The 123,421-nt window shown below is 37.4% G+C and overlaps 2 protein-coding genes across 3 annotated transcripts; both read right to left on the bottom strand.

Annotated features, from left to right (window-relative positions):
• Positions 1-37,658: 37,658 nt before the first annotated feature.
• On the bottom strand, positions 37,659-97,650 carry LOC144344836 (uncharacterized). 2 transcript variants are annotated; one of them, XM_085493500.1, is made up of 14 exons: positions 97,524-97,650; positions 95,902-95,944; positions 90,251-90,388; positions 83,258-83,348; positions 78,987-79,064; positions 78,296-78,407; positions 74,977-75,052; positions 74,678-74,754; positions 73,856-73,928; positions 67,596-67,721; positions 57,250-57,339; positions 55,107-55,175; positions 48,130-48,424; positions 37,659-43,775 (listed from the first exon to the last, which is right to left on the bottom strand). In XM_085493500.1, the coding sequence occupies exons 2-14, from the start codon at positions 95,923-95,925 to the stop codon at positions 39,958-39,960; spliced, it is 5,067 nt and encodes a 1,688-aa protein (XP_085349626.1). In that variant the 5' UTR covers positions 95,926-95,944; positions 97,524-97,650; the 3' UTR covers positions 37,659-39,957. The 2 variants fall into 2 exon arrangements, with proteins under 2 accessions (XP_085349626.1, XP_085349627.1); XM_085493501.1 differs by lacking the exon at positions 57,250-57,339.
• Positions 97,651-101,468: 3,818 nt separating this feature from the next.
• LOC144359646 (uncharacterized) lies at positions 101,469-105,832 on the bottom strand. Its single transcript, XM_085494050.1, has 2 exons — positions 104,683-105,832; positions 101,469-104,344 (listed from the first exon to the last, which is right to left on the bottom strand). Exons 1-2 carry the CDS (start codon positions 105,830-105,832, stop codon positions 101,469-101,471), a joined length of 4,026 nt encoding a protein of 1,341 aa, XP_085350176.1.
• Positions 105,833-123,421: the final 17,589 nt, after the last annotated feature.

Below are 123,421 nucleotides of genomic sequence, written 5' to 3'. Positions count from 1 at the left end.
GGGTTTATTAATAGGCAGACACTGACCAACACTAGGGTTTATTAATAGGCATACACTGACCAACACTAGGGTTTATTTATAGGCATACACTGACAAACACTAGGGTTTATTAATAGACAGACACTGATCAACACTAGGGTTTATTAATAGACATAGACTTACCAACACTAGGGTTTATTAATATGCATACACTAGTTTCTATTAATAGGCAGACACTGACCAACACTAGGGTTTATTAATAGGCACACACTGACCAACACTAGGGTTTGTTAATAGGCACACACTGACCAACACTAGGGTTTATTAATAGGCATACACTGACCAACACTAGGGTTTATTAATAGGCAGACACTGACCTATACTAGGGTTTATTAATAGACAGACACTGACCAACACTAGGGTTTATTAATAGGCATACATTGACCAACACTAGGGTTTATTAATAGGCATACACTGATCAACACTAGGGTCTATTAATAGGCAGACACTGACCAACACTAGGGTTTATTAATAGGCATACACTGACCAACACTAGGGTTTATTAATAGGCATACACTGACCTACACTAGAGTTTATTAATAGGCATACACTGACCAACACTAGGGTTTATTAATAGGCATACACTGACCAACACTAGGGTTTATTAATAGGCAGACACTGACCTATACTAGGGTTTATTAATAGGCATACACTGACCAACACTAGGGTTTATTAATAGGCAGACACTGATGTATACTTGGGTTTATTAATAGGCATACACTGACCAACACTAGTTCTTATTAATAGGCATACACTGACAAACACTAGTGTCTATTAATAGGCAGACACTGACCTATACTAGGGTTTATTAATAGGCACAAACTGACCAACACTAGGGTTTATTAATAGGCATACACTGACCAACACTAGCGTTTATTAATAGGCATACACTGACCAACACTAGCGTTTATTAATAGGCATAAACTGACCAACACTAGTGTCTATTAATAGGCATACACTGACCAACACTAGGGTTTATTAATAGGCATACACTGACCAACACTAGGGTTAATTAATAGGCATACACTGACCAACACTAGGGTTTATTAATAGGCATACACTGACCAACACTAGTGTCTATCAATAGGCATACACTGACCAACACTAGTGTTCATTAATAGGCATACACTGACCAACACTAGGGTTTATTAATAGGCATACACTGACCAACACTAGGGTTTATTAATAGGCATACACTGACCAACAATAGGGTTTATTAATAGGCACAAACTGACCAACACTAGGGTTTATTAATAGGCATACACTGACCAACACTAGGGTTTTTTAATAGGCATACACTGACCAACACTAGGGTTTATTAATAGGCAGACACTGACCAACACTAGTGTCTATTAATAGGGAGACACTGACCAACACTAGGGTTTATTAATAGGCATACACTGACCAACACTAGGGTTTATTAATAGGCAGACACTGACCTATACTAGGGTTTATTAATAGACAGACACTGACCAACACTAGGGTTTATTAATAGGCATACATTGACCAACACTAGGGTTTATTAATAGGCATACACTGATCAACACTAGGGTCTATTAATAGGCAGACACTGACCAACACTAGGGTTTATTAATAGGCATACACTGACTAACACTAGGGTTTATTAATAGGCATACACTGACCTACACTAGAGTTTATTAATAGGCATACACTGACCAACACTAGAGTTTATTAATAGGCATATACTGACCAACACAAGGGTTTATTAATAGGCAGACACTGACCTATATTAGGGTTTACTAATAGGCATACACTGACCAACACTAGGGTTTATTAATAGGCAGACACTGATGTATACTTGGGTTTATTAATAGGCATACATTGACCAACACTAGTTTTTATTAATAGGCATACACTGACCAACACTAGGGTTTATTAATAGGCAGACACTGACCAACACGAGGGTTTATTAATAGACATACACTGACCAACACTAGTTTTTATTAATAGGCATACACTGACCAACACTAGTGTCTTTTAATAGGCAGACACTGACCTATACTAGGGTTTATTAATAGGCACAAACTGACCAACACTAGGGTTTATTAATAGGCATACACTGACCGAAACTAGGGTTAATTAATAGGCATACACTGACCAACACTAGGGTTTATTAATAGGCATACACTGACCAACACTAGTGTGTATTAATATGCATACACTGACCAACACTAGTGTTTATTAATAGGCATACACTGACCAACACTAGGGTTTATTAATAGGCATACACTGACCAACCCTAGGGTTTATTAATAGCCATACACTGACCAACACTAGGGTTTATTAATAGGCACACACTGACCAACACTAGGGTTTATTAATAGGCATACCCTGACCAACACTAGGGTTTATTAATAGGCATACACTGACCAACACTAGGGTTTATTAATAGGCAGACACTGACCAACACTAGTGTCTATTAATAGGCAGACACTGACCAACACTAGGGTTTATTAATAGGCATACACTGACAAACACTAGGGTTTATTAATAGGCACACACTGACCTATACTAGGGTTTATTAATAGACAGACACTGACCAACACTAGGGTTTATTAATAGGCATACATTGGCCAACACTAGAGTTTATTAATAGGCATACACTGACCAACACTAGGGTCTATTAATTGGCAGACACTGACCAACACTAGGGTTTATTAATAGGCATACACTGACCAACACTAGGGTTTATTAATAGGCACACACTGACCAACACTAGGGTTTGTTAATAGGCACACACTGACCAACACTAGGGTTTATTAATAGGCATACACTGACCAACACTAGGGTTTATTAATAGGCAGACACTGACCTATACTAGGGTTTATTAATAGGCAGACACTGACCAACACTAGGGTTTATTAATAGGCATACACTGACCAACACTAGGGTTTATTAATAGGCATACACTGACCTACACTAGAGTTTATTAATAGGCATACACTGACCTATACTAGGGTTTATTAATAGACAGACACTGACCAACACTAGGGTTTATTAATAGGCATACATTGACCAACACTAGGGTTTATTAATAGGCATACACTGATCAACACTAGGGTCTATTAATAGGCAGACACTGACCAACACTAGGGTTTATTAATAGGCATACACTGACCAACACTAGGGTTTATTAATAGGCATACACTGACCTACACTAGAGTTTATTAATAGGCATACACTGACCAACACTAGGGTTTATTAATAGGCATACTCTGACCAACACTAGGGTTTATTAATAGGCAGACACTGACCTATACTAGGGTTTATTAATAGGCATACACTGACCAACACTAGGGTTTATTAATAGGCAGACACTGATGTATACTTGGGTTTATTAATAGGCATACACTGACCAACACTAGTTCTTATTAATAGGCATACACTGACAAACACTAGTGTCTATTAATAGGCAGACACTGACCTATACTAGGGTTTATTAATAGGCACAAACTGACCAACACTAGGGTTTATTAATAGGCATACACTGACCAACACTAGCGTTTATTAATAGGCATACACTGACCAACACTAGCGTTTATTAATAGGCATAAACTGACCAACACTAGTGTCTATTAATAGGCATACACTGACCAACACTAGGGTTTATTAATAGGCATACACTGATGTATACTTGGGTTTATTAATAGGCATACACTGACCAACACTAGTTCTTATTAATAGGCATACACTGACAAACACTAGTGTCTATTAATAGGCAGACACTGACCTATACTAGGGTTTATTAATAGGCACAAACTGACCAACACTAGGGTTTATTAATAGGCATACACTGACCAACACTAGCGTTTATTAATAGGCACACACTGACCAACACTAGGGTTTATTAATAGGCATACCCTGACCAACACTAGGGTTTATTAATAGGCATACACTGACCAACACTAGGGTTTATTAATAGGCAGACACTGACCAACACTAGTGTCTATTAATAGGCAGACACTGACCAACACTAGGGTTTATTAATAGGCATACACTGACAAACACTAGGGTTTATTAATAGGCACACACTGACCTATACTAGGGTTTATTAATAGACAGACACTGACCAACACTAGGGTTTATTAATAGGCATACATTGGCCAACACTAGAGTTTATTAATAGGCATACACTGACCAACACTAGGGTCTATTAATTGGCAGACACTGACCAACACTAGGGTTTATTATTAGGCATACACTGACCAACACTAGGGTTTATTAATAGGCACACACTGACCAACACTAGGGTTTGTTAATAGGCACACACTGACCAACACTAGGGTTTATTAATAGGCATACACTGACCAACACTAGGGTTTATTAATAGGCAGACACTGACCTATACTAGGGTTTATTAATAGGCAGACACTGACCAACACTAGGGTTTATTAATAGGCATACACTGACCAACACTAGGGTTTATTAATAGGCATACACTGACCTACACTAGAGTTTATTAATAGGCATACACTGACCTATACTAGGGTTTATTAATAGACAGACACTGACCAACACTAGGGTTTATTAATAGGCATACATTGACCAACACTAGGGTTTATTAATAGGCATACACTGATCAACACTAGGGTCTATTAATAGGCAGACACTGACCAACACTAGGGTTTATTAATAGGCATACACTGACCAACACTAGGGTTTATTAATAGGCATACACTGACCTACACTAGAGTTTATTAATAGGCATACACTGACCAACACTAGGGTTTATTAATAGGCATACACAGACCAACACTAGGGTTTATTAATAGGCAGACACTGACCTATACTAGGGTTTATTAATAGGCATACACTGACCAACACTAGGGTTTATTAATAGGCAGACACTGATGTATACTTGGGTTTATTAATAGGCATACATTGACCAACACTAGTTTTTATTAATAGGCATACACTGACCAACACTAGGGTTTATTAATAGGCAGACACTGACCAACACGAGGGTTTATTAATAGACATACACTGACCAACACTAGTTTTTATTAATAGGCATACACTGACCAACACTAGTGTCTTTTAATAGGCAGACACTGACCTATACTAGGGTTTATTAATAGGCACAAACTGACCAACACTAGGGTTTATTAATAGGCATACACTGACCGAAACTAGGGTTAATTAATAGGCATACACTGACCAACACTAGGGTTTATTAATAGGCATACACTGACCAACACTAGTGTGTATTAATATGCATACACTGACCAACACTAGTGTTTATTAATAGGCATACACTGACCAACACTAGGGTTTATTAATAGGCATACACTGACCAACCCTAGGGTTTATTAATAGCCATACACTGACCAACACTAGGGTTTATTAATAGGCACACACTGACCAACACTAGGGTTTATTAATAGGCATACCCTGACCAACACTAGGGTTTATTAATAGGCATACACTGACCAACACTAGGGTTTATTAATAGGCAGACACTGACCAACACTAGTGTCTATTAATAGGCAGACACTGACCAACACTAGGGTTTATTAATAGGCATACACTGACAAACACTAGGGTTTATTAATAGGCACACACTGACCTATACTAGGGTTTATTAATAGACAGACACTGACCAACACTAGGGTTTATTAATAGGCATACATTGGCCAACACTAGAGTTTATTAATAGGCATACACTGACCAACACTAGGGTCTATTAATTGGCAGACACTGACCAACACTAGGGTTTATTAATAGGCATACACTGACCAACACTAGGGTTTATTAATAGGCACACACTGACCAACACTAGGGTTTGTTAATAGGCACACACTGACCAACACTAGGGTTTATTAATAGGCATACACTGACCAACACTAGGGTTTATTAATAGGCAGACACTGACCTATACTAGGGTTTATTAATAGGCAGACACTGACCAACACTAGGGTTTATTAATAGGCATACACTGACCAACACTAGGGTTTATTAATAGGCATACACTGACCTACACTAGAGTTTATTAATAGGCATACACTGACCTATACTAGGGTTTATTAATAGACAGACACTGACCAACACTAGGGTTTATTAATAGGCATACATTGACCAACACTAGGGTTTATTAATAGGCATACACTGATCAACACTAGGGTCTATTAATAGGCAGACACTGACCAACACTAGGGTTTATTAATAGGCATACACTGACCAACACTAGGGTTTATTAATAGGCATACACTGACCTACACTAGAGTTTATTAATAGGCATACACTGACCAACACTAGGGTTTATTAATAGGCATACACTGACCAACACTAGGGTTTATTAATAGGCAGACACTGATGTATACTTGGGTTTATTAATAGGCATACACTGACCAACACTAGTTCTTATTAATAGGCATACACTGACAAACACTAGTGTCTATTAATAGGCAGACACTGACCTATACTAGGGTTTATTAATAGGCACAAACTGACCAACACTAGGGTTTATTAATAGGCATACACTGACCAACACTAGCGTTTATTAATAGGCATACACTGACCAACACTAGCGTTTATTAATAGGCATAAACTGACCAACACTAGTGTCTATTAATAGGCATACACTGACCAACACTAGGGTTTATTAATAGGCATACACTGATGTATACTTGGGTTTATTAATAGGCATACACTGACCAACACTAGTTCTTATTAATAGGCATACACTGACAAACACTAGTGTCTATTAATAGGCAGACACTGACCTATACTAGGGTTTATTAATAGGCACAAACTGACCAACACTAGGGTTTATTAATAGGCATACACTGACCAACACTAGCGTTTATTAATAGGCACACACTGACCAACACTAGGGTTTATTAATAGGCATACCCTGACCAACACTAGGGTTTATTAATAGGCATACACTGACCAACACTAGGGTTTATTAATAGGCAGACACTGACCAACACTAGTGTCTATTAATAGGCAGACACTGACCAACACTAGGGTTTATTAATAGGCATACACTGACAAACACTAGGGTTTATTAATAGGCACACACTGACCTATACTAGGGTTTATTAATAGACAGACACTGACCAACACTAGGGTTTATTAATAGGCATACATTGGCCAACACTAGAGTTTATTAAGAGGCATACACTGACCAACACTAGGGTCTATTAATTGGCAGACACTGACCAACACTAGGGTTTATTAATAGGCATACACTGACCAACACTAGGGTTTATTAATAGGCACACACTGACCAACACTAGGGTTTGTTAATAGGCACACACTGACCAACACTAGGGTTTATTAATAGGCATACACTGACCAACACTAGGGTTTATTAATAGGCAGACACTGACCTATACTAGGGTTTATTAATAGGCAGACACTGACCAACACTAGGGTTTATTAATAGGCATACACTGACCAACACTAGGGTTTATTAATAGGCATACACTGACCTACACTAGAGTTTATTAATAGGCATACACTGACCTATACTAGGGTTTATTAATAGACAGACACTGACCAACACTAGGGTTTATTAATAGGCATACATTGACCAACACTAGGGTTTATTAATAGGCATACACTGATCAACACTAGGGTCTATTAATAGGCAGACACTGACCAACACTAGGGTTTATTAATAGGCATACACTGACCAACACTAGGGTTTATTAATAGGCATACACTGACCTACACTAGAGTTTATTAATAGGCATACACTGACCAACACTAGGGTTTATTAATAGGCATACACAGACCAACACTAGGGTTTATTAATAGGCAGACACTGACCTATACTAGGGTTTATTAATAGGCATACACTGACCAACACTAGGGTTTATTAATAGGCAGACACTGATGTATACTTGGGTTTATTAATAGGCATACACTGACCAACACTAGTTCTTATTAATAGGCATACACTGACAAACACTAGTGTCTATTAATAGGCAGACACTGACCTATACTAGGGTTTATTAATAGGCACAAACTGACCAACACTAGGGTTTATTAATAGGCATACACTGACCAACACTAGCGTTTATTAATAGGCATACACTGACCAACACTAGCGTTTATTAATAGGCATAAACTGACCAACACTAGTGTCTATTAATAGGCATACACTGACCAACACTAGGGTTTATTAATAGGCATACACTGATGTATACTTGGGTTTATTAATAGGCATACACTGACCAACACTAGTTCTTATTAATAGGCATACACTGACAAACACTAGTGTCTATTAATAGGCAGACACTGACCTATACTAGGGTTTATTAATAGGCACAAACTGACCAACACTAGGGTTTATTAATAGGCATACACTGACCAACACTAGCGTTTATTAATAGGCATACACTGACCAACACTAGCGTTTATTAATAGGCATAAACTGACCAACACTAGTGTCTATTAATAGGCATACACTGACCAACACTAGGGTTTATTAATAGGCATACACTGACCAACACTAGGGTTAATTAATAGGCATACACTGACCAACACTAGGGTTTATTAATAGGCATACACTGACCAACACTAGTGTCTATCAATAGGCATACACTGACCAACACTAGTGTTCATTAATAGGCATACACTGACCAACACTAGGGTTTATTAATAGGCATACACTGACCAACACTAGGGTTTATTAATAGGCATACAGTGACCAACAATAGGGTTTATTAATAGGCACAAACTGACCAACACTAGGGTTTATTAATAGGCATACACTGACCAACACTAGGGTTTTTTAATAGGCATACACTGACCAACACTAGGGTTTATTAATAGGCAGACACTGACCAACACTAGTGTCTATTAATAGGGAGACACTGACCAACACTAGGGTTTATTAATAGGCATACACTGACCAACACTAGGGTTTATTAATAGGCAGACACTGACCTATACTAGGGTTTATTAATAGACAGACACTGACCAACACTAGGGTTTATTAATAGGCATACATTGACCAACACTAGGGTTTATTAATAGGCATACACTGATCAACACTAGGGTCTATTAATAGGCAGACACTGACCAACACTAGGGTTTATTAATAGGCATACACTGACTAACACTAGGGTTTATTAATAGGCATACACTGACCTACACTAGAGTTTATTAATAGGCATACACTGACCAACACTAGAGTTTATTAATAGGCATATACTGACCAACACAAGGGTTTATTAATAGGCAGACACTGACCTATATTAGGGTTTACTAATAGGCATACACTGACCAACACTAGGGTTTATTAATAGGCAGACACTGATGTATACTTGGGTTTATTAATAGGCATACATTGACCAACACTAGTTTTTATTAATAGGCATACACTGACCAACACTAGGGTTTATTAATAGGCAGACACTGATCAACACGAGGGTTTATTAATAGACATACACTGACCAACACTAGTTTTTATTAATAGGCATACACTGACCAACACTAGTGTCTTTTAATAGGCAGACACTGACCTATACTAGGGTTTATTAATAGGCACAAACTGACCAACACTAGGGTTTATTAATAGGCATACACTGACCGAAACTAGGGTTAATTAATAGGCATACACTGACCAACACTAGGGTTTATTAATAGGCATACACTGACCAACACTAGTGTGTATTAATATGCATACACTGACCAACACTAGTGTTTATTAATAGGCATACACTGACCAACACTAGGGTTTATTAATAGGCATACACTGACCAACGCTAGGGTTTATTAATAGCCATACACTGACCAACACTAGGGTTTATTAATAGGCACACACTGACCAACACTAGGGTTTATTAATAGGCATACCCTGACCAACACTAGGGTTTATTAATAGGCATACACTGACCAACACTAGGGTTTATTAATAGGCAGACACTGACCAACACTAGTGTCTATTAATAGGCAGACACTGACCAACACTAGGGTTTATTAATAGGCATACACTGACAAACACTAGGGTTTATTAATAGGCACACACTGACCTATACTAGGGTTTATTAATAGACAGACACTGACCAACACTAGGGTTTATTAATAGGCATACATTGGCCAACACTAGAGTTTATTAATAGGCATACACTGACCAACACTAGGGTCTATTAATTGGCAGACACTGACCAACACTAGGGTTTATTAATAGGCATACACTGACCAACACTAGGGTTTATTAATAGGCACACACTGACCAACACTAGGGTTTGTTAATAGGCACACACTGACCAACACTAGGGTTTATTAATAGGCATACACTGACCAACACTAGGGTTTATTAATAGGCAGACACTGACCTATACTAGGGTTTATTAATAGACAGACACTGACCAACACTAGGGTTTATTAATAGGCATACATTGACCAACACTAGGGTTTATTAATAGGCATACACTGATCAACACTAGGGTCTATTAATAGGCAGACACTGACCAACACTAGGGTTAATTAATAGGCATACACTGACCAACACTAGGGTTTATTAATAGGCATACACTGACCTACACTAGAGTTTATTAATAGGCATACACTGACCAACACTAGGGTTTATTAATAGGCATACACTGACCAACACTAGGGTTAATTAATAGGCAGACACTGACCTATACTAGGGTTTATTAATAGGCATACACTGACCAACACTAGGGTTTATTAATAGGCAGACACTGATGTATACTTGGGTTTATTAATAGGCATACACTGACCAACACTAGTTCTTATTAATAGGCATACACTGACAAACACTAGTGTCTATTAATAGGCAGACACTGACCTATACTAGGGTTTATTAATAGGCACAAACTGACCAACACTAGGGTTTATTAATAGGCATACACTGACCAACACTAGCGTTTATTAATAGGCATACACTGACCAACACTAGCGTTTATTAATAGGCATAAACTGACCAACACTAGTGTCTATTAATAGGCATACACTGACCAACACTAGGGTGTATTAATAGGCATACACTGACCAACACTAGGGTTAATTAATAGGCATACACTGACCAACACTAGGGTTTATTAATAGGCATACACTGACCAACACTAGTGTCTATCAATAGGCATACACTGACCAACACTAGTGTTCATTAATAGGCATACACTGACCAACACTAGGGTTTATTAATAGGCATACACTGACCAACACTAGGGTTTATTAATAGGCATACACTGACCAACAATAGGGTTTATTAATAGGCACAAACTGACCAACACTAGGGTTTATTAATAGGCATACACTGACCAACACTAGGGTTTTTTAATAGGCATACACTGACCAACACTAGGGTTTATTAATAGGCAGACACTGACCAACACTAGTGTCTATTAATAGGGAGACACTGACCAACACTAGGGTTTATTAATAGACATACACTGACCAACACTAGGGTTTATTAATAGGCAGACACTGACCTATACTAGGGTTTATTAATAGACAGACACTGACCAACACTAGGGTTTATTAATAGGCATACATTGACCAACACTAGGGTTTATTAATAGGCATACACTGATCAACACTAGGGTCTATTAATAGGCAGACACTGACCAACACTAGGGTTTATTAATAGGCATACACTGACTAACACTAGGGTTTATTAATAGGCATACACTGACCTACACTAGAGTTTATTAATAGGCATACACTGACCAACACTAGAGTTTATTAATAGGCATATACTGACCAACACAAGGGTTTATTAATAGGCAGACACTGACCTATATTAGGGTTTACTAATAGGCATACACTGACCAACACTAGGGTTTATTAATAGGCAGACACTGATGTATACTTGGGTTTATTAATAGGCATACATTGACCAACACTAGTTTTTATTAATAGGCATACACTGACCAACACTAGGGTTTATTAATAGGCAGACACTGACCAACACGAGGGTTTATTAATAGACATACACTGACCAACACTAGTTTTTATTAATAGGCATACACTGACCAACACTAGTGTCTTTTAATAGGCAGACACTGACCTATACTAGGGTTTATTAATAGGCACAAACTGACCAACACTAGGGTTTATTAATAGGCATACACTGACCGAAACTAGGGTTAATTAATAGGCATACACTGACCAACACTAGGGTTTATTAATAGGCATACACTGACCAACACTAGTGTGTATTAATATGCATACACTGACCAACACTAGTGTTTATTAATAGGCATACACTGACCAACACTAGGGTTTATTAATAGGCATACACTGACCAACGCTAGGGTTTATTAATAGCCATACACTGACCAACACTAGGGTTTATTAATAGGCACACACTGACCAACACTAGGGTTTATTAATAGGCATACCCTGACCAACACTAGGGTTTATTAATAGGCATACACTGACCAACACTAGGGTTTATTAATAGGCAGACACTGACCAACACTAGTGTCTATTAATAGGCAGACACTGACCAACACTAGGGTTTATTAATAGGCATACACTGACAAACACTAGGGTTTATTAATAGGCACACACTGACCTATACTAGGGTTTATTAATAGACAGACACTGACCAACACTAGGGTTTATTAATAGGCATACATTGGCCAACACTAGAGTTTATTAATAGGCATACACTGACCAACACTAGGGTCTATTAATTGGCAGACACTGACCAACACTAGGGTTTATTAATAGGCATACACTGACCAACACTAGGGTGTATTAATAGGCATACACTGACCTACACTAGGGTTTATTAATAGGCATACACTGACCAACACTAGGGTTTATTAATAGGCATACACTGACCAACACTAGGGTTTATTAATAGGCAGACACTGACCTATACTAGGGTTTATTAATAGGCATACACTGACCAACACTAGGCTTTATTAATAGGCATACACTGACCAACACTAGGGTTTATTAATAGGCATACACTGACCAACACTAGGGTTTATTAATAGGCACACACTGACCAACACTAGGGTTTATTAATAGTCATACACTGACCAACACTAGGGTTTATTAATAGGCATACACTGACCAACACTAGGGTGTATTAATAGGCATACACTGACCTACACTAGGGTTTATTAATAGGCATACACTGACCAACACTAGGGTTTATTAATAGGCATACACTGACCAACACTAGGGTTTATTAATAGGCAGACACTGACCTATACTAGGGTTTATTAATAGGCATACGCTGACCAACACTAGGCTTTATTAATAGGCATACACTGACCAACACTAGGGTTTATTAATAGGCATACACTGACCAACACTAGGGTTTATTAATAGGCACACACTGACCATCACTAGGGTTTATTAATAGGCATACACTGACCAACACTAGGGTTTATTAATAGGCATACACTGACCAACACTAGTGTGTATTAATATGCATACACTGACCAACACTAGTGTTTATTAATAGGCATACACTGACCAACACTAGGGTTTATTAATAGGCATACACTGACCAACGCTAGGGTTTATTAATAGCCATACACTGACCAACACTAGGGTTTATTAATAGGCACACACTGACCAACACTAGGGTTTATTAATAGGCATACCCTGACCAACACTAGGGTTTATTAATAGGCATACACTGACCAACACTAGGGTTTATTAATAGGCAGACACTGACCAACACTAGTGTCTATTAATAGGCAGACACTGACCAACACTAGGGTTTATTAATAGGCATACACTGACAAACACTAGGGTTTATTAATAGGCACACACTGACCTATACTAGGGTTTATTAATAGACAGACACTGACCAACACTAGGGTTTATTAATAGGCATACACTGACCAACACTAGGGTTTATTAATAGGCACACACTGACCAACACTAGGGTTTATTAATATACAGACACTGACCAACACTAGGGTTTATTAATAGGCATACACTGACCAACACTAGGGTGTATTAATAGGCATACACTGACCTACACTAGGGATAATTAATAGGCATACACTGACCAACACTAGGGTGTATTAATAGGCATACACTGACCTACACTAGGGTTTATTAATAGGCATACACTGACCAACACTAGGGTTTATTAATAGGCATACACTGACCAACACTAGGGTTTATTAATAGGCAGACACTGACCTATACTAGGGTTTATTAATAGGCATACGCTGACCAACACTAGGCTTTATTAATAGGCATACACTGACCAACACTAGGGTTTATTAATAGGCATACACTGACCAACACTAGGGTTTATTAATAGGCACACACTGACCATCACTAGGGTTTATTAATAGGCATACACTGACCAACACTAGGGTTTATTAATAGGCATACACTGACCAACACTAGTGTGTATTAATATGCATACACTGACCAACACTAGTGTTTATTAATAGGCATACACTGACCAACACTAGGGATATTTAATAGGCATACACTGACCAACACTAGGGTTTATTAATAGGCACACACTGACCATCACTAGGGTTTATTAATAGGCATACACTGACCAACACTAGGGTTTATTAATAGGCATACACTGACCAACACTAGTGTGTATTAATATGCATACACTGACCAACACTAGTGTTTATTAATAGGCATACACTGACCAACACTAGGGTTTATTAATAGGCATACACTGACAAACACTAGTGTCTATTAATAGGCAGACACTGACCTATACTAGGGTTTATTAATAGGCAGACACTGACCTATATTAGGGTTTACTAATAGGCATACACTGACCAACACTAGGGTTTATTAATAGGCAGACACTGATGTATACTTGGGTTTATTAATAGGCATACATTGACCAACACTAGTTTTTATTAATAGGCATACACTGACCAACACTAGGGTTTATTAATAGGCAGACACTGACCAACACGAGGGTTTATTAATAGACATACACTGACCAACACTAGTTTTTATTAATAGGCATACACTGACCAACACTAGTGTCTTTTAATAGGCAGACACTGACCTATACTAGGGTTTATTAATAGGCACAAACTGACCAACACTAGGGTTTATTAATAGGCATACACTGACCGAAACTAGGGTTAATTAATAGGCATACACTGACCAACACTAGGGTTTATTAATAGGCATACACTGACCAACACTAGTGTGTATTAATATGCATACACTGACCAACACTAGTGTTTATTAATAGGCATACACTGACCAACACTAGGGTTTATTAATAGGCATACACTGACCAACGCTAGGGTTTATTAATAGCCATACACTGACCAACACTAGGGTTTATTAATAGGCACACACTGACCAACACTAGGGTTTATTAATAGGCATACCCTGACCAACACTAGGGTTTATTAATAGGCATACACTGACCAACACTAGGGTTTATTAATAGGCAGACACTGACCAACACTAGTGTCTATTAATAGGCAGACACTGACCAACACTAGGGTTTATTAATAGGCATACACTGACAAACACTAGGGTTTATTAATAGGCACACACTGACCTATACTAGGGTTTATTAATAGACAGACACTGACCAACACTAGGGTTTATTAATAGGCATACATTGGCCAACACTAGAGTTTATTAATAGGCATACACTGACCAACACTAGGGTCTATTAATTGGCAGACACTGACCAACACTAGGGTTTATTAATAGGCATACACTGACCAACACTAGGGTGTATTAATAGGCATACACTGACCTACACTAGGGTTTATTAATAGGCATACACTGACCAACACTAGGGTTTATTAATAGGCATACACTGACCAACACTAGGGTTTATTAATAGGCAGACACTGACCTATACTAGGGTTTATTAATAGGCATACACTGACCAACACTAGGCTTTATTAATAGGCATACACTGACCAACACTAGGGTTTATTAATAGGCATACACTGACCAACACTAGGGTTTATTAATAGGCACACACTGACCAACACTAGGGTTTATTAATAGTCATACACTGACCAACACTAGGGTTTATTAATAGGCATACACTGACCAACACTAGGGTGTATTAATAGGCATACACTGACCTACACTAGGGTTTATTAATAGGCATACACTGACCAACACTAGGGTTTATTAATAGGCATACACTGACCAACACTAGGGTTTATTAATAGGCAGACACTGACCTATACTAGGGTTTATTAATAGGCATACGCTGACCAACACTAGGCTTTATTAATAGGCATACACTGACCAACACTAGGGTTTATTAATAGGCATACACTGACCAACACTAGGGTTTATTAATAGGCACACACTGACCATCACTAGGGTTTATTAATAGGCATACACTGACCAACACTAGGGTTTATTAATAGGCATACACTGACCAACACTAGTGTGTATTAATATGCATACACTGACCAACACTAGTGTTTATTAATAGGCATACACTGACCAACACTAGGGTTTATTAATAGGCATACACTGACCAACGCTAGGGTTTATTAATAGCCATACACTGACCAACACTAGGGTTTATTAATAGGCACACACTGACCAACACTAGGGTTTATTAATAGGCATACCCTGACCAACACTAGGGTTTATTAATAGGCATACACTGACCAACACTAGGGTTTATTAATAGGCAGACACTGACCAACACTAGTGTCTATTAATAGGCAGACACTGACCAACACTAGGGTTTATTAATAGGCATACACTGACAAACACTAGGGTTTATTAATAGGCACACACTGACCTATACTAGGGTTTATTAATAGACAGACACTGACCAACACTAGGGTTTATTAATAGGCATACACTGACCAACACTAGGGTTTATTAATAGGCACACACTGACCAACACTAGGGTTTATTAATAGACAGACACTGACCAACACTAGGGTTTATTAATAGGCATACACTGACCAACACTAGGGTGTATTAATAGGCATACACTGACCTACACTAGGGATAATTAATAGGCATACACTGACCAACACTAGGGTGTATTAATAGGCATACACTGACCTACACTAGGGTTTATTAATAGGCATACACTGACCAACACTAGGGTTTATTAATAGGCATACACTGACCAACACTAGGGTTTATTAATAGGCAGACACTGACCTATACTAGGGTTTATTAATAGGCATACGCTGACCAACACTAGGCTTTATTAATAGGCATACACTGACCAACACTAGGGTTTATTAATAGGCATACACTGACCAACACTAGGGTTTATTAATAGGCACACACTGACCATCACTAGGGTTTATTAATAGGCATACACTGACCAACACTAGGGTTTATTAATAGGCATACACTGACCAACACTAGTGTGTATTAATATGCATACACTGACCAACACTAGTGTTTATTAATAGGCATACACTGACCAACACTAGGGATATTTAATAGGCATACACTGACCAACACTAGGGTTTATTAATAGGCACACACTGACCATCACTAGGGTTTATTAATAGGCATACACTGACCAACACTAGGGTTTATTAATAGGCATACACTGACCAACACTAGTGTGTATTAATATGCATACACTGACCAACACTAGTGTTTATTAATAGGCATACACTGACCAACACTAGGGTTTATTAATAGGCATACACTGACCAACGCTAGGGTTTATTAATAGCCATACACTGACCAACACTAGGGTTTATTAATAGGCACACACTGACCAACACTAGTGTTTATTAATAGGCATACCCTGACCAACACTAGGGTTTATTAATAGGCATACACTGACCAACACTAGGGTTTATTAAAAGGCAGACACTGACCAACACTAGTGTCTATTAATAGGCAGACACTGACAAACACTAGGGTTTATTAATAGGCACACACTGACCTATACTAGGGTTTATTAATAGACAGACACTGACCAACACTAGGGTTTATTAATAGGCATACATTGGCCAACACTAGAGTTTATTAATAGGCATACACTGACCAACACTAGGGTCTATTAATTGGCAGACACTGACCAACACTAGGGTTTATTAATAGGCATACACTGACCAACACTAGGGTGTATTAATTGGCATACACTGACCTACACTAGGGTTTATTAATAGGCATACACTGACCAACACTAGGGTTTATTAATAGGCATACACTGACCAACACTAGGGTTTATTAATAGGCAGACACTGACCTATACTAGGGTTTATTAATAGGCATACACTGACCAACACTAGGCTTTATTAATAGGCATACACTGACCAACACTAGGGTTAATTAATAGGCATACACTGACCAACACTAGGGTTTATTAATAGGCACACACTGACCAACACTAGGGTTTATTAATAGTCATACACTGACCAACACTAGGGTTTATTAATAGGCATACCCTGACCAACACTAGGGTTTATTAATAGGCAGACACTGACCAACACTAGTGTCTATTAATAGGCAGACACTGACCAACACTAGGGTTTATTAATAGGCACACACTGACCAACACTAGGGTTTATTAATAGGCATACACTGACCAACACTAGTGTCTATTAATAGGCAGACACTGACCATCACTAGGGTTTATTAATAGGCATACACTGACCAACACTAGGGTTTATTAATAGGCATACACTGACCAACACTAGTGTGTATTAATATGCATACACTGACCAACACTAGTGTTTATTAATAGGCATACACTGACCAACACTAGGGTTTATTAATAGGCATACACTGACCAACGCTAGGGTTTATTAATAGCCATACACTGACCAACACTAGGGTTTATTAATAGGCACACACTGACCAACACTAGTGTTTATTAATAGGCATACCCTGACCAACACTAGGGTTTATTAATAGGCATACACTGACCAACACTAGGGTTTATTAAAAGGCAGACACTGACCAACACTAGTGTCTATTAATAGGCAGACACTGACAAACACTAGGGTTTATTAATAGGCACACACTGACCTATACTAGGGTTTATTAATAGACAGACACTGACCAACACTAGGGTTTATTAATAGGCATACATTGGCCAACACTAGAGTTTATTAATAGGCATACACTGACCAACACTAGGGTCTATTAATTGGCAGACACTGACCAACACTAGGGTTTATTAATAGGCATACACTGACCAACACTAGGGTGTATTAATTGGCATACACTGACCTACACTAGGGTTTATTAATAGGCATACACTGACCAACACTAGGGTTTATTAATAGGCATACACTGACCAACACTAGGGTTTATTAATAGGCAGACACTGACCTATACTAGGGTTTATTAATAGGCATACACTGACCAACACTAGGCTTTATTAATAGGCATACACTGACCAACACTAGGGTTAATTAATAGGCATACACTGACCAACACTAGGGTTTATTAATAGGCACACACTGACCAACACTAGGGTTTATTAATAGTCATACACTGACCAACACTAGGGTTTATTAATAGGCATACCCTGACCAACACTAGGGTTTATTAATAGGCAGACACTGACCAACACTAGTGTCTATTAATAGGCAGACACTGACCAACACTAGGGTTTATTAATAGGCACACACTGACCAACACTAGGGTTTATTAATAGGCATACACTGACCAACACTAGTGTCTATTAATAGGCAGACACTGACCAACACTAGGGTTTATTAATAGGCATGCACTGACCAACACTAGTTTTTATTAATAGGCATACACTGACCAACACTAGGGTTTATTAATAGGCAGACACTGACCTATACTAGGGTTTATTAATAGGCAGACACTGACCTATACTAGGGTTTAATAGGCAGACACTGACCAACACTATGCTTTATTAATAAGCAGACACTGACCTATACTAGGGTTTATTAATAGGCATACACTGACCAACACTAGGGTTAATTAATAAGCAGACACTGACCTATACTAGGGTTTATTAATAGGCATACACTGACCAACACTAGTGTCTATTAATAGGCATACACTGACTAACACTAGGGTTTAATAATAGGCATACACTGACCAACACTAGGGTTTATTATTAGGCACACACTGACCAACACTACGGTTTATTAATAGGCATACACTGACCAACACTAGCGTTTATTAATAGGCACACACTGACTAACACTAGGGTTTATTAATAGGTATACACTGACAAACACTAGCGTTTATTAATAGGCATACACTGACCAACACTAGTGTCTATTAATAGGCAGACACTGACCAACGCTAGGGTTTATTAATAGACAGACACTGACCAATACTAGTGTTTATTAATAGGCATACACTGACCAATACTAGGGTTTATTAATAGGCATACACTGACCTACACTAGGGTTTATTAATAGGCAGACACTGACCTATAATAGGGGTTATTAATAGGCATACACTAACCAACACTAGTTTTTATTAATAGGCATACACTGACCAACAGTACGGTTTATTAATAGACATACACTGACCAACACTAGCGTTTATTAATAGGCACACACTTACCAACACTAGGGTTTATTAATAGGCATACACTGACAAACACTAGCAGTTATTAATAGGCATACACTGACCAACACTAGCAGTTATTAATAGGCATACACTGACCAACACTAGTGTCTATTAATAGGCATACACTGACCAACACTAGCGTTTTTTAATAGGCATAAACTGACCAACACTAGTGTCAATTAATAGGCATACACTGACCAACACTAGGGTTTATTAATAGGCATACACTGACCAACACTAGCGTTAATTAATAGGCATAAACTGACCAACACTAAGGTTTATTAATAGGCATACACTGACCAACACTTGTGTCTATTAATAGGCATACACTGACCAACACTAGGGTTTAATAATAGGCATACACTGACCAACACTAGGGTTTATTAATAGGCATACACTGACGAATACTAGGGTTTATTAATAGGCAGACACTGACCAACACTACGGTTTATTAATAGGCACACACTGACCAACACTAGCGTTTATTAATAAGCACACACTGAGCAACAATAGGGTTTATTAATAGGCATACACTGACAAACAATAGCGTTTATTAATAGGCATACACTGACAAACACTAGTGTATATTAATAGGCAGACACTGACCAACACTAGGGTTTATTAATAGACAGACCCTGACCAGTACTAGTGTTTATTAATAGGCATACACTGACCAACACTTGGGTTTATTAATAGGCATACACTGACCTACACTAGGGTTTATTAATAGGCATACACTGACCAACACTAGGGTTTATTAATAGGCATACACTGACCAACACTAGGGTTTATTAATAGGCAGACACTGACCTATACTAGGGTTTATTAATAGGCATACACTGACCAACACTAGGGTTTATTACTAGGCAGACACAGACCTATACTAGGGATTATTAATAGGCATACACTGACTAACACTAGTTTTTATTAATAGGCATACACTGACCAACACTACGGTTTATTAATAGGCATACACTGACCAACACTAGCGTTTATTAATAGGCACGCACTGACCAACACTAGGGTTTATTAATAGGCATACACTGACAAACACTAGCGTTTATTAATAGGCATACACTGACCAACACTAGTGTCTATTAATAGGCAGACACTGACCAACACTCGCGTTTATTAATAGACAGACACTGTCCAACACTAGGGTTTATTAATAGGCATACACTGACCAACACTAGCGTTTATTAATAGGCATACACTGACCAACACTAGTTTTTAATTAATAGACATACACTGACCTACACTAGGGTTTATTAATTGGCATACACTGACCAACACCAGGGTTTATTAATAGGCATACACTGACCAACACTAGGGTTTATTAATAGGCAGACACTGACCAACACTATGCTTTATTAATAAGCAGACACTGACCTATAGTAGGGTTTATTAATAGGCATACACTGACCAACACTAGGGTTAATTAATAAGCAGACACTGACCTATACTAGGGTTTATTAATAGGCATACACTGACCAACACTAGCGTTTATTAACAGTCATACACTGACCAACATTACTGTCTATTAATAGGCAGACACTGACCAACACTAGGGTTTATTAATAGACAGACACAGACCAACACTAGGGTTTATTAATAGGTATACACTGACCAACACTAGCGTTTATTAATAGGCATACACTGTCCAACACTAGTTTTTATTAATAGGCATACACTGACCAACACTAGGGTTTATTAATAGGCATACACTGACCAACACTAGGGTTTATTAATAGGCATACACTGACCAACACTAGGGTTTATTAATAGGCATACCTTGACCAACACTAGTTTCTATTAATAGGCAGACACTGACCAACACTAGGGTTTATTAATAGGCACACACTGACCAACACTAGGGTTTATTAATAGGCACACACTGACCAACACTAGGGTTTATTAATAGGCATACACTGACCAACACTAGGGTTTATTAATAGGCATACACTGACCTATACTAGGGTTTATTAATAGACAAACACTGACCAATAGTTGGGTTTATTAATAGGCATACACTGACCAACACTATGGTTTATTAATAGGCATACACTGACCTATACTAGGGTTTATTAATAGACATACACTGAACAACACTAGGGTTTATTAATAGGCAGACGCTGACCAACACTAGTGTCTATTAATAGGCATACACTGACCTATATTAGTGTTTATTAATAGACATACACTGACCAACACTAGGGTTTATTAATAGGCAGACTCTGACCAACACTAGTTTCTATTAATAGGCATACACTGACCAACACTAGGGTTTATTAATAGACATACACTGACCAACACTAGGGTTTATTAATAGAAATACACTGACCAACACTGGGGTTTATTAATAGACATAAACTGACCTACACTAGCGTTTATAAATAGGCAGACACTGACCAACACTAGTTTCTATTAATAGGCATACACTGACCAACACTAGGGTTTATTAATAGGCATACACTGACCAACACTAGTGTCTATTAATAGGCATACACTGACCTATCCTAGGGTTTATTAATAGACATACACTGACCAACACTAGGGTTTATTAATAGACATACACTGACCAACACTAGGGTTTATTAATAGGCATATACTGACCAACACTAGGGTTTATTAATAGGCATACACTGGCCAACACTAGGGTTTATTAATAGGCATACACTGACCAACACTAGGGTTTATTAATAGGCAGACACTGACCAACACTAGGGTTTATTAATAGGCATACACTGACCAACACAGGGGTTTATTAATAGGCACACACTGGCCAACACTAGGGTTTATTAATAGGCACACACTGACCAACACTGGGGTTTATTAATAGGCATACACTGACCAACACTAGGGTGTATTAATAGGCAGACACTGACCAACACTAGGGTGTATTAATAGGCAGACACTGGCCAACACTAGGGTTTATTAATAGGCACACACTGACCAACACTAGGGTTTATTATTAGGCACACACTGACAAACACTGGGGTTTATTAATAGGCATACACTGACCAACACTATGGTTTATTAATAGGCATACACTGACCAACACTAGGGTTTATTAATAGGCAGACACTGACCAACACTAGGATTTATTAATAGGCATACACTGGCCAATACTAGGGTTTATTATTAGGCACACACTGACCAATACTAGGGTTTCTTAATAGGCAGACACTGACCAACACTAGGGTTTGTTAACAGGCAAACACTGACCAACACTAGTGTTAATTAATAGGCATACACTGACCAACACTAGCGTCTATTAATAGGCAGACACTGACCTATACTAGGGTTTATTAATAGGCACAAACTGACCAACACTAGGATTTATTAATAGGCATACACTGACCAACACTAGCGTTTATTAATAGGCATACACTGACCAACACTAGCGTTTATTAATAGGCATAAACTGACCAACACTAGTTTCTATTAATAGGCATACACTGACCTACACTAGGGTTTATTAATAGGCATACACTGACCAACACTAGGGTTTATTAATAGGCATACACTGACCAACACTATTGTCTATTAATAGGCATACACTGACCAACACTAGGGTTTATAAATATGCATACACTGACCAACACTATGGTATATTAATAGACATACACTGACCAATACTAGGGTTTATTAATAGGCAGACACTGACCAACACTACGGTTTATTAATAGGCATACACTTACCAACACTAGCGTTTATTAATAGGCAGACACTGACCAGCATTAGGGTTTATTAATAGGCATACACTGACAAACACTAGCGTTTATTAACAGTCATACACTGACCAACATTACTGTCTATTAATAGGCAGACACTGACCAACACTAGGGTTTATTTATAGACAGACACTGACCAACACTAGGGTTTATTATTAGGCATACACTGACCAACACTAGCGTTTATTAATAGGCATACACTGTCCAACACTAGTTTTTATTAATAGGCATACACTGACCAACACTAGGGTTTATTAATAGGCATACACTGACCAACACTAGGGTTTATTAATAGGCATACACTGACCAACACTAGGGTTTATTAATAAGCATACACTGGCCAATACTAGGGTTTATTAATAGGCATACCCTGACCAACACTAGGGTTTATTAATAGGCATACACTGATCAACACTAGGGTTTATTAATAGGCATACACTGACCAACACTAGGGTTTATTATTAGGCATACACTGACCAACACTAGGGTTTATTAATAGGCAGACACTGACCAACACTAGGGTTTATTAATGCGCATACACTGACCAACACTAGGGTTTATTAATAGGCATACACTGGCCAATACTAGGGTTTATTAATAGGCATACACTGACCAACACTAGGGTTTATTAATAGGCATACACTGACCAACACTAGGGTTTATTAATAGGCATAAACTGACCAACACTAGGGTTTATTAATAGGCATACACTGACCAACACTAGGGTTTATTAATAGGCATAGACTGACCAACACTAGGGTTTATTAATAGGCATACACTGACCAACACTGGGGTTTATTAATAGGCATACACTGACCAACACTAGGGGTTATTAATAGGCATACACTGACCAACACTAGGGTTTATTAATAGGCATACACTGACCAACACTAGGGTTTATTAATAGGCATATATTGACCAACACTAGTTTCTATTAATAGGCAGACACTGACCAACACTAGGGTTTATTAATAGGCACACACTGACCAACACTAGGGTTTATTAATAGGCACACACTGACCAACACTAGGGTTTATTAATAGGCATACACTGACCAACACTAGGGTTTATTAATAGGCATACACTGACCTATACTAGGGTTTATTAATAGACAAACACTGACCAATAGTTGGGTTTATTAATAGGCATACACTGACCAACACTAGGGTTTATTAATAGGCATACACTGACCAACACTAGGGTTTATTAATAGGCAGACACTGACCAACACTAGTTTCTATTAATAGGCATACACTGACCAACACTAGGGTTTATTAATAGACATACACTAACCAACACTAGGGTTTATTAATAGGCATACACTGACCAACACTGGGGTTTATTAATAGGCATATACTGACCAACACCAGCGTTTATTAATAGGCAGACACTGACCAACACTAGTTTCTATTAATAGGCATACACTGACCAACACTGGGGTTTATTAATAAGCATACACTGACCAACACTAGTGTCTATTAATAGGCGTACACTGACCTATACTAGGGTTTATTAATAGACATACACTGACCAACACTAGGGTTTATTAATTGACATACACTGACCAACACTAGGGTTTATTATTAGGCAGACACTGACCAACACTAGGGTTTATTAATAGGCATACACTGACCAACACTGGGGTTTATTAAAAGGCATACACTGACCAACACTAGCGTTTATTAATAGGCAGACACTGACCAACACTAGTTTCTATTAATAGGCATATACTGACCAACACTAGGGTTTATTAATAGGCATACACTGGCCAATACTAGGGTTTATTATTAGGCAAACACTGCCCAACACTAGGGTGTATTGATAGGCACACACTGACCAACACTATGGTTTATTAATAGGCATACACTGACCAACACTAGGGTTTATTAATAGGCATACACTGACCAACACTACGGTTTATTATTAGGCAAACACTGACCAACACTAGGATTTATTAATAGGCATACACTGGCCAATACTAGGGTTTATTATTAGGCAAACACTGACCAACACTAGGGTATATTAATAGGCACACACTGACCAACACTAGGGTTTCTTAATAGGCATACACTGACCTATTCTATGGTATATTATTAGGCACACACTGAGCAACACTAGGGTTTATTATTAGGCACACACTGACAAACACTAGGGTTTATTAATAGGCATACACTGACCAACACTAGGGTTTATTAATAGGCAGACACTGACCAACACTAGGGTTTATTAATAGGCAGACACTGACCAACACTAGGATTTATTAATAGGCATACACTGGCCAATACTAGGGTTTATTATTAGGCACACACTGGCCAACACTAGGGTTTATTAATATGCATACACTGACCAACACTAGGGTTTATTAATAGGCATACACTGACCAACACTAGGTTTTCTTAATAGGCAGACACTGATCAACACTAGGGTTTGTTAATAGGCAAACACTGACCAACACTTGTGTTAATTAATAGGCATACACTGACCAACACTAGGGTTTATTAATAGGCATACACTGACCAACACTAGGGTTTATTATTAGGCATACACTGACCAACACAAGGGTTTATTAATAGGCATACACTGACCAACACTAGGGTTTATTAATAGGCATACACTGACCAACACTAGGGTTTATTAATAGGCAGACACTGGCCAATACTAGGGTTTATTAATAGGCAGACACAGATCAACACTAGGGTTTATTAATAGACATACACTGACCAACACTAGGGTTTATTAATAGGCATATACTGACCAACACTAGGGTTTATTAATAGGCATAGACTGACCAACACTAGGGTTTATTAATAGGCATACACTGACCAACACTAGGGTTTATTAATAGGCATAGACTGACCAACACTAGGGTTTATTATTAGGCATACACTGACCAACACTAGGGTTTATTAATAGGCATACACTGACCAACACTAGGGTTTATTAATAGGCATACACTGACCGACACTAGGGTTTATTAATAGGCATACACTGACCAACACTAGGGTTTATTAATAGGCATACACTGACCAACACTAGGGTTTATTAATAGGCACACACTGACCAACACTAGGGTTTATTAATAGGCACACACTGACCAACACTAGGGTTTATTAATAGGCATACACTGACCAACACTAGGGTTTATTAATAGGCATACACTGACCTATACTAGGGTTTATTAATAGACAAACACTGACCAATAGTTGGGTTTATTAATAGGCATACACTGACCAACACTAGGGTTAATTAATAGGCATACAGTGACCTATACTAGGGTTTATTAATAGGCATACACTGACCAACACTAGGGTTTATTAATAGGCATACAGTGACCTATACTAGGGTTTATTAATAGGCATACACTGACCAACACTAGGGTTTATTAATAGGCATACACTGACCTATACTAGGGTTTATTAATAGGCATACACTGACCAACACTAGGGATTATTAATAGGCATACACTGACCAATACTAGGGTTTATTAATAGACATACACTGACCAACACCAGGGTTTATTAATAGGCATACACTGACCTATACTAGGGTTTATTAATAGACATACACTGACCAACACTAGGGTTTATTAATAGGCAGACACTGACCAACACTAGTGTCTATTAATAGGCATACACTGACCAACACTAGCGTTTATTAATAGGCAGACACTGACCAACACTAGTTTCTATTAATAGGCATATACTGACCAACACTAGGGTTTATTAATAGGCATACACTGGCCAATACTAGGGTTTATTATTAGGCAAACACTGCCCAACACTAGGGTGTATTGATAGGCACACACTGACCAACACTAGGGTTTATTAATAGGCATACACTGACCAACACTAGGGTTTATTAATAGGCATACACTGACCAACACTACGGTTTATTATTAGGCAAACACTGACCAACACTAGGATTTATTAATAGGCATACACTGGCCAATACTAGGGTTTATTATTAGGCAAACACTGACCAACACTAGGGTATATTAATAGGCACACACTGACCAACACTAGGGTTTCTTAATAGGCATACACTGACCTATTCTATGGTTTATTATTAGGCACACACTGAGCAACACTAGGGTTTATTATTAGGCACACACTGACAAACACTAGGGTTTATTAATAGGCATACACTGACCAACACTAGGGTTTATTAATAGGCAGACACTGACCAACACTAGGGTTTATTAATAGGCAGACACTGACCAACACTAGGATTTATTAATAGGCATACACTGGCCAATACTAGGGTTTATTATTAGGCACACACTGGCCAACACTAGGGTTTATTAATATGCATACACTGACCAACACTAGGGTTTATTAATAGGCATACACTGACCAACACTAGGTTTTCTTAATAGGCAGACACTGATCAACACTAGGGTTTGTTAATAGGCAAACACTGACCAACACTAGTGTTAATTAATAGGCATACACTGACCAACACTAGGGTTTATTAATAGGCATACACTGACCAACACTGGGGTTTATTAAAAGGCATACACTGACCAACACTAGCGTTTATTAATAGGCAGACACTGACCAACACTAGATTCTATTAATAGGCATATACTGACCAACACTAGGGTTTATTAATAGGCATACACTGGCCAATACTAGGGTTTATTAATAGGCATACACTGACCAACACTACGGTTTATTATTAGGAAAACACTGACCAACACTAGGATTTATTAATAGGCATACACTGGCCAAAACTAGGGTTTATTATTAGGCAAACACTGACCAACACTAGGGTATATTAATAGGCACACACTGACCAACACTAGGGTTTCTTAATAGGCATACACTGACCTATTCTATGGTTTATTATTAGGCACACACTGAGCAACACTAGGGTTTATTATTAGGCACACACTGACAAACACTAGGGTTTATTAATAGGCATACACTGACCAACACTAGGGTTTATTAATAGGCAGACACTGACCAACACTAGGGTTTATTAATAGGCAGACACTGACCAACACTAGGATTTATTAATAGGCATACACTGGCCAATACTAGGGTTTATTATTAGGCACACACTGGCCAACACTAGGGTTTATTAATATGCATACACTGACCAACACTAGGGTTTATTAATAGGCATACACTGGCCAACACTAGGTTTTCTTAATAGGCAGACACTGATCAACACTAGGGTTTGTTAATAGGCAAACACTGACCAACACTAGTGTTAATTAATAGGCATACACTGACCAACACTAGGGTTTATTAATAGGCATACACTGACCAACACTAGGGTTTATTATTAGGCATACACTGACCAACACAAGGGTTTATTAATAGGCATACACTGACCAACACTAGGGTTTATTAATAGGCATACACTGACCAACACTAGGGTTTATTAATAGGCAGACACTGGCCAATACTAGGGTTTATTAATAGGCAGACACAGATCAACACTAGGGTTTATTAATAGACATACACTGACCAACACTAGGGTTTATTAATAGGCATATACTGACCAACACTAGGGTTTATTAATAGGCATAGACTGACCAACACTAGGGTTTATTAATAGGCATACACTGGCCAACACTAGGGTTTATTAATAGGCATAGACTGACCAACACTAGGGTTTATTATTAGGCATACACTGACCAACACTAGGGTTTATTAATAGGCATACGCTGACCAACACTAGGGTTTATTTATAGGCATACACTGACCAACACTAGGGTGTATTAATAGGCATACACTGACCAACACTAGGGTTTATTAATAGGCATACACTGACCAACACTAGGGTTTATTAATAGGCACACACTGACCAACACTAGGGTTTATTAATAGGCACACACTGACCAACACTAGGGTTTATTAATAGGCATACACTGACCAACACTAGGGTTTATTAATAGGCATACACTGTCCTATACTAGGGCTTATTAATAGACAAACACTGACCAATAGTTGGGTTTATTAATAGGCATACACTGACCAACACTAGGGTTAATTAATAGGCATACAGTGACCTATACTAGGGTTTATTAATAGGCATACACTGACCAACGCTAGGGTTTATTAATAGGCATACAGTGACCTATACTAGGGTTTATTAATAGGCATACACTGACCAACACTAGGGTTTATTAATAGGCATACACTGACCTATACTAGGGTTTATTAATAGGCATACACTGACCAACACTAGGGATTATTAATAGGCATACACTGACCAATACTAGGGTTTATTAATAGACATACACTGACCAACACTAGGGTTTATTAATAGGCATACACTGACCTATACTAGGGTTTATTAATAGACATACACTGACCAACACTAGGGTTTATTAATAGGCAGACACTGACCAACACTAGTGTCTATTAATAGGCATACACTGACCTATACTAGGGTTTATTGATAGACATACACTGACCAACACTAGGATTTATTAATAGGCATACACTGACCAACACTGGGGTTTATTAATAGGCATACACTGACCTATACTAAGGTTTATTAATAGACAAACACTGACCAATAGTTGGGTTTATTAATAGGCATACACTGACCAACACTAGGGTTTATTAATAGGCATACACTGACCAACACTAGGGTTTATTAATAGGCACACACTGACCAACACTAGGGTTTATTAATAGGCACACACTGACCAACACTAGGGTTTATTAATAGGCATACACTGACCAACACTAGGGTTTATTAATAGGCATACACTGACCTATACTAGGGTTTATTAATAGACAAACACTGACCAATAGTTGGGTTTATTAATAGGCATACACTGACCAACACTAGGGTTAATTAATAGGCATACAGTGACCTATACTAGGGTTTATTAATAGGCATACACTGACCAACACTAGGGTTTATTAATAGGCATACAGTGACCTATACTAGGGTTTATTAATAGGCATACACTGACCAACACTAGGGTTTATTAATAGGCATACACTGACCTATACTAGGGTTTATTAATAGGCATACACTGACCAACACTAGGGATTATTAATAGGCATACACTGACCAATACTAGGGTTTATTAATAGACATACACTGACCAACACTAGGGTTTATTAATAGGCATACACTGACCTATACTAGGGTTTATTAATAGACATACAGTGACCAACACTAGGGTTTATTAATAGGCAGACACTGACCAACACTAGTGTCTATTAATAGGCATACACTGACCTATACTAGGGTTTATTGATAGACATACACTGACCAACACTAGGATTTATTAATAGGCATACACTGACCAACACTGGGGTTTATTAATAGGCATACACTGTCCTATACTAAGGTTTATTAATAGACAAACACTGACCAATAGTTGGGTTTATTAATAGGCATACACTGACCAACACTAGGGTTTATTAATAGGCAGACACTGACCTATACTAGGGTTTATTAATAGGCTTACATTGACCAACAGTAGGGTTTATTAATCGGCAGACACTGACCAACACTAGCGTTTATTAATAGGCATACACTTACCTATACTAGGGTTTTTTAATAGGCATACACTGACCAACACTAGTGTCTATTAATAGGCGTACACTGACCAACACTAGGGTTTATTAATAGGCATACACTGACCAACACTAGGGTTTATTAATAGGCATACACTGACCAACACTAGGGTTTATTAATAGGCACACACTGACCAACACTAGCGTTTATTAATAGGCACACACTGACCAACACTAGCGTTTATTAATAGGCATACACTGACCAACACTAGGGTTTATTAATAGGCATACACTGACCAACACTATTGTCTATTAATAGGCAGATACTGACCTACACTAGGGTTTATTTATAGGCATACACTGACCAACACTAGGGTTTATTAATAGACATACACTGACCAACACTAGCGTTTATTAATAGGCATACACTGACCAACACTAGGGTTTATTAATAGACATACACTGACCAACACTAGCGTTTATTAATAGGCATACACTGATCAACACTAGCGTTTATTAATAGGCATACACTTACCAATACTAGGGTTTATTAATAGGTACACACTGACCAACACTAGGGTTTATTAATAGGCATACACTTACCAATACCAGTGTTTATTAATAGGCATAAACTGACCACACTAGTGTGTATATAATCAGTAAGCTCTGCTTTGTCAACAGTGGAGCTGAAATAAATCAATGAACCAATGTTTTATTAGTCCTCATTTGGAAATGTATGCATGTGATTGCATCTTCATCTCGGGCATGCCTGAATCAATGACATTCAAATTTAACATGTGTATCATAAATTTTGAGATACATATGCATATCCATTTGTTTCAAAATCTAATGAAGATCCATTTTGGTTCTAAAAATTCATCAAAATCAAATTTGCCATTCCAGAATCAGGTTTTAGTCATGGACAGATTCATTCAAACTTGGTACAAACATCACATAACCTTGATGCACGGCATTTTGTTTTTCAGATTCAATTCAAAATTTTGTTTGAACAAATTCCATTTTAGAGCCATATATCTGACATGCCTTGACCAATCATGTTCAAACTTTATATATACATTATATTACACATACAGTATGCAGATTTATTAATTGGCAATCCAATTCAAGATTGTCACCACCAGAATGATCTCCATTTCAATTTTGACAATTCATCAAAATCAAGCATTTTTACAATTTTAGACTCGGATCTCGGTCATACATAGATAGATTTAGTTCATACTTGGTATTTGAACGGTATGGGATCTTGATGCACATCATAGCTAACTGGTGGTCATTTTGTTTTAGTGAATGCATCTCTGACATGCACTGACAGTTTATTTTCAAATTTTAAATATTGGCAAATGTGAGTATAAAAGTAATAAATATTTTGAAAGAAAAATACTGGCTGAAATTTAGGTGTGAACAATTCTGAAAAAATAGACAAAAACAATAAAGTCAAATTACGTAAAAAAATTAATTAATATCCATGATCCTCAAATATACTACATGTACTGTATTAATTGTGAATTTATTTATTTCACGTTATTTAAACATATACAAAAACATTACATTATGAATGATGTGGACCAGGGAGGTACATGTAGTTCAGCAGAACTAGTCAAGTCCCTGACTCCATTAGGGAAACATTAAAATAATTAAATCATATGTAAAAAAAAAAAAAAAAAATTGATAAACAAATTATTTCATGAATATGAGAAATTATGAAATAAAATTTAATAAAATATTACATTTTGTATCATTATGTAAACAACAGTATTAATTTCAATGTCCCTTATATAATTAGGTAAATTGTATAAAAGTCCCTAAAATAGTAAAAAGAAACATATCTAGCAATATACTGTGTTCCTTGATTAATACATGTACAGTATATTAATTTCAATGTCCCTTATATAATTATGTAAATTGTATAAAAGTCCCTAAAATAGTAAACAAGCAGCCTGTCGGCTGAGATAGCTCCGCTGTTAGCAATGCACATGGCAATTAAAGAACAGAAGATATCATTAGAAAATGAACAAATCTGAGAGAGGTCCACATGTAGTACCTATATGTATAATATATCAAAGCAATTGGACTTGCGGTTTTCAACAAGAAGTCGAAAATATCACTTTTTACCAAAAATTACAAAAATATTCATCAAAATTAGAGAATTAAAGATATCATCATGAAATGAACAAATCTGAGAGAGGTCCACATGTAGTACCCATATATGTAATATCAAAGCAATTGGACTTGCGGTTTTCAACAAGAGGTCGAAAATATCACTTTTTACCAAAAATTACAAAAATATTCACCAAAATTAGAGAATTGAAGATATCATTACAAAATGAACAAATCTGAAAGAGGTCGACATGTAGTACCTATATATGTAAATATCAAAGCAATTGGACTTGCGGTTTTCAACAAGAAGTCGAAAATATCACTTTTTACCAAAAATTACAAAAATATTCACCAAAATTAGAGAATTGAAGATATCATTACAAAATGAACAAATCTGAAAGAGGTCGACATGTAGTACCTATATATGTAAATATCAAAGCAATTGGACTTGCGGTTTTCAACAAGAAGTCGAAAATATCACTTTTTACCAAAAATGACAAAAATATTCACCAAAATTAGAGAATTAAAGATATCATTACAAAATGAACAAATCTGAGAGAGGTCCACATGTAGTACCTATATATGTAATATCAAAGCAATTGCACTTGCGGTTTTCAACAAGAAGTCGAAAATATCACTTTTTACTAAAAATGACAAAAATATTCACCAAAATTAGAGAATTGAAGATATCATCATGAAATGAACAAATCTGAGAGAGGTCTACCCAAGGTACATATACACCAAGTATCAAAGCATTCAGGCTTGTAGTTTTCAAGAAGAAGTCGAAAAAGTAAAACATTGACACGGACGACGACGGACGACGACGACGGACGACGGACAATCACTCATATGATAAGCTCCGCTCGACAAAGTCGACAGCGGAGCTAAAAAACCAACATATCTAGCAATATACTGTGTTCCTTGATTAATACATGAACAGTATATTAATTTCAAAGTCCCTTATATAATTATGTAAATTGTATAAAAGTCCCTAAAATAGTAAAAAAAACATATCTAGCAATATACTGTGTTCCTTGATTAATACATGTACAGTATATTAATTTCAATGTCCCTTATATAATTATGTAAATTGTATAAAAGTCCCTAAAATAGTAAAAAAAACAACATATCTAGCAATATACTGTGTTCCTTGATTAATACATGAACAGTATATTAATTTCAATGTCCCTTATATAATTATGTAAATTGTATAAAAGTCCCTAAAATAGTAAAAAGAAACATATCTAGCAATATACTGTGTTCCTTGATTAATACATGAACAGTATATTAATTTCAATGTCCCTTATATAATTATGTAAATTGTATAAAAGTCCCTAAAATAGTAAAAAGAAACATATCTAGCAATATACTGTGTTCCTTGATTAATACATGAACAGTATATTAATTTCAATGTCCCTTATATAATTATGTAAATTGTATAAAAGTCCCTAAAATAGTTAAAAGAAACATATCTAGCAATATACTGTGTTCCTTGATTAATACATGTACAGTATATTAACCTCAATGTCCCTTATAAGAATAACATTGCATGAATTGTATAGAGGATTCCAAATAATAGTTCAGTAATGTAATATTTTTGATTTATACTCATAATGCTGAAAACAACATACTTGTATTAGTTGACTACATTTATCTATTTGACATATCTTGGAGATATTTTATATCAGCAACACCGGGTTTTCTTTATCAGTAGTCGTCATTCTGTCCAATTATTCAAGTCAAATAAATATGTTATTTTAGTCAAATTTTACCCCATATCTTGAAAATTGCACTTGTTAGTTTCATCAAAATTGGTCTCCATTCCACAGTGATAAGATTCACAAATGTGAAGATGATCAGATACAAATGTGAAGATGATCAGATACAAATGTGAAGATGATCAGATACAAATGTGAAGATGATCAGATACAAATGTGAAGATGATCAGATACAAATGTGAAGATGATCAGATACAAATGTGAAGATGATCAGATACAAATGTGAAGATGATCAGATACAAATGTGAAGATGATCAGATACAAATGTGAAGATGATCAGATACAAATGTGAAGATGATCAGATACAATTGTGAAGATGATCAGATACAAATGTGAAGATGATCAGATACAAATGTGAAGATGATCAGATACAAATGTGAAGATGATCAGATACAAATGTGAAGATGATCAGATACAATTGTGAAGATGATCAGATACAAATGTAAAGATGATCAGATACAAATGTGAAGATGATCAGATACAAATGTGAAGATGATCAGATACAATTGTGAAGATGATCAGATACAAATGTGAAGATGATCAGATACAAATGTGAAGATGATCAGATACAAATGTGAAGATGATCAGATACAAATGTGAAGATGATCAGATACAAATGTGAAGATGATCAGATACAAATGTGAAGATGATCAGATACAAATGTGAAGATGATCAGATACAAATGTGAAGATGATCAGATACAAATGTGAAGATGATCAGATACAAATGTGAAGATGATCAGATACAAATGTGAAGATGATCAGATACAAATGTAAAGATGATCAGATACAAATGTGAAGATGATCAGATACAAATGTGAAGATGATCAGATACAAATGTGAAGATGATCAGATACAAATGTGAAGATGATCAGATACAATTGTGAAGATGATCAGATACAATTGTGAAGATGATCAGATACAAATGTGAAGATGATCAGATACAAATGTGAAGATGATCAGATACAATTGTGAAGATGATCAGATACAAATGTAAAGATGATCAGATACAAATGTGAAGATGATCAGATACAAATGTGAAGATGATCAGATACAAATGTGAAGATGATCAGATACAAATGTAAAGATGATCAGATACAAATGTGAAGATGATCAGATACAAATGTGAAGATGATCAGATACAAATGTGAAGATGATCAGATACAAATGTGAAGATGATCAGATACAAATGTGAAGATGATCAGATACAATTGTGAAGATGATCAGATACAATTGTGAAGATGATCAGATACAAATGTGAAGATGATCAGATACAAATGTGAAGATGATCAGATACAATTGTGAAGATGATCAGATACAAATGTGAAGATGATCAGATACAAATGTGAAGATGATCAGATACAATTGTGAAGATGATCAGATACAATTGTGAAGATGATCAGATACAAATGTGAAGATGATCAGATACAAATGGTTTGAGTTATTGTAACGCAAGCAAACAATTTAACCACTATCTTGACAAATATGCGTATAACTCAAACCTAAATCCACCTTGGCCGAGATTACTGTACAATACTTTGTTTTCGCTTGTAATTAATTTTCGCTGAAGGAATGATTCGTGATAAAATCCAGTGAATATACCTTTTTTCCTATATTTTACATACAAAACACCCAAAAAAGTTTTTGCAGCAAAAATTAATTCCAGCTAAAATAAAGTATAAATGAAATTGGATAAAAAGATATTGCAACCAAAAAATAACATTTTACGAGTCACCAATGACAGAAATTTTCCCTTCACATACCTTGATCTATGATATGTTGCAAGTAAAAATGCATCAAAACCATGCATCATTATTGCCTTTTGTACATACATTGATCATATATATAAACGGAACCATGTTTTTTCAGATCGAATTCAAAATGGCCAATGCAAATGCTGTTCTAGATTCATGTCTCTGAAATACATTGACTGATTGCAATGAAACTTTACAACTACATTATACATCATGTTTCACTTATTTCAATTTTGTTTACTATTAAACCAACAGTAACTTTCTGGGATTAATAACAGCCACACACTTACAGACAAAATTATTTGATAAAAATTTATATTTATTATAATTTATTAAAAACGATTATTACATTGTGAATCATGTCATGGTTTTCTGTAGATGTCAAATGGAAGACAAAGGTAAGTAGATCATCACTGGGTAACTGACATTGTTATTATAAAAATTATTTCCCTTCAAAACATATTTTTCATACCGCAAATAGTTCAGTGAGTTGTAGTGCTAAGATTCATCCTTCCTCCCTCCCTCAAAGTGACTTTCAGTGCTATGGTCCATCCCCCTCCCTTACTTTGAATGACTTGCATTGCTATGGTTCATTCATGTTAAAACCATAGCAGTTATACAAGCCTTTATGTTAAAACCATAGCAGTTATACAAGACTTCATGTTAAATCCATAGCAGTTATACAAGCCTTCATGTTAAAACCATAGCAGTTATACAAGTCTTCATGTTAAAAGCATAGCAGTTATACAAGCCTTCATGTTAAAAGCATAGCAGTTATACAAGACTTTATGGTCAAACCATAGCAGTTATACAAGCCTTCATGTTAAAAGCATAGCAGTTATACAAGCCTTCATGTTAAAAGCATAGCAGTTATACAAGACTTTATGGTAAAACCATAGCAGTTATACAAGCCTTCATGGTAAAACCATAGCAGTTAAACAAGCCTTCATGTTAAAAGCATAGCAGTTATACAAGACTTTATGGTAAAACCATAGCAGTTATACAAGCCTTCATGGTAAAACCATAGCAGTTATACAAGCCTTCATGTTAAAAGCATAGCAGTTATACAAGACTTTATGGTAAAACCATAGAAGTTATACAAGCCTTCATGTTAAAAGCATAGCAGTTATACAAGCCTTCATGTTAAATGCATAGCAGTTATACAAGACTTTATGGTAAAACCATAGCAGTTATACAAGCCTTCATGTTAAAAGCATAGCAGTTATACAAGACTTTATGGTAAAACTATAGCAGTTATACAAGCCTTCATGGTAAAACCATAGTGGTTATACAAGCATTCATATTAAAACTATAGCAGTTATACAAGCCTTCATGTTAAAAGCATAGCAGTTATACAAGACTTTATGGTAAAACCATAGCAGTTACACAAGCCTTCATGTTAAGACCATAGCAGTTATACAAGCCTTCATGTTAAAAGCATAGCAGTTATACAAGCCTTCATGTTAAAACCATAGCAGTTATACAAGCCTTCATGGTAAAACCATAGCGGTTATACAAGCCTTCATGGTAAAACCATAGCAGTTATACAAGCCTTCATGTTAAAAGCATAGCAGTTATACAAGACTTTTTGGTAAAACCATAGCAGTTATACAAGCCTTCATGTTAAAAGCATAGCAATTATACAAGACTTTATGGTAAAACCATAGCAGTTATACAAGCCTTCATGGTAAAACCATAGCAGTTATACAAGCCTTCATGGTAAAACCATAGTGGTTATACAAGCCTTCATTTTGAAATCGTAGCAGCTATACAAGCCTTCATGTTAAAACCATAGAAGTTCAGGTGTTCACTTTAATTTTAACAGTTCTTTGACAATTATAGAATTAGCATTTTAACAGGTTTAACAATTTCTGGTGAATAATTTGCAAATTTTAAAAGATTACAAGTGAAACATTTTTATCAAAAACTGGAATGCAATTATTGCCAGCATAAGAAGTTACAAATATCAATAACAACACAAACACAAATAATCAAGCCTGTCAAATATATGTAGTACTGGCAAAAAAATGCTAAATTTGGTATAAAATTCATTTCATGTACCAAGGCACTTATTTTTACAATATCTTTGTACAAAATTAACATAATAAACTATTTGATTGAAACCAGTATGAACTGGATTATACCAGTTTGCATCACTGACATTAAAACCGGTATGAACTGAAATACAGTGTACCATAGTTGCTCTATTAGTAGTGCATGCACTTTTGTAAATTACAGAGGTTTGTCTATGGTCATAATAAGTAATATTTTTTAATAATTCAGTTCACAACAAATGTGATTTTAGGATTATATGCGCTTCTATTAGAGATACAGTTTATCGGAATACACCACTGACATTGAAACCAGTAAGTTGTTGAGTCAACATTTGAAAATGTGGGCTAAAACTATTAAAAACATTCATATTCTTCAATTGAATTGATATCTTACATAACTGTATGATTATTTAAAAAGCTATGGTGTTTTAGAAAGTGAATTATATTTTACAGAATATTTTTAAAAAAAAGGTTTCAAATACAAACCATCACCATAGAGGTAAAGTAAAATGAAGGGATATATATATAACAGGTTTGAGATTATTAATGTACCATGCCAACATATTTACTAATTAAGCTATTTGCATATTCCTGCTGTTCTGATGTGAGTGAGATATCCCTGAACTTGTCTAACAAAAGACTTCCAGAATCACCCGTTTCAATTCCCAAACCGGTAACCGTTGGCAGTGGAACAGAGGGGGTATCCAGCAAATTGGAAGAGCCATATTTGTATCCAACAAAATTGGTCCCAGTTTCTGCCTTAATGGTTTTCTGATTTGAGGTGTGCCCTGGTTTGTCAGTAGTATACCGGTCTGCAGCAGGTTCAGAGCTGTTGAATTTCTGATTTGACATCTGCACTGATTCACCATAAGTATACTGGTTTTTAGCAGCATTGGAGCTGTTGGATTTCTTTGGTGATTCTTCTAATTCACTCAGAGTCAGTGGACCATTAGTGGACACATCTGAGCCTGCCACTGCTGGTCTATTAGAAGACGTTGCCTTGGTGACGGTTGGTCTTGTTGATGAGTCATGTATGTTCTCAGATGAAAGGGTTTTATGAGATTCTCTGGATGCTGGTCTACTGTACTTTTTCAAATAGATCGAATTGCTGTCATTCTTTCTTTCTAAGGCACTTGCAGACTCCTTCTTTGGAAATAAATCAAATTTTGTGGAATAATCTGCATATCCAGGGGTTATTGGCATGCCAGTGTTTTCTGGGAGCTTGCCAAAGGTGACTTTGTCAGCTGATTTCTCTGGTCTTTGCTCTGAAGGCAAATGTCCATTTGCAAGGTACCTATTGCTGAAAGACATCCTAGGTGCAGGCATAGTTGTTGTCATGGATACAGCGGTTGAATGTAGGTGTTTGCCATCATATTGCGCTCCTGACAGTGTGTGTTTGGTTCGTGTAGGTAGTTGTTGGTAACCTGCAGCAGTCTTAATTGGAGCTGTTGATGATGTCTGAAAATGTTTACCTTGAGTATAACGATCATAGTTAGGTTTTGTTACTAGGCTTGTCAGCCTTGGATTTGGTAGTTCTTCATAACTACCTTTTAAACTGTCGTCATCATCTGGTGAAGGCACTTCCTTTGGGAACAGTTCATATTTCCTTTCATGAACTTCATCTTGTACTTCTGTTGTGACCATTGGCAATAAAAAAGGCTCTTTCTCATACCAGAGTTGTGAGGAGGTTTTCTCAGAAATGGTTGTCTTAGTAACAGCCTTTGGCCCTGAAACTGAATGACTATCATGTTTGCCACTATAAGAGGAGGTCAACAGCTCTGTGTCATAATGTGGTTTTGATGTAGCTGTAGCAGAGAATGGGTTCCTTTCAAACTTCCAGTCAAAAATAGGTTTCTTTGGGGGAGCAGTTGAAACTTGCTTTGTATTTGTTGTGTTTGAGGAAGCAGGGATTGTTGAAGTCTGTGGTTTGGATTGTGATGAAGAATAGGTTCTATAATCCTTACTTGCATGTTGTCTTGTTGAAGTGTATGTTGCCGTAGTTACAGGGAAAAGTACCGTTGTTGTTGTTGAAGAGGGTAGTGAGATGTTTGTGTTTGGTAATTTTCCATAAATTACCTCCAGATCACTTTGAGACAAAAAACTCAAATCATCAAATTTTGATTTTGTTCTTGAAGCTTCAGGTGTTGGAAGTTTACCATAGTGAATCTTTTTCTCACTTGAGAAGCTGGTTTCTTTTTCAGTTCTTGATGTCAGATCGAGTTCTTTCTGTGCCTCTTCTCTCAACCATTGTTCTATTTCACGTTTTCGAGCAGTATCTTTGGTTTCATTATCAAACTCATTTATGAAATCTTCTGCTCGGAAGCTTCTTTCAGACAGACCATCAGAATCAGAATCATCATTTTCATTAGCATTAACAGCTAAAAGTGGAATGTTATAAATTTCTTGTCCATGAATGTCATCTCTAGTTGGACTTCTATCACGTTGAGGAGTTTTTTCTCTCTCTCTACTTCTTTCCCGGCTTCTACTCTGATCTTTTCTCCCTGGACTTCTCTCTCGGCTTTGGTCTTTTCTAGCTGGACTTTTTTCTCGGCTTTGGTCTTTTCTAGCTGGACTTCTTTCTCGGCTTTGGTCTTTTCTAGCTGGACTTCTTTCTCGACCTTTTTCCTGCCTAGCTGAGTTATCTTCTACATGCCTACCATGTTCCTGTCTAGCTGGGCTCCTGTCTTGTCTACCCAGTTCCTGTCTTGATGGGCTTCTCTCATGTCTGCCTTGTTCTAGCCTTGCTGGGCTCCTGTCCTGGGTCATTCTCCTGTTTTTTGGTGAAGGAGATACATCCTGCTTTGACATCATCTTGATATCTCTTCCTAGTGGTGGTTTTTCAGCACCTGGGGGAGCACTTCTTTGTTGCTCTGTTTTCTGAAAACTTGGAAGTTCACCATAGGAAGAAGCTGGATTCATTTGTTGCCTAGGTAATGACCTATGACCCCTTCTATCATGGCTTGTTGATTGTGTGTTGGCTGGTGAGAGACTTCTAGATCGTATTTTTTGCCTTGATTCGGATGCAGATTGCCTTGTATGTGGCTCAGCCCATTTTCTAGTATCTGCGGTAACAGATCCTCCAATAGTATGACTTCTTCTATGAACATCTTTCCCAACAGACATATAGTCTATATCAGTTTCATTTCTTGCATTGTGAAATGATTCTTTTTCCCTATTTGTGGTTTCCATGGGAACCAGACCAGTTGAACCCATATATCTCTGCTGATAGGAGTTTGACATTCCTAAGATTGACTGAGTCAATCGATAGTTCTTTAACTCTTGTTTCAGAATTTCTCGATCTTCTTCTGCAATTTGTAGTTTTTCCTTCAAAATAGCATTTTCTCGTTTTATTCTTCTCGGTGTTGAGTCAGGATCGCATCCAAACTCAGTTTGTAGTTCACTCAGTTGTGCACTCACTCTGTTATTTCTTTGCTCAGCTTCAATCAATGCATTTTGTAGATGTTCACATTTGACTGACAATGAAACAATCTCTGATTTATTAGTTTCAGAAGCCATTTTTAACAACTTGTTTTCTTGCTCCAGTCTTTGACTCTCATGTTTGGTTGTTTTCAAATCTTCAAAAGTTTGATTTAGTTTTGAAGTCATGTCAGAGTTTGTGCTGTCTAATTTATTTCTTAGCATTTCTGTTTCATATTTTGCACTAGCTAGATGTTGTTTCAGTTCTCTGATATTTGTTGTGTCTGGAAGACCTTCTATGTGTCTACTACCATCCAAGTCCTCAGATTGCGGACTGCCTTCTTTTGATGATGATAGATCGTCTTGAATCTGGTCTCTTGTTGCACTTTGCAACTTTTCTGTGTGCACTTCCTTCAATCTTTGCTTAAATTTAAATGCAAAATTTTCAGAATTAAGTTGATCCACTTGGTTCTGAAGCCGCTCCACTGTTCTCTGCAGAGCCTCTACACTCTTCCTATCATGCGAGTTAGAATTCTTGGCATTAGCTGCTTCTCTGTACAGTCTTCGGTTTTCTCCCCTTAGCATTTCAAGTTCTTGCACCAGTTTTGAAATGACTTTATCATCTTCTGTGGATGACCTTGTTGTAATACTGTAGTTCAATAATTCCTTCTCCAGACTAATTTCTCTATTTTTTGATTCAGACAATTCCTTTCTAAGGTCGTTGCACTCTTGACCAATTGCTTCTAAAACATCTAATAGTTCATCCCCAGTGCCAGGAGGAGTCTTTCTGAGAAACAAAGATGGAGAAGACCTTTCTGTGCTTCTTGGCCCTTCTGGTGTCTCACTTTCTTGGTTACCAGGTCCTGTCTGTTCGTCTTCTGTATTTTCACTAAGCTCAACAGCCAATAAAGTTTCTACCAACAACTGTCTTGCAACTGCAGATGCTAAAACAAAACAAAAGCAAAACTATTTTTAGACAATTTCTAAAATATGCATATATATATAAGATTCTGCAATTTTGGATTATACCATGATACATAAACCCTATCATAACACAAAGTGCCCAGTCAAACCCTGTCATTTTATGAAGTGCCTAGTAGACCCTGTCATAACACAAAGTGCCCAGTCAAACCCTGTCATTTTATGAAGTGCCTAGTAGACCCTGTCATAACACAAAGTGCCCAGTCAAACCCTGTCATTTTATGAAGTGCCAAGTAGACCTTATCATAACACAAAGTGCCCAGTCAAACCCTGTCATTTTATGAAGTGCCTAGTAGACCCTATCATAACACACAAAGTGCCCAGTCAAACCCTGTCATTTTATGAAGTGCCTAGTAGACCCTGTCATAACACAAAGTGCCCAGTCAAACCCTGTCATTTTATGAAGTGCCTAGTAGACCATGTCATAACACAAAGTGCCCAGTCAAACCCTGTCATTTTATGAAGTGCCTAGTAGACCCTATCATAACACAAAGTGCCCAGTCAAACCCTGTCATTTTATGAAGTGCCTAGTAGACCCTGTCATAACACAAAGTGCCCAGTCAAACCCTGTCATTTTATGAAGTGCCTAGTAGACCTTATCATAACACAACGTGCCCAGTCAAACCCTGTCATTTTATGAAGTGCCTAGTAGACCCTATCATAACACACAACGTGCCCAGTCAAACCCTGTCATTTTATGAAGTGCCTAGTAGACCCTATCATAACACAAAGTGCCCAGTCAAACCCTCTCATTTTATGAAGTGCCTAGTAAACCCTGTCATAACACAAAGTGCCCAGTCAAATCCTGTCATTTTATAAAGTGCCTAGTAAACCCTGTCATAACACAAAGTGCCCAGTCAAACCCTATCATTTTATGAAGTGCCTAGTAGACCCTGTCATAACACAAAGTGCCCAGTCAAACCCTGTCATTTTATGAAGTGCCTAGTAGACCCTATCATAACACAAAGTGCCCAGTCAAACCCTGTCATTTTATGAAGTGCCTAGTAGACCCTATCATAACACACAAAGTGCCCAGTCAAACCCTGTCATTTTATGAAGTGCCTAGTAGACCCTATCAAAACACACAAAGTGCCCAGTCAAACCCTGTCATTTTATGAAGTGCCTCGTAGACCCTGTCATAACACAAAGTGCCCAGTCAAACCCTGTCATTTTAAAAAGTGCCTCGTAGACCCTATCATAACACAAAGTGCCCAGTCAAACCCTGTCATTTTATGAAGTGCCTAGTAGACCCTGTCATAACACAAAGTGCCCAGTCAAACCCTGTCATTTTATGAAGTGCCTAGTAGACCCTATCATAACACACAAAGTGCCCAGTCAAACCCTGTCATTTTATGAAGTGCCTAGTAGACCCTATCATAACACAAAGTGCCCAGTCAAACCCTGTCATTTTATGAAGTGCCTAGTAGACCCTATCAAAACACACAAAGTGCCCAGTCAAACCCTGTCATTTTATGAAGTGCCTAGTAGACCCTGTCATAACACAAAGTGCCCAGTCAAACCCTGTCATTTTATGAAGTGCCTAGCAGACCCTATCATAACACAAAGTGCCCAGTCAAACCCTGTCATTTTATGAAGTGCCTAGTAGACCCTATCATAACACACAAAGTGCCCAGTCAAACCCTGTCATTTTATGAAGTGCCTTGTAGACCCTGTCATAACACAAAGTGCCCAGTCAAACCCTGTCATTTTATGAAGTGCTGAGTAGACCCTATCATAACACAAAGTGCCCAGTCAAACCCTGTAATTTTATGAAGTGCCTAGTAGACCCTGTCATAACACAAAGTGCCCAGTCAAACCCTGTCATTTTATGAAGTGCCTAGTAGACCCTGTCATAACACAAAGTGCCCAGTCAAACCCTGTCATTTTATGAAGTGCCTAGTAGACCCTGTCATAACACAAAGTGCCCAGTCAAACCCTGTCATTTTATGAAGTGCCTAGTAGACCCTGTCATAACACAAAGTGCCCAGTCAAACCCTGTCATTTTATGAAGTGCCTAGTAGACCCTGTCATAACACAAAGTGCCCAGTCAAACCCTGTCATTTTATGAAGTGCCTAGTAGACCCTATCAAAACACACAAAGTGCCCAGACAAACCCTGTCATTTTATGAAGTGCCTAGTAGACCCTGTCATAACACAAAGTGCCCAGTCAAACCCTGTCATTTTATGAAGTGCCTAGTAGACCCTGTCATAACACAAAGTGCCCAGTCAAACCCTGTCATTTTATGAAGTGCCTAGTAGACCATATCATAACACAAAGTGCCCAGTCAAACCCTGTCATTTTATGAAGTGCCTAGTAGACCCTATCATAACACACAAAGTGCCCAGTCAAACCCTGTCATTTTATGAAGTGCCTAGTAGACCCTGTCATAACACAAAGTGCCCAGTCAAACCCTGTCATTTTATGAAGTGCCTAGTAGACCCTGTCATAACACAAAGTGCCCAGTCAAACCCTGTCATTTTATGAAGTGCCTAGTAGACCCTATCATAACACACAAAGTGCCCAGTCAAACCCTGTCATTTTATGAAGTGCCTAGTAGACCCTATCATAACACACAAAGTGCCCAGTCAAACCCTGTCATTTTATGAAGTGCCTAGTAGACCCTGTCATAACACAAAGTGCCCAGTCAAACCCTGTCATTTTAAAAAGTGCCTCGTAGACCCTATCATAACACAAAGTGCCCAGTCAAACCCTGTCATTTTATGAAGTGCCTAGTAGACCCTATCATAACACAAAGTGCCCAGTCAAACCCTGTCATTTTATGAAGTGCCTAGTAGATCCTGTCATAACACAAAGTGCCCAGTCAAACCCTGTCATTTTATGAAGTGCCTAGTAGACCCTATCAAAACACACAAAGTGCCCAGTCAAACCCTGTCATTTTATGAAGTGCCTAGTAGACCCTGTCATAACACAAAGTGCCCAGTCAAACCCTATCATTTTATGAAGTGCCTAGTAGACCCTGTCATAACACAAAGTGCCCAGTCAAACCCTGTCATTTTATGAAGTGCCTAGAAGACCCTGTCATCACATAAAGAGCCCAGTTAGACACTGTCATCACATAAAGAGCCCAGTTAGACCCTGTTATCACATAGAGTCCAGTTAGACTCTGTCATCACATAAAGTGCCCAGTTAGACCCTGTCATCACATAAAGAGTCCAGTTAGACCTTGTTGTCACACAAAGTGCCCAGTTAGACCCTGTCATCACATAAAGAACCCAGTTAGACCCTGTCATCACATAAAGAGCCCAGTTAGACCCTGTCATCACATAAAGAACCCAGTTAGACCCTGTCATAACATAAAGAGCCCAGTTAGACCCTGTCATCACATAAAGAGCCCAGTTAGACCCTGTTATCACATAAAGAGTTCAGTTAGACTCTGTCATCACATAAAGAGTCCAGTTAGACCCTGTTATCACATAAAGAGTCCAGTTAGACTCTGTCATCACATAAAGTGCCCAGTTAGACCCTGTTATCACATAAAGAGTCCAGTTAGACCCTGTTATCACATAAAGAGCCCAGTTAGACCTTGTTATCACATAAAGAGCCCAGTTAGACCCTGTTATCACATAAAGAGCCCAGTTAGACCCTAATATCACATAAAGTGCCCAGTTAGACCCTGTCATCATATAAAGAGCCCAGTTAGACCCTGTTATCACATAAAGAGCCCAATTAGACCCTGTTATAACATAAAGAGTCCAGTTAGACTCTGTCATCACATAAAGTGCCCAGTTAGACCCTGTCATCACATAAAGAGCCCAGTTAGACCCTGTTATCACATAAAGAGTCCAGTTAGACTCTGTCATCACATAAAGTGCCCAGTTTGACCCTGTCATCACATAAAGTGCCCAGTTAGACCCTGTCATCACATATAGTGCCCAGTTAGACCCTGTTATCACATAAAGTGCCCAGTTAGACCCTGTCATCACATAAAGAGTCCAGTTAGACCTTGTTGTCACACAAAGTGCCCAGTTAGACCCTGTCATCACATAAAGAACCCAGTTAGACCCTGTCATCACATAAAGAGCCCAGTTAGACCCTGTCATCACATAAAGAACCCAGTTAGACCCTGTCATAACATAAAGAGCCCAGTTAGACCCTGTCATCACATAAAGAGCCCAGTTAGACTCTGTCATCACATAAAGAGCCCAGTTAGACCCTGTCATAACAAGTGATCGCAATCAAATACATACAGCAGACTCACCCCTAGTGTGTACACCAGGGCTCGTAGGCTAATTGTAATTTCTATAGTGGTAATGGTAAGTTCTATAATCAAAATAAATACCAAAATAAGTATATACCTCCATCTGTTGGATCTCTGTTAGGTATACTTGTGTCCTGATCCCTGGATGAGTTGTCCTCTGTCTCGGATATCCCAGATGTTCCAATTTCAGATATCCCAGATGTTCCAATTTCAGATATCCCAGGTGTACTATTCTCTTGAATTCCAGATGTACTATTTTCAGGTATGCCAGGAGTACTATGTCTTAATGGTCCTCTTCCAGGTGGTGATACAGCACCAGTTTGTGATGGCTGCAGGGCACTCTCACTTACAGATGTCAAACTGGTCACTGACGTATCTAGTTTGTCATCATTCTAAAATAAACATAGAAAAACTATAAATATATTGCCATGATAATAACAAAATACAGTTTTTATGTCCAAGACTCATAGCATTGAGATCAATATATGGTAGCATACACAGTGAAGGGAATGATGAAAAGTTCAATCAGTCAAATTAACCAGTGATGGTTGGCATATTTGAAATTCGCAGCAAATAATCTGAGTGTTAATTAAAGCCATGTTTCAATGATTAACTATTGAAGCTAAAAAACAATTACAGAAGTGAATGAATATAAGACAATTCCTTTCAAAGTTTTGCTACAAGGAGTGTAATGAACTGCTTCATACTGGTACTACTAAAGACACGTCATTGAGAGAACTACAAAGAAGTTGGTGTTTGGACAAAAGAATTACAATACTCACATTGTGAATACAGAATCTATTGATGACTGATACATGAAAAGTCATTGATATGCGAAAACTGGAATTGCTTATTCTTTGTTAGAAATCCAGCATTTTACTTGTATTGTAGTTTACTCTCTAAGAGGTAGTCATGCTTCTATCAGCAGAACTGATCCTTCCGCCTGTAGTTTCATATGGTATATTCGAATAATTTAGCTACCCCTGCAGTTCATAGGGTATATTCCAATAATTTATCTACCCCTGCAGTTTTATATGGTATATTCCAATAATTTATCTACCCCTACAGTTCATAGGGTATATTCCAATAATTTATCTACCCCTACAGTTTCATAAGGTAAATTCCAATAATTTACCCACCCCTGCAGTTTCATATGGTATATTCCAATAATTTACCCACCCCTGCAATTCATATGGTAAATTCCAATAATTTACCCACCCCTGCAGTTTCATATAGTACAGTATATTCCAATAATTTACATACCCCTGCAGTTCATAGGGTATATTCCAATAATTTACCCACCCCTGCAGTTTCATATGGTATATTCCAATAATTTATCTACCCCTGCAGTTCATAGGGTATATTCCAATAATTTACCCACCCCTGCAGTTCATATGGTAAATTCCAATAATTTACCTACCCCTGCAGTTTCATATGGTATATTCCAATAATTTACCTACCCCTGCAGTTTCATATGGTATATTCCAATAATTTACCTACCCCTGCAGTTTCATATGGTATATTCCAATAATTTACCCACCCCTGCAGTTCATAGGGTATATTCCAATAATTTACCTACCCCTGCAGTTTCATATGGTATATTCCAATAATTTACCCACCCCTGCAGTTTCATATGGTATATTCCAATAATTTACCCACCCCTGCAGTTTCATATGGTATATTCCAATAATTTATCTACCCCTGCAGTTTCATATGGTATATTCCAATAATTTACCTACCCCTGCAGTTTCATAGGGTATATTCCAATAATTTACCCACCCCTGCAGTTTCATATGGTATATTCCAATAATTTACCTACCCCTGCAGTTTCATAGGGTATATTCCAATAATTTACCCACCCCTGCAGTTTCATATGGTATATTCCAATAATTTACCCACCCCTGCAGTTTCATATGGTATATTCCAATAATTTACCCACCCCTGCAGTTTCATATGGTATATTCCAATAATTTACCCACCCCTGCAGTTTCATATGGTATATTCCAATAATTTACCCACCCCTGCAGTTTCATATGGTATATTCCAATAATTTACCTACCCCTGCAGTTTCATAGGGTATATTCCAATAATTTACCCACCCCTGCAGTTTCATATGGTATATTCCAATAATTTACCTACCCCTGCAGTTTCATATGGTATATTCCAATAATTTACCTACCCCTGCAATTTCATAGGGTATATTCCAATAATTTACCCACCCCTGCAGTTTCATATGGTGAATTCCAATAATTTACCCACCTCTGCAGTTTCATATGGTGAATTCCAATAATTTACCCACCCCTGCAGTTTCATATGGTATATTCCAATAATTTACCTACCCCTGCAGTTTCATAGGGTATATTCCAATAATTTACCCACCCCTGCAGTTTCATATGGTATATTCCAATAATTTACCCACCCCTGCAGTTTCATATGGTATATTCCAATAATTTACCTACCCCTGCAGTTTCATATGGTATATTCCAATAATTTACCCACCCCTGCAGTTTCATATGGTATATTCCAATAATTTACCTACCCCTGCAGTTTCATATGGTATATTCCAATAATTTACCTACCCCTGCAATTTCATAGGGTATATTCCAATAATTTACCCACCCCTGCAGTTTCATATGGTGAATTCCAATAATTTACCCACCTCTGCAGTTTCATATGGTGAATTCCAATAATTTACCCACCCCTGCAGTTTTATATGATATATTCCAATAAGTTACCTTCCCCATGTAGTTTTGTATGGTATAATCTCGATACGTTATCGCAACCTTTGTAGTTTTTATAAGGTCTCTCTCTAAAACAGTACTTTTTTAGTTATTCCATACACAATCAAGATGCAACTTCAATTATTAGAACAAGCTGTACAAAGTAGTCACTGTCACCAACCAAGCTTTACAAAGTAGTCACTGTCATCAACCAAGCTTTACAAAGTAGTCACTGTCATTAACCAAGCTTTACAAAGTAGTCACTGTCATTAACCAAGCTTTACAAAGTAGTCACTGTCATTAACCAAGCTTTACAAAGTAGTCACTGTCATTAACCAAGCTTTACAAAGTAGTCACTGTCATTAACCAAGCTTTACAAAGTAGTCACTGTCATTAACCAAGCTTAACAAAGTAATCACTGTCATTAACCAAGCTTTACAAAGTAGTCACTGTCATTAACCAAGCTTTACAAAGTAGTCACTGTCATTAACCAAGCTTTACAAAGTAGTCACTGTCATTAACCAAGCTTTACAAAGTAGTCACTGTCATTAACCAAGCTTAACAAAGTAATCACTGTCATTAACCAAGCTTTACAAAGTAGTCACTGTCATTAACCAAGCTTAACAAAGTAATCACTGTCATTAACCAAGCTTTACAAAGTAGTCACTGTCATTAACCAAGCTTTACAAAGTAGTCACTGTCATTAACCAAGCTTAACAAAGTAGTCACTGTCATTAACCAAGCTTAACAAAGTAGTCACTGTCATTAACCAAGCTTAACAAAGTAATCACTGTCATTAACCAAGCTTTACAAAGTAGTCACTGTCATTAACCAAGCTTTACAAAGTAGTCACTGTCATTAACCAAGCTTTACAAAATAGTCATTGTTATTAATCAAGCTTTACAAAGTAGTCACTGTCATAAACCAAGCTTTACAAAATAGTCACTGTCATTAACCAAGCTTAACAAAGTAATCACTGTCATTAACCAAGCTTTACAAAGTAGTCACTGTCATCAACCAAGCTTTACAAAGTAGTCACTGTCATTAACCAAGCTTTACAAAATAGTCACTGTCATCAACCAAGCTTAACAAAGTAATCACTGTCATTAACCAAGCTTTACAAAGTAGTCACTGTTATTAACCAAGCTTTACAAAGTAGTCACTGTCATCAACCAAGCTTTACAAAATAGTCACTGTCATCAACCAAGCTTAACAAAGTAATCACTGTCATTAACCAAGCTTAACAAAGTAGTCACTGTCATTAACCAAGCTTTACAAAATAGTCACTGTCATCAACCAAGCTTAACAAAGTAATCACTGTCATTAACCAAGCTTAACAAAGTAGTCACTGTCATTAACCAAGCTTTACAAAGTAGTCACTGTCATTAACCAAGCTTTACAAAATAGTCACTGTCATTAACCAAGCTTTACAAAGTAGTCACTGTTATTAACCAAGCTTTACTAAGTAGTCACTGTCATTAACCAAGCTTTACAAAGTAGTCACTGTCATCAACCAAGCTTTACAAAGTAGTCACTGTCATCAACCAAGCTTTACAAAGTAGTCACTGTCATTAACCAAGCTTTACAAAGTAGTCACTGTCATTCACCAAGCTTTACAAAATAGTCACTGTCATCAACCAAGCTTAACAAAGTAATCACTGTCATTAACCAAGCTTTACAAAGTAGTCACTGTTATTAACCAAGCTTTACAAAGTAGTCACTGTCATCAACCAAGCTTTACAAAATAGTCACTGTCATCAACCAAGCTTAACAAAGTAATCACTGTCATTAACCAAGCTTAACAAAGTAGTCACTGTCATTAACCAAGCTTTACAAAATAGTCACTGTCATCAACCAAGCTTAACAAAGTAATCACTGTCATTAACCAAGCTTAACAAAGTAGTCACTGTCATTAACCAAGCTTTACAAAGTAGTCACTGTCATTAACCAAGCTTTACAAAATAGTCACTGTCATTAACCAAGCTTTACAAAGTAGTCACTGTTATTAACCAAGCTTTACTAAGTAGTCACTGTCATTAACCAAGCTTTACAAAGTAGTCACTGTCATCAACCAAGCTTTACAAAGTAGTCACTGTCATCAACCAAGCTTTACAAAGTAGTCACTGTCATTAACCAAGCTTTACAAAGTAGTCACTGTCATTCACCAAGCTTTACAAAATAGTCACTGTCATTAACCAAGCTTTACAAAGTAGTCACTGTCATTAACCAAGCTTTACAAAGTAGTCACTGTCATTAACCAAGCTTAACAAAGTAGTCACTGTCATTAACCAAGCTTTACAAAATAGTCACTGTCATAAACCAAGCTTCACAAAGTAGTCATTGTTATTAATCAAGCTTTACTAAGTAGTCACTGTCATTAACCAAGCTTTACAAAGTAGTCACTGTCATCAACCAAGCTTTACAAAGTAGTCACTGTCATCAACCAAGCTTTACAAAATAGTCACTGTCATAAACCAAGCTTCACAAAGTAGTCATTGTTATTAATCAAGCTTTACTAAGTAGTCACTGTCATTAACCAAGCTTTACAAAGTAGTCACTGTCATCAACCAAGCTTTACAAAGTAGTCACTGTCATCAACCAAGCTTTACAAAGTAGTCACTGTCATTAACCAAGCTTTACAAAGTAGTCACTGTCATTCACCAAGCTTTACAAAGTAGTCACTGTCATCAACCAAGCTTTACAATGTAGTCACTGTCATTAACCAAGCTTTACAAAGTAGTCACTGTCATCAACCAAGCTTAACAAAGTAATCACTGTCATTAACCAAGCTTAACAAAGTAGTCACTGTCATTAACCAAGCTTTACAAAGTAGTCACTATTATTAACCAAGCTTTACAAAGTAGTCACTGTCATTAACCAAGCTTTACAAAGTAGTCACTGTCATCAACCAAGCTTTACAAAGTAGTCACTGTCATTAACCAAGCTTTACAAAGTAGTCACTGTCATTAACCCAGCTTAACAAAGTAGTCACTGTCACCAACCAAGCTTTACAAAGTAGTCACTGTCATCGACCAAGCTTTACAAAGTAGTCACTGTCATTCCCCAAGCTTTACAAAGTATTCACTGTCGTCAACCAAGCTTCACAAAGTAGTCACTGTCATTAACCAAGCTTTACAAAGTAGTCACTGTCATCAACCAAGCTTTACAAAGTAGTCACTGTCATTAACCAAGCTTTACAAAGTAGTCACTGTCATTAACCCAGCTTAACAAAGTAGTCACTGTCACCAACCAAGCTTTACAAAGTAGTCACTGTCATCGACCAAGCTTAACAAAGTAGTCACTGTCATCGACCAAGCTTAACAAAATAGTCACAGTCATTAACTAAGCTTTACAAAGTAATCACTGTCATTAACCAAGCTTTACAAAGTAGTCACTGTCATTAACAAAGCTTTACAAAGTAGTCACTGTCATTAACAAAGCTTTACAAAGTAGTCACTGTCATCGACCAAGCTTTACAAAGTAGTCACTGTCATCAACCAAGCTTTACAAAGTAGTCACTGTCATTCCCCTAGCTTTACAAAGTATTCACTGTCATCAACCAAGCTTCACAAAGTAGTCACTGTCATTAACCAAGCTTTACAAAGTAGTCACTGTCATCAGTGACAAAAACTATGCTGGTAACTGGTGACTTGATTATGATCACCTGCCTATTGTAACATCTTTAAGTGGTGATCAAAATGACATTAGATTATAGAAATGTTGTCAACAATGGTCAAACTAAGCACTATAAATGCAGAGTTCTAAAACATTGAGATTTTACCTCTCAATTGGTACTGAACAATAATATACACATTTAAAGAAGATAATCATTTACATAAAAATAATTAACACCTCCAGGTCACTAGATAATATTTGTATGAATAGCAATCTATTAAAATATCATTTCCCATGATGCCTTGGTGAAATCTCTGGGATTATAGAGCTATTGCTTGAATATGGTAGCAATTTATCATTATTAACAACAATAGCTATTGTACATTTCTCACTTTTGGTTGTTCAAAAAAACACTACACATGCCTAGTGCATATTTGGCAGATTTCCAAGTGACCCATAGCACCAAAACAATTAAACCACAGCATGGGACTTGATAGAGAAAAAATGGGTCAAATCTTAGAGCCTAGAAAATAAGGTTAATGATAAAATCAATAAATTTTCATTCCAGCAGAAAAAAACAAATTGTCATATTCTTTGTTAACATATTTTGTATCCAAATTTCAGCTGTTCTAAAAATGTCATAACTTTTTTGAAAGGTGAACCCCCCAAAATTTAAACATTACACTAGTTCTCCTCTCTTATCCTCTACTTATTTTGAAAACTAGACTAACAAACTCACCAAATCAGGTTCAGCTCCAGAAGCTTCATTTTTCAATTCTTCTAAAGATTTCAAATATCCTTGGAGGGACTGGAAAATGAAATGAAAAGAACAATTTTAGTTGTGACCAAAAAACACAGATGTCAGGAATAATATGGTGAATATTAGTAATATGGTGAATTTTCTACTTGTGACTGCATACCTATCACACAGAGAATATGGCAGATAAGTTGTACAGTGTGTTTAACACACACACACACACACACACACTACTACAGGTACAGGTATGGTAGGTTGTACAGCACTGTGGGAGTGGTATCTGACAAGGGCATGCATATATATACATACTATAATAATCCTTGAATGAATAAATAAACAATGTCACCATAGCAACTATTTATCTTGACAATGGCAATAAAATATCAAGAACAGGCTTATAGGGGATATAGGCGGGGTAATTGTCATGAACCATAAAAATTGGATCTTGCCCCAACTTGAAAATTACCCGGGAAGATCCATCTCAGGTTACTCTATTTTAAAGGAGGAGTTCTGGTTTTCTTGACCTACCGGATACAAAGGGTATTGTTAAAAACACAATATAGCATTGTTAGGGTCAAAAGTGAAGTCACCTTTGTACCATACTTACTGAATAAAGGAAAAAGACGAGTGTAATGATGACAATAAACACTCCTACAAATAATACTCTTATTAATGGTAGCATACTCATAACTTTTAAAAAAATTGGTCATAAATTGCATAACATAATGTTCTTTATCTGGTAACACAGTGTTCCTTTGTGGTAGAGAACTAATACAGTATCAGTTGTGATTTACAATTGATTTACATTATAAGAATATGTCATATCTCTACCATATGAATCGATGGGAAACATGGTGCAATATATCCAAGCAAATATGATATGTTTCAATTTAAAAGAAAATGAAAAAATAGTTAAACTCTGGTTACCTTGCCTTCTGACTTTTAAAGAATACATTAAATATGCTTGCAATTTAACTTAAATTAAGTTTTAAAACGAGCTGATTTTTTATCAAATATATATCAAAATAATCGATTTCCAGGATGGCCATGAGGTCACATTTGTGAATGACAGCAACAATCAAATTTACTATGATTATTCATTTTTTTCAAACTGTCTATTTTTTTTACTGGAATGATGGAATGAATGTTCAATGATGATATATCTTCAAATGTCGTGATCGTTGCTTAGACTTTTCGCTGTTGACAATTGCCAAGAATACATTTCGTAAATACTTTGCAGGCTTCCTCCAGTTATGGAAAAGTAGAGTTGTTTTTTGTCTTTTCCTCTGGAGTTAATGTCAGTGATGGCAAAATGCAATGCGGAAATGAAGTGACAAACACAGTCCTTCAGACTTGATTTTACATGCCAGAGATATTGATTTCTTTTAAACCAAGTGTTTAAAAAAGTGTTTTGAAATTAGATCATAATGTAGGACAGTTTAAAACACCATTGCAGTCACACATACTCAACATTTTGTTTATGACCTGTTCACAGTGGAAGAAACCAGCACCTGGTTTTATATTGATTCTCAAGAGTAGATGGAAGTCATTAAACAACTATGGTAATTAGGCCTTCATTCATTGGGTAGTTGTAATTGAACTACTTTCTCATGCTGACAACTACGAATTTTCTTACAATCTCTGTGCATTTTCTGACCCTCCAAAAATAAAACACATTGCAATCTATTGGGAAAATAATACACCAAAAAACATCCTTGTATATTTAATAAGCAACCACAGAATTCCTGCATATTCAATTACCAAACAAAGAATTCCTGAATATTTAATTAGCAAACACAGAATTCCTGCATATTCAATTAGCAAACAAAGAATTCCTGAATATTTAATTAGCAAACACAGAATTCCTGCATATTTAATTAGCAAACATAGAATTCCTGCATATTTAATTAGCAAACACAGAATTCCTGCATATTTAATAAGCAAACACAGATTTTCAGAATATTTAATTAGCAAACACAGAATTCCTGAGCACTGTACCACAATACTACAAGCTGCAATCTATAACATAATTACCCAACAATAACATGATATGTAAGTAAATAACTAACTACATCTAGACTTGACTACATATCTAAAATAAATGTCCAGAGTAACCCTGACTCACTTTAATGGCCGCTTCTGAACTAGCTTGTTGTTCTAAAACAAGTTTCAGTGCAGTGCTTCCATGGAAACTGTTGCTAGTTGAATCAGCAATCTGTGAAATTAGGTATAATGTTATGGGTAAAGGGATAATGAATGTTACCCACAATGCAATGTGGCAAATAGGTAATGAATGATACTCACAATGCAATGGGATAAAGATGTACTGAATGATTCCCATAATTCAATGGGGTAAAGATGTACTGAGTGATACCCACAATGCAATAGGGTAAAAAAATTTACTGAATAATATTCACAATGAAATGGGGTAAAGGGAAATTATGATACCCACAATGCAATAAAACAGAGGTTTATGTGATCACTCAATTGTATTGTCAATTGAATACCTTGTTTGTGATTAGCATAACAATATGACAATGTATCAAAGTTATTAATCACAATTATTGAATGTATTCATATCTGCACCAAATGACAAACTGAGTACAAATAAGCTGACAGAATCTTTCCTGTGTATTACATCACACATTGATAACCAGGTGGATTAAGATGGATTAAGTAAAGTAAGACAGTGGATTTACAGCATTATCACAAAGTATTTACAGCATTATTCAAAGTATTTACAGTGTTATTACAAAGTATTTACAGCATCACTACAAAGTATTTACAGCATTACTGCAAAGTATTTACAGCATCACTACAAAGTATTTACAGCATTACTGCAAAGTATTTACAGCATCACTACAAAGTATTTATAGCGTTACTACAAAGTATTTACAGCATCACTACAAAGTATTTATAGCGTTACTACAAAGTATTTACAGCATCACTACAAAGTATTTATAGAGTTACTACAAAGTATTTACAGCATCACTACAAAGTATTTATAGAGTTACTACAAAGTATTTACAGCATCACTACAAAGTATTTACAGCATTACTGAAAAGTATTAAAAGCATTACTACACAGTATTTACAGCACCACTACAAAGTACTTACAGTGTTACTACAAAGTATTTATAGCATTACTACAAAGTATTTATAGCATTACCACACAGTATTTATTGCATTACTACACAGTATTTATAGCGTTACTATAAGTATTTACAGCATCACTACAAAGTATTTATAGAGTTACTACAAAGTATTTACAGCATCACTACAAAGTATTTACAGCATTACTGAAAAGTATTAAAAGCGTTACTACACAGTATGTATAGCATTACCACAGTATTTACAGCGTTACTGCAAAGTATAGCATTACTACACAGTATTTACAGCATTACTACACAGTATTTATAGCATTACCACACAGTATTTACAGCGTTACTGCAAAGTATTCACAGCATTACTACAAAGTACTTACAGTGTTACTACAAAGTATTTATAGCATTACTACAAAGTATTTATAGCATTACCACACAGTATTTATAGCATTACTACAGTATTTATAGCGTTACTATAAAGTATTTACAACATTACTACACAGTATTTATAGCATTATCACAGTATTTACAGCGTTACTGCAAAGTATAGCATTACTACAAAGTATTTACAACATTACTACACATTATTTATAGCATTACCACACAGTATTTACAGCGTTACTGCAAAGTATTCACAGCATTACTACACAGTATTTACAACATTACTACAAACTATTTACAGCATTACTGCAAAGTATTTGCAACATTACTACACAGTATTCAAAGCATTACTACAAAGTATTTATAGCGTTACTACAAAGTATTTACAGCATCACTACAAAGTATTTATAGCATTACTACACAGTATTTACAGCATTACTACACAGTATTTATAGCATTACTACAAAGTATTTACAACATTACTACACAGTACTAATGCCATTATTACACAGTAGTAATGGCGTTACTACAAAGTACTAATGGTGTTACTACAAAGTACAGTATTCAGTACTAAGTTTATATGTATTACTTGACAATAATGTTGTTACTTTGCAGTGTATTAAACACATAAATCTACTGACATCAAAAAGTACTAACTAAGACTGTTATAAATAAACAAGCCATGTATGGCACAATCCCAGTTAGTTATCAAATTTAAAATATATACATGTAGTTTTGTTTATGGTAATATAGTTGGAACATAAACATGTCAGAGATATGAATCCAGAAGCTGATGCTTGATTATGATGACTTTTTAACATTAAAATGTTTGACATTCAGTTATCTGATCGTCAAACAAGTACTTGTCCATATTGAGAAATATTGCTCTGGAACAGCAATAATTAAAACAAAATGGCCACCAGTCAGCCATTGTGAATACATCTGTATATCCATGATGTATAATGAATATATGAAATTTGAACATAATCAATCAAAGCATGTCAGAGATATGGCACTAGAACGGCATTCATTAAAACAAAATGGACGCCAGTCGACCATTTCAAATCTAATCTGAAAAATAAAATGATGTGCATCAAGGTCCCATATTGTCTAATGTATGTACCAAGTTTAAAAAAAATCCATCTGTAAACAGCAGAGAAATGCTTGATTTGGTTGAATTTTCAGTACAAAAATGGCCGCCATTAGGCCATCTTGAATCAGATCGATAAACAAATTGATGTGCATATGTATAATATTATGTATGATGTACTGGTTTCTGCCGTAAATTCACCCTGGGCTATTAAACGGCAGTTTGGGTTTTAAAAAAAATAAAATGGGACCAAGAAATCACCCAGGGTGATTTTTCGGCAGTTTTTAAGGTGTTATTTTAATCTTTCTTGATGCCTAAAAGTTTCACCATAGTCATTAACGCCAATTCAAGAGTATGATGTTTATTGTGACTAACGTGAATGGGTAAGCTTTGTTTCAACAATGAGCTGTTATCATTGTAAATAATGTTAAATAATTCTTCAAGTGCTCAGTTTATCTCAGTTTTCAACAACTAAGTTTTTTATTTACAAACAAATCATGCCGCTTTCCCATCAAAATCCAAGCTAAAAGATCGTACTACAACATCTGCAAATCTCTGCCGTGCTGCGTTCAATAACATTAACATATTTAAATGAGCTATGGTAATTTCAACACATTCGCGTCTTCCATCGTTTGAATTGGTTAATTAGCGATTTGACCTGTCAGGTCAAAGAACACAGTCCCAGGTCAAAACATGGCGGTTATTCATTTCTACAGCATCATCCGTTTAAAATGCGATCGGAATCATTCACTTACGATGAAATAAGTTGAAATTTATTTGCATTTCATAACAATTCATTGAATTTATTTTTTGCATGTAATTATATTCACTACTAGGTAATATTCAACGATTGTGAAACGCAGCATGAACGGATTGCGCTACGGCGATCATTTGCTACTAAGCAATGCAGTTGTTAATAAAATGAAAAAAAAATATTTGTATTTGGCGCGCAATGTTCGTTAATGTGATTTTTTTGGGATGATATTGTAATGAAATCTTTTGGCAGTCTACTTTTTAATCCAGCAAGAAAAAAATGTATCAAATTTTAGATTAGCTTCTGCAATAGTTTCTTTCGTTTCAGGTAGTTCAACTGCCGGCGTTGAAATCAGCATAGGTGGATTTTTCAATGAAAATATAAGTCCCTGAAAAATATTTGATGATCATTTTTTTAAATTTTGAACCCTAAATAACAGCCCACCAGGCCATGAAATTGCCCAGGGTGATTTTTTCGGATGGGTGAATTTACAGCAGAAACCAGTACGTGTGAAGTTTGAATGTAATCAATCCAGGCATATCTAAGATACAGGTCCGGACGCACACACTGACGCAAGGACACACAGAGGTCAATCTATAAATCCTTGTTTTTGGACTACATCCGAACGGGGACTAAAAACATCTACACTTAAATTAGTTTTAACACAGACCTGAGGCCATCTATTTTATCCAGTGTTTTCAGTAGAGTTTTCAAATTAAATTCATCTAGTGTTTTCAGTGGAGTTTGCAATCTCAATTCATCTAGTGTTTTCAGTGGAGTTTGCAAACTCAATTCATCTAGTGTTTTCAGTAGAGTTTGCAAACTCAATTCATCTAGTGTTTTCAGTAGAGTTTGCAAACTCAATTCATCTAGTGTTTTCAGTAGAGTTTTCAAACTCAATTCATCTAGTGTTTTCAGTAGAGTTTTCAAACTCAATTCATCTAGTGTTTTCAGTGTAGTTTGCAAACTCAATCCATCTAGTGTTTTCAGTAGAGTTTGTAAACTCAATTCATCTAGTGTTTTCAGTGGAGTTTGCAAACTTAACTCATCTAGTGTTTTCAGTGTAGTTTGCAAACTCAATTCATCTAGTGTTTTCAGTGGAGTTTGCAAACTCAATTCATCTAGTGTTTTCAGTAGAGTTTGCAAACTCAGTTCATCTAGTGTTTTCAGTAGTTTGCAAACTCAATTCATCTAGTGTTTTCAGTAGAGTTTGCAAACTCAGTTCATCTAGTGTTTTCAGTAGAGTTTGCAAACTCAATTCATCTAGTGTTTTCAGTAGTTTGCAAACTCAATTCATCTAGTGTTTACAGTGTAGTTTTGAACTTAACTCATCTAGTGTTTTCAGTGTAGTTTGCAAACTCAATTCATCTAGTGTTTTCAGTAGAGTTTGTAAACTCAATTCATCTAGTGTTTTCAGTAGAGTTTGTAAACTCAATTCATCTAGTGTTTTCAGTAGTTTGCAAACTCAATTCATCTAGTGTTTTCAGTAGAGTTTGTAAACTCAATTCATCTAGTGTTTTCAGTGTAGTTTGCAAACTCAATTCATCTAGTGTTTTCAGTGGAGTTTGCAAACTCAATTCATCTAGTGTTTTCAGTGTAGTTTGCAAACTCAATTCATCTAGTGTTTACAGTGTAGTTTTGAACTTAATTCATCTAGTGTTTTCAGTGGAGTTTGCAAACTCAATTCATCTAGTGTTTTCAGTAGTTTGCAATCTCAATTCATCTAGTGTTTTCAGTGTAGTTTGCAAACTCAATTCATCTAGTGTTTTCAGTAGAGTTTGCAAACTCAATTCATCTAGTGTTTTCAGTAGTTTGCAAACTCAATTCATCTAGTGTTTTCAGTAGTTTGCAATCTCAATTCATCTAGTGTTTTCAGTGTAGTTTTGAACTTAATTCATCTAGTGTTTTCAGTAGTTTGCAATCTCAATTAATCTAGTGTTTTCAGTGTAGTTTGCAAACTCAATTCATCTAGTGTTTTCAGTAGAGTTTGTAAACTCAATTCATCTAGTGTTTTCAGTAGAATTTGTAAACTCAATTCATCTAGTGTTTTCAGTAGAGTTTGTAAACTCAATTCATCTAGTGTTTTCAGTAGTTTGCAAACTCAATTCATCTAGTGTTTTCAGTGTAGTTTGCAAACTCAATTCATCTAGTGTTTTCAGTGTAGTTTGCAAACTCAATTCATCTAGTGTTTTCAGTAGTTTGCAATCTCAATTCATCTAGTGTTTTCAGTAGTTTGCAATCTCAATTCATCTAGTGTTTTCAGTGTAGTTTGCAAACTCAATTCATCTAGTGTTTTCAGTAGTTTGCAAACTCAATTCATCTAGTGTTTTCAGTAGTTGGCAAACTCAATTCATCTAGTGTTTTCAGTGTAGTTTGCAAACTCAATTCATCTAGTGTTTTCAGTAGTTTGCAATCTCAATTCATCAAGTGTTTTCAGTAGTTTGCAAACTCAATTCATCTAGTGTTTTCAGTGGAGTTTGCAAACTCAATTCATCTAGTGTTTTCAGGAGAGTTTGCAAACTCAGTTCATCTAGTGTTTTCAGTAGAGTTTGCAAACTCAATTCATCTAGTGTTTTCAGTAGTTTGCAAACTCAATTCATCTAGTGTTTACAGTGTAGTTTTGAACTTAACTCATCTAGTGATTTCAGTGTAGTTTGCAAACTCAATTCATCTAGTGTTTTCAGTAGAGTTTGTAAACTCAATTCATCTAGTGTTTTCAGTAGAGTTTGTAAACTCAATTCATCTAGTGTTTTCAGTAGTTTGCAAACTCAATTCATCTAGTGTTTTCAGTAGAGTTTGTAAACTCAATTCATCTAGTGTTTTCAGTGTAGTTTGCAAACTCAATTCATCTAGTGTTTTCAGTGTAGTTTGCAAACTCAATTCATCTAGTGTTTTCAGTGTAGTTTGCAAACTCAATTCATCTAGTGTTTTCAGTAGTTTGCAATCTCAATTCATCTAGTGTTTTCAGTAGTTTGCAATCTCAATTCATCTAGTGTTTTCAGTGTAGTTTGCAATCTCAATTCATCTAGTGTTTTCAGTAGTTTGCAAACTCAATTCATCTAGTGTTTCAGTAGTTGGCAAACTCAATTCATCTAGTGTTTTCAGTAGTTGGCAAACTCAATTCATCTAGTGTTTTCAGTGTAGTTTGCAAACTCAATTCATCTAGTGTTTTCAGTAGTTTGCAATCTCAATTCATCAAGTGTTTTCAGTAGTTTGCAAACTCAATTCATCTAGTGTTTTCAGTGGAGTTTGCAAACTCAATTCATCTAGTGTTTTCAGGAGAGTTTGCAAACTCAGTTCATCTAGTGTTTTCAGTAGAGTTTGCAAACTCAATTCATCTAGTGTTTTCAGTAGTTTGCAAACTCAATTCATCTAGTGTTTACAGTGTAGTTTTGAACTTAACTCATCTAGTGATTTCAGTGTAGTTTGCAAACTCAATTCATCTAGTGTTTTCAGTAGAGTTTGTAAACTCAATTCATCTAGTGTTTTCAGTAGAGTTTGTAAACTCAATTCATCTAGTGTTTTCAGTAGTTTGCAAACTCAATTCATCTAGTGTTTTCAGTAGAGTTTGTAAACTCAATTCATCTAGTGTTTTCAGTGTAGTTTGCAAACTCAATTCATCTAGTGTTTACAGTGTAGTTTTGAACTTAATTCATCTAGTGTTTTCAGTGGAGTTTGCAAACTCAATTCATCTAGTGTTTTCAGTGTAGTTTGCAAACTCAATTCATCTAGTGTTTACAGTGTAGTTTTGAACTTAATTCATCTAGTGTTTTCAGTGGAGTTTGCAAACTCAATTCATCTAGTGTTTTCAGTAGTTTGCAATCTCAATTCATCTAGTGTTTTCAGTGTAGTTTGCAATCTCAATTCATCTAGTGTTTTCAGTGGAGTTTGCAAACTCAATTCATCTAGTGTTTTCAGTGTAGTTTGCAAACTCAATTCATCTAGTGTTTACAGTGTAGTTTTGAACTTAATTCATCTAGTGTTTTCAGTGGAGTTTGCAAACTCAATTCATCTAGTGTTTTCAGTAGTTTGCAATCTCAATTCATCTAGTGTTTTCAGTGTAGTTTGCAAACTCAATTCATCTAGTGTTTTCAGTAGAGTTTGTAAACTCAATTCATCTAGTGTTTTCAGTAGAATTTGTAAACTCAATTCATCTAGTGTTTTCAGTAGAGTTTGTAAACTCAATTCATCTAGTGTTTTCAGTAGTTTGCAAACTCAATTCATCTAGTGTTTTCAGTGTAGTTTGCAAACTCAATTCATCTAGTGTTTTCAGTGTAGTTTGCAAACTCAATTCATCTAGTGTTTTCAGTAGTTTGCAATCTCAATTCATCTAGTGTTTTCAGTAGTTTGCAAACTCAATTCATCTAGTGTTTTCAGTGTAGTTTGCAAACTCAATTCATCTAGTGTTTTTCAGTAGTTTGCAATCTCAATTCATCTAGTGTTTTCAGTGTAGTTTGCAAACTCAATTCATCTAGTGTTTTCAGTGTAGTTTGCAAACTCAGTTCATCTAGTGTTTACAGTGGAGTTTGCAAACTTAACTCATCTAGTGTTTTCAGTGGAGTTTGCAAACTCAATTCAATTAGTGTTTTCGGTAGTTTGCAAACTCAATTCATCTAGTGTTTTCAGTGTAGTTTGCAAACTCAATTCATCTAGTGTTTTCAGTGTAGTTTGCAAACTCAATTCATCTAGTGTTTTCAGTGTAGTTTGCAAACTCAATTCATCTAGTGTTTTCAGTAGTTTGCAATCTCAATTCATCTAGTGTTTTCAGTGGAGTTTGCAAACTCAATTCATCTAGTGTTTTCAGTAGTTTGCAATCTCAATTCATCTAGTGTTTTCAGTAGAGTTTGTAAACTCAATTCATCTAGTGTTTTCAGTAGAGTTTGTAAACTCAATTCATCTAGTGTTTTCAGTAGTTTACAAACTCAATTCATCTAGTGTTTTCAGTAGTTGCAATCTCAATTCATCTAGTGTTTACAGTGTAGTTTGCAAACTCAATTCATCTAGTGTTTTCAGTGGAGTTTGCAAACTCAATTCATCTAGTGTTTTCAGTAGAGTTTGTAAACTCAATTCATCTAGTGTTTTCAGTAGAGTTTGTAAACTCAATTCATCTAGTGTTTACAGTAGTTTGCAAACTCAATTCATCTAGTGTTTTCAGTAGTTTGCAAACTCAATTCATCTAGTGTTTTCAGTGTAGTTTGCAAACTCAATTCATCTAGTGTTTTCAGTAGTTTGCAATCTCAATTCATCTAGTGTTTTCAGTAGTTTGCAAACTCAATTCATCTAGTGTTTTCAGTGGAGTTTGCAAACTCAATTCATTTAGTGTTTTCAGGAGAGTTTGTAAACTCAATTCATCTAGTGTTTACAGTGTAGTTTTGAACTTAATTCATCTAGTGTTTTCAGTGGAGTTTGCAAACTTAACTCATCTAGTGTTTTCAGTGTAGTTTGCAAACTCAATTCATCTAGTGTTTTCAGTGGAGTTTACAAACTCAATTCATCTAGTGTTTTCAGTAGAGTTTGCAAACTCAGTTCATCTAGTGTTTTCAGTAGTTTGCAAACTCAATTCATTTAGTGTTTACAGTGTAGTTTTGAACTTAATTCATCTGGTGTTTTCAGTGGAGTTTTCAAACTCAGTTCATCTAGTGTTTTCAGTAGAGTTTGCAAACTCAGTTGATCTAGTGTTTTCAGTAGAGTTTGCAAACTCAATTCATCTAGTGTTTTCAGTAGAGTTTGCAAACTCAATACATCTAGTGTTTACAGTAAAGTTTGCAAACTCAGTTCATCTAGTGTTTTCAGTAGTTTGCAAACTCAATACATCTAGTGTTTTCAGTAGAGTTTGCAAACTCAGTTCATCTAGTGTTTTCAGTGTAGTTTGCAAACTCAATACATCTAGTGTTTTCAGTAGTTTGCAAACTCAATACATCTAGTGTTTTCAGTAGAGTTTGCAAACTCAGTTCATCTAGTGTTTTCAGTGTAGTTTGCAAACTCAATTCATCTAGTGTTTTCAGTGTAGTTTGCAAACTCAATTCATCTAGTGTTTTCAGTAAAGTTTGCAAACTCAATACATCTAGTGTTTTCAGTAAAGTTTGCAAACTCAATACATCTAGTGTTTACAGTAAAGTTTGCAAACTCAGTTCATCTAGTGTTTTCAGTAGTTTGCAAACTCAGTTCATCTAGTGTTTTCAGTAGAGTTTGCAAACTCAGTTCATCTAGTGTTTTCAGTGTAGTTTGCAAACTCAATTCATCTAGTGTTTACAGTAAAGTTTGCAAACTCAATACATCTAGTGTTTACAGTAAAGTTTGCAAACTCAGTTCATCTAGTGTTTTCAGTAGTTTGCAAACTCAATATATCTAGTGTTTTCAGTAGTTTGCAAACTCAATACATCTAGTGTTTTCAGTAGAGTTTGCAAACTCAGTTCATCTAGTGTTTTCAGTGTAGTTTGCAAACTCAATACATCTAGTGTTTTCAGTAGTTTGCAAACTCAATACATCTAGTGTTTTCAGTAGAGTTTGCAAACTCAGTTCATCTAGTGTTTTCAGTGTAGTTTGCAAACTCAATTCATCTAGTGTTTTCAGTGTAGTTTGCAAACTCAATTCATCTAGTGTTTTCAGTAAAGTTTGCAAACTCAATACATCTAGTGTTTTCAGTAAAGTTTGCAAACTCAATACATCTAGTGTTTACAGTAAAGTTTGCAAACTCAGTTCATCTAGTGTTTTCAGTAGTTTGCAAACTCAGTTCATCTAGTGTTTTCAGTAGAGTTTGCAAACTCAGTTCATCTAGTGTTTACAGTGTAGTTTGCAAACTCAATTCATCTAGTGTTTACAGTAAAGTTTGCAAACTCAATACATCTAGTGTTTACAGTAAAGTTTGCAAACTCAGTTCATCTAGTGTTTTCAGTAGTTTGCAAACTCAATACATCTAGTGTTTTCAGTAGTTTGCAAACTCAATACATCTAGTGTTTTCAGTAGAGTTTGTAAACTCAATACATCTAGTGTTTACAGTAAAGTTTGCAAACTCAGTTCATCTAGTGTTTTCAGTGTAGTTTGCAAACTCAATACATCTAGTGTTTACAGTAGAGTTTGCAAACTCAATTCATCTAGTGTTTTCAGTAGAGTTTTAAACTCAATTTATTATGAAATCATTACCTCTGATGACTCATGCACCTCTGGTAAATCATTAGCTGTTCCATCTACCAAACTTCCTCCTTCATCTTCTGAGGTGAATGGTAATGTGCTAAAAGTTCTGTTCATTTCTGGCATTACATTAGCAACCTGACAATAAACCAACAAATTGGTGAATATCAATAATTTCAATAAATTCAGGAAATCATGGAACTGCACCAGGGAATCATGGGACTGCACCTGGAAATCATGGATCTGCACCAGGGAATCATGGGACTGCATCAGGAAATCATAGGTCTGCACCAGGGAATCATGGGACTGCATCAGGAAATCATAGGTCTGCACCAGGGAATCATGGGACTGGACAAGGGAATCATAAGACTGCACTAGAGAATCATAGGTCTGCACCAGGGAACCATGGATCTGCACCAGGAAATCATGGATCTGCACCAGGGAATCATGGGACTGCACCAGGAAATCATGGATCTGCACCAGGGAATCATGGGACTGCACCAGGGAATCATGGATCTGCACCAGGGAATCATGGGACTGCACCAGGGAATCATAGGTCTGCACCAGGGAATCATGGGACTGCACTAGAGAATCATGGGACTGCACTAAGAAACCATGGGACTGTACCAGGGAATCATGGGTCTGCATCAGGGAATCATGGGTCTGCATCAGGGAATCATGGGTCTGTACCAGGAAATCATGGGACTGTACAAAGGAATCATGGGTCTATGTCAGGAGATCATGGGTCTGCACCAGGGAGTCTCATGGGACTGGACCAGCGAATCATGGGACTGCACCAGGGTATCATGGGACTGTACCAGGGAATCATGGGACTGCACTAAGAAACCATGGGACTGTACAAGGGAATCATGGGTCTGCACCAGGGAATCATGGGTCTGTACCAGGAAATCATGGGACTGTACAAAGGAATCATGGGTCTATGTCAGGAGATCATGGGTCTGCACCAGGGAGTCTCATGGGACTGGACCAGGGAATTATGGGACTGCACCAGGGTATCATGGGACTGTACCAGGGTATCATGGGACTGTACCAGGGAATCATGGGACTGCACCAGAGAATCATGGGTCTAGACCAGGAAATCATGGGACTGTACCAAAGAATCATGGGTCTATGTCAGGAGATCATGGGTCTGCACCAGGGAGTCATGGGACTGGACCAGGGAGTCATGGGACAACATCAGGAAATCATGGGTCAGCACCAGGGAATCATGGGTCAGCACCAGGAAATCATGGGACTGTACCAAGAAATCATGGGTCTGCGCCAGGAGATCATGGGGGATGCACCAGGGAATCATGGGACTGTACTAGGAAATCATCGAACTGCACCAGGGTATCATGGGACTGCACCAGGAAATCATGGGACTGCACCAGGAAATCATGGGACTGCACCAGGAAATCATGGGTCTGCACCAGGAAATCATGGGTCTGCACCAGGAAATCATGGGTCTGCACCAGGAAATCATGGGTCTGCACCAGGATATCATGGGTCTGCACCAGGGAATCATGGGACTGCATCAGAAAATCATGGGTTTGCACCAGGGAGTCATGGAACTGGACCAGGGAATCATGGGACTGCATCAGGAAATCATGGGTCTGCACCAGGGAATCATGGGACTGGACCAGGGAACCATGGGTCTGCACCAGGGAATCATGGGACTGCATCAGGAAATCATGGGTCTGCACCAGGGAATCATGGTACTGCATCAGAAAATCATGGGTTTGCACCAAGGAATCATGGGTCCGCACCAGGGAATCATTGGTCTGCACCAGGAAATCATGGGACTGTACCAAGGAATCGTGGGACTGCGCCAGGAGATCATGGGGATGCACCAGGGAGTCATGGGACTGGACCAGGGAGTCATGGGTCTGCGCCAGGAAACCGTGGGACAGCACCAGGGAATCATGGGACTGCACCAGGGAATCATGGGACTGCACCAGGGAATCATGGGACAACATCAGGAAATCATGGGACTGTACCAGAGAATCATGGGACTGTACCAAGGAATCATGGGACTGCACCAGGGAATCATGGGACTGCACCAGGGAATCACAGGACTGTACCAGGAAATCATGGGAATGTACCAAGGAATCATGGGACTGCACCAGGAAATCATGGATCTGCACCAGGGAATCATGGGACTGCACCAGGGAATCATGGATCTGCACCAGGGAATCATGGGACTGCACCAGGGAATCATAGGTCTGCACCAGGGAATCATGGGACTGCACTAGAGAATCATGGGACTGCACTAAGAAACCATGGGACTGTACCAGGGAATCATGGGTCTGCATCAGGGAATCATGGGTCTGTACCAGGAAATCATGGGTCTGTACCAGGAAATCATGGGACTGTACAAAGGAATCATGGGTCTATGTCAGGAGATCATGGGTCTGCACCAGGGAGTCTCATGGGACTGGACCAGCGAATCATGGGACTGCACCAGGGTATCATGGGACTGTACCAGGGAATCATGGGACTGCACTAAGAAACCATGGGACTGTACAAGGGAATCATGGGTCTGCACCAGGGAATCATGGGTCTGTACCAGGAAATCATGGGACTGTACAAAGGAATCATGGGTCTATGTCAGGAGATCATGGGTCTGCACCAGGGAGTCTCATGGGACTGGACCAGGGAATTATGGGACTGCACCAGGGTATCATGGGACTATACCAGGGAATCATGGGACTGCACCAGGGAATCATGGGTCTAGACCAGGAAATCATGGGACTGTACCAAAGAATCATGGGTCTATGTCAGGAGATCATGGGTCTGCACCAGGGAGTCATGGGACTGGACCAGGGAGTCATGGGACAACATCAGGAAATCATGGGACTGTACCAAGGAATTATGGGTTTGCGCCAGGAAACCGTGGGACAGCACCAGGGAATCATGAAACTGCACCGGGGAATCATGGGACTGCACCAGGGTATCATGGGACTGTACCAGGGAATCATGGGTCAGCACCAGGGAATCATGGGTCAGCACCAGGAAATCATGGGACTGTACCAAGAAATCATGGGTCTGCGCCAGGAGATCATGGGGGATGCACCAGGGAATCATGGGACTGTACTAGGAAATCATCGAACTGCACCAGGGTATCATGGGACTGCACCAGGAAATCATGGGACTGCACCAGGAAATCATGGGACTGCACCAGGAAATCATGGGTCTGCACCAGGAAATCATGGGTCTGCACAAAGGAATCATGGGTCTATGTCAGGAGATCATGGGTCTGCACCAGGGAGTCTCATGGGACTGGACCAGGGAATTATGGGACTGCACCAGGGTATCATGGGACTGTACCAGGGTATCATGGGACTGTACCAGGGAATCATGGGACTGCACCAGGGAATCATGGGTCTAGACCAGGAAATCATGGGACTGTACCAAAGAATCATGGGTCTATGTCAGGAGATCATGGGTCTGCACCAGGGAGTCATGGGACTGGACCAGGGAGTCATGGGACAACATCAGGAAATCATGGGACTGTACCAAGGAATTATGGGTTTGCGCCAGGAAACCGTGGGACAGCACCAGGGAATCATGAAACTGCACCGGGGAATCATGGGACTGCACCAGGGTATCATGGGACTGCACCAGGGTATCATGGGACTGTACCAGGGAATCATGGGTCAGCACCAGGGAATCATGGGTCAGCACCAGGAAATCATGGGACTGTACCAAGAAATCATGGGTCTGCGCCAGGAGATCATGGGGGATGCACCAGGGAATCATGGGACTGTACTAGGAAATCATCGAACTGCACCAGGGTATCATGGGACTGCACCAGGAAATCATGGGACTGCACCAGGATATCATGGGTCTGCACCAGGGAATCATGGGACTGCATCAGAAAATCATGGGTTTGCACCAGGGAGTCATGGAACTGGACTAGGGAATCATGGGACTGCATCAGGAAATCATGGGTCTGCACCAGGGAATCATGGGACTGGACCAGGGAACCATGGGTCTGCACCAGGGAATCATGGGACTGCATCAGGGAACCATGGGTCTGCACCAGGGAATCATGGGACTGCATCAGGAAATCATGGGTCTGCACCAGGGAATCATGGGACTGCATCAGAAAATCATGGGTTTGCACCAAGGAATCATGGGTCCGCACCAGGGAATCATTGGTCTGCACCAGGAAATCATGGGACTGTACCAAGGAATCATGGGACTGTGCCAGGAGATCATGGGGATGCACCAGGGAGTCATGGGACTGGACCAGGGAGTCATGGGTCTGCGCCAGGAAACCGTGGGACAGCACCAGGGAATCATGGGACTGCACCAGGGAATCATGGGACTGCACCAGGGAATCATGGGACAACATCAGGAAATCATGGGACTGTACCAGAGAATCATGGGACTGTACCAAGGAATCATGGGACTGCACCAGGGAATCATGGGACTGCACCAGGGAATCACAGGACTGTACCAGGAAATCATGGGAATGTACCAAGGAATCATGGGACTGCACCAGGGAATCATAGAACTGCACCAGGGAATCATGGGACTGTACCAGGGAATCATGAGAATGTACCAGGGAATCATGGGACTGTACCAGGGAATCATAGGACTGCGCCAAAGTGTCATGGGACTGCACCAGGGAATCATGGGACTGTACCAGGGAATCATGGAACTGTACCAGGGAATCATGGGACTGTACCAAGAAATCATCGGACTGCACCAGGGAATCATGGGACTGTACCAGGAAATCCTGAGACTGCACCAGGGAATCATAGGTCTGCACCAGGAAATCATGGGAATGTACCAGGGAATCATGAGACTGTACCAGGGAATCATGGGACTGTACCAGGGAATCATGGATCTGTACCAGGGAATCATGGATCTGTACTCGGGAATCATAGGACTGCACCAGGGAATCATGGGACTGTACCAGGGAATCATGGGACTGTACCAGGGAATCATGGAACTGTACCAGGGAATCATAGAACTGCACCAGGGAATCATGGGACTGTACCAGGGAATCATGGGACTGTACCAGGGAATCATAGGACTGCACCAGGGAATCATTGGACTGTACCAGGGAATCATGGGACTGTACCAGGGAATCATGGGACTGTACCAGGAAATCATGGGACTGTACCAGGGAATCATGGGACTGTACCAGGAAATCATGGGACTGTACCAGGGAATCATAGGACTGCACCAGGGAATCATAGGACTGCACCAGGGAATCATGGGACTGTACCAGGGAATCATGGGACTGTACCAGGGAATCATGGGACTGTACCAGGGAATCATGGGACTGTACCAGGAAATCATGGGACTGTACCAGGGAGTCATGGGACTGCACCAGGGAATCATAGGACTGCACCAGGGAATCATAGGACTGCACCAGGGAATCATAGGACTGCACCAGGGAATCATAGGACTGCACCAGGGAATCATGGGACTGCACCAGGGAATCATGGGACTGTACCAGGGAATCATATGACTGCACCAGGGAATCATAGGACTGCACCAGGGAATCATAGGACTGCACCAGGGAATCATGGGACTGTACCAGGTAATTATGGGACTGCACCAGGGAATCATGGGACTGTACCAGGGAATCATGGGACTGTACCAGGGAATCATGGGTCTTTGCCACAATTATCAAATTTTATTTGCATATTTTAATAACAATGTCATGTTACTGAAAATATTTATAATGGGGTATTTCAGAAACTATGAACTGGCATTCACTCTATTCTACCTAATGCAATATCTGTAGTGTGGAACTCATAGTTGCATGACAACATGCACCATCAATGTCAGCTTTCAGTGTTTCAGTATTAGCGTCTTTCTTACTATACTATTATTATCGATAAGCTCTAAGTGAAAACAATTCTTTTACTTAGTTTTGTTAGTGAGGCTCACAAAGGCCTAATAGCAATTACTTCTACCTCATATAGCTACACTTACGATAAACACTTAGTCTAGATTAGAGCTGGATAGATTCATAACAAATTTTCAAAAGAAAATGGTCAGTATTGTGTGCATTTTGTATTCAAATAAATCTTACTCTCGGTGTTTATTATATTACAGCATAAATAGATGGTTGCCGTTTTTTCTTAAGTGGAACACTGTCCAAATTTTTTGATAAATTATTGAATTTATCACACTTGTACCTAAATTTGGAACCTTTTAAAATTGTAATATTTAGACAAAAAAGCTATCTACATACAACCACTTCATAACTCAATCCATATATCATACACACAATATAAAACCTGACTTACCTTTCTTTTTATTAGTGCAAGATACAACAACAAAGCATGATCATCTGCGCTACCATTTATAATATCTGATGGACTGTCAATAAAAAAAAACATAAATCAATTTAATTAACATTTTATATATGCACCATATTTTGTTAATGATTATGCAAATTAGATACAAGGCTAACGTAGTCTAGCATTAACACAAAAAATGTTATTTGTCTGCATTATATCATTCTTTTCACACAATTATTATTCTACTATTATTTCCCAGTAGTAAAGAAAATTGTTTTTTGTGTGTATGTGAATCGTGTGGATTAGTAGGATACAAATGGAAATTATTTTTTTCAAGTAGCAAATTGAAAAGATGCATTTTGATAAATTCATTTGGGATCTATTTCCACCAATAGTGATTTTTTGTTTTTAAAAACGAGATGAAAATAAATACAGATAGATGTATTAACAGGTTTTGTAAAAATGTCAAGTACACAACGTCTTCATTCTATGTGCATAAAAAGATACTCTCAGTAATTTTTTGGGGAACATCACAAATTCAAAAGATATATTTATTAATTATTATTTTAAATTAAGTGGGTATGCAAATTATGGACATGTAAATTAGTAGGTTTTTTTTGGTATTCTAGCTAATATTTTATGTTTAATGTATTTGTATTTATTGTTCTTAGTTTAGTATTTTATTCTAGGTTAGATTGTCATCTTGTTTTATATAATTACCTATAATTCAGTTTTTTGCCTGTTAGCTGCAGTTTAATAAAATAAAAATAAAATAAATCGGGATGATGAAATGGGCATTGTTGGCATAAAGATTATAAAAGTCCTTACTTGAGGAATGTTTTCTTGACTGCCAACTTATCTTCTGCAGCTAGCAAAGCATTTGTCAGATTAACCACCAGAAAATCCTACGAGTAGAGAAACAATTATTACACAATAGACTGACCAGAAATAACTCATAAATCATGAGAATAATGAATATACATAGTTATTTTATTTATTCAATTATGACATGGCTAGATGGTGACAAGTGACCAGTACCTATTGTGATACACGGTATAGAATAGACTAAATGTCAAAAAACACAAATTGTCAGATAGAACATATGCATGTTGGTATTCAAGTCTTACCTGGCTATTTTCACTAGCTTCTTCAAACTCACAATATTTACCAATTAAACTTGCTAAGTAGTTGTTATTATAGAAACTGAAAAATAAAATGTTCAATATCAACCATGACAGTCAATATGCAGTACAGAACTGGCGTTTGTCAGTACAGAACTAGACATGTGTCAGTACAGAACTGGTGTGTGGCAGTACAGAACTGCCATGAGTACATAACTGGCATGTGTCAGTACAGAACTAGACATGTGTCAGTACATAACTAGGTGTGTGGCAGTACAGAACTGTCATTAGTACAAAACTGATATGTGTCAGTACAGAACTGGCATGTGTCAGTACAGAACTGGCATGTGTCAGTACAGAACTGGCATGTGTCAGTACAGAACTGGCATGTGTCAGTACAGAACTGGCATGTGTCAGTACAGAATTGGCTTGTGTCAGTACAGAACTGACATGTACGTGGCAGTAGAGAATGGTGTGTGGCAGTACAGAACTGGCATGTGTCAGTACAGAACTGGCATGTGTCAGTACATAACTAGACATGTGTCAGTACACAACTAGACATGTGTCAGTACATAACTAGGTGTGTGGCAGTACAGAACTGTCATTAGTACAGAACTCGACATGTGTCAGTATATAACAAGGTCTGTGGCAGTACAGAACTATCATTAGTACAAAACTGACATGTGTCAGTACAGAACTGGCATGTGTCAGTACAGAACTGGCATGTGTCAGTACAGAACTGGCATGTGTCAGTACAGAACTGGCATGCGTCAGTACAGAAATGGCTTGTGTCAGTACAGAACTGGCTTGTGTCAGTACAGAACTGACATGTGGCAGTACAGAACTAGGTGTGTGGCAGTACAGAACTGACATGTCAGTACAGAACTGGCATGTGTTAGTACATAACTAGGTGTGTGGCAGTACAGAACTGTCATTAGTACGAAACTGACATGTGTCAGTACAGAACTGGCATGTGTCAGTACAGAACTGGCATGTGTCAGTACAGAACTGGCATGTGTCAGTACAGAACTGGCATGTGGCAGTACATAACTAGGTGTGTGGCAGTACAGAACTGGCATGTGTCAGTACATAACTAGACATGTGTCAGTGCACAACTAGACATGTGTCAGTACATAACTAGGTGTGTGGCAGTACAGAACTGTCATTAGTACAGAACTTGACATGTGTCAGTCCATAACAAGGTGTGTGGCAGTACAGAACTGTCATTAGTACAGAACTGGCATGTGTCAGTAGAGAACTGGCATGTGTCAGTAGAGAACTGGCATGTGTCAGTACAGAACTGGCATGCATCAGTACAGAACTGGCTTGTGTCAGTACAGAACTGACATGTGGCAGTACATAACTAGGTGTGTGGCAGTACAGAACTGGCATGTGTCAGTACAGAACTGGCATGTGTCAGTACATAACTTGACATGTGTCAGTACATAACAAGGTATGTGGCAGTACAGAACTGTCATTAGTACAGAACTGGCATGCGTCAGTACAGAACTGGCTTGTGTCAGTACAGAACTGGCCTGTGGCAGTACATAACTAGGTGTGTGGCAGTACAGAACTGGCATGTGTCAGTACATAACTAGACATGCGTCAGTACATAACTAGGTGTGTGGCAGTACAGAACTGGCATGTGTCAGTACAGAACTGGCTTGTGTCAGTACAGAACTGGCGTGTCAGTACATAACTAGACATGTGTCAGTACATAACTAGGTGTGTGGCAGTACAGAACTGTCATTAGTACGAAACTAACATGTGGCAGTACAGAACTGTCATTAGTATGAAACTGACATGCGTCAGTGCAGAACTGGCATGTGTCAGTACAGAACTGTCATGTGGCAGTACATAACTAGACATGTGTCAGTACATAACTAGGTGTGTGGCAGTACAGAACTGTCATTAGTACAGAACTTGACATGTGTCAGTACAGAACTGTCATTAGTATGAAACTGACATGCGTCAGTGCAGAACTGGCATGTGTCAGTACAGAACTGACATGTGGCAGTACATAACTAGACATGTGTCAGTACATAACTAGGTGTGTGGCAGTACAGAACTGTCATTAGTACAGAACTTGACATGTGTCAGTACAGAACTGGCATGTGTCAGTACAGAACTGACTTGTGTCAGTACATAACTAGACATGTGTCAGTATATAACTATGTGTGTGGTAGTACAGAACTGTCATTAGTACAGTACAGAACTGACATGTGTCAGTACAGAACTAGGTGTGTGACAGTACATAACTGTCATTAGTATGAAACTGATGTGTGTCACTACAGAACTGATGTGTTACTAGTGGTACTGGTGTGTGTCAGTACAGAACTAGACATGTGTGAGTACCAAATTGTGCATCTCAGTACAGAATTGTTGGGTGTCAATGTGTGTGGTATGCACTAGTACCGTACTTATCTGGGTAAGAGCCCATGCCTGGACAAATGCCCACCCCCCACTTTTGACACAATAAAGAAGTTGAAAAAAAAGTCAGGAGAGACAACAGTGACACTCAATGTCCGGAACTGTCACCTGGCACAAAAATATATTTAAAAAAAGAAGTTGAGGTCATATCCGAGCACACGCCCAGGGGGTCTTTTTCTACACAAAAAAATAACAAAAAACTATTTTCTATTCGTTGACTTTCTTGAAGTCTGTCGTGATGCTCATAAAAATCTTTAATTATAATTGTTAATTGCGTTAAACAAGGGTGAACGCGAAATAGCTGTGACAGCTTTTTGCCTTCAGGGCAGCACGTTCACCGCTGATTTTTTTCAGAATCATAACAGTCAGCAAGTCTATAAAAATATATATTAAAGCAGAAATGGTAGTTCTCTTTTTGAAATATGTCGTGGCCCTAAAAAGGGCCGGCCGTTTGGTTTGTGCTTCCTTAGAAATGATTCAAGCAAATCATATAAGGAGAGCCGCTAAGCAAGTGTCGCACTCGTTCGGCTTTAGATGATTCCTCACTGTCGATTTTTATTATTTCTGGTTTATTTGTCACATAAGCAATACATTAATTTTGTTTTACTTCTGATGTTGCATATTGTTCATTTATTTCTGTTGCATATTTTCATTTGCCGTTCTATTCCCTGTCGCAGTTCGATCTGCGTGTTGTCAATTTTCGCGAATTTTTGCTTTTTGCCGGGGATCTCCTGGCAAACGCCCACCCCTATTTTTTGGCAATTTTCCATGTTCAGGACCCTGGGCTTATACCCAGATAAATACGGTATATAAGTTTGTTGATCTTGTATCTTCACTCAATGGGGGTTAAACATACATTAAAGAATCATATAATAGTTACCATAGTGATACCTACTTTAAAGCTAGTGTTTTATTTGTATGTAATTTAGCATCAGGTAGCTCATCCATACACCACTGTAATAACTGTTTTTTTCCCACCCACACAGTTCTCTGATAAGCTGCTCTGTCTAGTAAATAAAATAAATACATTAAACGATAAGTAATTGCATAACATAATCCCTGGCGAGTTAGCAAGTTTAAGAAATATATGTCATATACATGTACATACCAAGTTTGAAATAAATCTGTCTATGCTAGACCAAGAATCACAGAAATTAACTTTTTATAAGTCAATATAGCGAAATGAATACATTTGGGATATTTGCTTTTATGAGTAGGCTTCTATATTAATTTAAAAAGCACTTTGCTACTATTAAAATATGAAAAAAATATCACAGTAAATGATGTTGACATAATCACAGTAAATCATTCATTGTGTTCAAGTCATTTATATTTTTATGCAGAAAAACAATATTATGTTTCCAAGAAAACATATTACAAATCGTCTAAAAAGCAATTTTGATCAATTTTCAGGGTTGTTTGTAGAACACTTAGTTCAGTGACTATATATTTTTATTTCAGAATTTTGAACATTACAGTAATCCAACCCTTCTTACTGGATTTTGAGAATTTCTTTTCCCCCTGTTCGTTGTTTTAACATTGATCACAGTGAATTTGACCATGAGAAATTAATGAAACACACTTACCTTGTGAATGTATAGTAAAATGTAAAATTAACGCCCACATCACATCCAATATGCCTTTCAGCTCACCACTGACAATGGCTATAGGAAAAGAAGAACACAAGAATATCAGTCAACATCATGTCAGCCATTATGTCATAGTCTGTATTCAGTCAACATCATGTCAGCCATTATGTCATAGTCTGTATTCAGTCAACATCATGTCAGCCATTATGTCATAGTCTGTATTCAGTCAACATCATGTCAGCCATTATGTCATAGTCTGTATTCAGTCAACATCACGTCAGCCATTATGTCATAGTCTGTATTCAGTCAACATCACGTCAGCCATTATGTCATAGTCTGTATTCAGTCAACATCATGTCAGCCATTATGTCATAGTCTGTATTCAGTCAACATCACGTCAGCCATTATGTCATAGTCTGTATTCAGTCAACATCATGTCAGCCATTATGTCATAGTCTGTATTCAGTCAACATCATGTCAGCCATTATGTCATAGTCTGTATTCAGTCAACATCATGTCAGCCATTATGTCATAGTCTGTATTCAGTCAACATCATGTCAGCCATTATGTCATAGTCTGTATTCAGTCAACATCATGTCAGCCATTATGTCATAGTCTGTATTCAGTCAACATCACGTCAGCCATTATGTCATAGTCTGTATTCAGTCAACATCATGTCAGCCATTATGTCATAGTCTGTATTCAGTCAACATCATGTCAGCCATTATGTCATAGTCTGTATTCAGTCAACATCACGTCAGCCATTATGTCATAGTCTGTATTCAGTCAACATCATGTCAGCCATTATGTCATAGTCTGTATTCAGTTAACATCATGTCAGCCATTATGTCATAGTCTGTATTCAGTCAACATCATGTCAGCCATTATGTCATAGTCTGTATTCAGTCAACATCACGTCAGCCATTATGTCATAGTCTGTATTCAGTCAACATCACGTCAGCCATTATGTCATAGTCTGTATTCAGTCAACATCACGTCAGCCATTATGTCATAGTCTGTATTCAGTCAACATCATGTCAGCCATTATATCATAGTCTGTATTCAGTCAACATCATGTCAGCCATTATATCATAGTCTGTATTCAGTCAACATCACGTAAGTCATTATGTCATAGTCTGTATTCAGTCAACATCACGTCAGCCATTATGTCATAGTCTGTATTCAGTCAACATCATGTCAGCCATTATGTCATAGTCTGTATTCAGTCAACATCATGTCAGCCATTATATCATAGTCTGTATTCAGTCAACATCACGTCAGTCATTATGTCATAGTCTGTATTCAGTCAACATCACGTCAGCCATTATGTCATAGTCTGTATTCAGTCAACATCATGTCAGCCATTATGTCATAGTCTGTATTCAGTCAACATCATGTCAGCCATTATGTCATAGTCTGTATTCAGTCAACATCATGTCAGCTATTATGTCATAGTCTGTATTCAGTCAACATCATGTCAGCCATTATGTCATAGTCTGTATTCAGTCAACATCATGTCAGCCATTATGTCATAGTCTGTATTCAGTCAACATCATGTCAGCTATTATGTCATAGTCTGTATTCAGTCAACATCACGTCAGCCATTATGTCATAGTCTGTATTCAGTCAACATCATGTCAGCCATTATGTCATAGTCTGTATTCAGTCAACATCATGTCAGCCATTATGTCATAGTCTGTATTCAGTCAACATCATGTCAGCCATTATGTCATAGTCTGTATTCAGTCAACATCATGTCAGCTATTATGTCATAGTCTGTATTCAGTCAACATCATGTCAGCCATTATGTCATAGTCTGTATTCAGTCAACATCATGTCAGCTATTATGTCATAGTCTGTATTCAGTCAACATCATGTCAGCCATTATGTCATAGTCTGTATTCAGTCAACATCATGTCAGCCATTATGTCATAGTCTGTATTCAGTCAACATCATGTCAGCCATTATGTCATAGTCTGTATTCAGTCAACATCATGTCAGCTATTATGTCATAGTCTGTATTCAGTCAACATCATGTCAGCCATTATGTCATAGTCTGTATTCAGTCAACATCATGTCAGCCATTATGTCATAGTCTGTATTCAGTCAACATCATGTCAGCCATTATGTCATAGTCTGTATTCAGTCAACATCATGTCAGCCATTATGTCATAGTCTGTATTCAGTCAACATCATGTCAGCCATTATGTCATAGTCTGTATTCAGTCAACATCATGTCAGCCATTATGTCATAGTCTGTATTCAGTCAACATCATGTCAGCCATTATGTCATAGTCTGTATTCAGTCAACATCATGTCAGCCATTATGTCATAGTCTGTATTCAGTCAACATCATGTCAGCCATTATGTCATAGTCTGTATTCAGTCAACATCACGTCAGCCATTATGTCATAGTTTGTATTCAGTCAACATCACGTCAGCCATTATGTCATAGTCTGTATTCAGTCAACATCATGTCAGCCATTATATCATAGTTTGTATTCAGTCAACATCACGTCAGCCATTATGTCATAGTCTGTATTCAGTTAACATGTCAGCCATTATGTCATAGTCTGTATTCAGTCAACATCATGTCAGCCATTATGTCATAGTTTGTATTCAGTCAACATCACGTCAGCCATTATGTCATAGTTTGTATTCAGTCAACATCACGTCAGCCATTATGTCATAGTCTGTATTCAGTCAACATCATGTCAGCCATTATATCATAGTTTGTATTCAGTCAACATCACGTCAGCCATTATGTCATAGTCTGTATTCAGTTTACATCATGTCAGCTATTATGTCATAGTCTGTATTCAGTCAACATCATGTCAGCCATTATGTCATAGTCTGTATTCAGTCAACATCATGTCAGCCATTATGTCATAGTCTGTATTCAGTCAACATCATGTCAGCCATTATGTCATAGTTTGTATTCAGTCAACATCACGTCAGCCATTATGTTATAGTTTGTATTCAGTCAACATCATGTCAGCCATTATGTCATAGTTTGTATTCAGTCAACATCACGTCAGCCATTATGTCATAGTCTGTATTCAGTTAACATCATGTCAGCCATTATGTCATAGTCTGTATTCAGTCAACATCATGTCAGCCATTATGTTATAGTCTGTATTCAGTCAACATCATGTCAGCCATTATGTCATAGTTTGTATTCAGTCAACATCACGTCAGCCATTATGTCATAGTCTGTATTCAGTTAACATCATGTCAGCCATTATGTCATAGTCTGTATTCAGTCAACATCATGTCAGCCATTATGTTATAGTCTGTATTCAGTTAACATCATGTCAGCCATTATGTCATAGTCTGTATTCAGTCAACATCATGTCAGCCATTATGTCATAGTTTGTATTCAGTCAACATCACGTCAGCCATTATGTCATAGTCTGTATTCAGTTAACATCATGTCAGCCATTATGTCATAGTCTGTATTCAGTCAACATCATGTCAGCCATTATGTCATAGTCTGTATTCAGTCAACATCATGTCAGCCATTATGTCATAGTCTGTATTCAGTCAACATCATGTCAGCCATTATATCATAGTCTGTATTCAGTCAACATCATGACAGCCATTATGTCATAGTCTGTATTCAGTCAACATCATGTCAGCCATTATGTCATAGTCTGTATTCAGTCAACATCATGTCAGCCATTATGTCATAGTCTGTATTCAGTCAACATCATGTCAGCCATTATATCATAGTCTGTATTCAGTCAACATCATGTCAGCCATTATGTCATAGTCTGTATTCAGTCAACATCATGTCAGCCATTATGTCATAGTCTGTATTCAGTCAACATCATGTCAGCCATTATCATATACTTCAGATTGCCCAGCCTTGTAACGCTTTGGAAAGTGCGCCCTTATATCAAGACAATAATATTCTGTATTAAGCCTGGCCCAGTGGGGCTTTTATAAATCAGTGCCTCATTTTAAATTGCGTTGTGGGTTTGCGGTTGTGCCATGGTAAATTGTAATTACACCTATAAGGTATATGATAAAACCTTTATGGATACAGCTTTTGCTGCCATACTGTTTAAGTTCCCACCTCAAGCTTCCATCGCACAACCTCTTGCCAAAGAACATTGTGTCATGCATAATCAATTTATGCATCGGATTGAGATTTGGAGTCAGACGAAGTTGAAATTGGATCAAGGTCAGATTAAAAGTGGGTCAGAGTGGTACTGGTTTGAAGTCTGACTGGGAACATGGTTAGAGTTGGTGTATACATATTTTACCTTTTGTAGTTGTTTTGATTTGCACACCCTTTTCTTGTAAAAAATCCAAAACATCTTGAACTGTTTCTTCTGGTGATTGGTCCAAATTCTCCTAAGACACATTACAGTGAATAATATAAAAATTAGTGATAATGTGTGTTGTACAAAGTTATACATTGAGTATAAAATTTCATTTGGAGAAACTGAATACTTTGACCAGAAGAAGGGTCTTAGGGAAGGTTGTGTCCTGGCTCCAATGGAATTTGCAATTTATATAAATGAATTCAAAAAAATCCTGAATGATTCATCACTAGGCATAACAATAAGTAATATACTCATTAATGGGTTATTCTTTGCTGACGATGTGGCCCTTAATGCCCCAAATAAGGAACAGCTACAATCTATGTTAGAGATTGCAAACTATGGAAAAAGTCCATTATTGGGGAAAAGCAACCCTTGGAAATCATGGAAACATTAATAGGATAGATTATGGGTTATCACTATGGAATAATGTAATACGCCCTTCATTAGAATATGCTGGTGAAATAGTAACGTCTAGTTTATCTGATATGGAGAGTTTGGAAAAACTGCAAAGAACAGTTGGAAAATTTATACTGAAAAGTCAGTGAAACACTGCAAATGAAGCTGTTCTTTGGTGATCTTGGGTTGAATACAATATAGATATAATGAGTTTAAAATATTATAGGAGACTGAATGAAATGAAAGAATCTAGGTGGACAAAAGTTATTTTTACCAAATTAAATGAGCTAAACCAAGAAACTGAACAACATAGAGGTTACATATTTTGGAACTGGCTAAATTATACAGATGATATAACAAAATATGTCAAAATAAACAAAAAACAGTTTACAAACTTAACCGATAAAAAACTAAAAACATTGGTTCTGAACCATGATGAATCCAAGTGGGAGAAGATATGAAGTTAAAATCAAGCCTTAATTATTATAGAAAATTCAAAACTAGCTTGAAAATTGAGAAATATCTTCAGTCAATAAATAACTTTAAAGGAGCACAGCTAAAATTCAGAGCAAGATCATGTACTCTTGGGTTAGCATATGAAAAAGAAAATGATTAAATAATAGTGAAGATGACATAATTTATCCATGTTGTGAAAAAGACGAAGAAACTCTTGAACATTTTATTTTGCAATGTCCAAGTTTTAAAAACATAGTTGAACTCTGGTGACCTTGCCCTTTGTTATATAATATAATTCCCTTTATCATAGTTTGTTTCAATATAAATATGCATTGTCATAATTAATTTTGAGTACAAACAAGTTTTGGGGTTGAACCAACAGTGGGGAATCAGTCTACCGAATGTCCTTAAAAGATGTAAATATCTTACAAAAACATTGGTGCTTTATTTGTTTAATTATTTTAAGGGACATAATTTCTAGCTTCATTCAAAGTAATTCAGATATTTTAGTATAAAAACAAATGCCTCATCGCAGAAAAAAAGTGCTGCATTTAGATGTGATTTAGATTCATAAAACATGCAAGATAACAGAAAATCTTAGCCGGCTTTTGTCCAAGTATTTTGTACAGGTGTCTGACAAAAATTAATGATTCACTGAAACAAATATGAACTGTCTCATTGTGTGGCTACTGTATTATATGAAAAGAAAAAAAAACACCCTCTATGAATAGCTATCATGTTGCAAGCTCTGCTTTGTATGCAAGTCAACTTAAATAGTTAGTTGGTGTCCAGTGGAGGGAGAAGTCATCAGTACTGTTGCCTCCTGAGAATCTACATCTTCAAACACTGCAATCTTTGTTTTTGAAGTGCGTTTTTATTAAGCTAGTATTATAAAAACTCTATCATTCTGTTCTAATAGCTGAAACATATTCCTGTGAGTTTTCATTTGTCGAATGAACTGTTTGTCAAATACAGAATACATATATTTTAGAACAATTTTCTTTTCAAAATGTGGATGAAACATTTTGCTTTTCATGTATTTTTTATGTATTATTTTTTGATTTGATAACTTTGAACTAAACAGATTTTCTATTAGCTTCAGATCTTGATCAAAGTTTGGCACCCAGTTCATAGCAGTGCTTATATTATTAATTTCTGACATCTTGTTATCTGTAAAGATTTTATTGGTAGGTTTGCAAATGTGTATCAGACTGTGCAATCTCTCCATGAGTTGGTTTTGAATCCCAGTATAGTATTCCCATGGGATTTGGGGGATACCTTACCAAGGATATTATTACAAGATAAATGATTTGCTTCATTGAACACATACAACAATGCATATTTCCACTGAGATCAGTGACCTTTGATGTGTATCACCAGTGATCAGTCAAGTAGAAACAGTCAAAATATTTTATCAGATTTTCTCAATTTTTGCATGATATTTTCATACAGGACATCTGTTGTTCAAACTCAGGGAATACTTTATACTGATGAATAAGGTGACCAAGTTTGATGAAGTTTGGAATTGAATTAGTAAAGTTATTATGCACACATAAACAATTATTAATGACGATGACGACGACAACGACGATGACGACAATATACCTTTCCCTTCCATCTTTGATAGTACGGGCAAGGTAATAAAAAGGAACAACTTAATGTGTGAAATAAAAGAAATGTTATTGAAATTAAAGAGACAAATTTATCTGATAACTTCCAGCAACTGAATAATGAAGAGTTATTATGCTTCCTACCACTCAAGGTTGTAACAAAGAAATATGTTGCACCATGGACAAACTTATGGAAGAATTTTTAGTTGATGCCATGGACTTTAGAACAACATTTTTACACTAATAAGTAGTTTGTAATGTTATTTTTATTGTACTAATATCAATTTTGTTATATGATAATTTTTTTTATCTATAACAGTATTTCTTGTACTTATTTTAAGAAATGTATCTTTAATTTTGCAGCTCCTGTAAAAGTGAGCCCCTGCTTTAAAAGGGTAGTAAATAAATATAAGATAATATATCATATTTAGTTACTGAGCTAATATCGCACAAACAAGATTTGGGAGAGATGATGAGAAGCAATGGAATATGTAGTAATATACACAGACCGATTATAGAGAGAGAGATGATGAGAGGCAATGGACTATGTAGTAATATACACAGACCGATTACAGAGAGAGAGATGATGAGAGGCAATGGGCTATGTAGTGATAGACACAGACCGATTACAGAGAGAGAGATGATGAGAGGCATTGGACTATCATGTAGTGATAGACACAGACCGATTACAGAGAGAGAGATGATGAGAGGCATTGGACTATGTAGTGATAGACACAGACCGATTATAGAGAGAGAGATGATGAGAGGCAATGGACTATGTAGTGATAGACACAGACCGATTATAGAGAGAGAGATGATGAGAGGCAATGGACTATGTAGTGATAGACACAGACCGATTATAGAGAGAGAGATGATGAGAGGCAATGGACTATGTAGTGATATACACAGACCGATTATAGAGAGAGAGATGATGAGAGGCAATGGACTATGTAGTGATAGACACAGACCGATTATAGAGAGAGAGATGATGAGAGGCAATGGACTATGTAGTGATAGACACAGACCGATTATAGATAGAGAGATGATGAGAGGCAATGAACTATGTAGTGATATACACAGACCGATTATAGAGAGAGATGAGAGGCAATGGACTATGTAGTGATAGACACAGACCGATTATAGAGAGAGAGACGATGAGAGGCAATGGACTATGTAGTGATAGACACAGACCGATTATAGAGAGAGAGAGATGATGAGAGGCAATGGGCTATGTAGTGATAGACACAGAACAATTATAGATAGAGATGATGAGAGGCAATGGACTATGTAGTGATAGACACAGACCGATTATAGAGAGAGAGATGATGAGAGGCAATGGACTATGTAGTGATATACACAGACCGATTATAGAGAGAGAGATGATGAGAGGCAATGGACTATGTAGTGATAGACACAGACCGATTATAGAGAGAGAGATGATGAGAGGCAATGGGCTATGTAGTGATAGACACAGACCAATTATAGAGAGAGAGAGATGATGAGAGGCAATGGACTATGTAGTGATAGACACAGACCGATTATAGAGAGAGAGATGATGAGAGGCAATGGACTATGTAGTGATATACACAGACCGATTATAGAGAGAGAGATGATGAGAGGCAATGGGCTATGTAGTGATAGACACAGACCGATTATAGAGAGAGAGAGATGATGAGAGGCAATGGACTATGTAGTGATAGACACAGACCGATTATAGAGAGAGAGAGATGATGAGAGGCAATGGGCTATGTAGTGATAGACACAGACCAATTATAGATAGAGATGATGAGAGGCAATGGACTATGTAGTGATAGACACAGACCGATTATAGAGAGAGAGATGATGAGAGGCAATGAACTATGTAGTGATAGACACAGACCGATTATAGAGAGAGATGATGAGAGGCAATGGACTATGTAGTGATATACACAGACCGATTATAGAGAGAAAGATGATGAGAGGCAATGGACTATGTAGTGATAGACACAGACCGATTATAGAGAGAGAGATGATGAGAGGCAATGGACTATGTAGTGATAGACACAGACCGATTATAGAGAGAGAGATGATGAGAGGCAATAGACTATGTAGTGATAGACACAGACCGATTATAGGGAGAGAGATGATGAGAGGCAATGGACTATGTAGGGATATACACAGACCGATTATAGAGAGAGAGAGATGATGAGAGGCAATGGACTATGTAGTGATAGACACAGACCGATTATAGAGAGAGAGATGATGAGAGGCAATGGACTATGTAGTGATAGACACAGACCGATTATAGAGAGAGAGATGATGAGAGGCATTGGACTATGTAGTGATAGACACAGACCGATTATAGAGAGAGAGAGAGATGATGAGAGGCAATGGATTATGTAGTGATAGACACAGACCAATTATAGAGAGAGAGATGATGAGAGGCATTGGGCTATGTAGTGATAGACACAGACCGATTAGAGAGAGAGAGAGATGATGAGAGGCAATGGACTATGTAGTGATAGACACAGACCGATTATAGAGAGAGAGATGATGAGAGGCAATGGACTATGTAGTGATAGACACAGACCGATTATAGAGAGAGATGATGAGAGGCAATGGGCTATGTAGTGATAGACACAGACCGATTATAGAGAGAGAGAGATGATGAGAGGCAATGGACTATGTAGTGATAAACACAGACCGATTATAGAGAGAGAGATGATGAGAGGCAATGGACTATGTAGTGATAGACACAGACCGATTATAGAGAGAGAGAGATGATGAGAGGCAATGGGCTATGTAGTGATAGACACAGACCGATTATAGAGAGAGAGAGATGATGAGAGGCAATGGACTATGTAGTGATAGACACAGACCGATTATAGAGAGAGAGATGATGAGAGGCAATGGACTATGTAGTGATATACACAGACCGATTATAGAGAGAGAGATGATGAGAGGCAATGGACTATGTAGTGATAGACACAGATCGATTACAGAGAGAGAGATGATGAGAGGCATTGGACTATGTAGTGATAGACACAGACCGATTATAGAGAGAGAGATAATGAGAGGCAATGGACTATGTAGTGATAGACACAGACCGATTATAGAGAGAGAGATGATGAGAGGCAATTGACTATGTAGTGATAGACACAGACCGATTATAAAGAGAGAGAGATGATGAGAGGCAATGGACTATGTAGTGATAGACACAGACCGATTATAGAGAGAGAGATGATGAGAGGCAATTAACTATGTAGTGATAGACACAGACCGATTATAGAGAGAGAGATGATGAGAGGCAATGGGCTATGTAGTGATAGACACAGACCGATTATAGAGAGAGAGATGATGAGAGGCAATTGACTATGTAGTGATAGACACAGACCGATTATAGAGAGAGAGATGATGAGAGGCAATGGACTATGTAGTGATAGAGACAGATCGATTATAGAGAGAGAGAGATGATGAGAGGCAATGGACTATGTAGTGATAGACACAGACCGATTATAGAGAGAGAGATGATGAGAGGCAATGGACTATGTAGTGATAGACACAGACCGATTATAGAGAGAGATATGATGAGAGGCAATGGACTATGTAGTGATATACACAGACCGATTATAGAGAGAGATGATGAGAAGCAATGGACTATGTAGTGATATACACAGACCGATTATAGAGAGAGATGAGAGAAAATGGACTATGTAGTGATAGACACAGATCGATTACAGAGAGAGAGATGATGAGAGGCATTGGACTATGTAGTGATAGACACAGACCGATTATAGAGAGAGAGATAATGAGAGGCAATGGACTATGTAGTGATAGACACAGACCGATTATAGAGAGAGAGATGATGAGAGGCAATTGACTATGTAGTGATAGACACAGACCGATTATAAAGAGAGAGAGATGATGAGAGGCAATGGACTATGTAGTGATAGACACAGACCGATTATAGAGAGAGAGATGATGAGAGGCAATTAACTATGTAGTGATAGACACAGACCGATTATAGAGAGAGAGATGATGAGAGGCAATGGGCTATGTAGTGATAGACACAGACCGATTATAGAGAGAGAGATGATGAGAGGCAATTGACTATGTAGTGATAGACACAGACCGATTATAGAGAGAGAGATGATGAGAGGCAATGGACTATGTAGTGATAGAGACAGATCGATTATAGAGAGAGAGAGATGATGAGAGGCAATGGACTATGTAGTGATAGACACAGACCGATTATAGAGAGAGAGATGATGAGAGGCAATGGACTATGTAGTGATAGACACAGACCGATTATAGAGAGAGATGATGAGAGGCATTGGACTATGTGATAGACACAAGCCGATTATTAACATAATGTTTAGATATGAATGAAGGGGATAACTCAACAAGCTGAATAGGTTTGCTTATACAATAACAAAAATGTGCCCATGTGATTGTTGTTGTCATGGTGATATGGGATTATTGAGTATACCTGTATCTTATGTCTCAGTGAACTGCCAGTCAACAGATCAATAAGTTGACAAAACACCTGACCATCTCGTAACTGATGAAATCCGTCTATTAAATCCTCATCTTCATAAAGTATACTATTGGCCCAACCAAGATACATCTGAAAATAAAATTGCAACCTTCTTTATACAGTCAAATTGTGTGTCATGTGTGCTTGATTACTTCTCAAGATTATAATACATGTAATAATAATAATTTTATTGACATTATTCATTTTGAGTAGAACACAGTCAAATCTATAACTATTAAATAACAATACAGACAAAAAAACATACTACTGCGTAAAACAGTTTAACAAAAGGGCTTCGAAAAATCAGGGAATTGATAATTACTGTATCACATTACCATACTTTCTTTTATAAAAATGTCAAGCAGTATTAATGTGGAAGTGTTGCCCATAATGTATTTAAATTTTGAATCTTCATCCATCAAATGGAAATTATTTCTAATTGAGTCAAACAATTTTCTCCTAATTGTAATATGTTGTGGGCATTTCATAAGATAATGGAACTCATCCTCAATTGAATTTGTGTTGCAGATCCTTTATATGCCTGCCTTTCTCAATCATTAAGGGATAGTTTGCATATTCTTTGCAAACCAGTAGGAGGTAGGGATCAGTAGGGATCCAGTAGGGGGTAGGGATACAGTAGGGGTAGGGATCAGTAAGGATCCAGTAGGGGGTAGGGATCAGTAGGGGTATGGATCAGTAAGGATCCAGTAGGGGTAGGGATCAGTAGGAATCCAGTAGGGGGTAGGGATCCAGTAGGGGGTAGGGATCAGTAAGGATCCAGTAGGGGCAGGGATCCAGTGGGGGGTAGGGATCTGTAGGGATCTAGTAGGGGTAAGGATCCAGTAGGGGTAGGGATCCAGTAGGGGAAGGAATCCAGTAGGGGGTAGGGATCAGTAAGGATCCAGTAGGGGGTAGGGATCCAGTAGGGGGTAGGGATCTGTAGGGATCCAGTAGGGGGTAGGTATCCAGTAGGGGGTAGGGATCCAGTAGGGGAAGGGGTCCAGTAGGGGGTAGGGATCAGTAAGGATCCAGTAGGGGTAGGGATCCAGTAGGGGGTAGGGATCTGTAGGGATCCAGTAGGGGGTAGGGATCCAGTAGAGGGTACGGATCAGTAAGGATCCAGTAGGGGGTAGGGATCAGTAAGGATCCAGTAGGGGGTAGGGATCAGTAAGGATCCAGTAGGGGGTAGGGATCAGTAATGACCAGTAGGGGTAGGAATCCAGTAGGGGGGTAGGGATCTGTAGGGATCCAGTAGGGGCTAGGGATCCAGTAGGGGGTAAGGATCCAGTATGGGGTAGGGATCCAGTAGGGGTAGGGATCCATTAGGGGGTAAGGATCCAGTAGGGGGTAGGGATCCAGTAGGGATCCAGTAGGGGGTAGGGATCCAGTAGGGGGTAGGGATCCAGTAGGGGGTAGGAATCCAGTAGGGGTAGGGATCAGTAGGGATCCAGTATGGGGTAGAGATCCAGTATGGGGTAGGGATCCAGTAGGGGGTAGGGATCCAGTGGGGGGTAGGGATCCAGTGGGGGGTAGGGATCCAGTGGGGGGTAGGGATCCAGTAGGGGGTAGGGATCTGTAGGGGGCAGGAATCAGTAAGGATCCAGTAGGGGGTAGGGATCAGTAGGGGGTAGGGATCAGTAAGGATCCAGTAGGGGGTAGGGATCAGTAGGGGTATGGATCAGTAAGGATCCAGTAGGGGTAGGGATCAGTAGGAATCCAGTAGGGAGGTAGGGATCCAGTAGGTGGTAGGGATCAGTAAGGATCCAGTAGGGGGTAGGGATCCAGTAGGGGTAGGGATCAGTAAGGATCCAGTAGGGGGCAGGGATCCAGTGGGGGGTAGGGATCTGTAGGGATCTAGTAGGGGTAAGGATCCAGTAGGGGTAGGGATCCAGTAGGGGAAGGAATCCAGTAGGGGGTAGGGATCAGTAAGGATCCAGTAGGGGGTAGGGATCAGTAAGGACCAGTAGGGGGTAGGGATCCAGTAGGGGGTAGGGATCTGTAGGGATCCAGTAGGGGGTAGGTATCCAGTAGGGGGTAGGGATCCAGTAGGGGAAGGGATCCAGTAGGGGGTAGGGATCAGTAAGTATCCAGTAGGGGGTAGGGATCCAGTAGGGGGTAGGGATCTGTAGGGATCCAGTAGGGGGTAGGGATCCAGTAGAGGGTACGGATCAGTAAGGATCCAGTAGGGGGTAGGGATCAGTAAGGATCCAGTAGGGGGTAGGGATCAGTAAGGATCCAGTAGGGGGTAGAGATCAGTAATGACCAGTAGGGGTAGGAATCCAGTAGGGGGTAGGGATCTGTAGGGATCCAGTAGGGGCTAGGGATCCAGTAGGGGGTAAGGATCCAGTATGGGGTAGGGATCCAGTATGGGGTAGGGATCCATTAGGGGGTAAGGATCCAGTAGGGGGTAGGGATCCAGTAGGGGGTAGGGATCCAGTAGGGGGTAGGAATCCAGTAGGGGGTAGGGATCAGTAGGGATCCAGTATGGGGTAGAGATCCAGTATGGGATAGGGATCCAGTAGGGGGTAGGGATCCAGTGGGGGGTAGGGATCCAGTGGGGGGTAGGGATCCAGTAGGGGGTGGGGATCTGTAGGGGGCAGGAATCAGTAAGGATCCAGTAGGGGGTAGGGATCAGTAGGGATCCAGTATGGGGTAGGGATCCAGTATGGGGTAGGGATCCAGTATGGGGTAGGGATCCAGTATGGGGTAGGGATCCAGTAGGGGGTAGGGATCCAGTAGGGGGTAGGGATCCAGTATGGGGTAGGGATCCAGTAGGGGGTAGGGATCCAGTAGGGGGTAGGGATCTGTAGGGAGTAGGAATCAGTAATGATCCAGTAGGGGGTAGGGATCCAGTAGGGGGTAGGGATCTGTAGGGATCCAGTAGGGGGTAGGGATCAGTAAGGATCCAGTAGGGGGTAGAATTTATTACTAGAAAATCTAAGTCCAGTGCCCTCCCATTGATATATACCCAATATGCAAATGTGCTGGCTAATCTTGGAAGGGCACTGGCAAACTACAACTACAAAATGACTATGAAACAAAAGTCTCTAAAGACCGAAGACACTCATTGTAGAGAAGTGTAGTAAACTAAGAGTCAGGTAGATGGAAGCCATGCTGCAAATTCTCTCACTGTAGCACAAGGGTGCAGATACATCACTTTCCAATCTCCCAGGAGTCGAATCATTTTAGAAGAGATGCCACAATGCAATACCTACAGAGCCCCCCCCCCCCCACCCCACCCACCCCTCTACGGTGTAAGCTGTGGGTGGAATAAGCACTGGCATCTGGTATCAAGAGCAGCAACAGTGCAGAAAAGTGTTTATTGAAGGCTGTTGGCAAAACTGGTTTAGGGGCTGGGAAGTTGGAAGGGTGGACAAAAGCTGGACCCTGCATAGGTGCGGGAGACAGTTGAAAGTGAGAAACAATGGCTGACACTTAGCAGAGGAGATGTCCCTGCAAAATTGGGCAGCAGCAGCTGGTGATCCTTGATCCATTTGATGATAATTGTTAAGTCCCAGGGAAAGGACAAAAAATCACCACAAATTAGATGACATTGTATGACTTATCCTGGCGACTGTCTAATTTAATGACATAGATCAATAAATGTGATTTCATGGTCGTTGAGATAAAAGTAAGGACAGATAAACAATGTCATTAAAAGTGCAAAAGTAACAATGCAAAGGTCATGCAAGTTGAAGTATGTAAGTTATTTCAGTATTTGTTATACATCTTGTATACCTGATCTATATAAATATAGTTTTACAATGGTGTTATACATTGTACCAAGGTACCACATTAAAATGACATAAGTGGCATTCACATTACAGATCTTGGCACGTGCCAAGTGTCGGGACCGAGTCAGCATGAACTAAAACGTGTGTGTGAATGGTGGAACCGAGTTAGTACATACTTTATCGCCATAATAGAGTCAGGATCGAAACTTGGCATGTGTCGAAATTTACTGCCTGAACACTCAGCATGAACCCAAATAACACATATACATATAATGATTCATAATAATATGACCACACAATCAAGAGATGTGCAGCTACATGTAGATTTAGCCTGATGCTATAGTATGAATGAAATGAATGCAGAATGTTATAGCCGATAGTGCTGCTGCAAGCGGTTTCTTCTTGAAAAAATAACTGTTAAAAAAATAACTTCAAATCCCTCCCTCCATTCATGTGTACGATGATTCATAATAAATAACATTCATTATAGTAATTATTATTATCATCATATGCATATCGTTCGCCATGTAGATGAAACAAATAGATGAATGAGAGCATGACTGAAATACAGCATGAGCAGATTGGGTTCCAATTAGTAGAATATAACTGCTACAACCTCTCTGCTAAGACCAAGATTTAAAATTTTTGGCACAAGATCTCAAAACATTAACTTAGTAATAGTCTAAAAGCAAAGCATTGTGCAGTACACAATGATGATTCCATTGAATTCACATATATTGAGAGCACATGGTACTATGCAGCATACACATGTAAGGAATACAAGTGGTGGCTGGCATTCTTTTACTAAATTGATGATTGAACTTTCAAGTCATAAATATACTTCTGTGCTGCCGTACATGAAATCTTTCTCAAATATATTTTTCTCTATGAAAACTTCCCAGCAACACCAGCTGACATGACAATGTGTCTGGACACCAAATACACTGAAATTTCTCCAAAAATATTTCAATGGCGATAGATACACCGTTAAAACGACGCAGAAACCTTCCAATATGGTGTTTTCAGGTCGATCACCTGTGTGTGCTCCCTCTTGTTTATTTTTTCTAGAAACACCCCTGTACATGTAGCTCACTATAAAAGGATTACAGCTATTTCACTATGGAAGGCATAGTAAGAAGTGTAGCAGTTACATTTGTATACAAATATACTGAAATGTTAAAGGTACTGTGTCACTCATATTTTTGGAACCCATAAGACATGAAGTACTGTAAAACATATTTTTTAGCCAGCACGTTATTTTAGCTAATCCACAATTTCGCTAAATTAGGACATTGCTAATTAGAGTATATTCTCATAGTAAGATTGTTGACACTTTAGCTAAATTAAGATTCTGTTAATTCATGCTTTGAGTCAAATTCGTTAAAATGGCATGTAGCTATTTAAACATATTTTACAGTGTGACTATGGTGCATGTCAGCCACACTATTCATGTTCATTGCTAGGGGATGTTTTACACTGTAGAGATATGCACACTGAATGTCATCAGTCTATGTGTCTGTGCAGAAAGCCTTGCCTCTAGCAATTAACAGGTCGTTTGTCTGACTGAAAGTGTTAAAAAATAGAGTTATCAAAAGTCAAAATAGTAAAACAGACATTAGAGTGAAATTGGCCATCATGTAATCCCTTAAACAAGCATATGCACTGCCATAGTCCCCTATATCTAAGCTTTGACCATTGCCAATTATTAGATTGCAATTAAGGCACATTTGAACTAAATTATGACCAAATAAGGTTGACACTTGATTTTGAATTAATATCAGTGTTATTTCGGTTTCTAAAATTATCATCGATGTAATTATGTATATGAAAACAAACTTGTACACATAAGACATTAATTCAGTCACTTACCTGCAGTACAGAACTGAAAGCCATATTGATATCACATCACAATCTATGTAAAAACAGAATAGCCATGTAATGGGTGTATAATCAAAGTCATGGCACTATTGACCAACAATATCAATAAGAGAAACTTTTGGAATTACTAAATAAATCAATCAGAACAATATATTTAGAGTTGCTGGAATGATAAAACAAACATGTGTCATGCATGCAAATTTATGTTCAGTTAAAGTTTAACTATTGATAATTTTATATCGTAATATCGGGTTGAGAATAAAGCTAAGAAATATAAAATAAAATATATCGGCACACAATCACTAAAATTGTATTATAGGGTAATTCTAACATTTCCATACCCAATAATAAACTCAACAAATTTATGCAAGTACCATGGTGATAAGGGAATATACCACTCCTTAAAATAGAAATTAATACATACCCTAAACAGTCCTACTATTAGATGTTATTTATTGCTGTTCAATTTATACCATTTATTCTCAATGCACACTGTAATATGATATATTACATCATGTACTATAAACACACTTGTACTGCAATGAATATACTACTATACCTGAAATCTGCACTATCGAAAGAACTAACACAACTTGTGAAGTTATAGGTTTTCTGCAATCTACAGAGGCAGTGTATTGACTGCATCTAGAAATGTACTGGTCACATATTGACATGTACTGACTTGTCTTAAACTGAGTTACAGCCCCGTTATCACCATTCAAGTGTTTACTGTTAAACCTAACAATGCAGTATTCTCTTATACAGTGAAATCACATTTTACAGTTGAGAAACTGGGAAATTAAGAAGTCCATATTATAACATGCCATTTACAGACTGAATGGTTCAATGCCAATAACTGCTTGAATGGGCTTAGTCTGAAAGGTGATCTCTGTAGTACATACTATAAGTTGATACTGTCTAATGTCAATACGATCACGTTGGTAATCTAAACCGATTCTCATAGAAATGCTAAATACATATGATTTAGTTTAAATAATGGAAATTGTTAAAAAATAACCTAATGGATATTGCTTTTGTACGATGGCATCAAGTCGAATTTTGATAAATGAATGTTTTATGGTGACATTAATGACCCCAAGCAAGACAATTTGTGCTGCTTAACATATTATTCATGTTTGGGTTGCTAGATAACGAGCTACCACGGCTGTGTTAAATAGTCCTAGTACGACCTCGGAGTTCCATAGTATACCCAATATATCGTGGACACATTCAAAATATGAAACCAAGTTTATCCCACTATGTACTATGATGTAGTATATTTTTATAGATTTGGGTTCAATAATCACTGACACTGGAGGACACGTTAGATCCCGGACGTTCAACCCTAATAAACGACTGTTCTTTTATATTAATTTACCACGCTGATTTAGGGTAAAAGTTGCCGATTGTAATACACCACAAATAATGAGCTATAAAGTAAGAAGTGTATAGAACAACTCGGGGTGGGACACATCGAAAAGTTTAGTACATGTACTTACAAAGTTACAGTGCTATGAGTGCTATGGGACAAGACAAGCGATCAAATACGTTCAGACTTGTCAACTACAGTGTAAGCATGGACGTGCTTGATCGTTCATATAAATCTTACTTACCAAAATAAGATAACTGAAAAATAAACGCTATTGGACGATGTACACCACAATAAGGCACTCATAGGTACGACAATCGACGAGGAGGTCACGTAAACAAACCGCCATGTTGACCCGCCGAGTTTGCACTATTCGAGAAACGGTGGTCATTGGTGGCGCTCTTCAAATCATAATATTATGATCATACCAATTTATAAAAGGGGGATGCTGCAATTGCTGGTAATTTTTGTAGCATTGTCATTCGTGGCAATCTCTATAAATTGTTTGGAATGTGTTCACAACAGGCTTATTTTATTTTCCCAATATTAATTTAGTCAAATTGGATTAAAAAAATAATAACGTGTGTTGTAGACCATGCTTTGTATTACATGAATTCTGGTGCACAAAAAATTATTCGTTTATAAACTACAAAGTACAACAATTGAACATGGCCTGGCTACATTTGCCTGGTGTCTAACCATCTTAAGTGTTGGTAATTTGAAAGCTGTTTTTTTTATTTTTTTTTACAAGACTCATTTCTGAATGAACTGATTTCACTGTATAGGATAATAGGATTGTTTTGTTGTTGTTGTTATTCTTTTTCACTTGCTCATTTTGACAAATAGAGGGTGCTCTGTCAGATATGTCAGTACCCTGTTTCTATTTTAGGTGATGGCAATGCTTCTCAATTTTTATCACGACTGTAATGAGTTTTTCACATTTTGTAGGTGATTAATAATCTAACACAGGAGTCCATCACAACTAGTAGGTGATTAATATTCTATCACAGGAGTCTATCACAACTATTAGGTGATTAATAGTCTAACACAGGAGTCTATCACAACTATTAGGTGATTAATAGTCTAACACAGGAGTCTAGCACAACTATTAGGTGATTAATAGTCTAACACAAGAGTCTATCACAACTATTAGGTGATTAATAGTCTATCACATGAGTCTATCACAACTATTAGGTGATCAATAGTCTAACACATGAGTCTATCACAACTATTAGGTGATTAATAGTCTAACACAAGAGTCTATCACAACTATTAGGTGATTAATAGTCTAACACAGGAGTCTAGCACAACTATTAGGTGATTAATAGTCTAACACAGGAGTCTAGCACAACTATTAGGTGATTAATTTTCTATCACAAGAGTCTATCACAACTATTAGGTGATTCATAATCAATCACAGGAGTCTATCACAACTATTAGGAGATTAATAGTCTATCCCAGGAGTCTATCAAAACTATTAGGTGATTCATAGTCAATCACAGGAGTCTATCACAACTATTAGGTGATTAATAGTCTATCCCAGGAGTCTATCACAATTATTAGGTGATTAATAGTCTAACACAGGAGTCTATCACAACTATTAGGTGATTAATTTTCTATCACAGGAGTCTATCACAACTATTAGGTGATTAATAGTCTAACACAGGAGTCTATCACAATTATTAGATGATTAATAGTCTATCACAGGAGTCTATCACAACTATTAGGTGATTAATAGTCTATCACTGGAGTCTATCACAACTATTAGGTGATTAATAGTCTATCACAGGAGTCTATCACAACTATTAGGTGATTAATAGTCTATCACAAGAGTCTATCACAACTATTAGGTGATTCATAATCAATCACAGGAGTCTATCACAACTATTAGGAGATTAATAGTCTATCCCAGGAGTCTATCAAAACTATTAGGTGATTCATAGTCAATCACAGGAGTCTATCACAACTATTAGGTGATTAATAGTCTATCCCAGGAGTCTATCACAACTAATAGGTGATTAATAGTCTATCACAGGAGTCTATCACAACTATTAGGTGATTAATTTTCTATCACAGGAGTCTATCACAACTATTAGGTGATTAATAGTCTAACACAGGAGTCTATCACAATTATTAGATGATTAATAGTCTATCACAGGAGTCTATCACAACTATTAGGTGATTAATAGTCTATCACTGGAGTCTATCACAACTATTAGGTGATTAATAGTCTATCACAGGAGTCTATCACAACTATTAGGTGATTAATAGTCTATCACAGGAGTCCATCACAACTATTAGGTGATTCATAATCAATCACAGGAGTCTATCACAACTATTAAGAGATTAATAGTCTATCCCAGGAGTCTATCACAACTATTAGGTGATTAATAGTCTATCACAGGAGTCTATCACAACTATTAGGTGATTCATAGTCAATCACAGGAGTCTATCACAACTATTAGGTGATTAATAGTCTATCCCAGGAGTCTATCACAATTATTAGGTGATTAATAGTCTATCACAGGAGTCTATCACAACTAATAGGTGATTAATAGTCTATCACAGGAGTCTATCACAACTATTAGGTGATTAATAGTCTAACACAGGAGTCTATCACAATTATTAGATGATTAATAGTCTATCACAGGAGTCTATCACAACTATTAGGTGATTCATAGTCAATCACAGGAGTCTATCACAACTATTAGGTGATTAATAGTCTATCACAGGAGTCTATCACAACTATTAGGTGATTAATAGTCTATCACAGGAGTCCATCACAACTATTGGGTGATTAATAGTCTATCACAGTGTCACAGGGTGCTGGTTGGGTTGAGCTAAGGTTTCAAATTTTCCCAAACAAATGACACCCATAACACCCCTGTGAACTGGGTCCTTTAATAATTCGAAACTTAAGACAGTTGTATAATTTATATGCGACATAAACAACAAGTACACGCTACATGAGTAAGGTTTAAACAACGTACTTTATTCCACACACCTAAAAGATGGGCAGGAAATGCCTGACCCGTTACAAGGGGTAGTGGGGTACACGTTGTTTTGTTACACAAAAATATAACACTAGAAATATAATTCAGTAATAATATTGTAATATTTCCACATGGGGAAAGGGTAGGCAAGAAATGCCAAACCCTCTATAAAGGGGTAGTGGATTACGTTATACTATTACGGGGAAATGCCTAAATCGATAATGTAAATAATTGTCTAACATAGAATCTTGCATGCATGCATAAAACTAAGAGACAAACGTACACAACAAACAACGGACGCAAATAATATACTGGCGATCGGACACAGCCCTACCTACATACAGTTTCTTCAAAGTAGATGAAAACGGGTCTTTGCGTGATAACGGCGTATTTTCCAGCGAGTCTCTGCTAACGGTGGCGACGACGGTAATTACAAAACGCAGTCAGAAGCACTGTAGTCGTAGAATACACGCTGCACACTCAGTCGAGCACGATACCAATCAATTACAGAGTTTATCTGTCCAATATTCGTAACTTGTAGAAGGAGAGTGGTCCGGGTGGATTCCCTTGCACCGCAGTACACCTCCGTAGCCAGTAACATAAATTAGAAGGCACATCCAGTTCAGAACCAAAATCGGGAATGTCATTCACTGGCGAGTTTCCCCACTCGTTAACTGCAGTAGGCCGGAATTGGTCAATAGAATTATCTTTATGATGCACATTCCGTAGATCACAATACATTAATTTGTATGACAATACACAGTGTATTGTTCTAACGTTACTTGCAAACGCGTGATTAGTAGACACGTAAAAAATGGTATACTGCCAGCAACGGCGAACCGACGTCCTCCAGAATAGATCACAAACTCCCATGATGCAATATTATTCAATGGCTTACTGTGGTACCTACAAGATCGGACATCCACATTTGATCACATGAACGTTCAGATCGGGTTCTATCAAAGTCCGCTTCCCTAGTGCTGACTAAAAGAAACATCTTGCCACTCTATATTTTAACAATTATCTATCGCCAAAAACAACAATGCCTATCTATCGCCGTAAGACAAACACAAAACGCCACCATCATGACATACAACATAAACATGATTTAATGTTTGACATTCGTGACACAACTCCCCCTTTAAGATGAAACGTAGTCTTCATCTAAGAAGTCAGGATTGTCAATCATTATATCATTAGTTATCGGTCTCTGCACCAGTGCTGCGACTTGAATAATCAGCACCAATATTATGAGACCCTTTTATAGCTACTATTCTATAATTATAAGGTTGTAGGGAAAGAGCCCAGCGCATTAATCTGCCATTCAAAACTTTGGCACGGTTCAAATATATTAACGGTTGGTGATCTGTTTCAATCACAAATTCCCGTCCATGCAAGTATCTCTGAAATTTATGTATTCCCCACACAAGTGCAAGGCATTCCTTTTCAATGACTGAATAAGAGGTTTCCCTATCCAATAATTTTCTACTTGCATAGGCAATAGGAAATGCATGGTCACCTTTATTTTGCAATAAAACTGCTCCTAGTCCGCAGTTAGACGCGTCTGTGCGTATTATGAATGGTTCCGCAAAATTTGGTAAACTCAGCACAGGTTGTCTACTCAACATTTCCTTCAAATCATCAAAAGATTTTTGCTGCGGCTCACCCCAATTCACCTTTTTAGGCTGTCCCTTTCTTGTTAGATCACTCAGGGGGGCTGCTATAGTGGAAAAATTAGGTACGAATTTTTGGTAATACCCAGCCATACCCAGAAATGATCGGACTTGTTTTATTGTACATGGGCGTTTTGCCTGCAAGAGTGCTTCAACCTTTTCAGGTATCATTCGTAACAGCCCATGACCCACCTGATGACCTACAAACTCTAAGCTATTATATCCTATGAAACATTTACTTGGCTTTGCTGTCAACCCTGCGTTTTTTAAACGAGTTAGAACCTCTGCAAAAATAGTCATGTGCTCTACCCAAGTTTCTGTATAAATCAAGATATCATCAACCATGTTCACCACCTTTCCATCTAAGCCCTTGAGAACCACACGCATAATGCGACTAAACGAGGACGGACTATTTACAAGTCCAAAGGGCATGTAAATAAATTGGAAAAGGCCCAAAGGAGTCTGGAATGCGGTCTTTTCCTTGGCCTTTGGTGCCAGTGGTATTTGCCAGAACCCCTTTGATAGGTCTAATTTGGTAAAATACTTGCCTTTAGCCAATTGGGCAAACATTTCCTCAGGATTTGGCATTGGTTCTGCATTGAAAATGGTAATCTTGTTCAACTTCCGAAAGTCAATACAGAACCTAATTGCGTCATCCTTTTTCTTAATGAGTACGATTGGGGAGCAATATGGGGAGTTTGATTGTTCAATGACCCCCATTTTCAACATTGTTTGGGTTTCATCCCTTACTGTCTTCTCCAAAGCATATGGCAGGGGATATGGACGTGATCTGATTGGCACATCGGAGGTCAAATGAATATTATGTTGCCCTACTCTACATTTACCAGGAATATCCGACAAAGTGTCAGCAAATTTCACAAGTAGCATGCTAACTACCTTCGCTTGTTCGTCTAACCCTTCCCAGATGTGCACATCTTTAATGCTTTCCTTACCTGCAATAGTGATGGTTTCTACTAAGTCGGCAGTCTCTCGACTTGGATCGTCTGCCCACGAATCGTCCAACTCGTGACCATCGATTAATCCAACACCAACACACTCCAATACGCCCATATGTTTATTCACAGGCTCTTCCGATCTCAACTCGTATTTTTTTAACAGGTTAGCATGATAAAGCTTAATCTTACCTTTCCTTTCAATCCGATAGTCCATCTGACCCACTCTCTCTTTCACAATGTAAGGCCCTTGCCACTGCATTCTTAACTTGTCATGTGCTGTAGGGAGCAGTAGTAGAACACAATCACCTACCTCAAATTGACGCTGTTTGGCCTTTTTGTCATACTGAAATTTGTATCGTGACTGGGCTTTAGATAACTCCATTCTAGCGAGTTTACACGTTTCTTCTAATCTGTCACGCAGATCCAACACATACTGGTAGGTTGACTTCACCTCTCCAGAAGTAGACTCACCTGTCCACAATTCTCTCAGAATTGACATGGGACCTCTGACCGTTCTTCCATACAAGAGTTCGAATGGTGAAAAGCCAAGGCTCTCATTTCGTGCTTCCCTATAGGCAAATAATAATGGATCTACATACCGATCCCTGTCCTTTGGTCTTTCATCACACATTTTTCGGAGCATTGTTTTCAAAGTTCCATTGAACCTTTCCACAAGTCCATTGCACGCTGGATGGTAAGGAGTGGTAGTAATCCGCCTAATTGACAAAAGACGACTTACCTCCTTCATCAGGTCACCCACAAATTGGGTTCCAAGATCAGTCAATATCTGTTCAGGTACACCCAACCGACTGTAAATTCCAACTAAAGCTTCAGAGACAACCTCTGTTGTGATTCGTTTCAAAGGCACCGCCTCGGGATATCTTGTGGCGTAATCCATAAATGTCAAAATATATCTATTACCCTTATCTGTTACGGGATCAATAGGCCCGACCAAATCAATCGCAACCCGTTTGAAAGGTACGTCTATAAGAGGCGTTATCCCCAAGGGTACTTTACCAACCTTCCCTTTAGGAAACGTATGCTGACATACATCACAAGACTGACAATATCTTTGGATGTCGCCATGCATTGCAGGCCAATAGAATTGTGTTAAGATCTTGTCAACTGTTTTCTGGGTCCCAAGATGACCAGATAATAAACAATCATGCCCCAATCTCATTACTTCGTTGCGAAATTTTGTAGGCACTACAAGTTGTTTAACACGACTTCCCTGACCTAACTTAGGTGATTGATACAACCTGTAGATGAGACCTTTGCTCACCACAAATTTGGACTTGTTGCCTCTCCCTGAAATTTTCTCTTCGCCCGACTCCACCCACTTACGAACTTGAACTAAACTTGAATCTGTTCGCTGCGCTTCCCTGAGCACCTCAACAGTAACAGGGTGTGACTCAACACCATCAGTTTCCTTAAACTCTTTTACTATAAGAGGACGGACAGGCTTACTCTGAGCATGCACAGAGCTTCAACCCATCCTTTAAAATAAGGCGTGTTGACATACAACTTTGCCACAGGAGCACTGCGATACGAACCGTCCATTAACAAACAGGTTTGAACCTCTCCTGTAAACTGCTTAGATTCTACTAAGCTGGTTCTAACGACCACACCACTACACCCAGAATCTCTTAACACCTTAATTTTATACTTACCAATGGTACCTTCTACCACAGGCATTTTCGAACTTGTAGTTTGTGACTTGGCATTAACACTAGACAAACTAAACAATGGTAAATCATGGCCACATTTCAGAGTTAACTTACCTGCTTTGGGCCTACAACACTCATTACCATCTGCATGAGTGACCACGCAGGTTGCTGAGATCTGCTTGCTCTCACCTTCAACCTCAACAGCTGCTGACTTCATTGCACGACTACGACAATCTGGTGCAATATGACCTACCTTATGGCATTTAAAACATGTCCGGGTCTCTTTTCGCCGTGAACCATTTTTACTATGATTCTGCTTACCTTTACCAGTTTGTTTCTGGCCAGGTTCAAAAGAAGCATCAGTGTTGACATTAACGTTACGAGGGGTTCTGTGGTTTCTAAACAGACGAGCTTCCCCATAACGATCGGCTAATTCAGCCATTTCATGACAATTCTTTGGCTTCCGCTCATGAAGGAATAAAGCCAAATCGGGACTACATGTGTTTATAAACTGTTCTCTTGTCACCAAATCCAAAATGTTTTCATACGTTTTGTCAAGGCCTGATAATTCCACCCATCTTGCCAAATAATTTCCTAACCTTACCATAAACTGAGCCGCCGTTTCCATGTTCCCAGGTGTTGCTTGCCTAAATTTGTATCTAAATCCCTCCTCATTCAAATCGTATAGTTTTAACAAGGCATCCTTGACTGCTTTATAGTCTGCTAAATCTTCTACAGGAAGACTAACATACACTGCAAGCGCTTTACCCGTCAAAAGTGCACCTAAACCTACGCCCCATACATCTTCTGACCAGTGTTGACTTTTAGCAAATACCTCGAAACGAACCAAAAACGCATCCATATCCTCGCCCTCCTTAAATTCTGACAGTTTAGGAAGTTTAGCACCCATCATATATGAATCCTGGGATTGGCCACCAGTTCCCTCTGCTCTCACGGTTATTTCTGTTTTTATTCTTTCTAATTCAAATTGCCTTTCCCTCTCTTTTTCTTCAAACTTTCTTTTTTCAGACCGTTCCTCTGCCTCTCTTTGTGCCTTTGCCGCCTCTCTCTCTGCCTTTGCCTCCTCTCTCTGTGCCTTTGCCTCTTCCCTCTCTGCCTTTCTTGCCTCCCTAGCATGTTGTTGATTCTCTTTAAATTCAATGATTAATCTACTTCTCTCTTCCTGAATAAATTTTGTTAGGGCAGGCCCCTCATAACCCAATTCTTCCCCAGTTTGCTTTAACATTCCCACATCAATATCCATGTTATAAATTTAATCTAGTCGATTAATTGTAGCAAGGAATTGTTGATATGTCGCACTCAATCCAACAACAACTGATAGATTTGTTTCGATATAATTAATGGCTTTATAAATGTACTCAATGAATTCATAAATTTAACCAATTGATTTATAAACTTATGAATCCCACCGCTGCCACCAAAATGTCACAGGGTGCTAGTTGGGTTGAGCTAAGGTTTCAAATTGTCCCAAACAAATGACACCCATAACACCCCTGTGAACTGGGTCCTTTAATAATTCGAAACTTAAGACAGTTGTATAATTTATATGCGACATAAACAACAAGTACACGCTACATGAGTAAGGTTTAAACAACGTACTTTATTCCACACACCTAAAAGATGGGCAGGAAATGCCTGACCCGTTACAAGGGGTAGTGGGGTACACGTTGTTTTGTTACACAAAAATATAACACTAGAAATATAATTCAGTAATAATATTGTAATATTTCCACACGGGGAAAGGGTAGGCAAGAAATGCCAAACCCTCTATAAAGGGGTAGTGGATTACGTTATACTATTACGGGGAAATGCCTAAATCGATAATGTAAATAATTGTCTAACATAGAATCTTGCATGCATGCATAAAACTAAGAGACAAACGTACATAACAAACAACGGACGCAAATAATATACTGGCGATCGGACACAGCCCTACCTACATACAGTTTCTTCAAAGTAGATGAAAACGGGTCTTTGCGTGATAACGGCGTATTTTCCAGCGAGTCTCTGCTAACGGTGGCGACGACGGTAATTACAAAACGCAGTCAGAAGCACTGTAGTCGTAGAATACACGCTGCACACTCAGTCGAGCACGATACCAATCAATTACAGAGTTTATCTGTCCAATATTCGTAACTTGTAGAAGGAGAGTGGTCCGGGTGGATTCCCTTGCACCGCAGTACACCTCCGTAGCCAGTAACATAAATTAGAAGGCACATCCAGTTCAGAACCAAAATCGGGAATGTCATTCACTGGCGAGTTTCCCCACTCGTTAACTGCAGTAGGCCAATAGAATTATCTTTATGATGCACATTCCGTAGATCACAATACATTAATTTGTATGACAATACACAGTGTATTGTTCTAACGTTACTTGCAAACGCGTGATTAGTAGACACGTAAAAAATGGTATACTGCCAGCAACGGCGAACCGACGTCCTCCAGAATAGATCACAAACTCCCATGATGCAATATTATTCAATGGCTTACTGTGGTACCTACAAGATCGGACATCCACATTTGATCACATGAACGTTCAGATCGGGTTCTATCAAAGTCCGCTTCCCTAGTGCTGACTAAAAGAAATATCTTGCCACTCTATATTTAACAATTATCTATCGCCAAAAACAACATTGCCTATCTATCGCCGTAAGACAAACACAAAACGCCACCATCACGACATACAACATAAACATGATTTAATGTTTGACATTCGTGACACACAGGAGTCTATCACAACTATTAGGTGATTAATAGTCTAACACAGGAGTCAAGCACAACTATTGGGTGATTAATAGTCTAACACAGGAGTCTAGCAGAACTATTAGGTGATTAATAGTCTAACACAGGAGTCTAGCACAACTATTAGGTGATTAATAGTCTAACACATGAGTCTATCACCACTATTAGGTGATTATTATTCTAACACATGAGTCTATCACAACTATTAGGTGATTAATAGTCTAACACAGGAGTCTATCACAACTATTAGGTGATTAATAGTCTAACACAGGAGTCTAGCACAACTATTAGGTGATTAATTTTCTATCACAAGAGTCTACCACAACTATTAGGTGATTAATAGTCTAACACAAGAGTCTATCACAACTATTAGGTGATTAATAGTCTAACACAGGAGTCTAGCACAACTATTAGGTGATTAATTTTCTATCACAAGAGTCTACCACAACTATTAGGTGATTAATAGTCTAACACAAGAGTCTATCACAACTATTAGTGATTAATAGTCTAACACAGGAGCCTATCACAACTATTAGGTGATTCATAATCAATCACAGGAGTCTATCACAACTATTAGGAGATTAATAGTCTATCCCAGGAGTCTATCACAACTATTAGGTGATTAATAGTCTATCACAGGAGTCTATCACAACTATTAGGTGATTCATAGTCAATCACAGGAGTCTATCACAACTATTAGGTGATTAATAGTCTATCACAGGAGTCTATCACAACTATTAGGTGATTAATAGTCTAACACAGGAGTCTATCACAATTATTAGATGATTAATAGTCTATCACAGGAGTCTATCACAACTATTAGGTGATTAATAGTCTATCACTGGAGTCTATCACAACTATTAGGTGATTAGTAGTCTATCACAGGAGTCTATCACAACTATTAGGTGATTAATAGTCTATCACAGGAGTCCATCACAACTATTGGGTGATTAATAGTCTATCACAGGAGTCTATCACAACTATTAGGTGATTAATAGTCTAACACAGGAGTCTAGCACAACTATTGGGTGATTAATAGTCTAACACAGGAGTCTAGCAGAACTATTAGGTGATTAATAGTCTAACACAGGAGTCTAGCACAACTATTAGGTGATTAATAGTCTAACACATGAGTCTATCACCACTATTAGGTGATTATTATTCTAACACATGAGTCTATCACAACTATTAGGTGATTAATAGTCTAACACAGGAGTCTATCACAACTATTAGGTGATTAATAGTCTAACACAGGAGTCTAGCACAACTATTAGGTGATTAATTTTCTATCACAAGAGTCTACCACAACTATTAGGTGATTAATAGTCTAACACAAGAGTCTATCACAACTATTAGGTGATTAATAGTCTAACACAGGAGTCTAGCACAACTATTAGGTGATTAATTTTCTATCACAAGAGTCTACCACAACTATTAGGTGATTAATAGTCTAACACAAGAGTCTATCACAACTATTAGGTGATTAATAGTCTAACACAGGAGCCTATCACAACTATTAGGTGATTCATAATCAATCACAGGAGTCTATCACAACTATTAGGAGATTAATAGTCTATCCCAGGAGTCTATCACAACTATTAGGTGATTAATAGTCTATCACAGGAGTCTATCACAACTATTAGGTGATTCATAGTCAATCACAGGAGTCTATCACAACTATTAGGTGATTCGTAGTCTATCACAGGAGTCTATCACAACTATTAGGTGATTAATAGTCTATCACAGGAGTCCATCACAACTATTGGGTGATTAATAGTCTATCACAGGAGTCTATCACAACTATTAGGTGATTAATAGTCTAACACAGGAGTCTAGCACAACTATTGGGTGATTAATAGTCTAACACAGGAGTCTAGCAGAACTATTAGGTGATTAATAGTCTAACACAGGAGTCTAGCACAACTATTAGGTGATTAATAGTCTAACACATGAGTCTATCACCACTATTAGGTGATTATTATTCTAACACATGAGTCTATCACAACTATTAGGTGATTAATAGCCTAACACAGGAGTCTATCACAACTATTAGGTGATTAATAGTCTAACACAGGAGTCTAGCACAACTATTAGGTGATTAATAGTCTAACACATGAGTCTATCACCACTATTAGGTGATTATTATTCTAACACATGAGTCTATCACAACTATTAGGTGATTAATAGTCTAACACAGGAGTCTATCACAACTATTAGGTGATTAATAGTCTAACACAGGAGTCTAGCACAACTATTAGGTGATTAATTTTCTATCACAAGAGTCTACCACAACTATTAGGTGATTAATAGTCTAACACAAGAGTCTATCACAACTATTAGGTGATTAATAGTCTAACACAGGAGCCTATCACAACTATTAGGTGATTCATAATCAATCACAGGAGTCTATCACAACTATTAGGAGATTAATAGTCTATCCCAGGAGTCTATCACAACTATTAGGTGATTAATAGTCTATCACAGGAGTCTATCACAACTATTAGGTGATTCATAGTCAATCACAGGAGTCTATCACAACTATTAGGTGATTCGTAGTCTATCACAGGAGTCTATCACAACTATTAGGTGATTAATAGTCTATCACAGGAGTCCATCACAACTATTGGGTGATTAATAGTCTATCACAGGAGTCTATCACAACTATTAGGTGATTAATAGTCTAACACAGGAGTCTAGCACAACTATTGGGTGATTAATAGTCTAACACAGGAGTCTAGCAGAACTATTAGGTGATTAATAGTCTAACACAGGAGTCTAGCACAACTATTAGGTGATTAATAGTCTAACACATGAGTCTATCACCACTATTAGGTGATTATTATTCTAACACATGAGTCTATCACAACTATTAGGTGATTAATAGCCTAACACAGGAGTCTATCACAACTATTAGGTGATTAATAGTCTAACACAGGAGTCTAGCACAACTATTAGGTGATTAATAGTCTAACACATGAGTCTATCACCACTATTAGGTGATTATTATTCTAACACATGAGTCTATCACAACTATTAGGTGATTAATAGTCTAACACAGGAGTCTATCACAACTATTAGGTGATTAATAGTCTAACACAGGAGTCTAGCACAACTATTAGGTGATTAATTTTCTATCACAAGAGTCTACCACAACTATTAGGTGATTAATAGTCTAACACAAGAGTCTATCACAACTATTAGGTGATTAATAGTCTAACACAGGAGTCTAGCACAACTATTAGGTGATTAATTTTCTATCACAAGAGTCTACCACAACTATTAGGTGATTAATAGTCTAACACAAGAGTCTATCACAACTATTAGGTGATTAATAGTCTAACACAGGAGCCTATCACAACTATTAGGTGATTCATAATCAATCACAGGAGTCTATCACAACTATTAGGAGATTAATAGTCTATCCCAGGAGTCTATCACAACTATTAGGTGATTAATAGTCTATCACAGGAGTCTATCACAACTATTAGGTGATTCATAGTCAATCACAGGAGTCTATCACAACTATTAGGTGATTCATAGTCTATCACAGGAGTCTATCACAACTATTAGGTGATTAATAGTCTATCACAGGAGTCCATCACAACTATTGGGTGATTAATAGTCTATCACAGGAGTCTATCACAACTATTAGGTGATTAATAGTCTAACACAGGAGTCTAGCACAACTATTGGGTGATTAATAGTCTAACACAGGAGTCTAGCAGAACTATTAGGTGATTAATAGTCTAACACAGGAGTCTAGCACAACAATTAGGTGATTAATAGTCTAACACATGAGTCTATCACCACTATTAGGTGATTATTATTCTAACACATGAGTCTATCACAACTATTAGGTGATTAATAGCCTAACACAGGAGTCTATCACAACTATTAGGTGATTAATAGTCTAACACAGGAGTCTAGCACAACTATTAGGTGATTAATTTTCTATCACAAGAGTCTACCACAACTATTAGGTGATTAATAGTCTATCACAGGAGTCTATCACAACTATTAGGTGATTAATAGTCTAACACAGGAGTCTAGCACAACTATTAGGTGATTAATAGTCTAACACAGGCGTCTAGCACAACTATTAGGTGATTAATAGTCTAACACAGGAGTCTATCACAACTATTAGGTGATTAATAATCTAACACAGGAGTCTAGCACAACTATTAGGTGATTAATAGTCTAACACAGGAGCCTATCACAACTATTAGGTGATTCATAATCAATCACAGGAGTCTATCACAACTATTAGGAGATTAATAGTCTATCCCAGGAGTCTATCACAACTATTAGGTGATTAATTTTCTATCACAAGAGTCTACCACAACTATTAGGTGATTAATAGTCTAACACAGGAGTCTATCACAACTATTAGGTGATTAATAGTCTAACACAGGAGTCTAGCACAACTATTAGGTGATTAATTTTCTATCACAAGAGTCTACCACAACTATTAGGTGATTAATAGTCTAACACAGGAGTCTGTCACAACTATTAGGTGATTAATAGTCTAACACAGAAGTCTATCACAACTATTAGGTGATTAATAGTCTATCACATGAGTCTATCACAACTATTAGGTGATCAATAGTCTAACACATGAGTCTATCACAACTATTAGGTGAATAATAGTCTAACACAAGAGTCTATCACAACTATTAGGTGATTAATAGTCTAACACAAGAGTCTATCACAACTATTAGGTGATTAATAGTCTAACACAGGAGTCTAGCACAACTATTAGGTGATTAATAGTCTAACACAGGAGTCTATCACAACCATTATGTGATTAATAGTCTAACACAGGAGTCTATCACAACTATTGGGTGATTAATAGTCTAACACAGGAGTCTATCACAACTATTAGGTGATTAATAGTCTAACACAGGAGTCTAGCACAACTATTAGGTGATTAATAGTCTAACACAGGAGTCTATCACAACTATTAGGTGATTAATAGTCTAACACAGGAGTCTAGCACAACTATTAGGTGATTAATAGTCTATCACAGGAGTCTATCACAACTATTGGGTGATTAATAGTCTAACACAGGAGTCTGTCACAACTATTAGGTGATTAATAGTCTAACACAGAAGTCTATCACAACTATTAGGTGATTAATAGTCTATCACAGGAGTCTATCACAACTATTAGGTGATTAATAGTCTATCACAGGAGTCTATCACAACTATTAGGTGATTAATAGACTAACACAGGAGTCTATCACAACTATTAGGTGATTAATAGTCTAACACAAGAGTCTATCACAACTATTAGGTGATTAATAGCCTAACACAGGAGTCTATCACAACTATTAGGTGATTAATAGTCTAACACAGGAGTCTAGCACAACTATTGGGTGATTAATAGTCTAACACAGGAGTCTAGCAGAACTATTAGGTGATTAATAGTCTAACACAGGAGTCTAGCACAACTATTAGGTGATTAATAGTCTAACACATGAGTCTATCACCACTATTAGGTGATTATTATTCTAACACATGAGTCTATCACAACTATTAGGTGATTAATAGTCTAACACAAGAGTCTATCACAACTATTAGGTGATTAATAGTCTAACACAGGAGTCTAGCACAACTATTAGGTGATTAATTTTCTATCACAAGAGTCTACCACAACTATTAGGTGATTAATAGTCTAACACAGGAGTCTATCACAACTATTAGGTGATTAATAGTCTAACACAGGAGTCTAGCACAACTATTAGGTGATTAATTTTCTATCACAAGAGTCTACCACAACTATTAGGTGATTAATAGTCTAACACAAGAGTCTATCACAACTATTAGGTGATTAATAGTCTAACACAGGAGTCTAGCACAACTATTAGGTGATTAATTTTCTATCACAAGAGTCTACCACAACTATTAGGTGATTAATAGTCTAACACAGGAGTCTGTCACAACTATTAGGTGATTAATAGTCTAACACAGAAGTCTATCACAACTATTAGGTGATTAATAGTCTATCACATGAGTCTATCACAACTATTAGGTGATCAATAGTCTAACACATGAGTCTATCACAACTATTAGGTGAATAATAGTCTAACACAAGAGTCTATCACAACTATTAGGTGATTAATAGTCTAACACAAGAGTCTATCACAACTATTAGGTGATTAATAGTCTAACACAGGAGTCTAGCACAACTATTAGGTGATTAATAGTCTAACACAGGAGTCTATCACAACCATTAGGTGATTAATAGTCTAACACAGGAGTCTATCACAACTATTGGGTGATTAATAGTCTAACACAGGAGTCTATCACAACTATTAGGTGATTAATAGTCTAACACAGGAGTCTAGCACAACTATTAGGTGATTAATAGTCTAACACAGGAGTCTATCACAACTATTAGGTGATTAATAGTCTAACACAGGAGTCTAGCACAACTATTAGGTGATTAATAGTCTATCACAGGAGTCTATCACAACTATTGGGTGATTAATAGTCTAACACAGGAGTCTGTCACAACTATTAGGTGATTAATAGTCTAACACAGAAGTCTATCACAACTATTAGGTGATTAATAGTCTATCACAGGAGTCTATCACAACTATTAGGTGATTAATAGTCTATCACAGGAGTCTATCACAACTATTAGGTGATTAATAGACTAACACAGGAGTCTATCACAACTATTAGGTGATTAATAGTCTAACACAAGAGTCTATCACAACTATTAGGTGATTAATAGTCTAACACAAGAGTCTATCACAATTATTAGGTGATTAATAGTCTAACACAGGAGTCTATCACAACTATTAGGTGATTAATAGTTTAACACAGTAGTCTATCACAACTATTAGGTAATTAATAGTCTAACACAAGAGTCTATCACAACTATTGGGAGATTAATAGTCTAACACAGGAGTCTATCACAACTATTAGGTGATTAATAGTCTAACACAAGAGTCTATCACAACTATTGGGTGATTAATAGTCTAACACAGGAGTCTAGCACAACTATTAGGTGATTAATAGTCTAACACAGGAGTCTAGCACAACTATTAGGTGATTAATAGTCTAACACAAGAGTCTAGCACAACTATTAGGTGATTAATAGTCTATCACAGGAGTCTATCACAACTCTTAGGTGATTAATAGTCTAACACAGGAGTCTATCACAACTATTAGGTGATTAATAGTCTAACACATGAGTCTACCACAACTATTAGGTGATTAATAGTCTAACACAAGTATCTATCACAACTATTAGGTGATTAATAGTCTAACACAAGAGTCTAGCACAACTTTTAGGTGATTAATAGTCTAACACAGGAGTCTATCACAACTATTAGGTGATTAATTGTCTAACACAGGAGTCTATCGAAACTATTAGGTGATTAATAGTCTAACACAGGAGTCTATCACAACTATTAGGTGATTAATAGTCTAACACAGGAGTCTACCACAACTATTAGGTGATTTATAGTCTAACACAAGAGTCTATCACAACTATTAGGTGATTAATAGTCTAACACAGGAGTCTATCACAACTATTAGGTGATTAATAGTCTAACACAAGAGTCTAGCACAACTATTAGGTGATTAATAGTCTATCACAGGAGTCTATCACAACTATTAGGTGATTAATAGTCTAACACAGGAGTCTATCACAACTATTAGGTGATTAATAGTCTAACACAGGAGTCTATCACAACTATTAGGTGAATCATAATCAATCACAGGAGTCTATCACAACTATTAGGTGATTAATAGTCTATCCCAGGAGTCTATCACAACTATTAGGTGATTAATAGTCTAACACAGGAGTCTAGCACAACTATTAGGTGATTAATTTTCTATCACAAGAGTCTACCACAACTATTAGGTGATTAATAGTCTATCACAGGAGTATATCACAACTATTAGGTGATTAATAGTCTAACACAGGAGTCTAGCACAATTATTAGGTGATTAATAGTCTAACACATGAGTCTAGCACAACTATTAGGTGATTAATAGTCTAACACAGGAGTCTATCACAACTATTAGGTGATTAATAGTCTAACACAGGAGTCTAGCACAACTATTAGGTGATTAATAGTCTAACACAGGAGTCTATCACAACTATTAGGTGATTAATAGTCTAACACAGGAGTCTAGCACAACTATTAGGTGATTAATAGTCTAACACAGGAGTCTATCACAACCATTAGGTGATTAATAGTCAAACACAGGAGTCTATCACAACTATTGGGTGATTAATAGACTAACACAGGAGTCTATCACAACTATTAGGTGATTAATAGTCTAACACAGGAGTCTAGCACAACTATTAGGTGATTAATAGTCTAACACAGGAGTCTATCACAACTATTAGGTGATTAATAGTCTAACACAGGAGTCTAGCACAACTATTAGGTGATTAATAGTCTATCACAGGAGTCTATCACAACTATTGGGTGATTAATAGTATAACACAGGAGTCTGTCACAACTATTAGGTGATTAATAGTCTAACACAGAAGTCTATCACAACTATTAGGTGATTAATAGTCTATCACAGGAGTCTATCACAACTATTAGGTGATTAATAGTCTATCACAGGAGTCTATCACAACTATTAGGTGATTAATAGACTAACACAGGAGTCTATCACAACTATTAGGTGATTAATAGTCTAACACAAGAGTCTATCACAACTATTAGGTGATTAATAGTCTAACACAAGAGTCTACCACAACTATTAGGTGATTAATAGTCTAACACATGAGTCTATCACAACTATTAGGTGATTAATAGTCTAACACAGAAGTCTATCACAACTATTAGGTGATTAATAGTCTAACACAAGAGTCTAGCACAACTATTAGGTGATTAATTGTCTAACACAGGAGTCTATCACAACTATTAGGTGATTAATAGTCTAACACAAGAGGCTATCCCAATTATTAGGTGATTATTAGTCTATCACAGGAGTCTATCACAACTATTAGGTGATTAATAGTCTAACACAGGAGTCTACCACAACTATTAGGTGATTAATAGTCTAACACAAGAGTCTATCACAACTATTAGGTGATTAATAGTCTAACACAGGAGTCTATCACAACTATTAGGTGATTAATAGTCTAACACAGGAGTCTATCACAACTATTAGGTGATTAATAGTCTAACACAGGAGTCTAGCACATCTATTAGGTGATTAATAGTCTATCACAGGAGTCTATCACAACTATTGGGTGATTAATAGTCTAACACAGGAGTCTGTCACAACTATTAGGTGATTAATAGTCTAACACAAGAGTCTACCACAACTAATAGGTGATTAATAGTCTAACACATGAGTCTATCACAACTATTAGGTGATTAATAGTCTAACACAAGAGTCTACCACAATTATTAGGTGATTAATAGTCTAACACAAGAGTCTATCACAACTATTAGGTGATTAATAGCCTAACACAGGAGTCTAGCACAACTATTAGGTGATTAATAGTCTAACACAGGAGTCTAGCACATCTATTAGGTGATTAATAGTCTATCACAGGAGTCTATCACAACTATTGGGTGATTAATAGTCTAACACAGGAGTCTGTCACAACTATTAGGTGATTAATAGTCTAACACAAGAGTCTACCACAACTAATAGGTGATTAATAGTCTAACACAGGAGTCTATCACAACTATTAGGTGATTAATAGTCTAACACAAGAGTCTAGCACAATTATTAGGTGATTAATAGTCTAACACAAGAGTCTATCACAACTATTAGGTGATTAATAGCCTAACACAGGAGTCTATCACAACTATTAGGTGATTAATAGTCTAACACAGAGTCTAGCACAACTATTAGGTGATTAATTTTCTATCACAAGAGTCTACCACAACTGTTAGGTGATTAATAGTCTATCACAGGAGTCTATCACAACTATTAGGTGATTAATAGTCTAACACAGGAGTCTAGCACAACTATTAGGTGATTAATAGTCTAACACAGGCGTCTAGAACAACTATTAGGTGATTAATAGTCTAACACAGGAGTCTATCACAACTATTAGGTGATTAATAGTCTAACACAGGAGTCTAGCACAACTATTAGGTGATTAATTTTCTATCACAAGAGTCTACCACAACTATTAGGTGATTAATAGTCTAACACAAGAGTCTATCACAACTATTAGGTGATTAATAGTCTAACACAGGAGTCTAGCACAACTATTAGGTGATTAATTTTCTATCACAAGAGTCTACCACAACTATTAGGTGATTAATAGTCTAACACAGGAGTCTATCACAACTATTAGGTGATTAATAGTCTAACACAGGAGTCTAGCACAACTATTAGGTGATTAATTTTCTATCACAAGAGTCTACCACAACTATTAGGTGATTAATAGTCTAACACAAGAGTCTATCACAACTATTAGGTGATTAATAGTCTAACACAGGAGTCTAGCACAACTATTAGGTGATTAATTTTCTATCACAAGAGTCTACCACAACTATTAGGTGATTAATAGTCTAACACAGGAGTCTGTCACAACTATTAGGTGATTAATAGTCTAACACAGAAGTCTATCACAACTATTAGGGGATTAATAGTCTATCACATGAGTCTATCACAACTATTAGGTGATCAATAGTCTAACACATGAGTCTATCACAACTATTAGGTGAATAATAGTCTAACACAAGAGTCTATCACAACTATTAGGTGATTAATAGTCTAACACAAGAGTCTATCACAACTATTAGGTGATTAATAGTCTAACACAGGAGTCTAGCACAACTATTAGGTGATTAATAGTCTAACACAGGAGTCTATCACAACCATTAGGTGATTAATAGTCTAACACAGGAGTCTATCACAACTATTGGGTGATTAATAGTCTAACACAGGAGTCTATCACAACTATTAGGTGATTAATAGTCTAACACAGGAGTCTAGCACAACTATTAGGTGATTAATAGTCTAACACAGGAGTCTAGCACAACTATTAGGTGATTAATAGTCTAACACAGGAGTCTAGCACAACTATTAGGTGATTAATAGTCTATCACAGGAGTCTATCACAACTATTGGGTGATTAATAGTCTAACACAGGAGTCTGTCACAACTATTAGGTGATTAATAGTCTAACACAGAAGTCTATCACAACTATTATGTGATTAATAGTCTATCACAGGAGTCTAACACAACTATTAGGTGATTAATAGTCTATCACAGGAGTCTATCACAACTATTAGGTGATTAATAGTCTAACACAGGAGTCTAGCACAACTATTAGGTGATTAATTTTCTATCACAAGAGTCTACCACAACTATTAGGTGATTAATAGTCTAACACAGGAGTCTGTCACAACTATTAGGTGATTAATAGTCTAACACAGAAGTCTATCACAACTATTAGGGGATTAATAGTCTATCACATGAGTCTATCACAACTATTAGGTGATCAATAGTCTAACACATGAGTCTATCACAACTATTAGGTGAATAATAGTCTAACACAAGAGTCTATCACAACTATTAGGTGATTAATAGTCTAACACAAGAGTCTATCACAACTATTAGGTGATTAATAGTCTAACACAGGAGTCTAGCACAACTATTAGGTGATTAATAGTCTAACACAGGAGTCTATCACAACCATTAGGTGATTAATAGTCTAACACAGGAGTCTATCACAACTATTGGGTGATTAATAGTCTAACACAGGAGTCTATCACAACTATTAGGTGATTAATAGTCTAACACAGGAGTCTAGCACAACTATTAGGTGATTAATAGTCTAACACAGGAGTCTAGCACAACTATTAGGTGATTAATAGTCTAACACAGGAGTCTAGCACAACTATTAGGTGATTAATAGTCTATCACAGGAGTCTATCACAACTATTGGGTGATTAATAGTCTAACACAGGAGTCTGTCACAACTATTAGGTGATTAATAGTCTAACACAGAAGTCTATCACAACTATTATGTGATTAATAGTCTATCACAGGAGTCTAACACAACTATTAGGTGATTAATAGTCTATCACAGGAGTCTATCACAACTATTAGGTGATTAATAGACTAACACAGGAGTCTATCACAACTATTAGGTGATTAATAGTCTAACACAAGAGTCTATCACAACTATTAGGTGATTAATAGTCTAACACAAGAGTCTATCACAATTATTAGGTGATTAATAGTCTAACACAGGAGTCTATCACAACTATTAGGTGATTAATAGTCTAACACAGGAGTCTATCACAACTATTAGGTGATTAATAGTCTATCACAGGAGTCCATCACAACTATTAGGTGATTGATAGTTTAACACAGGAGTCTATCACAACTATTAGGTAATTAATAGTCTAACACAAGAGTCTATCACAACTATTGGGAGATTAATAGTCTAACACAGGAGTCTATCACAACTATTAGGTGATTAATAGTCTAACACAAGAGTCTATCACAACTATTGGGTGATTAATAGTCTAACACAGGAGTCTAGCACAACTATTAGGTGATTAATAGTCTAACACAGGAGTCTAGCACAACTATTAGGTGATTAATAGTCTAACACAAGAGTCTAGCACAACTATTAGGTGATTAATAGTCTATCACAGGAGTCTATCACAACTCTTAGGTGATTAATAGTCTAACACAGGAGTCTATCACAACTATTAGGTGATTAATAGTCTAACACATGAGTCTACCACAACTATTAGGTGATTAATAGTCTAACACAAGTATCTATCACAACTATTAGGTGATTAATAGTCTAACACAAGAGTCTAGCACAACTTTTAGGTGATTAATAGTCTAACACAGGAGTCTATCACAACTATTAGGTGATTAATTGTCTAACACAGGAGTCTATCGAAACTATTAGGTGATTAATAGTCTAACACAGGAGTCTATCACAACTATTAGGTGATTAATAGTCTAACACAGGAGTCTACCACAACTATTAGGTGATTAATAGTCTAACACAAGAGTCTATCACAACTATTAGGTGATTAATAGTCTAACACAGGAGTCTATCACAACTATTAGGTGATTAATAGTCTAACACAAGAGTCTAGCACAACTATTAGGTGATTAATAGTCTATCACAGGAGTCTATCACAACTATTAGGTGATTAATAGTCTAACACAGGAGTCTATCACAACTATTAGGTGATTAATAGTCTAACACATGAGTCTACCACAACTATTAGGTGATTAATAGTCTAACACAAGTATCTATCACAACTATTAGGTGATTAATAGTCTAACACAAGAGTCTATCACAACTATTAGGTGATTAATAGTCTAACACAGGAGTCTATCACAACTATTAGGTGATTAATAGTCTAACACAGGAGTCTATCACAACTATTAGGTGAATCATAATCAATCACAGGAGTCTATCACAACTATTAGGTGATTAATAGTCTATCCCAGGAGTCTATCACAACTATTAGGTGATTAATAGTCTAACACAGGAGTCTAGCACAACTATTAGGTGATTAATTTTCTATCACAAGAGTCTACCACAACTATTAGGTGATTAATAGTCTATCACAGGAGTATATCACAACTATTAGGTGATTAATAGTCTAACACAGGAGTCTAGCACAATTATTAGGTGATTAATAGTCTAACACAGGAGTCTAGCACAACTATTAGGTGATTAATAGTCTAACACAGGAGTCTATCACAACTATTAGGTGATTAATAGTCTAACACAGGAGTCTAGCACAACTATTAGGTGATTAATAGTCTAACACAGGAGTCTATCACAACTATTAGGTGATTAATAGTCTAACACAGGAGTCTAGCACAACTATTAGGTGATTAATAGTCTAACACAGGAGTCTATCACAACCATTAGGTGATTAATAGTCAAACACAGGAGTCTATCACAACTATTTGGTGATTAATAGTCTAACACAGGAGTCTATCACAACTATTAGGTGATTAATAGTCTAACACAGGAGTCTAGCACAACTATTAGGTGATTAATAGTCTAACACAGGAGTCTATCACAACTATTAGGTGATTAATAGTCTAACACAGGAGTCTAGCACAACTATTAGGTGATTAATAGTCTATCACAGGAGTCTATCACAACTATTGGGTGATTAATAGTATAACACAGGAGTCTGTCACAACTATTAGGTGATTAATAGTCTAACACAGAAGTCTATCACAACTATTAGGTGATTAATAGTCTATCACAGGAGTCTATCACAACTATTAGGTGATTAATAGTCTATCACAGGAGTCTATCACAACTATTAGGTGATTAATAGACTAACACAGGAGTCTATCACAACTATTAGGTGATTAATAGTCTAACACAAGAGTCTATCACAACTATTAGGTGATTAATAGTCTAACACAAGAGTCTAGCACAACTATTAGGTGATTAATAGTCTAACACATGAGTCTATCACAACTATTAGGTGATTAATAGTCTAACACAGGAGTCTATCACAACTATTAGGTGATTAATAGTCTAACACAAGAGTCTAGCACAACTATTAGGTGATTAATTGTCTAACACAGGAGTCTATCACAACTATTAGGTGATTAATAGTCTAACACAAGAGGCTATCCCAATTATTAGGTGATTAATAGTCTATCACAACTATTAGGTGATTAATAGTCTAACACAGGAGTCTACCACAACTATTAGGTGATTAATAGTCTAACACAAGAGTCTATCACAACTATTAGGTGATTAATAGTCTAACACAGGAGTCTATCACAACTATTAGGTGATTAATAGTTTAACACAAGAGTCTATCACAACTATTAGGTGATTAATAGTTTAACACAAGAGTCTAGCACAACTATTAGGTGATTAATAGTCTATCACAGGAGTCTATCACAACTATTAGGTGATTAATAGTCTAACACAGGAGTCTATCACAACTATTAGGTGATTAATAGTCTAACACATGAGTCTACCACAACTATTAGGTGATTAATAGTCTAACACAAGTATCTATCACAACTATTAGGTGATTAATAGTCTAACAGAAGAGTCTAGCACAACTATTAGGTGATTAATAGTCTAACACAGGAGTCTATCACAACTATTAGGTGATTAATAGTCTAACACAGGAGTCTAGCACAACTATTAGGTGATTAATAGTCTAACACAGGAGTCTATCACAACTATTAGGTGATTAATAGTCTAACACAGGAGTCTATCACAACTATTAGGTGATTAATAGTCTAACACAGGAGTCTATCACAACTATTAGGTGATTAATAGTCTAACACAGGAGTCTAGCACAACTATTAGGTGATTAATAGTCTAACACAGGAGTCTAGCACAACTATTAGGTGATTAATAGTCTATCACAGGAGTCTATCACAACTATTGGGTGATTAATAGTCTAACATAGGAGTCTGTCACAACTATTAGGTGATTAATAGTCTAACACAGAAGTCTATCACAACTATTATGTGATTAATAGTCTATCACAGGAGTCTAACACAACTATTAGGTGATTAATAGTCTATCACAGGAGTCTATCACAACTATTAGGTGATTAATAGACTAACACAGGAGTCTATCACAACTATTAGGTGATTAATAGTCTAACACAAGAGTCTATCACAACTATTAGGTGATTAATAGTCTAACACAAGAGTCTATCACAATTATTAGGTGATTAATAGTCTAACACAGGAGTCTATCACAACTATTAGGTGATTAATAGTCTAACACAGGAGTCTATCACAACTATTAGGTGATTAATAGTCTATCACAGGAGTCCATCACAACTATTAGGTGATTGATAGTTTAACACAGGAGTCTATCACAACTATTAGGTAATTAATAGTCTAACACAAGAGTCTATCACAACTATTGGGAGATTAATAGTCTAACACAGGAGTCTATCACAACTATTAGGTGATTAATAGTCTAACACAAGAGTCTATCACAACTATTGGGTGATTAATAGTCTAACACAGGAGTCTAGCACAACTATTAGGTGATTAATAGTCTAACACAGGAGTCTAGCACAACTATTAGGTGATTAATAGTCTAACACAAGAGTCTAGCACAACTATTAGGTGATTAATAGTCTATCACAGGAGTCTAT

This window comes from Saccoglossus kowalevskii, chromosome 19 (genome assembly GCF_978046115.1).
Source record: "Saccoglossus kowalevskii chromosome 19, keSacKowa6.1, whole genome shotgun sequence".
Classification (NCBI taxonomy): Eukaryota; Metazoa; Hemichordata; class Enteropneusta; family Harrimaniidae; genus Saccoglossus; species Saccoglossus kowalevskii.
Note: the sequence above shows the minus strand (reverse complement) of the source record. Positions and strands in the feature narration are given on the sequence as shown.

What these genes read in the sequence shown, in the direction of transcription:
- LOC144344836 (XM_085493500.1), bottom strand. Translation starts at nt 95,925, where the DNA reads ATGGCTTTCAGTTCTGTACTGCAG. An exon ending in CTTTCAGTTCTGTACTGCAG is followed by an intron (nt 90,389 to 95,901) that starts GTAAGTGACTGA and finishes TTTTATTTTCAG; the next exon opens with ATGTATCTTGGTTGGGCCAA. An exon ending in TTTTACTATACATTCACAAG is followed by an intron (nt 78,408 to 78,986) that starts GTAAGTGTGTTT and finishes TTTATTTACTAG; the next exon opens with ACAGAGCAGCTTATCAGAGA.
- LOC144359646 (XM_085494050.1), bottom strand. Translation starts at nt 105,832, where the DNA reads ATGGATATTGATGTGGGAATGTTAAAGCAAACTGGGGAAGAATTGGGT. An exon ending in GTGTTGTAGGCCCAAAGCAG is followed by an intron (nt 104,345 to 104,682) that starts GTAAGTTAACTC and finishes GTCCTCTTATAG; the next exon opens with TAAAAGAGTTTAAGGAAACT.